General features: G+C 46.1%; 1 protein-coding gene across 1 annotated transcript; it reads right to left on the reverse strand.

Moving 5' to 3' along the window:
- Window positions 1–13,480: 13,480 nt before the first annotated feature.
- Window positions 13,481–100,891, reverse strand: LOC144828467 (lymphocyte antigen 6E-like). Its single transcript, XM_078686656.1, has 4 exons — window positions 100,781–100,891; window positions 76,852–76,968; window positions 59,325–59,536; window positions 13,481–13,604 (listed from the first exon to the last, which is right to left on the reverse strand). The coding sequence occupies exons 1-3, from the start codon at window positions 100,830–100,832 to the stop codon at window positions 59,340–59,342; spliced, it is 366 nt and encodes a 121-aa protein (XP_078542782.1). The 5' UTR covers window positions 100,833–100,891; the 3' UTR covers window positions 13,481–13,604; window positions 59,325–59,339.
- Between the last annotated feature and the right edge of the window lie 43,288 nt (window positions 100,892–144,179).

The raw sequence follows: 144,179 nt of genomic DNA on the forward strand, positions 1-144,179 counted from the left end.
CATGAATTTGAATCTGAAGGTGTCCGGTGCAGGCAAGCACTTAACGTTGGCTGCCACCGTGGTAGAGTGCCTGCAAGGACCTTTGACGTTGGCTGCCATCGCACTTTATTCCTAATGTATATGTAAAGCACGGTGGCAGCCGATGTTAAAATCAAAGGTACTTGCATGCACTTTCACGGACTAATTTGCTTTCACTGACTACTACGCAAAGGCAAATTAAATCGTGGTAAAGTCAGTGAAAGCGGATTAGTGCAAACAAGAATCTTATGGCCAGATGTATCAAAGGGTTTTACCCATTCTGTGTCTATGGGAAAATGTGTTCATACATATGGCCCTTAGACTTTAACATCGACTCCCACCGCAATATCGGCCCAGTGCCTGAAAGGACTTTTAATTTTAACGTTGCCTGCCACTGCGCTTTATTACTGAAGGCATATCTAAAGTAATGTGGCTGACAATGCTAAAATCAAAGGCCTTGCAAGCACTGAGTGCTTTTTAGCCGGCGACTGGGCTCATTCAGGGTCAGGGCAGCTTCACCCATTAGTTGAGACACCGGAGTGACCCGCATGAACACTAAAGGTGATGCCAACCCTGCTGCGCTTTCGGTCTTGGAAAAATGCTATTATTAGACAGCTCCTGGCTGATGTTCACTATGCAATGAACGCCTATGGCCCAATTGCTGCCATTTCATACGTTACTTTATCATATATGCACAGTGAATTCTCTTTTCTCCTCCCTCACTGATTGCTTAATTCCTTTGCTTTTTCGTGGTGACACTTTGCTAAATTCGCCCAGACTGACTCACCTGCCATTCGAGTTGGGGAAGTGCCGAACTACCGTCGGAGCTTAGCCTGGGGAGACCGTTCCGCTGGTGGCAACGCGGACGGTCTCACCTTCAACTCCCAGCATTCCCGGTGCTCTCTCGGCCCACAGCTGTCCCACATCATCTGTAAGCGCCAGGAGGCGCTTATAAGCACGCCGAGTCTCCCGCAGCGCGGGTTCCTTTGCTATTTCTTGGTGGCACTTTGCTAAAATCGCCCAAACTGACTCACTTGGCATTCGAGTTGGGAAGGTGCTGAAGTACTGTCGGAGTTTCGCCTGGAGAGACCGTTCCGCTGGTGGCAACGCGGGCCGTCTCACCTACAACTCCCTGCATTCCCGGCACTTTCTTGGCTCACAGCTGTCCCGCATCATCTGTAAGCACCAGGAGGCGCTTATAAGCACGCCGAGTCTCCCGCAGCGCGGGTTCCTTTGCTATTTCTTGGTGACACTTTGCTAAAATCGCCCAGACTGACTCACCTGGCATTCGAGTTGGAAAGGTGCCAAAGTACCGTCGGAGCTTCGCCTGGGGAGACCGTTCCGCTGGTGGTAACGCGGACGGTCTTGCCTACAACTCCCAGCATTCCCGGCGCTTTCTCGGCCCACAGCTGTCCCGCATCATCTGCGCTTATAAGCACGCCGAGTCTCCCGCAGCGCAGGATGCGCGCGGGCCAAGGGCAGGCCCGTCCACACCCGTCATAGCCTGACAGAGACTGGACTGGGCCAACTCTCTGTTATTTGGACATTGGTAGCCCTGTAGCTGCGTGGTAAGCTTCAACTATTAGTGTGGTTAGACTTCCTGTATTTGTGTTTTGTATATTCTTGCTTAATTTTCGTTCACAAAGGGGAGTATTATGGGTAAATGCAAGGGGCCTGCAGCTACTCTAGATGCTTTTATCATTAGGGCAGAACCTCTATTAAATCATGAGATTCAAATAGCCGAAAGGAGATTATCTCTTGAACCAATACACACACAAATGTGCTCACCCAGGCTTTCAGGTACCCCACATCTATCCCCACTGGTATCCATAGAAACACGTAAAGAGGATGGACTAGTAAATAATTGCTCTAATATGTCTGTTTCTACAGGGACAAATGACACAATCAACTTGACAGTGGGAACTAGATTAAGAAAGCAAAATCAGACACTGGGGAAAAAAGGAGATGACAAGTGTGTAAAAAAGAAGGCTCCAGCTCCAAGGAAATCTAGGGTCGGAGCTGTAGGGGGTTTGGTACAAGGAGAGAAAATAAAATCCAGCCTTGATTCATCAGGAGTACCTGTGAAAAATGCATGCACCCAGACAGAGCCAAATGATAATCGAAACTACCCTGTCCTAGCTAATTATTATGTGGATCTTGAGTCCATTATAAAGAGATCCCTCGATTCCGCCAAGGAAGTTATGTTATCTGATTTAGTGGGCCATATTAGTGCGGCTTTAAGACCCTTGGAAGAAAAGTTGGGCCTATTGCAAAATTCTATAGGACTACTGAGTAAAGGTAGTCATCCCCTTAGTGATTGTGCCCAGAGGAGATTGATGGGAAACATCATGGAGATCCGCTAAAACCAAGTGTACAAGGAGACAATAGGCCAATACCGCTTGAACCAGAGATAAGCATATGCCATGGCATGGCCAGGAATAGCTCCAGAATATATAATAAGCCCAAGGAAGACGATAGGGTGGCAACAACGGTGGCTGAGTTAGGAGCTAGTATAGAAACTCAATACAACGCAGGAGGTTCTTTACCTTGTGATCCAGCTTGTGATAGTCCAGGAACCTATACTGATAAACCAATAGTATATAGTCCCAAAGGCACAGATCTAATTCCCAACAATGACATCCTAAATTTACCACCCGCCTCATGCCCGTACGTGTTAGTTTTAGCAGGGGTACCGGCACTCAGGAGGGATCAGAATGAGAATTGGACGAACCAGAAAAACAAGGTGATAGATTGGCTAGTAAAATTCAGGCAATTCAACCCAATGAGAGCAGCTGATATCCTAATGGTACATAGGATAGCCTGGGTGGGAGAATCCAGGAAAAATATTAGGGGGATTGTGTGGTGGTACATTTTAGACGGCCACAGATGACCAGGGCCATTTTAGCCACAAAAGAGTTAACTGCCTTGCGGAACACTAGTATCTGTGTGTTACCGTTGGGTTACTTTTATAGACCGACGGAGAGAGGTAATACAAATGGCGTTAATCCAATGGTCCCACTGAACAATGGGTTCGAGGTTTTATCAACCCTCGAGGATCTGGATTGACATTTAAAGTTCTCACATTGTAGGTTGGAACCACCAACAGTGCCTCGGGAAGATGGTTGTCTGGATAGGGGTTCTGTCCTTGAGACCCTGATGGTGGAGGTCCAACATCCTCATCTCCCAAGGGACCCAATGGACAAAATAATTATCCCAGAGACAGTAGAAGGTCCTTGGGATCCGCAAGTGGGAGACATAGAGGTGCTCTCAACCAATATGATGGATATTAATGATGCACCTATAATATCTAGGTCTATTGGAGATGACTCAATCTGGTTTAGGGTCCCTAGCGCTATACCAATTTTGCGTGTTAAATCGTGAAATATCGCAGGTTTAAGGAGGAATATGGTTGCCCCATCCTGGAATGAATACATAGAGGCTAATGATGTGATATTTCTACAGGAGAGTTGGTTTCAAAACATGGAGGGGCAGATTTATGACGGCCTTGCGCCGCCGGTGCGTCACTTTATTTGACGCAATGGCGGCGCAAATAATGCGCCCTATTTACAACGTGACGCATCTAGGAGATGCGTCACGTTGTAAAGCCTTGCGCCATAAGGAGGCGTTCCTGCGCAGGGGGGGGCGTTCCTGCGCAGGAACGCCTCCTAAATGTGGCTGAGTGAAATCTATGAGATTTCACTCAGTCACTTTCAGGACAATGCTGCGTCAAAACCCTGCGCCTGCTTGAAGCAGGCGTAGGTCTTGATGCAGCATTGTGGAGATGGGGCACCCCCGAGCCTTGCTGGAGCTGCGTCGCGCTTGCGATGCAGCTCCAGCAATGCGCCACCTTTACGCCACAGATGCGTCACGCATCTGTGCCGTTTTTGCCCCATGGTGCGCCGCATTGTTAATGCGGCGCACCATGGGTGGCGGAGCAGCGGCGCAGGATGACTGGCGCATCCCTGGGGATGCGCCAGTCATCATAAATCTGCCCCTTAGTGTGGAAGCGAGTCCCTCAGTGAAAGGAAGGCCGTCGGGGGGATTGGTGATCTGGATTCGGGTTTCCTTGGAGATTAATATTGCTCCATTAAATGTACTGTCACAAGATATACTGGGCCTAAAATTAGTCGCAAAGGATGGTGGGGTCTTATTCTTATTTAATATCTATAATAGACCTGGCCCTGCACATCGTGAGTCGGCAGTAATAAGCCAGCTGGACCTCCTCTTTGATACATTAGGATACAGACCAAATATTATAGTTGGAGGAGACTTTAACTGTAATTTTGAACCTGTATCGGGATTTGGTAATCTGCTGGAGGCTGAAGACCTTGCGTATAATATCCCAGGGATAGAAAGTAACAAAGAGGTAAAATGTACGGCGACTCAACTATTAAGGCTTACAATGGCCCATAGCCTGAAATGGGCGCCTTCCCTCTGATAGACCAAATGTCTTTACATTTAGCAGAGGTAAATCGCGCAGCAATATAGATTACATTTTAGTGACACTGGGATTTTGGAGCCATCTAATCGACTTTGAAGTAGATGTAAGAACTGAGAGTGACCATCGACCCTTGAGTTTGATGGTATTATCGGGATTTTTCCTCCCATCCCAAACTGGTTCCAATGAGACTGATACCAAGGATGACGAAATTATATTAAGGAAAAATAATCCAGTCATAAAGTGGCCACATATTTTAGGGAACACCAAAGCAATGGCTAGTATTTATTCTATTTTTGCAGATACCATTGCACCTTTTACAGAACATCCCACAGGCCAAATTAAGATGACAGACCTGGTCAAGATAGAGCTAATCCAGGCCATGAGGAGGAAAATATAGACGGAATAAGGGCAAAAAGGCACAACTACAAACAGACCCTAGAAGATGCAACGAGTTCATGGGATCAGGCGATTTGGTCAGACCTAATCTGTGCGGCCAAAGCGAAGGACCAGGCTGATAGCTAAAGATAATCGGTAGGGAAGAACACAAAGAGACCTATTCCTCGATGAGAATACATGGTTGGAACACTTCTCTGGCCTTTACTCTGAATCTAATGGTAATGCCTTTGTGATAACAAATAATATGAAGAATACTGCAAAGGCAGCGAACCTGCACTTTACATTAAATGAAACTGTACTAATATTGGAGTCCGTTAAATCAGGTAAAGCACCAGGTCCAGACAAAATTCCAGGCGATCTTTTAAAGCATGATTTGAGTATTTGGGGACCCTATATTAACCATCTTAGCAACGCGATAGCTGATTTCGAACCTATACCAAACACGTGGAAGGGGGCGGAAATAGTCACAATTTTTAAAAAGGGAAATAGACATGAGCCGGCGAATTATCGCCCCATTAGTCTGATCGACATTCCACAGAAAATATTTGCCAGACATATATTATCTAGGTTAACTGCTTGGATCGAAGAGATTGACCAACTTTCAAAATATCAAGCTGGGTTCAGAAAGAAGACTAGTACTATTGATCAAGTCTTCAGATTTTTGTGTCTTGCTTGGAAATATATAACCTTAAGGAAAGGTAGTCTATACATTCCCTTCGTAGATTTGAAGGCGGCGTTCGATTTGGTAGCCAGGAGTCACCTTTGGGGCTGTTTAAAAGATCTAGGGGTGCCAATCGAACTGCTTGTCCAGATAATTAGGCTACATGAGGTAAACTATGCTAAAGTGAGATGGGGCCGAGGGGCGAGCTTACTAAGGAAATACCAGTGAGACGGGGAGTACGTCAAGGTTGTGTGTTGGTGCCCACCTTGTTTTCCTTGTATGTAAATGACATCCCCCCCCCCTTCCTGGAAGGTTGTAAATATGATTCCCCGAAGTTGGCGGGTGAAGTAATTCCTGCATTACTTTTTGCAGATGATACTATTTCATTCTCGCAAACTCCCAGCGGCCTTCAAAATCTCCTGAATTCCTTCCATTCAAACTGTACCAATAAGGGACTTGAAATAAATTCCAGCAAGACCAAATATATGTCCATCAACCCTCAAAAATCTTTTAAAAAAACATAGAGTTAAATGGCCATAGATTAGAATATGTACACAGTTTTAACTATTTAGGCCTTACATTAGGCACAAAACTGACTTGGAAGCCACAATTGGAAAAAAATAGAATTGTATTGCTCCAAAATTGTACTCCCATTTTGAAAAGGCACAGGGGGAGTACCTCGAAGGCTGTATCTCCTTCTATAGTGGTTTTTAAATTCAAGGCCCAGTCAGCCGCCTTGAATGGAGCAGAAATATGGGGTCCGTACTGTAAACTTAATTTTGAAATTGGAGAAAACAATTTCATTCGTAAATTATTGTCTCTACCCAATAGGACCCCGTTGATTCCGGTAATATTGGATTTGAATTGAAAACGTACTGATAATCTTGCTGTATTACGCCCCCTTTTATTTTGGGTAAGAATCTGGTCAACAGTGGAGCTTGTACATTATAAAAAAGGCTTGCAGGAGATAATGAGAATTGGCCTTTTAAAGCCCATTCCATCATTCCAACATGTGTCATCCTGGTTGAAAAAAATAGAAACACTACTGGGAGGAGCCTTCAGATCTGACTATGGCATGTAGTAAGGTTGTTAAGTTATCCTTTTGGTCATATATTAGCAGTAAATTACTACATGATTCCAGTCTAGGATCCCTAACTACATCGTTTCTCTTGTTTAAAGACATAGCCCAGTTTGAACCGTTTCTAGATGAGGTGCGCCCGCAAATTGCTAAATCTTTGTACCTGAAATTTAGATATGGGGTGTTACAAACAAATAATAACAAATCCAAATGGGGCAGTAATCGCGATGATAAAAGTTATGACAAGTGTACGTTTTGTAAAAATTTGGCTGAGGCGAAGGAAGATGATGCACATATATTTTTCTTTTGTCCTCTATATGACACTCCAAGAAAAAGATGGATTAAATCCCTCTGCAACACTTTGAACTTAAGGCATTGTAAAGAGGCAGAGCGCCTATTAAGGACAGACACCACACAATTGGTGTTTTTTTGTGTATCTAGATTCCTGTGTAATGTGATGGTCATTAGAGCCAAAATTGGTTTGAAACTGTAACATTGCTATATGTATCTTTAGTAAATAATTGACATATTCTGTATCTATTTTTTACTTTTGTAATGAGCCCAGTGATGAATTTTTCAACCTCTTAAAAAGGGTAGGTCCATCAAACACCATATATTTTGACAAATTGTAACTATGAGGAGTCCGATTGAAAGATTTTAGATGTGACTATTTTTATTGTGAAGGATTTTTATCATATTTATTGTATTTATACATTAATTGATTTTAATTGTACACCCAACCTATGTGACAAAAACAGCTATCGATTAAGGGTAGGATGGAAATGTTTATCTTTTTATTTACTTTTATGGACGAAAAGACCGAAATAAAGTTATAATTGAAATGAATTGAATTGATTGCTTAATTTGTTATACTCCTCTGTTGTTAATGTTTTGTTATTGCTTTGCAACTCTTGCTTATTCCACCAATCTGGCCATTCTTGTGCAGCGTATTTGCCCAATCTTGTACTGTATGACCACTTAGTTGTTGGCTGTATACAATAAAAATAAATTCACAAACAAAGATCTGCTCTGTGCAGCAGATAGACTAATGGGAAGACAACCCTCTAGGACAATAATCTTTGTCCTAAGAGGCCACACTCTAGTGTTTGTGAACTGTATTAAAAAATAATGACAGCCTATGAAAATAACAAAATCGATAAATAACTCAACCTGAAATAACCACCACCAAAAACACATTGGCATAACTGAAAAAAATAAAGACATAACTGAGAAAACAGCAACTGTGCCGGTTAAATGTAATAAAGACTTGCCTATACCTAAAAAATATATAAATATTTTTTTAACATATTTTTTCAAAGTATTTTAAACATCAAATGTGGATGCCTTAATGTTCATTTAAGTTCAACATCCAAATAAACTGGCTTGATGAACAAGATGTTTCGCCATGCAAGTGAAATATAGCAAAATACACAAGATTTCTCAATTTAGTCTGCTTTTGTTGCTGGTTGCAAACGCATAATAGGGCAATTTTCATATTATACATCATCATTATAGGGATACACACCAATCCAGTTCTTAGTTTATACATATTTGTGGGTACACTTGCCAGGTTGACATGGCAGTGGAAATTGCGTACAGACATTGCAGTGGCAGGTCTGAGAACCGTTTGTAAAGCTGCTTGTGTGTGTGGCACAATCAGTACGGCAGGCCCAATTGCAGCATTTAGTTTACCGGCCCTGGGCACACACAGTGCACTGTACCAGGGACTTAGGAGTAAATCAAATAAGCCAAACATGGAAACACCAATCCGTAAACACTATGGGGCAGATTTACAAGCCCCTTGCGCCTCATTTACGCCGCCAATGCGTCACTTTTGTGATGCAGCCGCGGCGCAAATCCTGCTCCATGGTGCGGGGGGTACTTACAACGTGACACATCTGGGAGATGCGTCACATTGTAATGCCCTGTGCCACATGTAGGCGTTCCTGTGCGGGGGGGGGGGGACGTTCCGGCGCAGGAACGCCTCCTAAAAGTGGCTGAGTAAAAATCTACAAGAATTCACTCAGTCACTTTTAGGGCCATGCTGCGTCAAAACCCTGCGCCTGCCTGAAGCAGGTGTAAGGATTGACGCAGCATTAACTAGATAGGGCCCTCAGAGCCTTGCTGGAGCTGCGTCGCGCTTGCAACGCAACTCCAGCAATGCGTCACTTTTACGGCACAGATGCGTCACGCATCTGTGCCGGTTTTGCACCATGGTGCGCCGCATTGTAAATGCGGCGCATCCATGATGGTGGAGCTGTGGCGCACAATAACTGGCGCATCCCTGTATAGTAGGAGCACTCACACTTTAGTACTGATCAGTAGTATTAAAGTGCATAGAAACACTAAACCAGCAAAAACAATATCCAGAGTACCATCAAAACCAGCAGGTCAGAAGCAAAAATATAGGGGAAACTAACCAAAAGATGCCTGGTATCACACAACAAAAAGGAAGGACGTGCAGTTCCTGTTTCATGGCACCTATGACATGTCTAGGTTGTCATATTTTAAGCAGATGTTGATATTGAAAGGGAAGAAAATAAGACCAACGGAGTGTGACTTCTTTTGGATGTTGGACTTGAGCTTGTGGGATTTGTGAAAAACTAGTGATGTGAAAGAAAAGGTGCATAAGGAGTTGTTGGAGTTGAAAAAAGGATCATGGAACAGTCAGCAGTTCAGAAGGTTAGAGAAAACTGGAGAGAACGACATTTGAATGTTATTGGGGCCTTCCCCAGCATTCTTCCGTCAAGTGCACAGCTTGAGGATGAAGGGTTAGAAGCAGACCCAGTGCTAGAAGACATAATAATGGGTTAGATGAGGAGCACCCCCATGGCTACCATTCCAAACATAGAACATACACAAGGAGATTTTTCTTCAGGTACTAAACCCACACCGCTAACTACAGAAGACGAGACTGAGAGCGGTGCCTTGGAACAGCGTGTTGTAAATGACAACATGCATTTGATGATGGGTCTTTGGACCATACACTGGGCTGTGAGATTCTGCGCACACTGATTCAGGACATTTGTACATATGCAAAACATGCAATAAACAATTTAGCAAATATAGAAGATACATATAACAAACACACAAAACAACTGGAGGACCGGAGGTGTAGCATGACACAGACCAGCTCCCGGCCCAACAACCCGCTGCACTCCCCTGCAACACAGAAAAGGATGTTTTTAAAAGGCGACAGCTCAAAGTGTACTGCACTACCAAATGACCCAGTAGAGGGAAAGTTACAAGTAAATGCACTTGCTGAAAAGTATTACAGACCACACCAGGATGCAGTGTTCTTTTTGGCGCGAGCTAGCTTAGTGGAAAAAGGTCCCCAGGCACGTTGCTCCGATGCGCAACATGCCGAGGCAGTGACCATGGACGGAATCCCAACACCCCCTCCCCTACCACAGACATACGAATGGGATATCTATGACAGGCACATTAAAATACAGCATAGACAGGCTTCACCAGTGGCAAGAACTTGTGAGCTCCCTGACGACTTGATGTAGCACAAACATTAGCATCTGCATTCCCAGTGGTTACAAAACCTGTACTGATTATGCCCCTACAAGAAGTACCCTGTTAGACCTGGCATCTTTTAGCATGTTTCCCCTGTCGTTTTGCTTTCTGACCTCCGGTTTTTGAAGGTATGCTGGACTTCGTTTTTGCTGGTTTGTTGTCTCTGTGTACTTTACCACTGCTGATCAGTGCTAAGGTGCAAGTGCTCAGTCTGTAAATTGTGTTATTTATTGTTTTTTTCATGATTGGCTTATTTGATTTATGAGTAAGTCTCTAGTATTGTGCACAGGTATGTCCAGGGCCTGTACATCAAATGCTACTAGTGGGCCTACAACACTGATTGTGCCACTGATTCAAGTTGCCTTTTCAAATGTGTCTTAGACCTGCCAACGCAGTGTCCATGCATACCGTTTTAAACTGCCATGTCGACCTGGCAAGTGCACCAACTTGCCAGGCCCAGAGCTTCCCTTTTACTCCATGTAAGGCACCCCTAAGGTAGGCCCAAGGTATCCCCATGAGCAATGTGCAGTCTATGTGAAAGGTAGGACATGTAATGGTGTGTTTTACATGTCCTGATAGTGAACTACTGATAATTTTGTTTTTTACTATTGAAAGGCCTATCTCTCCCATAGGTTATCATAGGAGCTGCATTGTAACATTTTACAAGTGTAACTTTTAATAGGGAAGAGGGAGATTTGGAGTTTGGGCTACCTGAGCTCAGAATTGTAAAACATCTTTTAGTAAAGGTGTTTTTTAAATTTTGTGTTTAAAAATCTCACTTTTAGAAATTGGGCATTTTCTTGCTTTACCATTCTGTATGCTTCTGCCTGCTTGTAGAATCAACCTCTGGTTTGGACTGACAGGGGCTATTTAGTGAATTCACTCTAGATAGTCGCACAAAGGGAGTTGTGGTGTGCCCGAGTGGTGGGAGTAGCTGTCACCTGCACCTGTATAGGGCTGTGTCTGCCTTTCCCTGGGCTGTGTCTGCCCCTTGTAGTGTGGCTGGACCAGGGAGGACAGAATTGGTTATAGTAAGCAAGAGAGACTTTCTTTGAAACATGCACATGTCAAAGGTTGAAAGTGGTATACACAGTGAGAATTAGTCCCCAGAACTTTAGACCTCTTTTGGACTAAGGAACCTGCCAAGAAGAAGAGCTGAAGAAGCTGTCAGGAGGGACTATCACTTTGCTGTGTGGCATGTCCTGGTGTTTGTTACATGTCCTTATAGTGAAATACTGTGTACTTTGTTTAACTGTTGAGAGGCTATCTCTCCCATTGGTTAACATGGGAGCTGCTTTGTAACACTTTTTAAAACGTAGCTGGCCAGGGGAAGCTGATAGAAAAGAGGAGTTTAGTATGCCTGAACACAGGATTTAAAAATATACATTTTAGTAAAGATGATTTTCATATTGTATGTTTGGAAATACCACTTTTAGAAAGTGCATATTTCCTTGTCTAACCATCCATGTGGCTCTGCCTGTTTGTGTATTAGCTGTCTGAGTTTTAGACTGACAGGCTTGGTTTGTGAATTCACACTAGACAGGGTTACAAAGGGGGCTGAGGTGTGTCCTCCCTTCTTTCCTGGGTGACTCATAGCCTGGCTGATGGGTCTGTCCTGCATCTAGAGTGGTGGGGGTAGTTGCCACATGCACCTGACTGGACTGTGTCTGCTGTCCACAATGCTGTCTCCACCTCCTGTAGTGAACAGGCCTGAGCAAGACAGAACTGGATTATGTGTGCCAGGAGAACTTTGGTTGTGCCAACACCACTGAACTTCAAAGGGAAATGTGGTTTAAATATTGGGGCTTAGACCCCAAAGCTGTAGAACTCATTTGGATATAGGAACCTGCCAAGAAGATGAGCTGGAGAAGCTATGAGGAGAGACTACCACTTTGCTGTGTGTTTTGCTGTGCTGGCCTAATGCTTCTGTCGTGGCAGTAAAAGGACTGAACTTTCAGCAATTTATTTCCAGAGTTTGTCCAAGGGCTTGATGTAGAGCTTTTCTCCCGTTGGAAGTCTCAGGAACATCAAAGACTTTAAGTACATCTGCCAACAGCACTGGAAACTATGTGTTTTGTGCTGCAACAGAAGAAAAACAACTATGATGTTGTGGTCAACGCCGTTGCCAACTCCGTGACCTGAAGCTACCACCCGGAGCATTTTCCCGCTTCACAATGCAACCCCAGCCTTTTCCCAATGTTAGTACAACATCAAGTTCTGTCAAACCGCAGAACTCTTATGCAGACAATGTACTGTTTGTGCACAATACAATAGAAGGAAGGGTACACCAACTGCACTTGGCCATTTTCCACTTTTACACAGACCTTTTACAGCTTGATTTCATCAACAAGCCCCCTGTTTACAAATAAAAGTATGTGTTGGTCATCATATGCATTTTTAGCATAAAGACTGAGGCATAGCCAGAAAAGAACTGTGATGCACTTAATGTTGTCAAATGCCTTTTGAAATAACTTATTTCACGCTTTAGGGTCCCGGTGCTCCAGAGTTCTGACAACGAACCAGTGTTCCTCTCCCGTGTGATTAGGGGGACATACAAAGGGCTAGGGCCACACAGAAACTGCATTGTGCATATCACCCACCAGCAGCAGTGGCAATTGAGAGAAGAAATGGCATTTTGAAAAACAAAATAGGGAAGATCTGTGCATCCACTGAACTATCCTGGATTGATGCACTGCAATTAGTGTTGTTGTCTATGAATACTCCGGACAGAGGCACATAATTGAGCCCACACAAGATCATGTTTGGCCATCTAATTATCTTTCCAGGCCACATGTCTATTGGTCCTCTGTCAGTGTCGGAATATTTGCTCTTGCAGTACTGTAAAAGACTAACAGAGAGATTGCTTTATCTTCATCGCCAGGTGCTGTAGACTCTCCCTGAAGCATACACACCACCAGCCCACAGGCTCTAGCTGTGAGACTGGGTCTAGGTCGAGCTTTGGTGGAGGTGGTCATACCAGGTTCTCCTGACAACTGCGATAGCCATGAAGTATGAGAGGGCTGACCTCCTGGACCCATGGCTCTCACACCAAGATAGCATCAGAACTATGGAAACAGCCCCAGGCCCGACCCTTCTGTCCCCGGTAGCAACGGCGGGACATCATTTCATAAAATATTATTACCTTACGTAATTGTAACTTCATTTTAATCATGTACACACACACACACTTATGGTTAAGTCATTTAAAACCATAAAAAATACTTTTACCTGCGAACTAAAGTGTCACAATGTAAAGGTTCTGAAATTCTATCCTCCAAGTACGGTTCTACAGTATAACATCCCACAATGTAAAAACTTAGATGTAATGGTAATATATCTATTGAGACAATAAAGTATTAGGCACTCAGGTCAGTGAATCTTTTATTTATTAATGCACAAATCACAGCTATACAATTTTAATTCAGGTGCTCTCCATTTTCAATACTACTTGTACTAATATGACCTTCTTGAAAAGTGTTCTCCGTCCACTGTAGAGAGAATAGAATAAGACAATTTAGATAGCAAAAATGTATTAATTTCTAATAAACACTTTAGTCTGCTGTTACATAAAGCTCTGTGTTCAAATTCTTAAATGCATCCACGTAAAGGAAAACAAAGTTTGCATGGTGGACCACACAACCCCCACTGAAAAGTTAACCAAACTCATTTCCTGCTTGCATGGATGAATGTGTATCAAGCAATGGAGTGATGCACACTATAAGTGGATTATAGAGAGTAGTGTAAAGAAAAGGCAGACTGGGGATGAGAGTGGATACATCAAGGGGTTTACTGTGTACAGGATATTTGTGAGGGTTGAGGCTTACACGGGAGGGTTGCAGATGGGACTTAAAGGAGTAGAACAGCATCCAGGTGTTACTCTTTGATGAGGTGTTTCTTGAAGATATAGTAATTCACCTTTTCTATAGAGAGCTGAAATCCTCTTACATGCCCTCCCTTCATTGCACAGCATCAGCACCAGAACTCGTCCCAAGGGGCCAGTAAATCATTCAGACATTTGCTCCAACATTATACCCACCTGCAATATTGGCCCAACATCCCTGAATAGGACTACAGACTAACTACTCACACCTTAAAACTGCCAGCCCATTCCCAGTATGTATGATAATCGGGCATCAGCATAACCAAGTTTGCAGTGAACAATGAAAAAAAAACCTGTTGTGAGCAAGACCAGTTGGATAGCACTCTTATTTCACTGTATTCTACCAGAATATCCTATATTTCATATAATGCGCAAAACTATTGTACCTAGAATATCAACTATAACAATATCACCAAGGTAAGTATATACAAGTGATAAATGGATCATGGATTGGTCAGTGACATCACTGATGACATCTCAAATGAAATCACTGATTATATCACTGGTGATGACATCATCCAGTTACTGTAAGTATTTTATAAGAGTTTATGATTGTTAAACAGATATCCTAAGGTACTACAAAAGTTAAAGTAGTATACTAGGTGTACTACTAATGAGTGTCTCTACTTCTAATATATATTATATGAGAGGCTGTGTGACTCTATGTATCCTTGTTCATATGGGTGTGTGAGTGGATGTATAGGTGTATAAGTGGGTGTGTGAGTAGCTGGGCTAGTGGGATGCTGTGTGAGTTACTGTACTGGTGAGTGAGTGGCTGTATGGGTGGGTAACTGGCAGTGTTAGTAGCTCTATGGGTGGGTAAGTGGGTTTGTAGTGACTGTATGGTGAGTGGGTGTCTCAATGAGTATACGAAAGAGTGACTTGGTGTTTAAGTGGTTGTATGGGTGAGTTAGTGGCTGTTTAAGTGGGTGTTTGGATAAGTGAGTTGGTGTGTGAGTAGCTGTATTAGAGAGTGAGTGTCTGTGTGAATGGCTGTATGGGTTAGTATGTGGATGTGTGAGTGCTTGTATGGATGTGTGAATGGGCATGTAAGTGGTTGTATGAGTGTGAGGGCTTGTATGGGTGAGTGAGTGGATGTGTTGAAAGGTTGATTGGGTGAGTGAGTGGGTGTATGAGTGACTTTGCGGGTAAATAAGTGGGTGTCTGAATAGCTGTATGGGTGTTTTGTTATATGACTGGCTGGATGGATGAGCGACTGGTTCTATGAGTGGCTGTGTTGTGTGGCGTTTCCCAAATCATGCCCTTATATGGACAATGATAGACAAATTCTTTACAGACTTAGAATATTTGATGTTTTCTCCAAACAATAACACTGACTTTTGAAATTGGCAAGCTGTGCTCTGTGAGACTCTGAATTAGACCTTCATTTTTTCGAAACAACGTTCTAACTTTGGAACTCTTTTTTTCTATGATCATACTTTTGTTTTTCCAAATTTATATTTTTTCATTTTTTTGGCACAAACTTATCTGCTTAAAGTAGAACTATTCATAGAGAACTAGAATTCTTTGAAAAACTTCCAAGAGAAAATATTTGGCCTTGTCCACATTCAACAAGTTTACTTATTCTGCCATGAAATGGTCTCGACCTTTTCTTCTGTATTTAAGAGCCATTTCATTGATGTATTTTCGTGAGTCATTCAGGATAGCATTTCAAATGTCAAACTATATGCCTTGAATGAAACATATGCTTAAATTGCGTACAGCACAAATATTCTTTTAATGTACAGCCAATGTATATTGGGTGGGTTTTCACACATCAAGTTTAGATATGTTTTAATGTATTTAGAACTTAGTAATGTTGTACATAATAAAGTGGAGTGGGTGTTGTGTGGCATTTTAGGCTCTGAGTGAATTTTCCCTAATCATGCCCTTATATAGGTACAATTCACATTGCCCTTATATAGGCATACAAATCAATTCCTTATTTAGACATAGCCCATGCAGACCAAATACCGCCCGTACCAAACGTCACGATGATTTCTTGGAAAATTGGCTTAAGCAGTTAGGGAACTTCCCCTTGCTCGAATATTGATTTGTCCAAGAACTCATATACTTTGCAAAGAACAACTATTCCCTTGGGGTTCTTTCCTGACGTTATTATGCTCGACTTTACGTCAAACTGTGGCATTCCTAAACACCTTCAAGGTATAAATTTACCTTCACTTGCTCTAGCAAGTGAAGATAAATTTGGTGGTGGGGAGCAGTTTGACTATCTAGTTGCCCGACGCAGCTCGCTAAAGCAAGTGCCGAAGGAAGCCGAACCTCCAGCTGACGCACTGATCAGGAAGCTGTCTCTTCTCCTGCCGAGAATCCAGCTCCAGTGTTTCCAAGCTCCCCTTGCGGGATGTTGGGAAATCAAGTCCCGAGACAGAGATGCCAGACCTCCTTCATTCTAACTAAGGTATGGAGCTGATTAGAACCTAGAGAAATCTTGGATAGATTCTTGGCAAAGAAAACTAAACCTATGCTACACCACACTTACTTCTTCCCGCGTACTAGACTTAGGTTAGGTACATTGGGGTAGGCATATTTTAGAAGCACCACTTGAGTAATTTTAGCCTATGTATTTATGTATGTATTCTTATATGGCTTAGAAACCATACAATGCTCTTACAGTAATATTTCATATTATTATTCTCGCTGTACGTGTTATACTTTGCAGTCTGCATAACGATTGTAGCAGATCACTTCTCTTGCATGAGAAAGAAGACTGCTCAATAAATCCTTTTTATTGAAAATGCCTGTCTCTCTATTTCTCTGCAACTCTGTAGAAACAAAGCATGCACGATTGACTGAGTGAAATACGTATCTATTGTTTCCACGACTCTAGAGATATATTTCTTATTCTTGGGAAACAAAGTTGTCATGTTTATGCGGTTGTCAGAAACTAATCCCTTCTTGTGAATTCCAGAAAGTTTCTAGTGCCCTCTGAGCTAGCTGGCACTCACTATTAAGTTTAATATATTCAATAGAGACCCAGTCAACCTCAGTCCTACGTCTAATCTATAGGATATATTATTCCAATGCACAGAGCCTATTGGGAATATAGGAACTACACTACAGCTGTATGGGTGAATACATGGTTGTGTGAGTGGCTGTACAAGTGAGTGAGTGAGTGGCCCTATGGAGGAGTGAGAGGGTGTGGGAGTACTGGTATAGGTCTGTGAATGGGTATGTGAGTGGTTGTGCCAGTGTGTGAATGGGTGTAAAAGAGGTTGCATGGGGGTGTGAATGGTTCTGTGGATGATGTCATCAGTGAAGTAATTTGTCATTGACCATGTCATGAATGATGTAATATGTAATATCATTAGCAGTGCATTGCTGGGGCATAAGTTATGGTTAACTCAGATAACTACAACAGCCAAATTTCACTGGTTTTGTATGAGTGAAATCTGAGCCTAACTATAAAGTCCCTGTAACATTTGTTCTTTTCAGTGAATTTCTATGTTTTTTTCAAATTCTATTTGATAACTATAACGACCCTGTAACCTTTGGCTTTTTTAAGTGGATTTTTATGTTTTTTTTTAACTAGTAGTCTAGTTTGCAGAGTGGTGGACAAAGGGGGCGGGTCTCCAACCAGCTCTCAGAAATCCTGCTGTGTCAGACTTACTAGAGGTAACAGGAGGGCTTCTGGGCCCCAAGAACCCTCAGGACTTACTGGAGGTAAAAGGAGTGCTTGTTGGCTCCCAAGGACCCTCAGCATCCAGCTGGACTTTTCCCCCAACCAGCAGTACACCAGGAGGTGCGTTTCCAGAGTGGTGGAGAAAGGAGTCATGGCCTACGGCAACTTGCCATTCTTTATTTTTATTTATTGGGAAGGGGGCTGTGAGGTCCCCATTCCCTGGGCCAATTTTGGCCCACACACCCCATTCCCTGTGGTCTGGCATTTCAAAAAATAAATATTTTTAAACTTAATTTGGGAGAGAGTGGCCCCCCTCCCTGGGCCAAATTTGTCCCGGGGACTGGCCTTAAGGAAAAAAAATCACTTTCAGGGCATGGGGCCAAGTGGCCTCCCTCTCTGGCCAATTTCAGCCATGGGGACCCCATCCCCTGGGGTCTGGTCTCACTAATGGGTGCCATGGTCCCACCCAAGGCACCCACTCTGTTGGGACCAACTCAAGGACCTCGCGGTCCGTGCCGGCTCCCCACCTCCTGAGGGAGCTGGCATTGCTTTGACAGTGATGAAGCTGCTAACATGCAGCTCCCCCTCTATCAAAGCAATTGCTCTTGCTTGCTGAAAGCGAGCACAGTTTGTTATGGCTTGGTGGGAGCAGTAAAGCTCCCGCCAAGCCATAGAAAAAAACACCTTTGTTCCGGGGGTGAGTATCCCCGGGTAATATCAGGAGCCAGCCCAGGGCGCTGGCGGTCCCCAAGGCCATATATGGCTCCAGGAGGGGGTCCGCGCTGCCTCCCTCCATTGGACTAGGCATCCCGGGAAGGTGGTGGTCCGTGGGGCTTCCCCAAGGGCCCCCACAATAAATTCATTATAGCCCCGTGGAGGGAGCGAACTCCAGGGTTGCAGGGACGCCATGCAGGTCCCCGCATTAACTTCACAAAGTGCCCTGAAGAGGTGGTGGTACCCAGGGCACGGAGGATTGCCAACCAGGCGACCCCTGCATTTTTATTAAAAATAAGGCCTGGGGGGCGTGGCCAAGATGGAGACCTAGGAGGATGCTGTTTCCAGAGGCTCCCTGCTCCGTGCTCCCCTCGCCGACCAAATCTCACCTGAAGCTCCCCCTCAGAGCCCGAGATTAGGTGTGAAATGAGCACACAATCGGAGCTTGATCCCTGGCTACTTTTGGTGCCAGGAAGAGGCAGCGGCGACAGTGAACAGCCCGTCCCTGGGCTCCGCGAAATGGCGTCCTGACTGGGAGGACACGGGAGCACTTCACGGCGAGGCCTGAGCAGACGCCCTAATGCTGGGAAGCTCGGTGTGCCAGCTGGAGGTGAGCCGTCGCTCAGGAGAGAAGCTGAGTCGCGACTGAGGCGGCTCCCTCACGAAGTAGCGACTGACTGATTGCGGCCCTCCATAAACAGCACGTAGGCGGAGGGCCGTGTCACGAAAATCAAGGCCGGGGCCTTGCGGCCTGCATAAAGAGCGCGGAGGGCAGGGCGCTGCCCCCCCCCCGCAGCCCCTCGTCAACACCTTGAGGCCGAGGGGAGAGGAGAGTCATCGGAGGCGTGTGTGAACTCCAGACTCCGGCTCACCGGGTGAGCTTGGGGCATAGGAGAGGAGCTGGTGCCCCCATGAAGGCAGGCCCCAAACACTTAAAATGGCGTAATCTGACTCTGGGCCGATAAGCCTCGGGCTGGTTTGCCGGGTGTACTTGCCCTATTGAGGGTGCCTGGTGTATAGAGACAGCGGAGGTGCACACCTGTGCCCCCCCGCTGCCTTTAGGCGGGAGGCGGGTTGCGACATACATGAAGGAGAGCAACGCAAGGCCGGGCCCGGAGACCTGCACTGTTTCCCCGGGACTGGCTGCGGAGCTGCCTTGCTTGAGGAGAGCGCGGGGTACTGCACCTGGGGAAAGCGAGGGCCCGAGCCTGGGGCACTGCGGGGCCGGGACAGTCCCTCTTGCACCGGCCCTACGACTAGGAGGACGAGTCGAGCTTAAGCGGGCCACATCCAGGTGAGAGGTGCCGCGGGGTGTCTGGCAGGAGGGGCCCCGGGTCACTGGTGCTTGCTCTAAAGCTCCCCAAATGCACAATTGGCAGGCCGACGGCCACAGACATTATCAGAATATCAGGAAGACAACGATCCCTTGCGGAGACCCAGGATTTGGTGGCGCGGTTTCGCGCCCTGACCTACATCATCAGGCGACCCCCCCAGAGACGCGAAGGCAGCTCCGCGAGGATCAGGTGTGGTGTCCTCCCCCCCTGCTGGTTGCGCCGTGCCTGAAGGTGGCAGGACAGCCTCTCAGTGCCCCACAGAACGAAGCGAACACAATTCCATAGGCTCCCGGCCTGGAATGGCCTGCACCAGGAAGAAAGGTGAGTGCACTTTAACGGTTATGCTCCTTAAGGGCCCACCACCCAGGCCACGATGAAACACCATGCGGACTCAGAAGATGGGGAAGTACCCATCACTAAATCATTTTTGGAGACCCTGTTCAACTCCTTGAGAGACGATTTCCATACCTTAAACCAGGAAGTTGTCGGAGAGGTTCGGGAGATACGCAAAGATGTGGATGGATTGGGGGAGAGGGTAGCATCAATTGAGGACTCACATCAAACCAAAGGTGAAGAAGTCGAAAAGTTGCAGCAAGAACTTCTCCGCCTTCGTGATCAAGAGGTGGACCTACAGGCACATGCTGAGGATCTCGGAAACAGATCTCGGCACAACAACATACGGGACCGGGGGGTCCCTTCCAAAGCAGAAGGGGCGAATATCACTGAATACCTGGAAGGCCTATTCCGCGAGATCATTCGGCCTATTCCGTGAGATCGTTCGAAGGTCGAACGGGAGCCGTTCGACCTTCGAAGTACGTATTGACTGAGCACATAGGGTGGGGCTGGCGAGACGTGCACCTGTGCCACCCCCTGACATCGTGGCCTTCTTACCTGACAGAGAGAATCCTGCGGGAAGCCCGTCGACTACACTGCAAAAGAGAAAGGCATTCAGGGTCGCCGCGACTTTTCTACGAGACAAGGGGATTCCGTACTCATGGGGACACTTCTTTCATCTGATCTTTAAATTGAGTGGAACCCTCCACCAGCTGCATTCTCTTAAAGATACCTGCGAATTGCTAGGCACTGAACGTGATGACAGTCCACCATCACCGGGACCATCCCAACAGCCCTCGCGGGGAGGGTGGCAGAGAGTGGGTCGGAGGAGACCACCCGAAGTGGACCTGAAACCCGACGGAGCCACCATGTCCAAAGAACGAGCCATGGCTATCCCAGAAGTTTCCAAGGACACATCATTGGCGGACTGAGTTGGCATTGAGAGGGGGACACATTCGCACTAAGCCAACGCTGACCGGGGGGAGGCGGGCGGGGGGCCGGAGGGGTTGCCTTGGTTGCTCGCTCTACAACGTTTCTTCACCACGGGCCCGTGATACGAGTTTCCTGGCTCTGGAATATGAGGTGCCATGGGAGATTGGGTGTTGGGGTTAGGCCGGGGGGTTGGAGGGGTGACATTCACCAGTTGGTTTGTTAGGGAGGGGGAGGCGGGGGATGGTTTGTTGGGAGAGGGTACAGGTATTGGGTGAATTGCAGGGAAGGAGGGGTGGGAGGGAACCAGTGTGCCGACAGGGGCTGAGGCCCACAGGTAGGGGGCAGCGCAAAAGGCCTATGGTAGAATGTGCAGTTATTACATCCTTGTGATGAGATGTCTGGGGCTACGTTGAAGGTTCTTACTATGGACGTGAAGGGGCTTAATAACCCTATTAAGTGTCGAGCGGTCCTATCATATTTAGAAAATTCAGGCGCCGCTATTTGTTTACTTCAAGAAACCCATTTACTCACCAAAGACTGGCATAGGATGAGGTCCCGTGCATTCCCTCAACAGTTCTTCTCCTCAACTTGTGACAAAAACGGGGGGGTCGCGATTCTAGTTGCCAAATACTTTCACTGTCAGATTGGAGACAAGGTTGGGGAGATCAAAGGCAGACTTCGCGCCTATAGTATCAAGGTGGGAGACCTGACAATGACAGTGGGATCCCTGTACGCCCTTAATACGAGTCAGGAGCCCTTTATCAAAAAAGCCTTGTCGGAGGCCCTATGCACCCCCGACTCTTTCCTACTCATGGGGGGGACCTCAACCTGGTGATGGATAAGGAGAGGGACAGATCGGGCCACTGATTTGGTAACAAAGGCACACTTTCTGTGGCAGGGAAAGACTGGTTGGCACAGAGAGGGCTGAGGGACCTGTGGCGTGTTAAGCACCCAGAGGCCTCGTACTACACCTTCTATTCTCATGTGCACCACACGTATGCCAGACTTGACCACTTCATTGGCTCCTCAGAGTTGGAGATTCAGGTAGTGGACGTGGACATCATCCCAGCTGCCATCTCAGATCACGATGCAGTGGAAATAGCGATTAGAATCCCGCGCATCAAGATACCAACCAGTCGGTGGCGGTTAAGGGAATCCCTCCTGCAATGCAAGGAGGTAGTCCGCCAACTCCGCAAGTGCATCACTGACTATATTGAGCTTAATTACCGTCCGGACATGCCTGTGGCAGCCGTGTGGGGGGCACTAAAGGCGGTGGGGAGAGGAGAACTAATAGCCATCTCGGCGGCGGAGGTCAAGGACCGCAAAACCAAACGGGAATCTAGCGGCCAAAGTGGTTGAATTGGAACGGGTGCACAGTCGCGCGGGAGCACCAAAAATTTTGAAACAGTTAAAAGTCGCCAGGGCTCAGCTGGCAAGTCTAGACACAGACAGGGCCGAATATGCCGCCCTTAGACTTCGGCACAAATACTATGTGGGTGGGAACAAAACGGGACGCCTCCTAGCAAGTGCACTTCGGGCCAAGGTCCAGCGCTCAAAAAGTTTGACCCTAAACAAAGAGGAAGGGGAGGAGATTCATGACGAGGCACAAATAGCGGAGGCATTCAGGGACTATTATGCATCTCTCTACAAGGCTGATCCCACACCTGTAGATAGCGCGGAGACTTATCTGTACGGCGCAGCCACCACCGCGCTTAACACAGCGAGTGCAGGGTCACTGGACGCACCTATCAGAATTGAGGAGGTTGTCAGTGCAATCTCTCGCCTCAAACCCCTGAAATCGCCAGGTCCTGACGGTTTCTCGTCCGGTTTTACAAGGTTTTCTGTCCAATAGTTTCTCCGATTCTTACCAAACTCTTTAATTCGTTCCAGGGCCCCGGCTCCATCCCACCTGACATGCTGGAGGTTGACATCATATTGCTGCCTAAGCCGGGCAAAGATACCACCCAGTGCTCCGCCTACCGGCAGATTTCCTTACTTAATCTCGACCTCAAACTTTTCATGGGGTGCTAGCCTCAAGGCTTGGACCATGCCTCCCGGGGATTATAGAACCGGACCGGTCGGGCTTTATCCCCGGTAGACAATGCAGCGACAACACCAAACGCATCCTCCACTTAATTGACAAAGCCCATTTCCAACATTCAGACTCTGCGCTCCTAGCCATTGACGCTGAGAAAGCGTTTGATCACGTGGACTGGGGCTTTCTCGAGAGGGTTTTGGTACACTTTGGTGTTGGGGAACGCTTTAGAGCGTGGGTTGCAAGCTGCTACTATCATCCACAGGCACGGATCTGTATCAATGGACTAGGCTCACATCCCTTCGAAATCCAACGTGGCACCAGGTAGGAGTGCCCACTCTCACCCCTCCTATTCGCCCTCTATATTGAGCCGCTAGCACAGAGGGTGCCAGATAACCCAAATATTTGCGGCATAACCTTCGCAGAGAGCCGCACTCAATTAGCCTATACGCCGACGATATTTTGACGGCGCTTGACAATCCTAGGCGATCAGTGACGGCCTTTCTAGAGGAGGTGGAGGCCTTTGGCATGGTGTCAAGCCTCAAGATGAAGAGAGTGAAATCGCTGATATTACCACTTGATAAAAATTCCCATGCACACCGCGAAGCAACCACATATGGAGGGGGACTACTAGTCCAAATGCATCTTCCTTATCTAGGTATCATCCTCATGCCGTCCACGGAACAAACGGTTGCCCTAAACTACGCTAAAGTAACATCGCAGGTGATCTTAGGCGGTGGCAGAAACAACCATTGTCCTTGCTTGGGAGAATCGCAGCTGTGAAAATGTCGGCACTGCCCAAGATACTATATATCTTTCAGACTAATCCAGTGTTACCTCCGCTGCATGAGGCGATACAGCACTTTATCTGGGCGGGAAAGAGACCGCGAATGCACAGACACCTAGCTTTTCGAGGGATGGCCGAGGGGGGCCTGGGGATTCCTAATTTGCAACAATACTTTCAGGCGGCACAACTGAGATATTTAGTGGAATGGTACAGGCCCGAGTCGGAGAAGAGATGGCTCTTCCAAGACAGGGCTATGGCCCAGACCTCATTATGGAAAATACCATTTCTTTGTCGCGTGCATAGATCGCGTTACCTCCAGAAATCACCCATTACATGTACAATACTGGGCGTGTGGGACTCGGTGGCTACCAAGTGGGAACTCACAACATTCCTGTCCCCGCTAACTCCCTTAATGTACAACCCAGACTTCCCTCCGGGAACCGATGCCCACGTGTTTCCACAATGGCGAGGTTCCAACAGCAGACCGGCGGGCATCTTTTTGACTTGGAGGGCTTTATACCACTCTACACACTGTCACAAATCTACGACGTCGTATCGCCACAGCTATTTAAATATTTCCAATTCTGGCATTGGCTAACACAGCCTGAGACTAGCCCCTTAGTTGGCAGGCGACTGACAGTATTTGAAAAATGGTTAGTTACAAAAGAGTCGGACAGTGGTTTAATCACGGATCTCTATAAGATGCTTTTTCCTTCCTCCGGGACACACCGATCGGCCAGTCAACGGCGCTGGAAGAGGAACTGGGGAGAACGCTCACGACCCGGGAGTGGCAGTCAATATACTACAGGGCCAACCACACAGCTAGGAACACGGCAGATAGGGAGGCAGCTGTGAAGCTCGCAACATACTGGTACTTGACCCCAGCTAGATAACACAGGGGCAACTCATCTCGAAGCTCGACCTGTTAGAGGGGGTGTGGTGAGATAGGTACCCTGACGCACCTTCTATGGGACTGTAACGAGGTCACGGCCTATTGGACGTCTGTTCTTAATGACATAGACACCTCCCTCGATACTGAAATCCCACGGTTTCCGCCCTACACCATTCTGGGACTCCCGAACATGCTCACTTTACCGCTGAAATCCATCAGGGGGCGACAAATGGGTCTAGCATTGCAGGTAGCCTCCCAACACATCCTGTCTCTTTGGGGGACCCACACACAGCCCACTCACACGGGTTGGTTGAACAAACTTTGGTATACACTGGGGATGGAGCGCATTCAAGCCACACTCACGCAGACCATGGCCACCTTCCACATGACCTGGCAACCTCTGTTAACACTCTTATCCTGGGAATTCAACTAAATAACATGCCCCAGATACCTCCGCCTACTACGCCTAACAGACGTAGACCATGCTGATGCAGAATCCAAGCCGGAGGCACTGTGAGCATTCTACACATGTGCCCTACTTAATTCACACATTTTGGTACACTGGTTGGGATGGGGGGGTTCTTGGGGGCAGGGGGGGGGTGTTGTTTGCTTTGTTGTTCTTTGCTTGGGTTTATGGGAGCCTCATGCCTAGTTTCACAAGTCACCCTGGCGACACTACCGAGGACAATTGTGGGGCCCGAAGGCTCATGTAGGTTTATGTTCCTCTTTATGTAATGTGGTTACTTCAGTCTGCCATTTGCATATTCTCGTGGACTCAATCCAGCAATGCAATGTATCTGTTTTTCTCTAAAACCAATAAAAATTAATTTAAACAACAAAAAATAAGGCCTGGTGAGATGGTGGTCTCTAGGGCATAATAAGCCCCAGGAAGGGGGGGGGGGGGGCGTCTCCTTTATCTATCCAATGCACCCAGGACCTGGCCCAACTGGGGATTAATTCGAAATAAAGCGTGGTAGACCACGCCTGGTTTTTTTTTTGGGGCAGGATTTGTGGCTGCAGCATGACACCTGCTGAAAATGTAAAAAAGAAAATGCTTTTTTGGCCCTGCGGGGTCACTGTGGCCAAGAGGCCTAGGGGGTCAGGGTGTTTCTACCATGCCACCATTTTATTTTCCTGTGACTTGGTCCAACTGAGTCACAAGATGGCTGCCAACACTGCCTCATTTGAAGTGTTGTCAGCCAATCAGATCTCAGCACGGGATCTCGGGAGAGGTTGAGCATCATTTGTGTCCCTAGTTATATATCTGGAAAACCATTAAATAACTCTGCAACCACTGAATTGATTTACACCAAAAAGGGTGCTTTCTGGACCGACAGCTACCTCTCTGGCAAATTTGGTGTAATTCCGTTCAGCATTTCGGATTGCAAGCTTGTCTAAAGATTCCTATAGAAATTACCATGGGGAAAAAATGTTTTGGAACCCACTTTTTTCTTGGCCCCTGCTGAATGGATCACCCTGAAATTTTTAAGACAGCAGCTGAAGTGAGTGGCAAACTAGCTTTGAAAATTTCGCGAGGATTCATCAAAGGACAGCAAAGTTATTGGCTAATGAAAAAGCGCTCTTCCTATGGAAACTAGGTCCCAACTATAGCTGTAGCTACCTACTGGCGACTGTGAGAAGTTGGCCTGGTATATGATGTCCACGAATGGTGCTCTGGGCTGGGGCTTCAAGCACCCCAATGCACAACTTCGAGATACCTCGGGAAGTGAGTGCAGCTTGCAAAATGCAGGATATCCAGGAGTTCCGGTCCCACGTCTCTCGTGTCCGCCACGTATCTCAGCTTAGCTGTGAGTGAAGGTCGGAAGTCAGAGATGTCTGGAAGTCCATGTCCTATGTCACGGATTCTTCGGGATCCAGCGGGAGCCTCGAAAATGCAAACCCACAAAGTTGCTGTTGGTGCCTGTTTGAACAGGGTGGTCACTCCTTGACCCCAGGGGAGATGTCTTCCGTCTTCCAGTCAATATGGAATGTCGAACGTCCAGGATATATGTCTCAGAGTTTCATCCAGGGTAATCAAAGTCCTAGGGACTGGGGTTCTATCTTTATAGGAAAGATAAGGGATGGACTAACTCTATGGCCTCTCCTATGGGTGGACCTTTGTCCAGTTTCGCGCCAGAGCTGGGGCTGAGTGCTCCAGCAACCGGTTTGAACTGGGCTATGCATGGAGTACGTTGTGTGCCCCAGGCAGTGTCTGAAAAGCATTCATTGAATGCAGCCCTCCCTGCCCCAAAACACTAAAGCCTGTCTGCACAGGAAACCTATTGTTCAAGCCTACCCTGCCGGAGTTTTGTCCAGCAGCAGGAGGGCAGACTCGTGTCTGTGCCAGCAGCATCCATTTTGTGATGCTGGGGCTCTGTTTAACTTTAACCGGGTTTAACAGTAACTACATGTCTTCTCCCTCTAGAAGGGTGGAATGCTACCCCGCCGCCAGGACTGGCAGGGGGGGGGGGGGGGGTAGTATTCCAAAGTGTTTGACACCTTACACAACATGTTTTGATAAAGCCAAACCAAAGTTAGCATTAAACGAGAGGATTATAATGCACTTAAGAGTATATGGTATGGCTATATCATAGAACAGCTATAAGGAGATGGTTCCAAAAGCTGCAGAGGGGCTCAGCTCATGCTAGGGCACCCTCCTACACAAAACCAAGCACTCTGCCTCCAGGATTGTCGAGGCCTGCCATAGGAGTGGCTAATAGGTTCATATGTGTCTATATGTATATATATAGATATAGGTATACTATATCTAAGTAAGGGGTGATTACACCACCGTACCCAGGTTGCAATTGCAGACCTGTGAAGTCAGTTTGGAGGGCCAGCCAGGGGTGGCATAATACATGCTGCAGCCCCTGGTAGGCCTTGGAGGCACCTATGCTCTGGGTACCTATAGTACACTATACATGTGCTCAGAAAGGTGACCCAATACCCAATCTGGTATGTACCTAAAGTACATGGTAACAATTTAGAGAGAGAACAGCTAGGCTGTGGTCCTCGTTAGCAGGGCCACAGTCAGACTAAAGTCGAAAAACCAGAGAATCACAGCAAAAAGTGGGGGTAACCTTAGGAAGCAGACCCTACTCTCCTGCAGCGACTACCAGTAGGATCCATTAAGTTATACTGATCGAGGATGCAAATGTTGAATATGTACATTTACCCTTTACTATTATGGTAATGATATGCAGTATTTTATCCATGTCTATACATTGACCACATGCACTTGCACTTTAAAAAGCGGTGAAAAAAATAGTAGAGCTGTCATGTGATCAAGGGTGAAAGCGCCCAAAACATGTAGTGGCAGAGCTGGCTAAATAAAGACAAAATTTCTGCGCAATACCTTGGTCCATCTTCGTCTTTTCTGAAAAGGATTGTGTGATCGAGCAAGAAATCATATATATATTCACTGAAAAAACCTTAGGCCTTATATAGTTAGGAATTAGCATTTAAAAAACCTTTAAAATTCACTCAAAAACTATAAGTTTTAGGGGTGTTATAGTTAGCTGGACATTTCACTCATACAAAACCATTGAAATTGCTCCTATATAGTTAGTTGTACTAACTATATTTCGCGCACCCGCAATCCACTGCTGATGATGTCACATATTACATCATTCATGACATGGTGTGACATCAATGATGACATCTAAAAAGAAATCACTGATGACATCACCCAGTGAATGTGGTTTGCTTCGTTATTTATAGCAATTTGCATTGAAGAATGAGTGGATATATAAAAATAAATATTTGGATGGAGGATTTAGTAGCAGTGTAATTGACTGTTTATTTGACCAATTTATAGTGTCTCACTAAATATAGTGGATAGTGACTAAACTGTTTGAATATCTGTATCACTTTGTCAGTTGTTGTGTAAACTGGTTCTCCAGTTGGTTACTAACTATGTGAAAGTCTATATTAGTTATTGATTAGTTAACTGAGTATTTGTATGGGAGAGTGAATGTGGGTGTGGTTCGGTGGGGGTGTGTGACTGCCCAAAGATGTGTGAATAGTTGATTCACTAGATATATGAAGTTAAAACTACATGTTCTAACAGTTGTTTGGGTGAGTGAATATCTTTATGGGTGTGGTGATGAGCAAATATATTTCTCAATGGTATATGTCCAACAAACTAGAAAAATAAAAGGCAGTGTATGTGTCAGTTGTTGTATATAAATAAGTATACATAAGACTCAATGATTGTGTGAGTGACTGTATGGATAACTTTATACTTGTAATAATGATTTTATAATTCACTAAGTATGACTTACTATCTAAATGAATAGATGAAGCTGTGTTTGTATAAGTGTGTAGCTAAGTAAATATGTAAGTATGACCCATTGTTTGCATAAGTGAGTAGGATGACTTCATATGTGAATAGGATGTGTGCTGGTGTGTAATGTCGATTTAGGTGTATAAGTATTTTTGAGAGTGTTCTATTGTTCATTGACAGCATGTATGAGTGAATCTACAGGTAAGTGATTAGATGTGTGTATACATCTATGAATCACTGAGTGGGTTTTTAGATACTTGTATTGCTGTAACAATGGATTCAAATATGATACTCTGTATTTTACAAAGAGTGATGAAAGATTTTACTAGTGTATGTGATTGTCACGTGGATGATGTCATCAGTGATGTCATTTGAGATGTCATCAGTGATGTCACTGACCATGTCATGAATGATGTAATATGTGACATCATCAGCAGTGGATTGCGGGTGCGCGAAATATAGTTAGTACAACTAACTATATAGGAGCAATTTCAATGGTTTTGTATGAGTGAAATGTCCAGCTAACTAGAACACCCCTAAAACTTATATTTTTTTGAGTGAATTTTAAAGGTTTTTTAAATGCTAATTCCTAACTATATAAGGCCTGAAACCTATGGTTTTTTCAGTGAATTTCAAAGGTTTTTTAAATGCTAATTCCTAACTATATAAGGCCTGAAACCTATGGTTTTTTCAGTGAATTTGCAAGGTTTTTCAAATGCTAATTCCTAACTATATAAGGCCTGAAACCTATGTTTTTTTCAGTGAATTTCAAAGGTTTTTTTAATGCTAATTCCTAACTATATAAGACCTGAAAGCCCACCAGGAATCTCCAGTATGCGCCAGGGGACTGCATTGCAGAGAGGTGTAATGAAGCCATGCCCCTTTTTACACCTCTCTGCAACCCAGCCCCCGAGCATGTTGGAAGAGGGGGAACTAATTCCCCTTCCATACTGGGGGCCCCTGGGGGCCAACTAGCCCACCTGGAACCTCCAGTATGCGCCAGGGGGCTGCATTGCAGAGGAGTAATGAGGCTATGCTCCTTGTTACACCTCTCTGCAACGCAGCCCCCTGGCGCGTTTGCAGAGGGGGAACTAATTCCCCTTGCATACTGGGGGTCCCTGGGGGCCAACTAGCCCACCAGGAGCCTCCAGTATGCGCCAGGGGGCTGCATTGCAGAGAGGTGTAATGAGGCCACACCCTTTTTTATACCTCTGCAACGCAGCCCCCGTGCATGTTTGAAGAGGGGGAACTAATTCCCCTTGCATACTGGGGGTCCCTGGGGGCCAACTAGCCTACCTGGAACCTCCAGTATGCGCCAGGGGGCTGCATTGCACAGAGGTGTAATGGGGCTATGCCTCTTTTTACACCTCTCTGCAACGCAGGCCACTGGGGCGTTTGCAGAGAGGGGACTAATTCGCCTTGCATACTGGGGGTCCCTGGGTCATATCTGCCCAAACGCCGATATTCCGAACGATTGAAAATGACTTTTCTTGAGAAACATTTGGATTTGGATTATCATGTCCTATACTTTGGAATTTTTGAAAGACTGACTTTGAGGATGCTATAAATTACTCAAGTCTGCCCGAATTGTGTGGGTAAAATTGATACCTAGTCACTTTGAATTAAGAAGGTACTTACGTCTCGTCTAACATTTGGAAGAAATATCTAGTTATATGACAACAGGATACCGACATAACTTGAAGGAAATAAGAACGCCCTGAAGAAGTTCTGTTGTACAGAACGAAACGCGTCGGCTGGCTGTGGTACATAAACTTAAGGGAAATAAAAGCATTTGAATATACACCAAGATTCAGCGCTCCAATAAGGACTCTAAGTGATATGATTTGATTGGACTTATTGTGCAAGTGGTGCTGTGCCAAACTTTGGAATATTCTCCACTACTCTCCACTACTTACTCTCTACTACTCCACTACTCTGTAATACTCACTCTCTACTAATCATTCTCTACTACTCTACTACTCTCTACTTCTCTCTCTACTACTCACTCCCTACTACTCACTATCTACTACTCTCTAGTCTCTACTACTCACTCTCTACTACTCTCTCTCTACTACTCACTCTCTACTACTCACTCTCTACTACTCACTCTACTACTCACTCTCTACTACTCTCTACTACTCACTCTACTACTCTCTACTACTCACTCTACTACTCACTCTACTACTCTCTACTATTCTCTCTCTCTGCTACTCACTCTCTACTACTCTCTACTATTCTCTCTCTCTGCTACTCACTCTCTACTACTCTCTACTACTCACTCTCTACTACTCTCTACTACTCACTCTTTACTACTCTCTACTACTCACTCTCTACTGCTCTCTAGTACTCACTCTACTACTTACTCTCTACTACTCTCTACTACTCACTCTCTACTACTCTCTACTACTCACTTTACTATTCACTCTACTACTCTCTACTACTCACTCTCTGCTACTCTCTCTACTGCTCTCTACTACTCTCTACTACTCACTCTCTACTCTCTATTACTCACTCTCTACTCTCTACTCTCTACCTCTCTCTACTTCTCTCTCTACTAGTCTCTACCTCTCTACCTCTACCTCTCTACCTCTACACCTCTACCTCTCTACACGCACACATATACACATATATATATATATGCATATATATGCATATGCATTTATATATATATGTATGTGTATATATATATATATATATACATACATATATAAACATATATAATCTGCATATCTATATAAATACAAATATAAATGCATGCATACATATACATATATGCATACATATGCATGTTATTTACATGAAAGTTTACAAAAACACTAATAAAAGCAAAGCTAAAAAGCCACCTCATTACAAACAGAATGGCTTTAACTTAAACGAGGTCGAGGTCTATTACATTTTCAATGCTTGTTTACTTTGGTTCCATCAAGAAGGCATTCAGATGTGTCATACATTTGCCATAAATTCTGAATGTTAGCACTCTAGTTGCTCATTAGATCACTGTAGTAAAGCTACTGCTCACCAGGGAAGTCTGCTGCTGGTATTCAAAGTGCATGTTTCAGTCTGCATGTCAGAATTTTTTTTAATGAAATAGAAGAGGATTTGAGAAGTCACTTAAAATGTGCCCTAATTTTTCTTTCTGCAGCACTAATCATACTTTCGATGGCAAAATATACCCCCTCGTTTTGTTCCTTTTTAAATTAAATGTTTTAAGAGTTACCACTTTATTCCAATCAAGATGGCTTCAGGTTTGCCATACCTTTGTAATAAGTAGGACTGTTAGCGCTCTAGTTGTTCTTTAGAACACTCTAGGAGGCTGCAGTAGAACACAAAGGAATCAACTGACAGTCTCTGTCCTTGTTGGATGTACATGTTTTACTGAGAATGTCAGACTTCATTCTCACATGACTGAGAAAGATAATGTGAATTTACAGAAAATATGCTTTCAGTTTATCTTATAGATCCCCTTCCAAACCACTGTGGGAAAAGCATGAGATAATAGTTTTCTTTCAAACATGATTGATATCCCAGCAGAAGGCTTTTTCACATGCTAAAATCACCTTAGAACACACCGCAAAAAATGAGTATGGTACCATCAACAAATGATTTATAATGTAACTAAAGTCCTAAAACCCTCTATTAACTACACTGCTTTTTAATGAGGTGCTATCATGTATATTGGTCCCAAGATGGCTGCCAACACTTCTTGGATGAAGTGCTGACAGCCAATCAGATCTCACGCGTACACCGTGATTTTTAAAAGAATTTTGGGGCCTAGGGGTCCTTGTGGGACCCCCGGAGCAGGCCTAGGGGGTCAGGGTGCTTCTACCCTGACCCCTTTTTGAGTTCTACACGTTTGTTTTTCTGCTTTCCTGTGCCTCAGTCTACCGAGGTACAAGATGGCTGCCAACAATTTCTGTTTTGGAGTGTTGACAGACATTGGCAGCCAATCAGAATGCAGCTTGTACTCAGGAAGGTACAGAGTACAGTAAGCTTATATAGATATGTATGTGTTTTTGAAGTTAATTTTCATAAAAACCACTGGAGCAATTTTCACCAAATATAGAAAAGGCACTTCTGCGTACCAGTCCCTACAATTTTGCAAAGTTTGGTGTAATTCCTTTCAGCGGTTCGGGCTGTAGCCGTGTCTGAACGTCCTATGGAAATTAACATGGGGAAAACACGTTTTGGGACCCCCCTTTTTTCTCGGCCCCCGCTTGACGAATCCCCCCAAAACGTCAGGGAAGGAGCAGAACTGAGCTGGCCAGAAGTTTGGAAAATTTCACGCAATTTCCTCAATCAACGCCAAAGTTATTTCCAATAGAATGTTGTGGATTTCCTATGGAAACTAGGTCCTAACTATATATACCTACTGGCTATCGCCAGTAGGAAATATATATATATATATATATATATATATATATATATATATATATATATATATATATATATATATATTCACTGAAAAAACCATAGGTTTCACACCAGTTATAGTTAGGAATTAGCATTTAAAAAACCTATTAAATTCACTGAAAAAACCATAGGTTTCACACCAGTTATAGTTAGCTGGAAATTTTACTGACATAAAACCATTGAAATTCCCACGTTATAGTTAGTTGGACTCACTATAACTTGCACGACTGCAATGCACTGCTGATGACGTCACATATTACAACACTCATGACATGGTCAGTGACATCACTCATGACATCACTGATGACACCATCCAGTGAATGTGTGTCTTTCTGAAAAATAAATATGTTTTATATATGTATATGTAAAGGTCGATGGAAGAATAAATGTTTAAATAAGTGTCTAAATGGATGTTTTTTTTTTTTAATTGATTGGTTAACTGGCTTATTAAGTGTATCTTAGTGAATACATATATTAGCGAGTAATGTTTAAATATTTAAATATATGTATCAGTGTTTCACTTTGTGTATAAGTGGCTGCATGGGTTGGTGAGTAGCTACATGTGTGTGTATATGGGTTATTAGATGGTTTTTTTTGTATCAGTATGAGTGTCTGTATGGTTTGGTGGGGGTATTACTTAGCACATAGATGCATCAATGACTGACTCACTGTTTGTGTGTGTTTTGAAGACAGCATATGTGCAGGACTGTATGGGTGGATAAGTGTATTTATGTGTGTGTTAGTGAGTGAATGACTGTCTCACTAGTGTCTTTATCAGTAACTACATATGTTTTAATCTAGTATATGTGAGTATTGATGTATATAAGTGAGTATATATGAGAGTGAGAGATTGTAAGAGTTCCTGTTTAAATAAGTATGTGTTTCTATAAGTGATTGTTTAAGAGAGTAAGTATGTGTAAGTTTCCCTAGAAGTAAGGTGGTAGTGTGGGTATGTGTATATAGATGGTGGAATTAATGAATTGGTTGTTGTAACTGGCATGGGTATCTCCATTTTTTTGAAAATTTTAGTTTCTATTTTTGAATATGTTTCAAGGGTTACATTACACTGAAAGGAGGCCTGTCACTCTGTCACAAGGATGGATTCATCAGTGATGTCATGAGTGATGTCACTGACCATGTCATGAGTGATGTAATATGTGACGTCATAAGCAGTGCATTGCAGTCGCGCAAGTTATAGTGAGTCCAACTAACTATAACGTGGGAATTTCAATGGTTTTATGTCAGTAAAATTTCCAGCTAACTATAACTGGTGTGAAACCTATGGTTTTTTCAGTGAATTTCAAAGGTTTTTTAATAGCAAATTTCTATAGCTATGAAATATAATATTTTTTATAATAAATCCTATATTGTATATTTATGTAATACTATTTTTTTATGTATATTCATGTTTTTTTTAATTTATTCATATTTTGCCTTGGGGCGCTCCCGGTGCGCGTACCGGTTAGCGCACCGGTAAGCGCAGTCTTCCGGTGCGCGTCCCGTTAGCGCCATTGCCGCGGACGAAAACATCATCGTGACGTATCGCGTAGCCGCGCGATGCGTCTTATGACGCACGGCGTAAGCGCACCCGGAAGCGCCCGAGCGCATACGATCGCGCTACGTAAGCGCCCCCCGGGCGCGTAGCGTAAGCGCGTCAGGTCATGTGACCTGAAAATAACACTTTTCATTGGTTCAGAACAGTTTTTTTTTCCAAATGATGAAAGCCCCCACCTTTTTTCCTCATTCTCACTTTGTACTTTGACTGAGGAAGACCTGTTTCAAGTAAGTGAGAAATGGCTACAGTAGCAGCAGCAGCAGGAGCATCTCAACCACCACCACCACCACCACCACCACAAGGACCACCACAACACCACAGTGGTGGTGAAGAAGAAGAGGAGGAGGAGGAGGAGGAGGAGAGGCAGTTCCTGCCTGAAGATAATCCCCCCTATAAACCGAAGGAGCACATTGTGTGGGAGTTTTTTAAAATCCCAAGGGGACTAAAGAAAGTCAATGCGCCAAAAGTGACATGTTTGATCTGTGGCACTGTACTTTCCAGGGGGAACCCTGCAAAAAAGTACTCATTTAGCAACAATACTATGATTCACCATATGCAACGCAGGCACCCCAACAACTATGCTGCGGCAGAGGTCAGAGAACTGACCAGAAACCCTCCCCAATATTCTCCCAGCACCTCCAAAAGCAAACAACCCACTCCATCGGGTCCAGAGACAAGGGAGATGGTCCCAAATATCCAACCCCAGTTTGGAGATTTTAAAATAGTTTGTATATTTTGCGGGACTACAATTAGCTATGGAGTGCAGAAAGAAACCTTCATTTTTTCCTGATTTTTTTTTCTTCAGTTGAGCCGTTTACAATTCCCTGTTTTTTGTTCGTCCCCATAAAAATTACAAAAAAAAATATAAAATTGTTCATAAAAGCCAAAAAAAGTAAAAAATGTTCAAATAAAAAAAATAATATATATAAAACAACAAAAAGAATAAAAAAACTGTTCTTTTTAGAACTACCTCCAATTTATAAAAAAATGCTACATTTTTAAAAAACTCTGTCATTCTTTTTTCTCCAGGGTACGCTCCCCGGTGCGTGTACCGGGCGCTCCCCCGTGAAAATCGGAAAGAAAATTATTATTTTTTTGCCATTTTATGGCCCCACATCAAACCTAAGGGGTCAAGGGGGTCTACCCTGCCCCCTTTTGGTAATTTCCCCCTTTGTTTTTGCCACCTCTTGTGTCTCGATCCTACCGAGACACAAGATGGCGGCCGCTCCGGACTGTTTGGAATGTTGACAGACACCCGAGAGCCAATCAGCTTTCTGCTCGCAAACTCGCGTAGCGCGCCCCGGTGCGCGTACCGGGGCGCGCTTATAGATATATATATATATTTTTGAACCTAAATTACTCCAAAACCACTGGAGCACATAACTTGAGACATAGCAAAGGCACATCGGGCTACCAGTCCCTACAATGTTGCCAAGTTTGGTGGAAATCCATTCAGCCGTTCGGGCTAAAAGTGAGCCCAACCGCCCTATGGAAATTCACATGGGGAAAACCCGTTTTGGGACCCCCCCTTTTATCTCGGCCCCCGCTTGACGAATCCCCCCCAAACTTTCAGGGAAGGAGCGGAGCGGAGCTGGCCATTTTCTCGGAGAAATTCAGCCAATTCCATCCATCAATGCCAAAGTTATTCCCAATAGAATGTTGCGGATTTCCTATGGAAACTAGGTCCTAACTATAACTACCTACACCACTACCTCCAATCCCACGAGATCGGCGAAGCAGGAGACGGACCACAATGGAGGGTTACAATTCTTTACTGCAGAGAAGGGTCAGATGATAAAACCAGCAATGACGCGTTTCGAGCCAAGCGGCCCTTGTTCACATGATATATATATATATATATATATATATATATATATATATATATATATATATATATATATCTCTCATCACACTGTAGTCGTTCTCAGCATACGTTATTTATTGCCATATTTGCATCTTCTGAAAGGCAAAAAGCGAGCATATCTACGCGTTTCGGTATCGCTGATACCTTGCTCACGATCAACATAACGCTCATTACCACAATGTTTAAAAGCATTTCAAAAAACACAATTACATCATTTCCTGTCATGTGGTTAGAACATTAAGGTGCATTATGGATGCTGTAGTTTTTGGTTATATATAAAAAACAAACTAATGCTTAAAGTCACCTAATAATGTGTCAAATAATACAGTGATTCCTAATAATCATACGGGAAGCAGTTCATTGATGTTCATAAAGTATAATGATGAGGAAAGGGTCCCATTTTGATTTCATAGTTCGTTATTTCAATAACCGGTCACCCCCTCCAGTGGGGCTTCGTATTCCCACCACTTATCGGTGTTCATCTTATCTCATTTCCCCCTCCAGTGGGGCTTCATTTTTTAAGTTGTGACTGTTTCTCAATATCTTCACTCCTTTTATGATCTTTCATGTTGCTTCATCTTTCTTAGTTATCTTTATTTGTGTTTTCGTTTTTGGTGACAATTTTTGTTTTGTTTGTGATTTATAAATGAATATATAACTCCTCTGACTGATTAATTCCATGGGGACTCAATGTTCGCAATTTCAAAATGTGGCGGGATTCCTTCTGACATAGAAGTTTCTCCCTGTCGCCGCTTCGTCCTTTTTTAGGCACTGTCTCAATCCCACAGAATTTTAGCAATTTCCAATCTCATCAGCCATGATGTTGTTCCATAGACTTGGCGATTGCGTTTGATCGGTCCTTATGTACTGTAGCTCTCACGTGCTCCATTATTCGTTTTTTCAGTTCACAAATAGTGCTACCTACATACAGTAGCGGGCACCGACATTCCAACACATATACAGTATATGATGTTTTGCAAGGTAGCACTATTTCTGAACTGAAAAAACGAATAATATAGCTCGTGAGAGCTACAGTACATAAAAACAGATCAAACGCAATCACCAAGCACATGGAACAACATCATGGCGGAGATTGGAAATTGCTAAAATTCTATTGGATTGAGACAGTGCCTAAAAAAGGACGAAGCGGCGACAGGGAGAAACTTCTATGTCAGAAGGAATCCCGCCACATTTTGAAATTGCGAACATTGAGTCCCCATGGAATTAATCAGTCAGAGGAGTTATATATTCATTTATAAATCACAAACAAAACAAAAATTGTCACCAAAAACGAAAACACAAATAAAGATAACTAAGAAAGATGAAGCGACATGAAAGAGGAGTGAAGATATTGAGAAACAGTTACAACTTAAAAAATGAAGCCCCACTGGAGGGGGAAATGAGAAAAGATGAACACCGAAAAGTGGTGGGAATACGAAGCCCCACTGGAGGGGGGGGGGCGGTTATTGAAATAACGAACTATGAAATCAAAATGGGACCTTTTCTCATCATTATACTTTATGATCATCAATGAACTGCTACCCGTATGATTATTAGGAATTATTAGGAATCACTTTATTATTTGACACATTATTAGGTGACTTTAACTCTTTCGACGCTACTGACGGAACGGTTCCGTCATGCACCTCGGGTGGGCTGTGCTCATGACGGAACGGTTCCGTCACGGCCCGCTCGCCGCGCCTGTGCGGCGCTGATTTCGTGCCTGCGCAGCGCGTTTCATTAAGCGGGCGGGGCCGTGACAGAACCGTTCCGTCACAAGCACAGCTCACCCGCGAGCAGTGACGGAACGGTTCTGTCACCCGCGCAGGTGAGCCGCGCGCCCCCCGCAACCGTTAGCGCTGCAGCGGAATAGCCGCCGCAGCGAAGGTGTTAAGCCTGTTTGTTTTTTATATATATATAACCAAAAACTACAGCATCCATAATGCACCTTAATGTTCTAACCACATGACAGGAAATGATGTAATTGTGTTTTTTTAAATGCTTTTAAACATCATGGTAATGAGCGTTATGTTGATCGTGAGCAAGGTATCAGCGATACCGAAACGCGTAGATCTGCTTGCTTTTTGCCTTTGAGAAGATGGAAATATGGCAATAAATAATGTATGCTGAGAACAACTAGTGCATCCCGTTTTTCCTCTACCTGGGGAAGTGTGATGAGATAATTAAGTGGCGTGGTTCTGCCGCAGGGAAACCGCACCCGACGTGGAGTGATATGTATATATATCACAGCTCCAATGTTTCCAATATTCCACCTTAGGGCAATTTTCGCACTCTTATGGACGGGTGCAGCAAGTATGGCAGTGGGTCCATACACAAAATCAACACTCCTGTTCCATAAAAGAAAACAAGCAGAGGAAGGCAGAACGCCGAAACGCGTCCTTGTTAATAAAGCATCTCTATAGGGGTTCCGTGAGTGTTTCTTCTATGGAGCAGGAGCGTTGTATATATATATATATTCACTGAAAAAACCATAGGTTATAGACCATATATAGTTAGGAATTAGCATTTAAAAAACCTTATTTTACTCACACAAAACCATTGAAATTCCATATATAGTTAGTTGCACTAACTATATATTGCGCACCCGCAATCCACTGCTGATGATGTCACATATTACATCATTCATGACATGGTCAGTGACATCACTGATGACAACATCCAGTGACTATGTTTCTGTAAAGTTAAAATATGTCTTACATATTGAAGAATGAGTGGATGTATAAGTGTCTGGACGAAGGATTTAGTAGGTGCATGACTGAATGTATGAGTGAGTGATTAAATGTGTCTCACTGAGTGCATGGGTTAGTGACTAAACTGTCTTAATTTGTGCATCATTATGTCTGTTGTTCTGTAAACTGCTGCATGTGTTGATCAGTAGCTATATGAGTAACTATATGGGTTATTGATTGATTGCCCAAGTATTTGCATGGGAGACTGAGTGTGTGTGTGGCTGGATGGGAGGTGTGTGACTCTGTACAGATCAATGTGTACTTGTATCAATGATTGTATAAGAGAGTAAGTATGTGTTAGTATATGGTTGAAAACGTAAGGTGCTCTATGTTTAACTGTATAGAGTAGAAAATGGAAGTGTGATTGATTCTTTACAGGACTGACTAGGTGTGTGAGTAACTCCATGGATGAGTGGCAGAGTGTGAGTGTCTGTATAGGTGTATGAGTGCATATGATTGTGTTGTAAACATGAGTGATTGTATGTATGAATGATTGTATGGGTGAATGAGTGAATGTGTGTGTAGACGTAGGAATCAGTGAGTACGTATGTAGTAACTAGTATTGGTGTGTCAATGGTTTCAAAAATTACACTCTGTTTTTAACACTGGGTGAAACAGAGGTTATATTAAAATGTGAGGAGATGCATTGTATTGTCACATGAATGATATCATCAGTGATGTGGTCATTGATGTCAAATGAGATGTCATCAGTGATGTCATTTGAGATGTCATCAGTGATGTCATCAGTGATGTCACTGACCATGTCATGAATGATGTAATATGTGACATCATCAGCAGTGGATTGCGGGTGCGCAATATATAGTTAGTGCAACTAACTATATATGGAATTTCAATGGTTTTGTGTGAGTAAAATAAGGTTTTTTAAATGCTAATTCCTAACTATATATGGTCTATAACCTATGGTTTTTTCAGTGAATTTTCAAGGTTTTGTAAATGCTAATTCCTAACTATATATGGTCTATAACCTATGGTTTTTTCAGTGAATTTCAATGGTTTTTTAATAGCAAATATCATAAGCTGTCGAATGTCAAGTACGTGGTAAGAATTTTTTTTTTCGTGTTTATGCACACTGATCTGCTTTGATTGCTGCCCCCCACCCCTCATTTCTATTAGGAGTACTCTCTCTTTGCAGATAGTGAAGGGTAGTTAACGCAGCCCTTTCCCCCTTTGTAATCCGTCGTGCCTGCTTCTCTCTCCATTTGATTGATTGTTCTCTTTGGTTCATTCTCTATTTACAAACAAGCACAGAGTCGCAATACTCTGTTTAGTCTTTGCAGATAGCGAAAAATCGTGTAAAAAAACAAAAGGAATCGAGCAAAATCAGTAGGCCACTAATGGGATCTCTTTTGACCTCGCTAAAATAGAAACATTAGGAACAACCTGTTGAAAATAGCAATGCGTATGTATATAAGCGGCGTTCATTTGTGTTCACAGTACCCCTTGTTGATTGTTTCAATCGAGCATTGAATTGTTCGAAGTTAATTCTCTTAACGATCTTCTCTACCTGCAAACGAGGAAGAATAGGAATATTCTATCTCCCTTTGCAGATAGTGAAGGGTAGGTAACGCAAGCCTTTAACACGTCGTACCTATTTCATTCCTCATTGATTGATTGATTGTCCGAACATTGACTGTTTGGGAATTAGTTCTTTTTGGAGGTATTCCCTGTTTGCAAATAAACGTAGGAAAATCTTTGCAAGTAGTGAAAGGGTACGTAATGCGGACCGTTCTCCCCCGTTGTAATCTGTCATGCCTATCTACTCCCCACTGATTGATGCACCTTTTTCACCCGGACCATTTACTAGAGATACGTCATCTGGCCCGACCAGAGAGCACCCCTAGTGAAAAGGACATATGCAATAATAACGAAGTGATCACTGTATCCTGTTAACAGAAACTTTACCATGAAACAACCTGGAAAGAAAAAAATAGGAAAACGAAAATCAGTAGGCCACTGATGAACATGAACTTTTATTAAACAACGAACAAAGAAACGATAACATAACGTAATGATAAAACCTATTAATGTCCTAGAAACAAGAAAACGTTAAAATATGCCAGTGGTGAGAGACCAGAAAAACAGTAAGAGAAACCAAATCACCCCTCGCTGTCCCACCGCCTGCCACGCCAAAAAAATCGATAGACTAGGGAAAATGCAAGTCAGTAGAACATCCACCCCCACTCTGGAAACTTCCAAGGTGGGGCAGGGTTCCGGCTACGCCCAGCCGGGAGCAGCCCATATAAGGCAGGTCCTGCTGCCACGCCTCGGCCAGGAGATCCTAACGTAGGGTGTAGCCGGAGGAGAGGCCGAGACCAGCGGGACCCGGCCAGGGGATTGCCTTTACAACGCTGAACAGTTGCAGGGGGGGGGAATGTCTCCTCGACCCTCCCCTCTCTCTCCCAGTCCGGCCGCGGTGGCCCTTGAGAGTTGCAGGTAGTCCCGCCACATGCTCTTCCGGTCCGAACACCAACGGTCGGGGGGCCGAGGCCGACGGGATCCGGCTGCAGCCGATAAACCAAGAAACCCGTTCATGGGGCCAGAGCCAGGGGCGTCCGGCCGACATCCACCGGAAGCCCGGCCCGAAGACGGACGGGACACTTCTTTCTTTTATAATGGCTGCGACAACACTGGAGGGGGATGTCTTGCACATGCCTCCGACCCCCCCCTCGTCCTCATCGCCTGGTCCGGCCATAACAAATCTCAAGCGAGACGCCGTGGGGTGCACTGGGAGGGAGAGACGGTGCGAACAGGCCTCTCCCGCCTCCCCAGGTGGAGGCTTCCCAGCTGCACCCTCAGCGCTCCAGGCGGTGGCATCCTAACAACTACAGTGCTGCACAGTTTCGGAACGACCTAGATAACGGTTCTTCCACTGTGGCCATGCTGCAACGTCTCGCCCGGCAGGGTGGAGCCCGTCCGCTCATGTGACCCCGCGATCGCCGGTAGCTGCCGAACTCTCAAAATGGCTGTCGACCTGGCAAGAGCGGGCCCAACATAAAGAAATGGCCCGGTCACTGGTTGACTCCACCACCGTAGTCCTCCACGACCTTGAAGATTCTAGAGGAGCCGCGGGAGTCTCCGACCCCCGATGGGGAATGACTGCCATGATCGCCCGTGGAGTGACGAAACTGTATCCGCGGGACGTCGGCGCTCCCATGCTGGCGCCAGCCTCACTTTGAATTACTACAATCCTGCAGACCTCACTTCCGGTGAAAGCACAGTGTGACCCGGTAGGAAAAATTATTGCACCCCCTCCCCTTTTTGACTGATAGTTCAAACCACCGATCCTTTCCTTTGCCCTTTTAACGGAACTTTGGACTGCCTCCCCCTCTTTTACATTTTCTAGAGAAAACAAAACATTAACCACTACATTAGCATAGCAGTTGACACCAGAACTGTTTTCAAATTGAAACCAACAACATCTTCAACAGAATCCTTTTTGTTTCTGCTGTGACCCTGCTACAGCACAGGCATTGTCCCCAGCAGTAATTCTGCAATGCCGGTAAGAATAGCTGTGGTGCCTACTGGACTCACTCACCCCCGCGGCGCCCCACGCCGTTTTTTGCTGGGCGGCAACTTACTAGACATCACTTTCGTGCCATCTAGATTTCAGCGCGTTCTGCTGCCTTGGAACTATTCGCACAACAGACCGCTACTGACAAGAATATTTCATTATTGGTGCTGTCAATTTCAATAAATCTATTGGATAATTAAAAAGAAATTGCCACGGTCTCTTCGTTGTTTAAATGTTTTTACTGTTTTTGTTTTGTTGTATATATTTATATGTTATTAAAGTTTTATATTCCTACTACTTTGTTGGAGTGCTATATATTTTTAATGTGACACATAATTGTAAAAACTTTGATGTACAAAGAGTCATTCCTGGAATCTTCCGCTTCAGGCTCGGTCCCCTCCCCAATCACAATACAGGATGGTTTTCAGATAGTAGGAACGCGTGTGCTGTGACGGATCACATCGGGTGTGGGCCTTGATCTACTATAACTCCTTTGAAGAGGGGTGATTCTTTACAGCTGGGGCCATAAACTACATCTGCAGGGCTAGCTGATAGCCTAGGACCGGCCTGGACATTCGGACACAGAGGAAGAGGAGTGTCAGAGGGTGCGGTAGTGAATAGGGCGAAAGGGAGGTGTCGGGCGGGCACAGAGTGTGATTCTCAGGGAAGATCAGCGCAGATGGGGGAAGGTTTATTGCCCATGCATAAGACAGAGAGCGGTGGTGACCAGTGCCTGGGGGAGATGCTTACGAGGGTGAGGAGCCATGCTACGAATCGACAGCGTGCAGAGAGTGGGTCTGGTCAAGACATCTAAAATGGCTGCCGTGCACGACAAAAGTGTGGCATTCGAACGTTAACAGACGTTGGGGCATATTACCAAAGTTAAGCGATATTTATCGCTAACGATGCTTACCAACCAATTTTTTACCACTAAGCATCGTCAGAAATTATCGAAGATAAACCTTACTATTATCAAGGTTTATCGCAAATGCGATAATAAACGGCCGCAATGCATGAATATCGCTAAAAACTCAGCGATATTCATGCATTACCGAGCTAATACTCTTAGCCATGTTATTCACCTCCCATTGGATAACATGGCTAAGAACTGCTCAGGGCAGGTGTTACTTTTTGGAGATATTCGCGCTTAGCGCGAATATCTCCAAAAGTTGGTAATAGGAGATAGATATCTTGCATGTTGTAATGCAAGTTATTGTGGTATATGGAACTCATACCATAATCTCTCAGGAAAGCAGAAACTGATCCTTTTGGGACCGCCTAAAAAGGCCTAGGGGGTGAGGAGTACTCTACTTTGCCCCCTTTTCACGTTCCGAACTATTTTATTTTACTCTCTTCTGTAATTACACAAAATAGCAGCGATAAGATGCATCGGAGACACACAGTGAGAGAAAGGAGGCCGGAGATGAAGAAGAGATGTCAAATACACATTGGAGATAATATAGTGGCAGAAGGGAAGTAAATATGAGTAAACTTACCATGTAACATAAAAATGTTGCACTCTATACTATAAGTCTCATTTTATACTACAATCACTTCGCTACAACCTCATAAATTAAAAATAAAAATAAATAATGTCTCAAACAATTTTTGATTTCTAAATATAAATTTATTCTTCAGAATTTTCTAAATTTGAAACAACTAGTAACATGTCCTCATCAGTAATTTCCTCTTCAATCATCTCATCTGGAATCTCCTCATTAAAAGTCTGCAATGATGATTCTTGTAACTCTATGGTCTCCAAACACTCGATAAATTCGCCATCAAGAGATTGATCAAAAAAATCATTCAAGTCATCTCCTCCTTCTGACAATATTTCATTATTGGTGCTGTCCATTTCAATCAATGTAGTGGAATCATTCAAGTCATCTCCTCGTGACAATATTTCATTATTGGTGCTCTCAATTTCAATCAATGTAGTGGAATCATTCAAGTCATCTCCTCCTTGTGACAATATTTCATTATTGGTGCTGTCCATTTCAATCAATCTAATGGAATCATACAAGCCATCTCCTCCTTGTGACAATATTTCATTATTGGTGCTCTCAATTTCAATCAATGTAGTGGAATCATTCAAGTCATCTCCTTGTGACAATATTTCATTCTTGGTGCTGTCCATTTCAATCAATCTAATGGAATCATACAAGTCATGTCCTCCTTGTGACAATATTTCATTATTGGTGCTCTCAATTTCAATCAATGTAGTGGACAATTCAAAAGAAATTGCCACGGTCTCTTCATTGTGAGCCATTTTATTTTGAAATTGCTTGCTGTAAATTGCAGAAAAAAATAATCACTTTCATTTATCGTTTTTAGTAATACATAATATAAAACTAACTTCATCAAGTATTTAGTATAACAGAAGGACTGCAAATAAATAACAGAAAACATTTTTCAAATTATCTTCAAGTGTACAACATAGTTCCCCTTACAAATTAACAACTCACCTTTTTAAAAGTAGCAGAAGTGTTAGTACTGTGTAAATCAAACACCAGAAATTCACCACCAAAAATTCCTCACAAATGTACCTCAGACAGTAGTATCACAAAATGGCTGTGGTTTCCTCTCATTTGACATATATACATAACCAATTAACTTTCATCACACACAAATACAAAACCAAAGTAACATTTTAATTGGTTCTAAATTTCAACACTTTCAAATGTGTTTTCCCCATGCAATTTTCCATAGGACATTTACATACGTCTACAGCCTGAATGGCTGAACGGAATTACACCAAACTTGGCAAAATGGTACATCAAACCTAAGAGGTCAGGAAGGATCTACTATGCCCCCTTATGGTCATTTCCCCCTTCGCTTTGGCCTCCTCTTGTCTCTCAATCCTACCGAGGGACAAGATGGCGGCCGCTACGGACTGTTTGGAATGTTGACAGACGCCGGAGAACCAATCAGCTTCGCAAAGCTCCGTAACGCGAAAAGTACGCGAAGCGGAGCGCTGTTACAGATATATATCTTTTTTTCAACGTTAATTTCTCAAAATCCACTGGAGCACATATATTGAGACCTAGCAAAGGCACATCGGGCTACCAGTCCCTAATATTTTGCCAAGTTTCGTGCAAATCCATTCAGCCGTTCGATTATTATTATTTTGTTTTTTTTTTGCCCCGCGGGGCCCTTTTAAAACCTCCACATCAAACCTAGGGGGTCAGCGAGGATCTACTATGCCCCCTTATAGTTATTTCCCCCTTTGTTTTGACCTCCTCTTGTCTCTCGATCCTACCGAGAGACAAGATGGCGGCCGCTACGGACTGTTTGGAATGTTGACAGACGCCGGAGAACCAATCAGCTTCGCTTCACAAAGCTCCGTTGCGCGAAAAGTCCGCGAACCAGAGCGCTAACCGGTCCGCTGTTACAGATATATATCTTTTTTTAAACGTTAATTTCTCAAAATCCACTGGAGCACATATATTGAGACCTACAAAAGGCACATCGGGCTACCAGTCCCTACAATTTTGCCAAGTTTCGTGCAAATCCATTCAGCCGTTCGGGCTAAAAGTGAGGCCAACCGCCCTATGGAAAACTCAATGTTAAAAACACGTTTTGGGACCCCCCTTTTTTCTCGGCCCCCACTGGACGAACCCCCCCCAAATTTTCAAGGGCTGCTCAGAAACAAAATGTGCCATTTTCCTGAAAATTTCAGCCGATTCCGTCCACAAACGCCAAAGTTATTAGACATAGAATTTTCAAAAAACCCATAGAGAAAAAATCCTAACTATATATACCTACTGGCGACCGCCAGTAGGTAATATATATATATTTCTCCACATCTCAAGTTTCCCATCTAGGAAAGCCACAGGCAAGTAGGTATTCATACGTATAATTTGCAAAAGTTGCAGCGCAGTAGATGGAAAAACCACCAAAGAGTTCAAATTGCCTGACGTGTTTCATGCGCTCTCGCATTTCACCAGAGGCTTCAGTTAAAAAACAGCGGATGTTTGCAAAAGGCATCACTTTTTAAAGTCTCACCACCTGCCCCAGTGGGCCTTGGCTCTCCCAGAGCCTGTTGGTCTTCGTATGCCTTAGTGTTGCTTCTGTAAGCAGCTAACATGCGGTGCATAATATCGAACATTAAAACCCAAGTGGGTCTGGAGGAATTCTTCTCATTACTGGGCTGCGAATTCATCTTTCACAAAAACGACCTCTTTGCCCTTCACGCTGCTTGCCGATTGACACCAGCTGGTCCACTTCTCTGTGCAGGGCTCCCCCACGACCTGGACAGGCCGTCTAACATCCACATCTCAAGTTTCCCATTTAGGAGAGCCACAGGCAGGTAGGTATTCATATGTTTAATTTGCAAAAGTTGCAGCGCAGTAGATGGAAAAACCACCAAACAGTTCAAATCGCCTGACGCTTAATGTTCTATATTGTGCACCCCATGTTAGAGGCTAACTTGTGTGGTATGCATCGCCGACGCATTTCTCTTCTCTCTAACTAACTGCTGCACCTTCATTAGCTTCACGCTGAGTTGCAAGTAGCGCTTGCCTGTGTTTACATGTTTTAATCTAAATTGTTTTTAATTTTTGTATTTCACCTACCTCCATTTGAATTGCACTTTCGCCGCCTGCCCTCGGTCCACCGCAGCTGTTTGTGCTGATTGTGTGGAAGGGGTCCGGCTGGTCAGAGGGAGTTCTCCCGATCCCCTCACTTTCTGTGGTCCACTTTTGGTCGTATCTTTGCTGGGTGACGTTCTAGTCTCCCGAGCCCCTCGTCTAGCCTGCCTTCATTAAGATCCAATGGTGCCGACGCACAGCGGGCGCGCCGGTGGTGCACCGAAGGCGCGCCAAAGGCAAGCCTGTCTGCACCCATCCATGCCTAGACGACGCCAGACATGCTGTTGGCGTTGGACGGTGCATGCTATATTATTCAAGGGAGGATTTATGGGCCATTAATAAAGCGGCTAAAACATGCGGCCAGACAGGAACTGATTCTCTGGAAGGGCCATTTTGCTGTATTCATTGTGGCTTCAATTCCTATACTAAATTGACTCCACCACTTTCTCTGCCCCTGCCTAGGCCTTTTATTGAAATTTTAAGTCTTAACTGTCACTCATTGGCTAAACATTATTTAGATGTACATGACTTAGTACAGGATGAAGCTTGTGATGTCTTTTTAATAACGGAAACCTGGCTCTCTGATGATATGGTCACGGAGACAGGCTTAGCGCTTTCTCCTGGCTATAGTATCCTGACCTTAAATAGGATATCAAGAGGCGGCGGTATCGTGGTTATTTTTAAGTCTCATTATGGCTATACATTTGTTAAAGATCCTGTGGTTGGTTGCGAATGCGCACGCTTCGCAATCTCCTTCAGCGCCAACCATACTATGTCAGCTGCTGGTCTACTGCCCTCCTGGACCTGCTAAGGAGTTTAACTCCTCACTCATTGAAGTCGCCAGTGTCCTGGCAATGAGAACAGCTAATTTTACTATTTTTGGTGAACTGAACCTACATTTGGACAGCCACACAGATACAGAAGTCAGTAGTTTTCTGGCAGACCTGGCAGCCTGTCAACTAACTCAATTAGTTGCAGGGCCACTTGCTTGACCCCGTCTTCTCCAACCTCCTCTCCCTTACTGTTAATACACCTAGCCCGGTATGCTGAACTGACCATTTTCTGATCTCTGTGTCTCTTCCAACCTCTAAACCCCTGCAGAGAGCCGCTCAGAATTCCTGCCGTAAGCGCCCTTGGCGAAAATTGAATCTTGAGCAATTTCACGCCTTGCTTTCCCTAGAAACTCCTAAACTGCCTAATGAGCCATATGTGGCATATAAAACACTCTGTGATTGGATTGTTCAAGTATTGGACTCTCTTATTCCGGCCACTTGGTCAAAAGGCCGCAACTCCAACCCCAATCCTTGGTTCTCTGATAGTCTGGCCACATTGCGTAAAGCCTGTAAAAATCTGAAGCGGTATTGGAGAAGGGATTACAATCTGGCGGCTAAGAGACGCTATCAGGCCACTATTAAGAGCTACCACCGGGTCATACAATCTGCGCGGGCTGCCTACTATGCTAATGAAATTAATTTCAGCAGCAACCCAGCCAAGTGTATTTTTAAAATACTCAATGATCTTAAACTAAGGAAAACCCCTGCGGCGTCCGTAACTACATCTATGCAGCACTGTGAGGAACTTGCTACTTTTTTTGTTACGAAAGTGGAAACTATATGCCAGGTGGATCATACCTCGCTCTCCACTGCTGTGGTCCCTAGGCTGTGGAACAGGCTATGGTGGTCCCCCTTCTTAAAAAACCTAAACTGGACCCAGCCAAATTGGCAAACTTCCGTCCGATGTCTCTCTTACCTTGGGTGGCTAAGATTACAGAGGCATATAATAATTCCACTCTAACGGCATTACTGGACAGTCACGGTATTCTGGACCTCACGCAGAACAGTTTCTGCCCAGGTCACAGCACTGAGACTGCTCTCCTTGCTGTGCCCGAACATCTGTGGACCGTTCGGGATGCGGGGAACACAGCTGCACTAATTCTGTTAGATCCTAGCACCGCATTCGATACGGTCTCCCACCAGATTTTGTTACACCGTCTGTAGGAAGCCGGCTCTAGAGTGGTTTAGATCTTTCCCCTCTGAGAGAACATTTCAGGTGACCACTCCACCTTTTCTCTCTCGTGTCCAGTCTATCGGACAGGTTGTGCCACAGGGCTCTGCTCTGAGTCCTGTACTGTTAAATCTGTATGTTCAACCTTTGGCTGTGGTGGCCAGGGTTTGGGGTCTCTCCATTGTCTCCTATGCCGATGACACGCAGTTGGTGGTGGTCCTCTCTGATGACACTATATGGGTTGTGCCCAAATTTAACAGCGGTTTGGCGGCAGTCGCGGAGTGGATGACCGCCAACTGCCTCCAGCTCAATGCCAACAAATCTGAGGTGTTGCTGGTGGGGAGAGACACTGAGTTCTGGAGTGAGCATTGGTGGCCAGATATTCTTGGGTGCCCACCCACCCCTAAGTTGGTGGTGAAAAATCTAGGGTTGTGGATGGACTCGACCCTCAGTTTTCAGGATCACACCACCAAAATGGCTGCACGTGTTTTGGCTTACTTCGTGAATTGAAACCCCTGATGGGGTATTTTGATTCGCCCACCCGACAAATGATTGTCCAAGCGGCTATCTTGTTAAGGCTGGACTACGCCAGTTCACTCTACTTGGGGGCTTAGAAGGCTGAGGTCACACGTCTGCAAAGAGTCCAAAATGCGGCAGCCAGAGCCCTGCTTGAGCTCCCTAGAAGCTGCCCGACAACCAGCGCCATTTAACAGTTACATTGGCTACCTATGGCCAAGCGTATCGAATTCAAGGCACTTTGCCTGGCCTGTAACATTCTGAAGATCTCCTCCCAGGGGATCTTGGCCAATCTGTTAGTGCCTTATACACCTCTGCGCCTTTTGCGCTCTGTGGGGCACTGCATGGTCACCGTCCCTCGGGTGAAACGTGTATGTGCCGGTGGACGGTCGTTTCGTAGCCTAGCGGCTAAACTTTGGAACTCCCTCCCTCCCAGATCTGGACAACTATCTGATGTTTTGGAAGGCTATCAAAACCTATCTCTTTTTCGCGGCTTAGGCCTTTGCCTCTATGTCTTGCTGTCAACAGCGCTGGGACGCCTCTTTGCTGAGGCAGCTGTTGCGCTATATAAGATGGGTTAACATAACATAACAGAGGTAACACTAAAGCACTAGGAAGACCAGCAGGCTCTGGGAGAGCCAACGTCCACTGGGGCAGGTGTTATGTTATGTTAATAGTATCTTGTATAGCGCACGTACACCGTAAGGTTTCATGGCGCTGAGTCAGGTGTGAGCAGGGACCGCTGCGGACTATACGTGGACCTGTGTGAACAACCACGTTTTTAGCAGTCTTCTAAAATCTAAGAGTTTGCTACAGGCCCGGATCTCCAAAGGGAAGGAGTTCCAAAGTCTGGGTGCCAATATTGCAAATCTGCGGCCTCCTTGGCGGTGAAGTTTAAAGGGGGGGTAATCAGAAGATGATGGTTGGCAGAGCGAAGACTGCGAGAGGGAACATATCTGGTCAAGAGGCAACTGGTAAATTTGGGGCTATTTATTTTATTTTATTTATTTGCATGTTTATACCGCGCTAGGAATCGACTCCCGTAGGAGTATCTCCGCGCCTCTGGCAACATCTGAGAGCAAAGAGGACCCAGTCATATATCCTTCCTTCCTAGATAGATAGACTAGTAGTGAAGAGAAAAGTTTTTAATTTTTTCCTAAAGGGAAGATGTTCACTGCATAGTCTGATTTCCATAGGGAGACCATTCCACAACTGCGGGCCGGCTACTGACCAGGCCCTTCCCCCTTGTCTTGTCTTTTTAAACCTAGGGACACATAACAATTCTTGATCTCCTGATCTAAGAGATCTGGAGGGAACATATAGATCACATTTTTTTGTCAAGTAATCGGGGTCTTTCCCTGTGAGGCACTTGTGGCTATGATCGTGAATAGATTTAAAAATGATGCAGGCCATTTTGAAAGTGATCCGTTGGGAGATAGGGAACCAGTGTCGGTTTTTCAGCAGAGGCCTGGCAGACTGCCAGCGCGATTGCCGATGAATCAGTCTGGCAGCCTGATTCTGAGCCAGTTGGATACGCTTTGTAAGGCAGAGAGGAAGGCCTAAGTAGATGGAATTAGCGTAGTCCAAGTGGGATAGTGCCATGGCAATTACTGCTTGAATCAGGGCAGAATGCATGAGCATCCGGCTGATCTTTCTCAGCTTGCGGAGTTGAAAAAAGCAGGAGGAGACAACCGCACCGATTTGAGCCTTTAGAGAAAGATCCTTGTCGATGATAACTCCTAAGCTTTTGGCAGAGGGAGAGGGCTTCGGTGCGGGTGCGAGTTTGGGGGGCCAATAGTGGGGGCCCCAGAGTGTCTGGCCCTTGCCAAAGAGAACTAACTCGGTTTTCCCGGGGTTGAGCTTTAAATGGATAGAGTCCATCCATTGGCGAATGTGGAGAAGAGTGCTGTGGAACTCGTGGATGGAATCAGGGGAGTTATCTATAGTAAAGATCAATTGTAAATCATCAGCGTAGTTAAACGTGGTGACTTTGAACTCCTTCAGGGATCGAATCAAAGGGGTGAGACTTTCAAAAGTGATACCTTTTGCAAACATGCGCTGTTTTTTAACTGAAGCCTCTGATGAAATGCGAGAGCGCAAGAAACGCATCAGGCGATTTGAACTGTGGTTTGTCCATCTACTGCCTGCAAATTAAACGTATGAATACCTACCTGCCTGTGGCTCTCCTAAATGAGAAACTTGAGATGTGGATGTTAGACGGCCCGTCCAGGTAGTGGGGGAGAGCCTGAGAGAAGTGGACAAGCTGGTGTCAATTGGCAAGCAGCGTGAAGGGCAAAGAGGTCGTTTTTGTGAAAGATTAATTTGCAGTCCGGTAATGAGAAGAATTCCTCCAGACCCACTTGGGTTTTAATGTTCGATATTGTGCACCGGATGTTAGCAGCTCACAGAAGCAACACTAAGGCACTATGAAGACCAGCAGGGTCTGGGAGAGCCAATGCCCACTGGGGCAGGTGGTGAGACTTTAAAAAGTGATGCCTTTTGCAAACATGCACAGATTTTGAACGGAAGCCTCTGATGAAATGCGAGAGTGCATGAAACGATTTGAACTGTTTGGTGAATTTTCCATCTACTGCACTGCAACTTTTGCAAATCAAATGTTTGAATACCTAAATGCCTGGGGCTCTCCTAAATGAGAAACTTGGGATGTCAATATATCTATATATATATATATATATATATATATATATATATATATATATATATATATATATATATATATATATATACACACACACACACACAGACACATGTATCTATCTATCTCTATCTGATATCTATATCTAAATATACACATATATATATATATATATACATACATATATATATATATATATATATATATATATATATATATATATATATATATATATATATTTTCACTGAAATCTAAAGCTTACAGTGATGTTGTAGTTGGGCACATATTTCACTCATACAAATCCAGTGAAATTCAGCAGTTCTAGTTAGCTGACCTAAGCATAACTTACGCCCCCTAATACACTGCTTATGACCTTACATATTCCATCACTCATGACATGGTCAGTGACATCACTGATGACATCTCAAATGACATCAATGATAACATAATCCACAGATCCACTCACACATTCACACCCCTAAACAACCTCTCACACAACCATTCACACTCACACACACCCACTCACATACCCATTCACAGACCCATACAAGTACTCACACAAACCTTTACTCATCCATAACCACACACACCCACTCACACAGCTACTCACACATCTACTCACTCACCTATACAACTACGCATAAAACCAGTCACTTACCCATACAGCCACTCACACAGCCACACACTCACCCATACAGATACTCACACATCCACTTGTTCACCTATACAGCCACTCACACTCCCACTCACTTACCCATGCAGCTTCTTAAAACAGCAATTCACTCACCCATACAAGCACTCACACACTTACTCAATACCCAACAACCATTTCCCAACCCATTCACACATCCATACAAGCACTCACACATCCGCTCAGTCACCCATGCATCCATTCACACAGACACTTACTTTATAATACAGCCACTTATGCAACAGCTCCCTTGAGCAAACACCCACTCAAACAGCTACTCACTCACCCATACAGCTACTTAAACACCCATTCCCACACCCATACAGCCACTCACAAAGTCACTCACCCATAAAGTCACTGACACACCCACTCACTCACCAATAGTCACTCATACAGCCACTGACTCACCCACCCTTCTACTCACGCACCTACTTATATACCCATATGCCCACTCACACACCCACTCTCACACACATACACACAGTAATACAGCCACTCACATAATATATTTCAGAAATAGTATTACTCATTAGTAGTACAGAAAGTAGACTATTTTAGCTTTTGTAGAACATTGGTATATATTGTTAGCACTCACTCATAAGCTTTTAAAAAACACTCACACTCACTGGATGATGTCATGAGTGATGTAATATGTGAGGTCATAAGCTGTGCATTATGGGGTAACTTATAGTGAGCTCAGCTAACTATAACTGCTAAATTTCACTGGTTTTGTACGAGTGAAATGTGAGCCTAACCATAACTTCCGTGCAACCTTTGTTTTTTTCAGTGAATTTCGAAGTTTTTTTTAATGTTGTTTCCTAATTATAATGTTCCTGTAATCCAAATTTTTTTTTGTTATTTCCTAACTGTATCCACTAACCTTTGACAGTGAGTGTGAGTGAGCGCATGAGTGTCTCAGCAGGTCTGAGTGGGTGCAAAGTGTCAGAGTGGGTCTGTCAGTGGGTGTGTGAGTGTCTGAGTAGGTCTGTCAGTGGGTGTGTTAGTCTGTGAATGGGTACATGCATGTCTGGTTGGTCTGTGAGTAAGTGCATGAGTCTCTGAGTGTGTCTGTGAGTGCATGAGTATTTGAGTGGGTCTGTGAATGAGTGCGTGAGTCTCTGAGTGGGTCTGTGAGTGGGTGTGTGAGTCTCTTAGATGATCAGTGAGTGAGTGAGTGAATAATTGGGTCTGTGAGTGGGTGTGTGAGTGTCTGAATGGGTCTGTGAGTGGGTGCATGAGTCTGAAGGGGTCTGTGAGTGAGATTACAAGTTTTTGAGTGGGTCTGTAAGTGGGGCATGAGTGTGAGTGGGTCTGTGAGTGGGTGCATAAGCCTGAGTAGGTCTGTGAGTGGGTGCATGGGTCTGTGAGTAGGTTTGTGAGTGTCTAAATGGGTCTGTGAGTTGATGCGTAAGTCTGAGTGCATTTTTGAGGGGGTATATGAGTGTCTTATTGGGTCTTTGAGTGGGTATGTGAGTGGGTATGTAAGTATCTGAGTGCTTTCTGTTTCTGAACCAAAAGCTACCTTTCTGCCAAATTCAGTGTAATTCCAACCAGCGGTTTGAGCTGTGGTCCCGTTCAAAGAACACTTTTTTTGCCCCTCCACCTTTTCCTCACCCCCGCTCGACAAAACTTTCCATGCACAGCAAGATTCAATGGGGCACTTTTTTGTTTTACATTTCATGAAGATTCGTTAACTGGTGCCAAAGATATAGGCAAGTCAAAAAACGCTTTTCCTATGGAAACATGGTCCTAACTATAACTACCTGGTGCCAAACTTATCGCCCCAAAACAGTCCTTCAACCCCAAGGAAAAGCGAGTGTGGATCACAGTTCCGTGCAATAATATTTTTATTCAATTAATGAACTCCATCTGCCATGACACGTTTCGACCGCTACCAGTTTTGATCACATGACCAATATTTATATATATATCCACACACAGTCCTGAAGTTCGGGGCTTGTACTCACGCTTGCGGCGGTCCTGGATGGACTCCGGTGCTCCATAATATTCCAAAACCTAATTTCATTTTCACAGAAAATACCAGGACAACACTATGGGGTTGATTCCGATTCAGGAAAAACCGCTCCGAATAGCCGTTTGGAGCTTTCTTCCCGTACGAATCGTACCCTGCAACGTCCCCCGTACGTACGACGAAGTACGATTCTTACCAGGAGCCGTACTCCGTACAAGACACCGTACGACTCTAATCTCCGTACGATTCTCCCTCGGAACCCGCTGTACACGACATCTGTACGGTTTGCGGCTGGTTTTTACGACCCAGCAAGCACGATACGTGTCGGGTACGCACCGTACGACCCTTTTTCTACGGGAGCTGAAAACAGCCGTAAAAGCAGAGTTTGCGCCGAAACAGGTACGGAACAGCCCCCCAGGGTACGGTGCGTACCCCCCATGATTGCAGGAGTACGCACCGTACCCCTACGATCATGGGGTGTACAAGCCATACCCCCATTGTACAATCGGTGTACGAGCCGTACCCCATGTACGATCGGTGTACGAGCGTACCCCCATTGTACGATCGGTGTACGAGCCGTACCCCATGTACGATGGGGATACGGCTCGTACACCGATCGTACAATGGGGGTACGGCTCGTACACCGATCGTACATGGCGTACGGCTCGTACACCGATCGTACATGGGGTGCGGCTCATACACCGATCGTACATGGGGTACGGCTCATACACCGATCGTACAATGGGGGTACGGCTCGTACACCGATCGTACAATGGGGGTACAGCTCCTACACCCCATGATCGCAGGGGTACGGTGCGTACCCCTGCGATCCTGGGGTGTAGGACCGTACAGTGTGTATGTGTTTGTGTGCTTTTCCGTACGACTCGCCCTTACCTGACGTGGACCGTACGAATCGCGTCCTCATACCCCGGTCTGGATCTTACTCGTCGGGTCGTACGGCATGTGTACGTGTCGTACGGTATGTGTACGAGTCGTACGGTTCACGGTTTCAGCCTTGCAATACGTACAGATCGCGACAATTGGGACGGGTTCACGGAATACGGATCGTACTTCGCGACTCGGACGGATGGGTACGATTCGTACGGAGAGGGCTCCTGATACAAATCGTACGGACGTTTTTTTCCCCGAATCGGAATCGACCCCTATATAGGGAGCACCATAAACAGAGCGAAAAAGAGGGTGCTGGAGGATCAACAAGCTATAAGGTGAAATGACAAACACTACCCTATGGCACGTCACTTCAAGGAATTACATGGACAGAATGAGAAACTACTGACCTTTGTGGTTCTAGATGCAGTCAAATCGTATGAAAGGGGAGGTGATAGAGAACGCCAATTGAAAATCCTTGAGTCTTAATATGTAATTGATTTTGAAACTCTGACGCCCATAGGTCTGAATTCCAGTGATGATTTGGCTATACATTTAGGGTAGAAAGAACTTATCTTAAATAGTGGTAACATATGTAAATTGTACACATAAGGTGAAAAATTACAGTTAAGTCAATAGTTACTACCGTCTGTGGAATGATAGGGGAATTCTGTATAAGTTTTCTCCAGTTTTTAAATTGAATGAAATCTGTCAAATAATTTTTACCTTTTTGTATAAATCCTTTTTTAAATTTAAATTTGCAATTTGCAATGTGGCTTTTTTAGAAAATTCATATATACAGTTTCATGTACATTTTTCTTTCTTTTTGTCTTTGTTTGTTCTGTGTGTGTACATAGGTAGAAAGCACAATTGAGGTATAAGGAATAGTGAGCTGAATATCGCAACTATAGAAGTGAGATCGCGAGCTCAGCCAAGCCAAGAAAAGTTTCATCAGGATATTATTAGGCGAGTAAAGTATGCACACGTGGAGGCAAGGCTTTTTGTATGCGCAGCATGTATAGGACATCGACTGTTAATGAATTGTAATATATATATGGAAAATAAACACCAATAGCTGTACCCTTTCTGAATGCGTGCGGTGCTTACCAAGGTAAAAACTTTGACAAATATTGAACCGACTCGGCGGCGGGGGTTGCCGAGCTTTGCACGCCACCTGACAACGGGAGCCGGATCCCAGCAACAAACCCTCGTTTTGTTTCCTTTATATATATATATATATATATATATATATAGATGCATTTTTCATAAATGATGTTGTTTTTAGAACACAATGCCCACTGGGGCTGGAGTGTTTTGTCAATATGTCAAGATGCTGATTTAAGAGGTAGGCAAAAAATATGGGCTAACATTGGCTGGAATAAATTGAAATATTAGACGAACAAAGTACGCAAGCATGGTGGTGATTCCACATTATGAACATCATGTACAGGATGTTGACTGTCAATGAATTAGGAGATATATGTATAAATGCATTTTCCACAAATGATGTTGATTTTTAGACCATAATGCACACTCGGGCTAGATTGTTTTGTTAAATAGGTCAAGACGTTGATTTAAGAGTTGGGCGAGAAATATGGGCTAATATTGGCTTAATTGAAGATAGAATTTATTGCTGATTACTGTTCGTCATTCCCGCTTTGTAGCCAAAATACTGAAATGATGATTCATCTTAACTTAATTAACAACAAGCAATAACATTTATTGTATGTTCAGTAAGCACAAGATCGATATCATACGAGTAAGACATTTCAAAATGGCACAAATTGAAGCTGTTTGCCTTTACCTTTTATGCCATGTTGGTCCTTTCTCACTGTTAACTGCTGCATGTTTATATAACCGGACGCATTGTCACTCAAGCCATACTGTGATAAAGCCGAAAGGCGTTGGTAGGGGCATTTGTTTGCGAATAAATCAATCAAGCATCCCAGTGAGTCCTGGTATTTTCTGTAGGAAGGAAATCTGGTTTTGCCAAATATTAAAATCATTGGTCTGCAAACCCCGTGAGTGCGACAACATTTCTTCAGTCCTTGGAGAGTTTGGGAACATATATATATATATATATATATATATATATATTGGCTCAAACCACTCTGTAATGAGATGGGTATCCGCCAGCACTCTGTGGCTCTACGTATTCTACTGACTAATACTGCCCCCCCTATTGTTTGTGCTGTGTCTAAATTTTTAAAATGGGCCTGGTTGATACGTCTTAAAAGACGGTCTTTATCGATGTAATGCTCTTTTTTAAATAACTTATTTATTCTGTTTTTACCATTGATGTTATCATGTACAGTCTATGAGTTTCTGATATGTTGTTTTATATATTTCTGTGTAATGCTTTTATGATATATGCATATCGAAATAAAGCTATCAATCAATCAATCATATATATATATATTAATATTCCAGCTGACTATTTTTACCAGAATATCAGGTATCACAATATCACTAAAATAAGTATACACAGGTGATAACTGAATCATGGATTTACATTCTTAACTTCGCTTTTATACTTATATATCCTTTGATGCTAAACATAGCATCCTCTAAAATACTGTAATCAGAACGTAAGTATATAATGGTTAAGTAGAAATCCACTATATTTTACTTCACATATATGCACCTTGACAATATACACATAACTGGGAAATATTGTAGACAAGAATATTGTGAAAATAAGTATACATAAGTGTAAATTTACTATATATATATATATATATATATATATATATATATACACACACACACACACACACACACACACACACACACGTGTGTATAAATGTAGTCCAGCTGAATATTGTAACCAGAATATCCACTGACACAATGTTGTGACAGCAAGAATATCCTGGCAAATATAGATGTACTATTCTTAAATCCCCACATGTATATTGCCTCTATTCCGACATAGAAGCAGAGCTCACCTTTCTTTCCTTGGCCTACAGCTTGTCTCTCAATAGAAGACCAAGGAAGCCCAGACAGGCGGACAGGAGCAGGTAGCTCATCTTCATGCTGGTCGCTCCGCTGATGTTGCACAAGCTGTCTTTGCAGCAGGTGGTGGTATAACCGACCCCAAGAACACTAACATCACTTGCAGTACAGGATGAGCTACAGCTCTTGGTAATTGAGATCGCCACTGCAAGCAAAGAAAAACAGGATGTTCAGGAGCAGTAGCTGTAAACGATGAGTTCTGTGGCATCATAGTTACCTTCCATCATTACACCTAAAGCACACCTAGGAGAGCCATTCTTGTTTATCACTAAGTCAGATTTGTAATGCCTCATGTAAAATGCACATCCGCATTTGAAACATCTGACAAGCAAGCTGCCAAGTCTGTACTCCAAGTTTGAGGGAGTTCTGGTGCAACAAAGCAATGCTTGTAACGAGGAACAACACTTCTCCCTGGTCAATGTAATACAAGACGATAGGGGACTGTTATATTCTGTGCCGTTCTCTTTAATTACTTTTGTATTCAATTCTGGTCTCATGCCAGGTTTGATAGGTTAGTAGACATAGTTGTTTGGGAGTGTAAGGTGTGCGCCAATAGTGAAATAATGTAAAAATTGGCTCCTGCACCGTTAAATCCGGGTGATTGGCCGGAGTTTCCGTGGCAGAAGGTTGGGTTTGATGTTTCAGGACCTTTCAATTCTTAACCTCAAGATTGTAGGGTTGCCATGGTTTTGGTTGACTATCACTCTAAATGGCCTGAAGTAAGGTTTTTGACTTGTTAGAAATAGGGTCTCTACTTGGTAGAGGTATGCACTCTGTTCAAGTAAGGACCACCAATCTAGTTAGGGTAAGTCAGATAAACACCCTAAATTAACCCTTGCTCACCCTCTGGAAGCTTGGAACAGAGCAGTCAGACGTAAGTTAGGAGGCAATGTGAAAGTATTTGTAAAACACTTAAATTACAGTAACACAGTAAATACACCACAACAAGATTCCACACTAGTTTAGAAAAAGAAAGAATATTCCTCTAATTAAAACAAGACCAAAATGAGAAAAAATCAATCAATAGAAGTCGAGCTATCCATTTTTAAAGATTAAATGTGAAACCAGTGCTTGCAAGTCACTAGTGGTCAAAAGGTTACTTGAATTTGCGAGGGACAGGTGCAAATCTAATGTTCAGGCTGACCGCAATCGACAGCTGGCCAGCTAAAGGACACATACAGGTCCCGCTAACAAAGTACCTTGGATCGACAAAAGTGTAGACGTCAAAGACTTGAGGCAAGAAGTCACTGCGTCCTCGTTGATCCCTGGATGGAAGTGAGCGTCTGCGCCAATCCGTGCCATTGATGAAAGCTTCGGTGTCAAACTGCTTTTCGATGCAGGCATTGTGTTGATGTCGAGCTGCACATTCCGTCAGGGCAATTTTATTGATCGGTTCCTGCGTCGGAGTCAAAGGGCAATGCATCGGTTCCGATTGGCTCAAAGTCGCTGCTGGTCGATGGGGAAAAGACTACAAGAACCCACTTCTGAGGCCATGGGCTGGAGTTGGCACCTCTGGCAAGGATAGGGCTCACAGATGGCAAAATCCAGCAGCACCAGCAGAGTTGCAAGAAGCCTTTTGTGTCCCTGAGACTTCTAAAAACAGGAGGCAAGCCAATAAGCCCTTGGAGAACCTTGGGTTCAAGAATGTAGAGGACAGGTCCAGTCCTTCTCACTCCCAAGCAATAAGCAGCAGGCGAACACAGTAGTGTAAGTTGCAAAGTGTCATATCCTCCTGTAGCACAGCAATCGGCAGGCAACAGGCCAATACATCAGAGCAAGTAGTAAAGTGTCAGCTCCTCCTGCAGCACAACAGATCTTTGGTGCCCTGGTCCTGGAATGTGGGAGAAGCTTCTGGTAAGGTGCTTTGAAGTTCTAGGGTTTCCTGCTTCCCGCAGCCCTGGTTCCATGTTGGCTACACTAACAAAACAGGGTCATTAGGCCCATTGTGAGGAGACTTGGCACAGTCTATTCAGGTGTAGGCGTCAACTCCTCCCACCCATCTTATCTCAGGAAGGCCCAGCAGGTGGTGATGGCCCAGCAGGATGCAAAACGGCACACCTCATCTCCCTTTGTGTGACACTGTCTAGAGTGGGGGTCATCAAACTGGTGGGCGGGCCCCCTTAGTGGGCTTCTAGTGATCGGTAGGGAACTTCTGGTTCTAGCCAAAAGAAGTATTATGCTAATAACAATGCTTTGTTTTAAGTGGAAAAAATGAGCAGCAGGAATCTGTTCTGTAATGGGCCATCACTAACAGCTTTTGTTATTTATATCCTGGCTGGGGTAAGGTGTCAAAAGGGAACAGACTCCAAATATTCTTCTAAACCCCCACCCACATTTTTAATAATTACACTGTGGATACTTTTACACATTAGTAAGGCCTGCCTGACTAGAATAGTATGTTTGGCAATCATGTATTCAACTGCATTTTTAAAACGGTAACAGAACTTACCTGCAATGCTTAAATAAGTCTAGACATATTTAAACATTGCAAATTTAATATAATAATTGTGAAAAATTCAGCGGGTGGGTTTGATGATTTTTTTCACGGGGTGCGGCATTAAAATGTTTGAATACCACTGGTCTTGAGGGAATGCACAAGGCCTACCTATCACTCAACCCAGATGTGTATTGGAGGCAGGAAGAGGCACAAAGGGCTTAAGAGCAGAGAAATGTCAACTTTCTAAAAGTTGCATTTCTAAAGTTATAATCATAAATCCAACTTTACCAATAATGAGGATTTATTATGTCAAGTCCATATGCACCAAACACTACTATTCAATAACCAATCCGGAATTATACTTAATAGATGTATTAAGTAACCCCCAATGTTCACCTATGAGTGGGGCAGGCCTCACATTACTAAAATTGAATTTGGAGTTTTTCACTACTTTGACATGTAAAACTAAAAATGACATGTCCTGCCGCCGACTTACACAGCACCCTGCCCTATGGGCTACATAGGGCCTACCTTAGAGGTGGCTTATATGTAATAAAAGGGAAGTTTAAGGCTTGGCATGAGGTTTTAAATGCCAATGGCAGGACTGAGACATGTTTAAAGGCTTACCTAAGTGGGCGGCACAATCAGTGCTGCAGGCCACCTAGTAGCATCTAATTTACAGGCCCTGGGCAAAAATAGCCCACTTTACTAGGGGTTTACAAGTAAACTAAATATGTCAACTGTGGATACACCAAAATTACCATGTTTTAGGGTGAGAGGACATGAACTTTAGCACTGATTAGCAGTGATTAAGTGCCCAGAGTCCTAAAACCAACAAAAACGAATTCAGCAAAATGTGGAGGAGGAAGGCAAAATGTTTGGGGGTGACTGCAGAAAGGGCAATTTCCAACATGCTTCATGTCACCATTGCTATGGTGATTTAATTTTTCAAAGAGCTGTTTGCTAGAGATGGGTATCCTGAGGTTCTTATCACGGATAATGGAGTACAGTTGAAGTCTATTGAAATGGAGAGTTTTCTCAGCTACCGTAATATTTGTCATGTCACCAGTGTTTTGCACGAGCCTCAATGTAATGGTCAAGTGGAAAGATTTAACCACGCATTGAAAGAAAATATCTTGTGGGCCCGAGGTTTTGGAGCAGAGTAGAAAAACAAACTACCGGAGAAATTATAGTTGTATCATATTACTCTGCATATCACCACAGACATTAGTCCATTTAGACTGCTTAAAGGAAGTGATCCTGTTTCAAAATTATGCCCATGATGGTTTAAAAGGAGGCAAGGGGGAAAGAATGAGGAAGAGGAGAGGAGGAGAGGTGAAGAAGATGAAACAAGAGTGGAAGAGAAACAGTAGAGGGCTAACGGGGCTTATGATGGGGGGAAGGTCAAAGAGCCTGAATTTGAAGTAGGTGATTTGGTCAGAATTTGCAGACCTGCAGACCTGGGGCTTTGGCCAAGAATTATTCCAGGTTTGGTAGAGCTGTACCGGTGGTCAAGGTTAACAATAACTGTTGTCACTCAAGATGGCAACGTATGGAATGGCAGTAAAGTGGCAAAATTTGAATGTTGTAATAGGGCAGACATGGAGCTTGTTACAGGTGGGTTTCCTGGAAACTTGTTGATAATGCATAATGCTCTTTCATATTTTGTTCATTTTTAATCTTTTTCTTTTCCTTTTGTGTTTTTGACTGTTTTTTTCCCCTTCCATTTCTTTGGTTGTACATTATCCTTTGTCTGTAAAGAAGGTAGGTGTGTTAAATTCTGTGTAGTTATCTCCAATTGCTTTGTTTGTATTCAATTCTGGTCTCACGCCAGGTTTGTGTTGATCTAAGTTCTGTTTTAGAAATGTAAGATCTGAGGAGTACTGTGCTGTTCTCCATTAAACATACACTTTTTTTTACAATTTGGACTCATCTTCTAAATTCAACATGCCCCCCCCCCAACCCTCTCGCTAAATGAACGTAGGGCCCCTTGAGATGTAAGCTTCTCATAGTAATACATAAGTATAAGGTCCACTGGGGACCGTAGGGTGCCCCAAACCCCCAATGCAGCAGTGGCTGCATTGGGTTAGGAGACAGCTTTGCCTTGAACCGCAGGGGCAAGACTTTGTCCTCACAAATGCATGTATTTGCACAATGAAGTTGAATTTAGATGCACAAAAGCCTTTGTGAATTAGACTATGCCGCTAGTATTGATTTAAGCACGTTTGAAGTCACAGTGTTGCTAGATTGGTCACACCTTTGCCTTAGTAAACATTTGTGATACATATCTGAAAACATTGCTTGTATTTCTTCAACATAAAAGGATAAAGCCCTGTTTCTGAGCTGGTCAGAGTTTTCTAACACTTTGCAAACCCCTGTTCGAGCCGAGGTCAAAATTCAGCGTTGGATGTTTATGGTAACCTGTAATTACTGGATGCATTAAATACCTCACCTTTCATTACATTTCAGCTGGTCAAACCTACACCTGCCAGAATTTAACATGGGATTACAATGCAATGTTTACTGTGACATGCAGGTTGTGTTGCAATAAGCACCAAAATCTGCATATTACCCCCCTAAAACACAATATGTTCCCCCCCTCAGGGAGTCCGATATTATTGAGTGTGATAAATAAGACTCACTCCTCCAACCAACTCAGGATCAGGATCAGGAACAGCATTTGAAACATCTCAAATGTACAGTGTACACATGTCTCTGTTCCCAGGTTTGCGTCTGCCGCTGAGCACTCTTCAATAAACTGCTTTGTTGCACTCTATTAAGATTAGGATTCAAAGCTTACCATGCGTTCTATCATTTTAGCTGGTTGTTGATTTTTTTTCGAATTAAATTTGTTTAATTTTTTAGTAGAATCAATTACAAGCAAATTGTCTTGTAAAATCAATACATAGCATTGCAACCTGTTGATGTTCACAACCCACCCATCCCAGAACATCCATAGCATTAACCAAATTATTAAATAACTAACCTACAGGGTAGAGTAATGAAAGCCAAATGTGTTATATGACTACATGCCCAAGTGTGCAGTACGTGCTTAGAGTCTTGATGTGCTCATGGGCACAGTGCAAAGAGTCTCTGAGGGCAATTAAGATCTGTGTCATCAATCTCCTGATAGTCAATCATTGCTTTACAGGTCTTTATGGACAGACGCTTGGCTGGTGCATACATTGAGATGGTGATCTACAACAACTTTACTCAGCAAAGTGTCCATCGATGGAACATTGCCTTTATTTCTACATACTGCTACGACACACTCATGGGAGGGATTCAGACACCTCCCACTAAGATTTCTTATCCGGATCCTCTTTTCCACCATTAGCATCAGGGGATCCATGGCTAGATGTGCACTGCCAGATGTAGAACAGCACATCCGAATCACCTCACACTTCAAGCGATGCCTGGAGCTTAGCGATAAATTCATGCAAGATCTCGTGGAATTATACTACTAGGAGGCATATCTCCATTACATACTGAAATGGTCCAACATGGAAACACAAAGTCATTGGTGCTTCCTGGATATAGGCTTGATGTATTGGACAGTGAGGGTAGGGGAATTTTGCTTTTCTTTTTCTTGTATGTGCAAGATGAGGTTGATAATTCTGGTGACTGGCTGGACATTGCTCAGGATGCAGCTTCGGCAGGTAATGGAGCAGACGTGGAGAGCAAGGTCTAGTGGTAGGAATGTCAACTTGATCCAGCTCGAAGAGCAGTGACTTGGGTTGATATTGTCAGATGGAAGAGATACGTGTATTAGGAATGCTCCAAAAGCATTGGATGTAGGAGTGAAGAAAAGGTATGGCTGGATGGAGTCTAGCATAAATAGGAATATGTCTGAGGAACAGAGTGATGGAGGGGAAGGAGTAAAGTTTGATGTACGGTAAAGGTATTTGAGAAAGTTATGGCTTGAGTACTTCGCTGCTCCTGATAGCTATCTTGAATGATGGCTGACGTGTTTGGGAGAAGAAATAAGTGGAGGTGGGGGTTAACGATTAGGAAAGTGCTTTGAGATGTGTTGATATAGACAGAGTACAAGACAGAAGAGGGTGTTTATTGAGAGGGAAGAGGTGATGGATTTAGATAGGAGTTGAGCATTAGTGTACCATGAGAAACTGGGAGTTATATCATGAGGTTTATTACGTTATGTTATATGCACATGCTCCAATTATCAGATGCCACTACTTGCTGGGGGGAGGGTTACAGCATTGAGAACTGGGGTTCAATATACGTTGTAGATAACCAAGACTAACTTACATCTTAAAGCTCTCCTTAATGGTACAGTTATAAGCACGTCCCTCAAACAATACTAAATCTAAATTTTACAAAACTGTATGGGGAAATTATTTTAGAGCTTATATTGTGCCAGACCCCCACCCTGCCACCTGCTCGTACTCCTGTACATCTTGAGGTGGTCTCTGTACCCTTGTAGTCTGATATTTCCGGAGGGGCATTTTTAATAACTTGTAAACCTTGCCACCCTGGAATGTAAGGCACACTGAAAAGTTATTTCAAAGCCAACCGAATCAAACAAAAATGACCTACAAAAACAGCACACAACTTTTCCTGCTTAGGAAATATAGCCATGGTCAAGATTAGGATTCTACCCCGAATCCTTTACCGAGTCCAAACAATACCCATGTAGATTGTGCATAAGTATATAACCCAACTACAGCACATATGCAGCACCTTTATCAAGGAAGGTAAGAAGAAGAGAATTCTGTAAAAGTGTCTAGTGCTACACGAGCCACAATAGGCCTGGGCATGTCAAAATTGGAATTATACTACTAGGAGGCATATCTCCATTACATACTGAAATTGTCCATTGTGGAAACACAGTCATTGGTGCTTCCTGGACCATACTTTAGCAGGGCAACCCCTTTGAAAAATCCCCTGGCTGCCTTCCTGGGAGATACTCCCCAATATGTCCAGGTCTGTAATACGTTGGCCACCCTCAAAGACTGGAATTGAGTGGGTCTGTCTAGTTTCCCTCTCCTTATATGCTTATCTTGGGAAACCCTAAATTTGGGCCAGGATTAAAGAAGCAAGGTATTCCAGAAATGGTGGAAGGATTTATGTAACAAAGAGGACAATTTGTTTTTGTACCTGTTATTTTTGTTGTTGTGTTCTGACTATTTGCAGAGTGCACATCTCACCCTGCAGTGTAGTCAAGTGCAAGATGAGAAGGGGACTGAGCTCGCAGTCATAAGTCTAGGTAAAGAGCCATGTCTTCAGTTTCTTGCAGAATTCAAGAACTGAGAAAGGAGCCCTGATGTGCAGAGGGGTCTCTTAAACAAAATAGAAATGAAGCCTGGGGCACAAATCTGGAAAGCACCTCTTACTCAGTTCCAGAAACTCCTAAGGCCCGTGAGGTCCATTCCATTTTCAGAATTTACATCCTGCTGCTATGCAACGCTATTCAGAGCAAGAAACGCCACCAGCTTGAGTGGAGTGTGAAGTCTCACAATGACACACAATTGAGCTTCACACATACGAGGGCATGTGAGGGGCAGGCAGATGGCAACTAAAACTCGACCTCAGTGGCATTGGATACTTACATGTCTGCTGCACATGACAGATGCACCAGGGCCAGAGTCTTTCTAGAGGAAATATGAGCAAGAGGCAATAATAACTCATGCTCTGTGGGTCCAGGAGTAGCCTTTTCCAGAGGGAGAGAAGAGTAGATGAAGCGGTACAAAGTTATTGGCATAACTTGCAAAATTTGCTGTAGCACGATTATGCAAAATTATGGCAAAATTATGTGGAATTAGTTGAGGCGTGTAATCCAGGAAAATGCAACGCAGTAAAAGGAACCCAAGGAAGCATTTTTAGCTAAGAAAATAGGATTAATGCAAAAGTCCATGAGAAGAACAGCCATTCACACTCTGTTGCTGTGCTTTTATAGAAGGCATTTTGCCCCAAATCACTCTAAATTACGCAAATAGGTCTTATTGCGTAATTGTTGTTAATTGTGTGTCACAAGAGTAACGCAAAATTACCAAAATTACTCTGGCATATTTAACCTTTCGCCTTGGCCTAGTAAAGATATGCTGTATGTGTGTTTTCTACAGTATGCAGGACCGGGCAGGCCTTTTCTTCCACAGGGTATTTCCTCTGTGGATGCCAGTTTTTAGGGCAGCGGCTTCTCATGCTGCCTCTGTCGCTTTCCACATCACCCAAGGTTAATTTCCTCAGGCACAGGAAGGATTCAAGACAGAGAGTTGAGGGAGCAGAAAGGTAGAGAGAAAGCGATTAGAGAAACAAGAAAGAAGGAGAGAGAGAATGAATGGAAAGAGAGATTGTGCGAAAAGACGATGGAAGCCGGGCTGGTTTGAGCATTTTTACCGAGGCTGCTTTGGTTCCCCTGTTCATCCCGGAAGGTATGTACTGCTGCATGAATTTGAGCTTGCTGCAGCCAATGTTTGCTTTATTATTTGGGAATTCAGCACTGAAAACTGGCCCGACAGACCATTAAACAGGCCTACAAGCAGCCAATAAACCGTCCAACACATTTACCTGCAAACCAGTCCCTCCAGCACTGCCTGATTGCCCTACAGACAGGGTTAGTAGAATATTGTGATTCCGCAATGATTTCTGCATAATAATGGTCCTGCTACATTTGCCACAAAATCCATGATCCGCCGCATAATTTGCAGATTTTTAGCAACAAAATGCAAATTTTGCAATGTTTGTAGCTCGAACGGATCAAAAGTTACCAAAATATGGTGACTCTGGTTTTTGCGCACCAGAAGGTTTTTTGCAAAGGTTGACTGGTCATCTTTCAGTTGGTAATTGCTGTGTTTGGGTGTTAAATTGGAACTAATTAAGCTGAACTCTTTTCTCATACACGGTTACCAGGTGTAAAAATGTCAAAATAATGAGGTAAAACTGACAAAATATGCCGCATTATTCTGGATAATTTTCCTTTTTTTTATGTATACTTTAGTCAACCCTGCTGCACAATTTGGTTCTCCTCTGCCGTAGAATTCAAGTGGCCCTGTCCAAAGGGCAGTCCAACTCTGCCCAGGTCCCCCGCTCTCTCTAGTGATTACCAACGGCGTAGCTAGAGCTTGTGGCGCCCGGGGCTATCCCTCGGATTGCCGCCCCTGGAGTCGAGGGGGGGGCTGGGGAAAAAGGACGGCGAGCACATGAAAGAGGTCCGAGAGACACGTAGTATTGCCGCTAATAGTTACCTCGATCATGCAAGTTACATGCACATACCTGACGCAGTCCAAGGCTACACAGTTGAATACACCGGTGACTGGCAGTACAAGAGTGAACACACAGACAATTGCTTTCTTCCAGACTTGAGGTTCCACATCCCTCTTCAAAGATTGATTGCACACCTGCAGTGTAGGAAGAGTTAGATCATCGACCAGCTCTGTCCATATCCTCGAAGGTTAGGGGATCCAAGGGAGATCCCAAGGTAGTGGACCAGGTGATATCTAAGAAGGTCTCTGAGATAGCATCACAGGTTAAGCCTGCCATCATGGTTGTCAGCAGAGTCCTTTAGGGTCATAGGTTCACTTAGTACCGATAGTTCGGTAAAGCTCTGGTCACCAGTAGCTTTGAACAGTGTCTCAGATCAGGGGATGCTGTCTTAACAGATGTAATTATGTGCTCCAAAATCTTGCTGATATTTGTATCAAAGAAATCAGCCAGATCATCACAGAGTTCCTAGGAAGATGTAACGTCTTGCTTTGAGCAATCCAAGTCTGTTAGTCCCCGAAGAATCTCAAAAACCTTTTTTGCCTCATTGTTGGCTCCAAGAATAGTATTAGCATAAAATGGCTTTACCGACCTCTCTTTTATAATCACCTACCACACTCTTAAGACACTTTTTATCTGCATCGGAATAACCCCTAGGCCATTTGCTAATATGCATCAGCCTAACACTTCCATTCATTTACAACTCCGTGTCTTGTGGGGTGATTGGCTCAGCCTGCTGGTGGAGGCCTGAACATTTAATCTTTCCAGTGTTGGGTGTTACAGGAGAAAGTATGGGCCCCCTGAGGCTGGCTTCTGCCTTCTGCCTATTTGTTTATTAACTGGGGTGCAAGTTCCTGGCATTGCCCAGGTGCACGTAGTGTGTCCATCAGTGCTTTATTAAAGGGCAAGAAAGGCTCTTGGAAGGTCTGCCACTGAAATCAAGGGAGTGAGCTTGGGATCCATGCCATGGAAAGAAAGGAACTAATGTCAGTGCATGGAGGTGGCAGCTATGTAGGGTCCCGGCATCACATTCAGGATGGGACACAATGGATACAGAGCCGCACAATGGAACCAATCAATGTGCAAGGGAATAGCTGAGAAAAAATCTCTGGATCCAGTCTGGTGCTGGGGAGTAGTCGCAGGGTGAAGAATCTGCAGTTAGAACCATGAATATGGTGAAGCTCAAAGATGAAAGAGATTCAGGTTTTCACTAGTGCCTGACAACACATTATCACCATCACCAATGCTTTCAAGATGACAGGGCCTTGTGAAGCTTATCATAACAAAAACTCTGAAGAACATTTCACTCAACGGGAGACACTGGAGGACTGCTTAAAAATGAGTTGGAGAAAGGCTAGACTACCAAACACTCATGGGCTAACAAAGATCTACAAGGAAATCCTTAAACTCTCAAGATAACTTTAGACTCTCCATTTATAAACCAAATTGGATAAGGGTAAATATCACATGGATTAGGAAAATATATTCTATGCTTCAATGACAGTCACTTCTCATTTCCCACGAACAACCGCTCAGGCTATTTCCATAAAAAAAGTCAATTTGAAACATCAACCACTGAAACTGAGCACTTTTTCATCCCACCCTTTCCTTTTCCGCTGCCAATATCTTTTACAGACCCCAAATGATACTTGTTGTATCACATATCTGAATGCAATGACAGAAACAGCAACATACAAGTCAGTTAATACACTATGATAAACACAGCTTTTAAGTGTAAGTGTTTTAAAACCACGCCCTTAATTAAATCGGCCACACCCCTTTGAGAGACAACCCCCCCGTTTTTTCATCCCACTTTTAAAGCCCTGTTGCTGCCACTCACTAAATATGCCCTCTGAAAGCTCTCTTACCTCACTCGTGACTCGCTCCAGGGTCTCTATACCAGGCAGCCAGAGGTGGTTGATTCCCAGAGAGCAGCACAGCGCCGACTGCCCCCAGGCCAAAATGAGCGCGAGAGCGCGTAGCACGTGACACTCACTGCTACGTCGTTCTCATCGGGACGCGAGGGCAGGGCTGGCCAAAATAATAAATTATTTAATGTCGCCCCCCAGGGCCGTCATTGGTAGCGCTCGCGCGCTACAAGATTGATTGACGGCCCTGGAGGCTGGGACGGGCAGCAAATTCAAACTCGGGACCGGGACGTCGTGGCCGCAATTTTTGAAGCACTGTGGCTGCCAATGCTGAGATAAATGAAACGTAAAATACTCGCTTTCTGTATAGAATGTATAGAGAATACAAAAAATAATGTGAAAACAGAATGATGATTTAGTGTACTTTTTGGGCGTAAAGTCGTCCCTCATGTATTCTAAAGAAATCACTTCCTGAGAAGACAACCAAACATCAAAGCTTGAGACAAGAGAGTGATACTCTTCTGGGCGGAGTCAAAGACCGAAGTATGTACATTTTAAAGAATCGGCACAGTATGTATTGCAGGCAAATGCGCTGTTAAGCGAGAACTAAAAGTGGAAGGCACACAATTAATGATACGAGAAAAGCAAAAAAATACAGCACAGAAAACAAAACAGATATTTGACATTTTATATCATAAAATGATTATTATTTAGGTATGGGATAGTTTACATAAATATTTTAAACAATGTTATTCCTAAAGCATTTGCCTATTCGTTTTCCAGTTCTTCCCAGTTCCACCATTATACTTGGGTTAAGTAAAACAATTGGAACTGATTTGTAGCATGTTAAAAGTCAAATAACGACATCATCACTTTATTCGTTTTGGGAACTTATGCATCCGCAGTTAATCACCCTGACACATCCTGTAGGACATTTTTTGGCTGGACTGCCTTATATAATTTACAGAGATCCTCTGTTCTTTCATCGTGTCGTGTGACTTCTAATTATGTGTAGAAGAAACAGAAGGTTAAAGTGCAGTGAACAGGATTTTTAACTACCCACACAAAAAGAGAAATTGGAGTAGACAAGAAGAAAATAAATTAGCACGCATGCTTTCTACATGTGTGACTGCCGCAGTTATAACAGCAGCAGGTCAGGTCAGTAGAGCGCACAGCGCGCACTTTCAAACAGGGCCGTGCGCGGCCTTTATAATTTATTTGGGGACACAGTGTCCCCAAATTAATTATAAAGGCAGCAACAGGCCACCAGTGCCGCCCGGCCGCCACTACAAATTGTGCCGCCTGGGGCGGACCGCACCCCCGCACCCCCCTAGCTACGCCGGTGGTGATTACCCTGCAGTTACTACATAACGACTCTGTTGAAAAACGACCCTCTCTGCTGAGTCACTCCCAAAGGTTTTGCCTTCCTCCTCCTACTTTTTACTGAATTAATTTTTGTTGGCCTTAAGACCCTGTGCACTTTACCACTGCTAAACAGTGCTATAGTGCCGGTGCTCTCCGCTTTCAAATTGGTATAATTGGTTTACACCTGTTTGGCATATTTATTTTACTTTTAAGTACCTTGTAGAGTGGGATACCATATACCTAGGGCTTGTAGATTTATCATTAACCCTGGGCGGGCGGCTACGCTCCGTGCACGGAGTGTGCGTAGTGCCGGCTTCTACGCATTTTGCGTAGCAGGCGTAGAATCCGGCACTACGCACGCGCCGCAGACGGAGCGTAGCTGGCCACCACCCGCCTCCCTCCCGCCCTCCCTAAAATTAAAACGCACTTACCTTGCCCGCCGCTGCCCGCCGCGTCCCCGGGGCTCGCTATCTTCATGGCTGCCGTCTTGTGTATCTAATGCGCATGCGCGAGCGGCCGCGCATGCGCATTAGTACACAAGACGGCAGTCATGAAGATAGCGAGCCCCGGGGACGCGGCGGGCAGCGGCGGGCAAGGTAAGTGCGTTTTAATTCTTTTCCACTTTTAATTTAAAGTATTTAGGGAGGGCGGGAGGGAGGCTTGCGGTGCGTAGTGGGGCTACGCGGAGTGCGGAGGTGGGCGTAGTTTCTCGCCCACTTCACGTAGCTCCGCGAAGCCCCACTACGCCCACTACGCCCAGGGTTATTTATCATTACAATTTTGAAAATGGCACTGCTAGAAAGCTGGCATTTTCCTGATCTTAGCCCCGTGTGCCTACAGCCTGTCTCTGATACACTTAAGGGGAGAGTGACAGCTGGTCTTTGTGTATCCCCCCTAGACAGCCACACACAATGGGAGCTTAGTTGTGACTTGATAGTCCATCCTAGGATGATGTGAGGGAGGAGCTGGGCTCAGCCTTACTCTTACAGTTGTCCCCACGCAAAGGACTGCATACCCTCCTTTAGGGAGTCTGGGGTCAGGGCAGGAAGGGAGGACCTCTGTGCACTTCAAAGACCATTCTTTGAAGTCTCCCCCACAGCAAAGGCACGGCTATGTATAAAAACCTCAGTACACTTCTGGACCTGTGGATACTCTGCCAAGAAGAAGAACTGCTGTGCTGCTGAAGGACTGCCACTCTGCTGGACTGCTGCTCTGGAAGAACTGCTTTCTTGCTGTGCTGACCTTCTGCCTCCTGCCCTTCTAGTCTAGGTGAGAAGGACTGGACCTGCATCACTAGAATCCCAGATCCCAGAGTGACTCCAAGGGCTAGTTGGCTAGACTTCTGAGCTGAAGTCTCTGGGACATAGCAGACTTCTAACTATCCTGCTTCTGCACCTTGACTCTGCCATCTGTGAGTCTACCCTGCCAAGTGCTGGCACCCCAGGCCTGGACCCTTGAAAGTGGGCCTACGGTGCTTGCTCAACTGAACCAACGCATCTTCGCTGCTGAGGAGACAGAACTGGCATATTGCAGTCATTGCAAGATCTGCACCAGTGCATCTACCCTGTTGCTTGGACCAGAACTGGTGCATCGCTGCCTTTACATGGCTTGGAGATTCCGCTCCATCTTCAGAACCACTGCTGCGTGACGCTCTCCAAGTCGAGTCCTTGCATCTCCGTCGACGACAGCACCGATGTTGAGCTTAACCTACATATCGCAGCAACCCACTCATCGGAGTAGACGCATCGCTGCTTTTGTGTGACAAAGTCCAGTGCATTGCTGCCGAAGCGTGGATCAACATCGGCGCTTTGCCCTTGCACTTTACAGCCACAACGTCGACAGGATCTACGACGTCAGTGCAACCTGCACCAAAGTACTTTCGCTCAGCTGGCGCAAACTGGTCCCTGTGGCCGGCCCGCACTTCATCTTGGTCAGTCTGAACTTTTGACTTTTTACAAGACCATTGCCACCAGATGACCCTTGTTGGAGTTCAGTGCCTTTTGGCACTATTTGCACTTAAAACTTCTAAAATCAGTATCTCTGGTTCTACTTATTGGATTTTTGTCATTTTGTTCTCGCTTTATTTATTATTTCTCAACCGGGAGCCCTGTTCTTAGCTTTTATTGACCTTATGTCTGCATTTGATCAGGTGAGCAGGAAGAAACTGTGGGACTTATTGACCTCTTTGGACATCAAATCCACCATTGTATCTCTTAGTAATGAATCTTTATGCCCATACCACAGCGGCAGTAAGATTCTCTCGAGTAGGGGGGGTCGTACTGAACATTCTAACTGCTCCAGGGGGGTTCGCCAAGGCTGCATTTTAGCCCCTCGAAGCAGCCCTCTTTCAAATACAGTCTGATTGCCCCAAAGTCTGCAGGAAACTTTTGCCAGTGTTATTATATGCAGACGACGCTGTACTAATGGCATGCACAGCTCTGGGCTTGCGATTTTTAATTGATAGGTTTGTTGATTTTATGGACAGACTGGACCTGTTAGTCAACTTTACAAAGTTGTATGTTTTGGAAGTTGGCCCTCGGGCTCTCTGGTCTAAAACTTTTAAAGCGGGATCCCAGACTCTTGCAAAGTTCTGAGCCTTCCCCTGTCTGGGAATTCTATTTGACAAAAAACAAAATTGGAAAACATTGATGGAGGGAAAGTTGAGGGACCTGAATAAATATACAGGGCAATTGGCAGCTATTCTCCTAGACTGGGTTCTTGGATGCCAGATGTGATGTTAAAATTGTATCAGTCTATATGCACCTCAAAGGCTTTATATGGTAGTGAAGTATGGGGGTATACTTCAGCACATACTCTACAGGTGTCCCAAAACAAGTTCTTGTGACAAATATCGAAGGTCTCTCAAAGCACGCCTTCCTGTTCTGTACATGAAGAGCTAGATGTCAACTTTTTAGATAACTACGTGGCAGTAAGGCCTTTATTGTGTTGGGTAAAGATATGGTCGAGAGAGGATAAGGATCTAAAACACCTGATCATATCAGACTGCTTGTCTCTTGAGCATGCTTTTAAAATCCCATGGTTATGGTAGCTGACTAGGTGGCAGTAAGGCCTTTATTGTGTTGGGTAAAGATATGGTGGCGAGAGCTCTTGAAACCAACAGTGCTGGTGCACGCTTTGTTAAAGTCAGTGCACGGAAGGGAAAACTCTCTCTCTACTCTTACAAGTGCAACCAACAGGTTTTGAATCACTCGTTTTAGGTTCAACCTTCTCCACCATCTTTTGGCATCCCCGTCAGGATTTGCTGACCTAAATGTGCGAGGACCATGTGGCTGTGACTCTAGGTGTCCACAGGACATGTTACATTTTGTCCTTTTGTGTAAATATTTTAGCCTCCCAAGATGGCAGTTTCTTCGCCCCCTTCTAAAGTCTTTTAATTTTAGGCAAGCCAGAGTAGCACTTATGTTTTTACAGTTGTTGCCTAATGAACTCACACTTGGTGCAATGACAAATTTCTTGCAGGCTGCCTGTAGATCAAGACTATCTAGACCCGACTGACTGTCGAATGGCTTTTTGTGTCTGCGCTATCTTTTTTTACTTCCTTTTATTCACTTGAGACCATGAGCTGTGTTTTATCTTAATTTTTAACTGGATGTGTAATGATGATTTTCTATTGTTTGATTTGTATCTTTTATGGTTGCAATTGTTCACGAATAAAGATTATTTATTATTATTAAATAAAGCTGTCTTTCTAAACTGGTGTGAGATCTTTTGGAGTGATGCTTTCTCTGTTTTTGGGGCGGCGCGCCTGGTAGAGATGGTGGGAACCAAGACGCAGGATTTGGATTTCTAAGGGTAGTTGATACTATGAGAGGGGATAAGACAGGGATAGCGTCGGACTGGGGCAAAAAATAGGCCTGGGCTTCAAAATAAAAGCAGCCCCCGTTAGCAAACCAGATAATGAAAAACAAAGGCCCACGTGTGGAAATCAGGACAATTTTGAACTTTTAATGACACTTTGTACTGTTATTCTGCGAGGTGGAGTATCATACTGCATGCATTTCTTTTTCTTGTGGGCACCGTTTGTGGCAGTATCGGTGTAATCAACAGTAAAAACTGGACCAACTTGCCATAAAACCGGCCCATAAATAGCTACAAAACCCGATCCACGCACTAATTTGTCAGACCAGACCCTTGAGAACTGGCTGAATCCCACCCCCTGGTACGGGTTGGAATGGGGGAAGGAAAGCCGATATGCCGGCTTGAAGTTGTTCCTTTTTCCTTTTAAAATGCAATAAAGACACATTGAACGTTAACATTTAGGCAGTAGAAAGTTACAGGGCAGTGACAGGGCATAAAACATTAACATTTACACGCGTTGTAATCGCATCTTTCTACTTTGACCAAACGTTGTGATCCTGGGCACCACGTTTCAGGAGCATCAATCCCAATGTCTTTCCAAAAAGGGGCGCTTGGAAACTGGATAGGCGCTGCTACGTAAACGATTAAAATGGCACCCGCAGAGTGCAGGACCTGGCGGCGGTGCACCTGACATGCAGCGATTCACGCGGGAGCCCGGATAATAACATCTCAGTAGGAACCGATACTTACCCAAATACTTAATAACAGCTGTTTGACAGGAGGTGTCGGTGGAGGTGCAGTTGCTTACGGTCTGACAGTCGCTGTTCTTACTCGCGCCTGTGCATGTGTAGCACTGCAAGGAATGCACTGGAAAGAATAAAAAAAAAAATCATGAAAACAGACACGAAACTTTACTTTTCACACACATGCAACCCAGAACTTTGCCAAAATAATAATTTGATAGCTCCCTTCACAGACTTTTAGGTCTCGCGTGCGTTGCAGGGCAGAGCCCTGCTACGCCTCCACAAGAGTTTTTGTTGAAGATGATTTTCAGAAGAGGGCTTCAAGCCCCACCCCTCATACCCATTGGCCAACGTCACCGTTTATGTTAAACGGTGGCCTGTCATTGGAAATTATGGGGCATATTTATGAGTTCTAGCGCATCTCTGCAAATCAGCAGGGATGCGCCAGAACAAATGCGTCACGCAAAACTACCCTTGCATCACGGCGGATGCGCTGTATTTACAATGTGGTGCTCCATTGCGGAAGGGTAGGCAGATGCGTGACGCATCTCGTGACGTAAGGGCGGCGCATCGCTGGAGTCGCGTCGCGCTACTGCAGCAATGCTCGGGTGTGCCCTATACTTAACGTGCTGCGTCAGTCCTTATGCCTTCTTCAAGCAGGCGTAAGGAATTGACATAGCAGCGTCGCACAAGTGCCTGTGGGAAATCTTGTAGATTTCACGCAGGCACTTTTGCCAGGCGCACCTGCCCCGGAACGCCCACCCTGCGCCGGAACGCCCACATGTGGCGCAGGGCTTTACAATGTGACGCATCTGCCTAGATGGGTCACGTTGTAAATGGGTCGCAGGGATGCGCCACGTTTACGCCGCTGTTGGGTGACGCAACGGCGGCGTAAACGTGGCGCAAGTGCCTTGTAAATCTGCCTCTAGGTGTTTGGGTTTCCTCCCTTTGGCTTTCTGTGCCGGCCCACCCGGACTGGATTGCCTGCTTTGCTTCTGTCGCAAAGCACTTTCTTATCTTTATGGGGCCATGTGTTTCTAACACATGGCCCCATAAAGACAAGAGATTGGCTGCAGCGCGGTCCTCCTTTCACTTTCGAGACTGCACTTGCTAGTTCGAGCATTGGAGACCTCCTGTTTACTTTAGTACTTTTATTTCTGTGTGATTGAAAACAGGCCTGTAAATCTTGTCATGGCGCTGTTTTCATGTTTCACCATGGACCGGTGCGACAACACAGCTGGCATCTGCATCGAGAGGAAGCTGCTTTAAGCAATATGGTCACTTAAAGCCAGATTTGCATCACCTGGGCTCAAGCTATTCATGGGAACCTTTTGTCACAGTGCTTAAGTGCAAACATTCACGCAAAAAAATAAATTCTTCCTTCATCAATTTGTATCCCTTTTAATCAGGAAATATGTTGTTTAGGGTTCTGTGATTTAGCAGCAGACAAATCATTATTGATTTGCAAGTGCACAGCGGAGTGAATGAATCCTAGTCTAAAAATAGATCCGCTTGTGAAAACGTGAAAGAAGTGAATTCAGTGCACCGTTAATATCAATACTAAACGCTTGCTCTGGCATGTGGGAAACAACATTCATGATGCTTTTTTTACACTTCAGAATCACTTGAAGGAGCATTCGAAAAATGGGAGCAATTTATACTCTAGAAGCCCATGGCAAAGGGGTTGACTTTAACTATCCGTTTACTGCTTCAATGGCAAATCCGTCTTTCATCACGTTGGGCTTCTCTGTCGGGACTTCGTAAAGGGGTCGGGTGTTATGTTTGTTTGTTATTTATTCGCATGAGGCTGCCTTTTGGTGCACAGCGGTAACGCAGCTCTACTAGTGGGCACTGGAGCAGGCACACACCAGAGGGCAACTCTGACAGACGCCTTGCCAACGTGCCTCCCAAACAGGCACTACTAACAGATTCCCTCTGCGTCCTCCGAAGTTCCACGGTAGGTAACTTTTACTAAGTTAGTTAATGGGACTGTTTCTTACATTAAAGCGCCAAACGCAGACCTGGTATGGACTTCTTAGCGCTACACAGACACAAACAAGATGCTCACAGGTTAACACAGGCAGAAATGTCGCAGAGGCCAGCCACCAACGGGGGCATCAGAGGCCGGCGCCATAACAGACGCCGAGCCCCCCACCCCCCTCCGGCCAGAGCAGTTCGGGGAGCGCGAAAGCGGGGAAGAACCCCAACCAGGGGCGGCTCTAGGCTCATGGTGGCCCTGGGCAGGGAGCATAGGGGGCCCCGGAAGAGGCGGTCGGGGCGGGGCGGAGCGCGGAGGCCAGTAAAGAGGGGGGGTCAGGGTGTTTGGAAGTAGAACAGAGCTGAGGCCGCCAAATCCCTGCCAGGGGCCGCCACGCAAATATGTATCCATCCTCAGAGGATTATTATATTAAGGATATATATTGGCGTGGTGGCCCCTGGGGTTTGGTGGCCCTGTGCAGATGCACAGCTTGCACATGCCTAAGGCCGCCCCTGCCCCAACGCCCACACCCCCCCCGCCCGGCAGACACGGCGGCGCCACCGCCCCCCTCTCCCCCGGCCAATGGGCCCCCAGCAACGTTCAAACGGCCCAATGGGGGGGGGGTATGGCGCGAACGGCGGCCACCGGCGCGGGGGGGGGGATAAAAGACCGCTCCCCCAGGAAGATTCCTATCGTAGGAGTGGGGGGAGAAGCACGACAGAAGAATCGTTGACCCACCCACCCACACCTAGCAAGCAGCCATGGCGCAGGGCTGCTGGAAGGGCAGGAGGCGAGAAACAACGGGGACAATGGTTGGCACAGAAGCACACAGGAGGGCGGTGTGCTGAGACAGGTCCACTTGCCTTAGGATGCCTCATGGCTGGGCGAGGGGACCGAAGGACAACAGGTAGAACCGTTCACCTTACGATGCCTCACGGCTGGGTGAGTCGGCCTACCAGAGGGGTGTAAACGGAGACGGCGCTCGCAGCCCAGCCCCCCCGCCAGTTGGCAGGGCACAACAGGAGTCCAACAAGGTAGCGAGTTGGGCCTAACTCCGGGACAATGGCTACACCGCCCCCGCCGTCAGGAGGATAACAAAGCAGACTCAACCGAAACAACTGCCAAGAATAGAGTGTACAAGTATGTCATGCCACACTGCCATTTACAGCTGAATAAAAGGTGGTACTGAGTATCCAGAAAACAATTTGTACCCCTAATAAAAACTGCGGCCAACAAATGACCACCACAAGAAGAGTGTATGTTGGCTTATTTTGGCAAACCGAAGGGGGGGGTAGTGTGCAGAGGGAGCACACAGGGGAGAGAGTGGGGCTGGCGCGGGAGTTATGAGAAAACGTTACTCACTGCGGTAAAGAAAGAACTTCTGGTGGGTTAAAGGTGCATCATTGTATTAAGGCACCGACAAGCTATGCAGCACAACAACACCTCTCGAAGGAGGTTTAAAAGGGCTAAATGAAGATCAGGGCCGATTACAGCATGTGTGCAATAATATTAACTCCTTAAGTAGCGCACAGCACAAACTGAAGTGCCATTTAATAATAGGTGGCATCATTACTCATACTCATTTAATCTCAGATTGAAGGATGACATGCTGAGTCGACCCCTAAAACTGCATGCAGCACCCAGACCTGCTTTAGGACATCAGTCACGTGGTATCGTCCTGTCAGACACTATAGTTGACTGTTATGAACAATGGCGCTCTAACAAGCTATTCCAGTAAAAGGCACTATAGGAAGCTGTCCCCTGCAGTGGCGCTTCACACGAGGATCTGTTCAGTAAAGTCAGGGCTCGAGTCGGGGTACCACGCGGGTGGACGGCGTCCCCCCACTTATTTAACCGGGAGCTTGATAACTGGAGCAAATGTTGCCACACATTCACTCTTTGGCCTCTCTGGGGCGAGATCGGAGCTCATTCAGAACGCTGCTCACGCGCTGGCTTCTCTGATGCAATCGCATCTAAGGGGTGAGCGAGGGGAGGCAATGAGTCTAATGGTGCAAGACACCTTTCGTGACGTCACTTCCTGTCATGACGTTAGCGTCCCCCCACTTCTTATTTTTAGGACTTGTGCCCTGAGTAAAGTACACCTTTGAAAAATGTTCTACAGGACTGGCCATGTGAAGGGAACTTTGCAGAGGCTCCGTGGCCTATACTCCGTTCTCTTATTAAATGATCCTTTCTTGAACGTTCCCCATATTATTATTTTTGGGGATGAGGTGGACTGGGTGGGATTACAATGAGTGCATTGGCCTTAGAGAGACATGTAAGTATGTTTGCAATATGAACTGAAGGCAATGCTTACACATGCAGATAAGATGGGAAACACAGACTCATGGCAGCTTGAAGGGAAGTGGGGAAAGATACAGTCTAAGATGGCAGGAATATTTGGAAGGAGGGTGCTTTGAATTCCCTCAAATAAGGAGCAAGCATGACATGCGAAAAGAGGAAAATTAGCAGATTCCTTAGCCAGAAAGCAAAGATCCAGGCAGTCCTTGCGATGGTAATATCCCACATCAATTACGCCAATTCTCTATAAGCCATTATCTGACCCAGGGTGGTGTGGAGTGCAAAAAAACGATGGATTTGGGCCCAGATCTTTTGACTGGGGGAGTGTGTGACATTGATCCACATTCAGTCCATCACTTGTTGTTTTTTGCAATTCTCTATACCTTGGCATCCCGTCCTACCTCATCAACCGCCTCCAAATGATTCAAAATAATGGCGGCCAGGCTGGTCTTCCAAGGAAATAGGCACGAACATACCACCCCATTGCTGAAGAAGCTTCACTGGCTCCCTATAACCCAGAGATGCGCCTTCAAAGTGGGATGTATCATTTTCAAATCCTTGAACAATAAAAATCCAAAATTTATCAATAAATTGATAAACAGATACACTCCTGCCCGCAACTTGCGATCTGCCCATCTGCACCTTTTGGTCGTACCTCCCTTCAGGCTAAAACGTGCTGGAGGGTCAAGATTCGCCATCCTAGGCCCCAAAATGTGGAACACCCTACCTCTTGAAACTAGAGCATGCACAGATCTCATGCGGTTCCGCAAACTACTAAAAACCTGGCTATTCAAGCAGGCATACTGTTAACTTCTCACTCTACTCAAGCTGGTTCACCTCCATCTCAGCCTAACAACCGTAGAACAGCGCCAAGAAACCAACCTGGTGTACGGCGCTTAACAAATAATGTTTAACATAACATAACATAACATAGCATAACTCAAGCATCTCTGCCCGTATACAGAAAGTCTGTAGCCATGACCTGTCCTATAGTTGTTTGCATGGTCTGGTGCTACATCAGAATGACCATACACAAGAACCAGACTAGTCGGCAGCTTTACGGTGCACAATCTTCAATACGTGGGTAGAAAAGAGGATATAAGTGCCCAGCCTCGCTGGAGGTATTCTTAAGGCGTGAGAACAGAGGAGAACAGCTGTTACCTGTACATGCAGCTAAATGACCGATTTATTTATTTATTCACATAGTGCCAACCAACTTCACCACACTGGGGTTCAGAGCGCTGTATCTAAGGAGTGTGCGAAAAGACCAGGGTTCTGTTCTGTTATTCCCATGTCCTTTTGTGCTCTTTTACTGCTCACCTCTGCATTGCTTCTCCTTGAAGGCTGGCCACTACATTTCTCATCCTTGTGTGAAGGAAGGGGGCTTAATGTTACTCCCATGTCCCCATTCCTGGGTGCTCTCATGTCATGGCCCCTTCTGCTAGCAGCCCGGCAAGCACCTCTTTAGGCGTGTGACTGCCTCCTCCATCCCCCTTACCACTGCTCAGGCCAGGAAACAACCTGAGATTTGACAAATCAGTCTATTAAATAAAATATAATTCATAATATAATTTATACCCTGTTGATCTATTCAATGCATCCGTGGCAATGTTTGCCTGATGCATCGTGCTAGTAAACTGTGTTGTAAAGCGGAGTACAGATGTTCTGGTTCGGCTTCTGGCTGGGAGGCGGAGGGAGAAGGAATCAGGCCCACACTTTTCAGTACTGGTTAAAAAGGTTCACCCCAGCTTTACACACAGTTTGCATACATTTGCATTCGTTATTCAATCATATTTATCAGTTAATCTTTGAGAGATGTTATTCTGTCAATTTGACCATTTTCGACCTGTTGTGCACACATCCTTGTTGTTCTGCTTCCCTCATTGGACCACATATGCCAGCTGAGGTATCTGCAGCCTGAGTAATCGTTCGGTAAAATGTACCGTATTGTTTTCAAAAGAAAATTATGTTTGTTTTTCCAAAGTTGGATTACTGCATTGTAAATAGATTAGTCGAAGTAAAGAACACATTCATGTATGCTCGGTATTTGTTAAAAACACATTTTTCACTATTGGTAAATGCATGATGGGACACTGTAGCATCCCTGTTCCAACCTGTCCTTTGCAATTGCTCGAATTCCTCTAATAAATACAGATTTGCACAGCATCACCTATGCACCATCTCAGTATCACTCAGCACCACCTCAGCACCCGTGCTGCACCACCTCAGCACCAGCACAGATCAGCACAGCACCACCTCAGCATCAGCACAGCACCACTTTAGCATCAGCACACCACCTTAGCATCAACACAACACTACCTCATCATTCCACCACCACCAGTGAAGCACCAACTCAGCATTAGAGCAGAACCACCTCATCATGACTCAGCACCACAGCACCACTCATCATCACCTCAGCATTATCACAGAACCACCTCATCAGTGCACCACCAACTCAGCATTAGCACAGCACCACCTCAGCACCAGCGCATCACTACCTTAACATCAACACCGAACCATCTCTGCATCAACACAGCACTATCTCAGGACCAATGTACCCCCACCAGTTCAGCCCCACCTCAGCCACTGTGCAGCATCACCTCAGCACCAGTGTAGCCGCACCTCAGCCGCAGCTCAGCACCATCACAGCATCACTCAGCATCATCTCAGCATCAACACAGCACTACCTCCTCACCAGTGCAGCTCCAACTCAGAATCAGCACAGCACCATCTCTGTATTAAGACAGGGACACCTGAACACCACCACAGCACCACCTCAGTATCCGCACAGCACCCCCTCCACATTAGCACAGCAATATCTCCACATCAGTGCATAACCACCTCAGCAAAAAATAGCACTCAGCACCACCTGAGTACCACCTCAGCATCAGCACAGCACCATCTCAGCATTAGCGCAGCACTATCTGCTCATCAGTGGACACCCAACTCAGCATCAGCACGGCATCACCTCAGCACCCGCTCAACATCAGCAAAGCACAATCTCAGCATGAGCACAGCACAATCTCTGCATCAGTGCACCACCAACAGCACAGCCTCACCTCAGCAGAACTCAGCATCCATGCAGCACCAGTGCAGCACCACCACCTCAGCATTAATCAACACCCCCTTAGCATCACTCTGCACCACCTCAGTAACAGCCCAGCACCACCTCCTCATCAGTACACGACCAACTCAGCATTAGTGCAGCACCACCTCAGTACCAGCACTGCACCACCTCTGCATTAGAACAGCACCATCTCCGCATCAGTGCACCACCATCTCAGTACAGCACCAAAATATGCATCACTAAGCACCACCTGAGCACCAGCTCAGCGCCACCTGAGCAAAAGTGCAGCACCGCTACCTCAGCATGACTCAGGCACACCTCAGCATGACTCTGCACTACCTCAGCATCAGCACAGCACCACCTCCTTATCAGTGGACCACCAGCTCAATATCAGTCCAGCACCACCCCAGCTGCAGCGCAGCACCATCTCTGCATTAGCACAGCACCATCTTTGCATCAGTACACCACTACCTTGGTACCTCTACCTCAGCACCAGTGCAGCCACACCTCAGTAGCAACTCAGCATCAAAATGCAGCACCACTTCACAATCAACGCAGCACACCTCAGCATCAGTGCAGCATCACCTCAGCAGAGCACCAACTCAGCATCACTCAGCACCATCTGAGCACCAGCAAAGATCCACCTGAGGACCAGTGCAGCACCACCACCTTAGCATGACTCAGCATCACAGCATCACTAAGAACCACCTCCGCACCACCTCAGCATCCTCACAGCACCACCTCCTCATCAGTTCACCACCAACTCAGCATCAGTACAGCAGTACTTCAGCACCAGTGCAGCACCACATAAACATCAGCACAGCACCATCTCAGCATAGGCACAGCACCATATCTGCATCAGTGCACCACCACCAGTGCAGCCCCACCACAGCATCAGCGCAGCATCACCTCAACACAGCACCAACTCAGCATCACTCAGCATCACCGGAGCACCTAGCCAGCACCATCACCTCAGAATTACTCAGCATCACTCAGCAACACTTCAGCATCACATAGCACCACCTCAGCATCACTCAGCACCACCGTAGTAACACTCAGATGACCTCTACACCAGCACGCCACTACCTCACCATTACTCAGCACCACCTGAGTATCATTCAGCACGACTTGAGCATCACTTGTGCACCAGCCCACCTGCACCTCAGCACCACTTCAGCATTACTTAGCACAACCCCAGTCTGCCTTCAGAATCTGGCATCTGTTGATTCTGCCCTAGTGTCCATGTGTGTTGTAATTTAGGTACAATTCCTCCACCTCCACTCTCCCGTTGTTTATGTCCTCCTAAATAACAAAAAAACGATACAACTCCACTACATAACATTTCACAGCACAACATATAAGTCCACATAATCGCACACACTCCATTATACACAGTCCCTCTTCACAAAATTCCACTAAACTCAAATACACATAATGAACTAGCCATATAATGCAACTACACACCATAATACATAATTCCACTACACAAACCCACTCCACACCATACAGTTTCACATCACAAAATACCACAACTAACAATTCCAACCCAAACCACATATTTCCACTACACACCAAATACATCCACTCCAATCCATAAGACATAGGTAAGAGACATTTACAATGCCAATAGCTATAACTCTTTCCCTTTTTTTAAACACCTAAACACAGAGACCTGGAGCTTAGCTCCTACCTATATGTTCTTTTTCCACACAGTTCCATGACACACAATTCAACTCCACACATTTCCAATCCACACCACATAATTCCACATCATCCTGCAAAATTCAACAGCCAACACATAATTAAACTGCACTACATACCACTCCACAACACAAAATACCATTCCACATAATTCCACTCCATAACACAGTCCCACTCCACATAATTCCACTACACTGAATACCAAGTAATTGCTAACCATATCTTTCCATAGCACACCATGCTACATAAACCCACTACACAAATCAACTCCACACCACGCAATTCCACCCCACATGATTACACAACTAATTATTCCAATCCAACCCACATAAATCCGCTAAACATCTCATACTCACACTCCATAAACATAGATAAAAGACATTGTCATTTACAAGGTCAATAGCTCTAACTCAAACAAATGCGAGACTGATTGCATTTCCAATGCTTGTTACAATATAGCAGGGCGTCCAAGGGTGGTTCAAGAGGTTCAGATGCCCGCCCAATTTTCAGGCTATAAACACTGAAAAAATTACATATCCAGGGGTCAATTTGAAAACCTGGCATGGACTATTAGGAGTGGTTGGACACTCGTTGCTTATAACATATCTCGTGGCGTATGACGCAGGAGGCTTACAGGCGTTGAGGTTTGAGTGATTCCGTGCACACTGTAGTGTGTCTGCAGGCAGTGCCTGAGTTTTAAATGGGCAGGTACTCAGTACCTGACCACCTTTAATTTTTAAAAGAGACAGTACCGGCACTTCTCAGCACTGCAACAGTGCATTTAATAGGAGTGAACTTGCACTTCTCAGTAGCACACAGGTACTCTGGGAAGAGGAGTACATGCACTTCTATAGTTCCATTTCAGCGACTGGTCAGTGCAACCTATTAGAGTCGTAATCCATTGATTCAGAGAGGGGCATAACTTCTAAGTGGACCCATTTGTTTGATTTGTATTATATATACAAAAACCAGCATGCTTTTAGGCAGGATGTATGACATTAAAACGCATGCTTTTACCACGCATGCCTTTACAACGCAGTTTTTACAACGCATGCCTTTACAACGCATAGTGCTTAGGGGTGCTGGATAGTGAATAGTTTAATTTACTATTCCAACTCCAGTCCCCGTGGATAGTAGGGAAGGTGTTGGATAGTAAATTAAATCTATTCCCTATCCTAGAGCGCCCCCCAGCGCAATGCGTTGTAATGGTTTGCGTTGTAAAAGTTGCGTCGTAAAGGCACTGCGTGGTAAAAGTTGCGTTGTAAAGGATGTTTCCCTTTTAGGCAACAACCAGCCTCTTAAGGCGACCACGAGAGGGCGAACATCCTTAAAGGAGCGAGCATGGCTAGTGCATTGTTCAGCCGGTGTGATGCTGTGGCTTCCTCCCTTGAAAAAGGTTGATGTTCGACCGAAATGCATCGGGAACACTACGGAATTTGCCAGCGCTGCAACACGCAATAAAGTGCCTCTAATCTTGCTGAAATGTGTGTGGCTCATTTCCCTTTCCACTCGAGAGGCTGTGTACAATGTTGAGAGGCTTGGTCCTTCCTGCCTTGAGCTACGCACCACCTAACAAGAGCTCCGTGGCTGCCCGATTTTGGACTACTCCTGGGTTTCTGCGCAAGCTTACAGGGCAGCAGGCAGCCGGCAAGGACTGGCCTTTGGCAGGTCTCCTACAACCTAATAATGGTATATGTGGAGATTTCAGCAATACTCGAAAGCAGCACTAAAAATTGTCATCACTCACCAAAGGGAAACATTCAGATGGCTACTAATGCACTACGAAAACCAGCATGCTTTTAGGCAACAACCAGCCTCTTAAGGCGACCACGAGAGGGCGAACATCCTTAAAGGAGCGAGCATGGCTAGTGCATTGTTCAGCCGGTGTGATGCTGTGGCTTCCTCCCTTGAAAAAGGTCGATGTTCGACCGAAATGCATCCGGAACACTACGGAATTTGCCAGCGCTGCAACACACAATAAAGTGCCTCTAATCTTGCTGAAATGGGTGCGGCTCATTTCCCTTTCCACTCGAGAGGCTGTGTACAATGTTGAGAGGCTTGGTCCTGCCTCGAGCTACGCACCACCTAACAAGAGCTCCGTGCCTGCCCGATTTTGGACTACTGCTGGGTTTCTGCGCAAGCTTACAGGGCAGCAGGCAGCCACAAAGGACTGGACTTTGGCAGGTCTCCTACAACCTAAAAATGGTATATGTGGGGATTTCAGCAATACTAGAAAGCAGCACTAAAAATTGTCATCACTCACCAAAGGGAAACATTCAAATGGCTACTAATGCACTACGAAAATCAGCATGCTTTTAGGCAACAACCAACCTCCTAAGGCGACCACGAGAGGGCAAACATCCTTAAAGGAGCGAGCATGGCTAGTGCATTGTTCAGCCGGTGTGATGCTGTGGCTTCCTCCCTTGAAAAAGGTCGATGTTCGACCGAAATGCATCCGGAACACTACGGAATTTGCCAGCGCTGCAACATGCAATAAAGTGCCTCTAATCTTGCTGAAATGTGTGCGGCTCATTTCCCTTTCCACTCGAGAGGCTGTGTACAATATATAAATATATATATATATATATATATATATATATATATATATATATATATATATATATATATATATATATATATATATATATATTCACTGAAAAACCATAGGTTATAGACCATATATAGTTAGGAATTAGCATTTACAAAACCTTGAAAATTCACTGAAAAAACCATAGGTTATAGACCATATATAGTTAGGAATTAGCATTTAGAAAACCTTATTTTACTCACACAAAACCATTGAAATTCCATATATAGTTAGTTGCACTAACTATATATCGCGCACCTGCAATCCACTGCTGATGATGTCACATATTACATCATTCATGACATGGTCAGTGACATCACTGATGACATCACTGATGACATCTCAAATGACATCACTGATGACATCACTGATGACATCTCAAATGACATCACTGATGACATCATGACACACCAATACCAGTTACTACATACGCACTCACTGATTCCTACGTCTACACACACATTCACTCATTCACCCATACAATAACTCATACATACAGTCACTTATTATTACAACACTATCATATGCACTCATACACCTATGCAGACAGTCACACACTGCCACTCATCCATGGAGTTACTCACACACCAAGTCAGTCCTGTAAAGAATCAATCACACTTCCATTTCTTCATCTATACAGTTAAACACAGAACACCATACTTCAGTGACATCACTGATGACATCACTAATGACATCTGAAATGACATCACTGATGACATCTCAAATGACATCACTGATGACATCATGACACACCAATACCAGTTACTACATACGCACTCACTGATTCGTACGTCTACACACACATTCACTCATTCACCCATACAATTACTCATACATACAGTCAGTTATTATTAGAACACTATCATATGCACTCATACACCTAGTCAGTCCTGTGAAGAATCAATCACACTTCGATTTCCTCATCTATAGTTAAACACAGAACACCATACTTTTCACACATATACTAACACATACTTACTCTCTTATACAATCACTGATACAAGTACACATTGATATGCACAGAGTCACACACCTCCCAGCCAGCCACACACACACTCAGTCTTCCATACATCCAGTCATTCTTCAATATGTAAAACGTATTTAAACTTTACAAAAACACACAGACACTAGATGATGTCATCAGTGATGTCATTTGAGATGTCATCAGTGATGTCATCAGTGATGTCACTGACCATGTCATGAATGATGTAATATGTGACATCATCAGCAGTGGATTGCGGGTGCGCGATATATAGTTAGTGCAACTAACTATATATGGAATTTCAATGGTTTTGTGTGAGTAAAATAAGGTTTTCTAAATGCTAATTCCTAACTATATATGGTCTATAACCTATGGTTTTTTCAGTGAAGTTTCAAGGTTTTGTAAATGCTAATTCCTAACTATATATGGTCTATAACCTATGGTTTTTTCAGTGAATTTCATTGGTTTTTTAACAGCTAATATCTGTAGCTGTAAAATGTATTCTTCTTTAAATCCAAAAATATATTTTATATGTTTATGAATAATTTTTTTTTAAAATATTTTTTTTTCTTCGTTCCCGCTTCGCGAATCGGGAAGCTTCCCGTTAGCTGACCTTGATGCCGCGAAATAGACCGCGAGCCGGTAAACGTTTCTTTACCGCAAGTGCCGCATTAGAAAACAACATCGTGACGCCTCCCGTCCGCATGACGTTTCACGTTGTCGCGTGATACGTCATATGACGTGCTACGTTAGCGAACTGGTACGCGAAGCGAGTCGCAAAGCGCAGGTTTCTGGAAGCAAACCGGGAGGCCCTGCAAAGCGCTTAACGTAAACACAGCAAGTCATGTGACTTGGTAATAACACTTTTCATTGGTTCATTTCACTTTTGGTTTCCTAATGAAGTAAGACTAGGTCATATAATCTAAAATGAACACTTTTGATTGGTTGAGAACTCTTGTTTTTCCCAAATGATGAAAATCCCTCCTTCTTTCCTCACTCTGACTTTCATCATTGTGAGAGAAAGACCCTTTGTGATCACTGAGCAATGGCTTCTTTAGTAGCTTCAGCTGGTGCTTCCCCACCACCTCCACCACATCCAAGGAAGAGTGGACCACCTGCTCAAGTTATAATTCAACAAGAAGAGGAAGAAGAGGAACAGGACGACGAGCACGAAGAGAGGCAGTTTTTGCCTGAGCAGCCCAGGACGTCTCACCGGAAAGAAAACTTCATTTGGCAATTTTTTAAAATTCCCAAAGGTCAGAAAAAAGTAAATGCAAGATACGTAACTTGCCTTATATGTCAAGATAGACTGTCCAGAGGAACCGAGAAAAAATACAGTTTCGGAAACTACACAATGCATCGCCATATGACTAGGTGGCATCCTAACAACTACAGTGCTGCACAGTTTCGGAACGACCTAGATAATCTCCCTATTATGGCCAGAAGATCTGTTGTACCGGAAGTAACGGGACCAGAGGGCAGGGAGATGGTGCCAAATATACAAATGAAATTTGGTGAAGTAAAACACATCTGCGTATTTTGCGATGGATTCATTTCCTACGGAGAAAGAAGCATCACTCTGATCAACAGAGCTATTGACTATCATATGCAAGTTTGTACGAAACGCCCAAAATAATAAATACTTCTTTTTTTGTTTTGTTGCTCCTGTTGAGCCCTTTACAATGAATCGTTTTCATTGCCCCCTCCAAGAAAAACCCAAAAAAATATAAAACTGTTCAGAAAAATTCAAAAAAAGTAAAAAAATGTTCCGAAAAATAATAAAAAAAATATAAAACAACAAAAACAATAAAAAAAAGTTCTTTTCAGAACTACCTCCCCGTTATTAAAAAATTGGTACAATATTTGGAACTGTGCCAACCTCTATTTCTCTTAGTTCGCTTCCCAGTTCGCTCGCCGGTACGCGAACCGGAAGCGAACCAAAAACAGTAAGTATAAGGGAAGGAAACAGACACTTATGTTAAAAGAAAGACAGCTATAGGGGAGTAAACTAGAGATACTATTACCCGTAATCCACTGCTGATGATGTCACATATTACATCATTCATGACATGCTCAGTGACATCATCAGCAGAGGATTGCGGGTTTTTTGGCAACGTGCCTTATCCACGGTTTAATAACGCTGCCTTTTGCTTTATATAAGTTTTCAAATTGTATGAAATATATACCAATAGGTCGTTATGAACCTTTAGGTAGTGCTTTTCTTCATGAGGTCTGGTCGCTTCCATACACATACAGATGTTTCAAAGATGATCAAGAAGTTTATCTGAATGGAGAGGAATGCACTGAGACGCCAGATCATTCACTAATGTGTAGGCACATACAGTTACACGGTTCATGCAACAAACACCGACCAAATATGGCTTGCGTGTTGCAAGGCACGCCAGTTCCTGCTATCATCCCCACGTTCAAGTTGTTGGAAAATGGTAGTTATTTGATGCTCAATAATGAAGATTGTTCTGAGTTAATTAAAAGTATTCCTTTTATCGTAACAGTAAGTGAACGGGTTATTTGCTGCAGAAATGTTCTATTTTCTCCCACACATGAACATAGGGAGTTTTCAATCTGGCCACAAATACCAACCTTGGGAGAGATTTCAACGGCATGGCAAGAATAAGAGCTCTTTTGTCTCAGAGAGAGGTGGCCTTGAGTTCGGCCCGTGAAACTTTCGTGCTTCACATAGCGAACACCCGTACAGAGGTGCAGACCCTTTTCAATTCAGATTTGCCTTTCAATTTCAGCAAGATGGTTCGGACTATCTTTAACGCATCCTCCACAAAGACCCTGGCGCACTTTTTTAAAGTTGTTACCAGTGGTCTCGTGACTTCATTTGAGAAAATCTTTGGAGTCATCCCTGCTTTCTTTCATTCTATTTTCTCCACTCTGCTTCGTGGATTGGCATTTTTACTTGCATTACCAGCGGACGCTCTTGTGCTTTTTTACATTTTTAGATATGGATGTCCCTCCTATGCAACCACCCACCCTGCAGCTGCTGACACTGTTCCGCAATCGCATGCTAGAATATTATGGCACAATGCCGTTGGCGATATTAAGCACGGCATATGGATTATCTTTTCGATTCTCCTACTTCACCTGTGTCCAGCCTGTATTTCACTGCCTGACCTGTGATTTCGATTGGGCCATTGATTTGTGTCTCTGCGGACCGGTTTCTCCTGACGTCGACTTTAATCAGCTGATGACTCCTATCATTACTCACAAGTTGGTTTGTCCTGGCGAAAGGATTATGGCTGTGGCATTGATGCATGGACTAATTGGTCCCTGGAATTTATTGGCGGCAGCACAGTCTTTCTTGGAACAGAGCTTTCTTGAAAACCCACCGAGCTGTCCTCTGATGGTGATAGAGGATCCGGTGCTGGGAGAGCACGTATGTTCTTTTCCGCTTTTAAATTGGATGGCTGAACTGTTTTCGGATGAAGACGGTGACTTCCTATTGGAGGCTGTTGCAGCTTATTTTGCATACACAGTTATGTCATAGACCTTTTTCATGTTTGATATGCTGAGTACTAGCATTTCATTGACAATTCATTGACTTATTTGTCAAGTTTTTATTATTTACCTTGCCTATTGGCTTAAGACTCGATAAAGTACTTGGCTGTTTTATTTTTCTTTAGCATTAAATTTTCCTAGTTTTTAATGCTTTACCTTGCGGACCGTCCACATATAAACTTGCAATCTGCTCTCATGAGATGGCACTTCTATTATCTTATTCAGTTCGTTTCCGGATCATGGGGAGGTGTCATCTAGGTCCTGGATATCTTTACACCGTGTTAAATTAGCATGGGCTCATTACCGGTTTAAACGCCATTTTTCCTTTTTTGCAACTTCTGCACACGACACTTAGTTGTTGCTTTAGCTTTCCACCTAGTAGTTCATCGTGGTTTACATGAGAATAATATGTTATTGCTCTACTATCTGCTTTGCTTGTTAAACTATATCTGTACAGCGAGTGCTAAAGTTTCAAGAACAACACGATACAGAATTGTTATGAGGTCTGATCTCCACGACTTCATACTCATAACATAAGTGCAACTTCTGCCAATTCTGGGCATGAGGCGGGTTTTATATTGCTTTGCCGAACACACATACACAACAGTTGATGCGGTTCACATGAAGAGAGAGCTGGTGTATGCTGATGTGATTCCTTCAAATCTAAGACACTAAAGTATGGGCACGCCCTAAACCAACACAAAGAGACCTTCTTAGCAAATAATATAATATGTGTATTAGGGGGGGTGAGATATAAGCAGCCGCGGGCCGTGGAGGGAGTTACGGTGAGGCAGGGAGGCGGGGAGGGGGAGAAGCAGGGTGGAGCCCTCTCTACCCTGCCCCTCCCCCTCCCCGCCTCCCTGCCCCACCGTAACTCCCTCCACGGCCCGCGGCTGCTTATAAGTGTTGCTAACTCTTATTCATTTACAGCATGTTAACATACTGTCACCATTCGCTTTTTATGTACTAGTAACTATGCTGGTAATTTTGCTACTGATAATATGTGTACTTGTATTCTCCACCCTGCTTCTCCCCCTCCCCGCCTCCCTGCCTCACCGTAACTCCCTCCACGGCCCGCGGCTGCTTATAAGTGTTGCTAACTCTTATTCATTTACAGCATGTTAACATACTGTCACCATTCGCTTTTTATGTACTAGTAACGATGCTGGTAATTTTGCTACTGATAATATGTGTACTTGTATTATCTAAGATACTACGCCTGAGAAGACGGCATTAGTAAATAAACATTTCAAATACACATGTGTTCTTCTTAACTCCATGTTCTGGTTTCTAAGAAATATATAACGACCGACTGTTCATGAGTTCCACGTATCCTGAGGTACTATAAGTTCATATTCTGGATTGTCTAAACATTGAGAGTTTGTTATATCCAATGTGACACTGTACCTAGCTTGCTAAGGAGTTTTTGATTACTAACGTGAGTTTTGGGACACCCTAATTCGCCGAGGTTCCAATCCTCTGTCCACAGTTCTGTGTGAGAACAGAAACCCTGCGACAGGGGCACCCCCGACCCTTGCTGGAGCTTCATCACACTTGCGATACAACTCCAGCAATGCGCCACCTTTACGGCACAGATACATCACGCATCTGTGCTGTTTTTGCCCCATGATGCGCCGCATTGTAAATGCAGCACACCATAGGTGACGGAACAGCGGCACAGAATGACTAACACATCCCTGGTGATGCGCCAGTCATCATAAATGTATCCCTATGCTTCTTATCTTGTTAGAGATGAACCGCCATATGTATCATCAAAGTTTTTTGCATTTCCTAAATAGCGAACTTTAAGGAATAAATAGCGATTCTTTACCATTCCTAGTTTGCGATTAGCTATTTGCTAATTACAAATTACCCATTCATTTCCTTCATTTCCATAGGGCGGTTGGACTCACTTTTAGCTCGAACGGCTGAATGGATTTCCACGAAACTTGGCAAAATTGTAGGGACTGGTAGCCCGATGTGCCTTTGCTATGTCTCAAGATATATGCTCCAGTGGTTTTTACGAAAATTAACTTTGAAAAATATATATTGGGCTACATTGGCCTATATATATGTTGGAGCCCAAATGTAGCCCAATGTAGCCCAATGAAGCCCAATGTAGCCCAATGTAGCCCAAAGATGGCCGCCAGACACACAAAAAAACAAATGTAGCCCAAATATCAGCCAGATGTAGCCCAACTATAGCCCAGTGACAGAATGACCAATCAGCTTCGCAAACCTCCGTTACGCGAAGCGGAGCGCTGTTACAGATATATATCTTTTTTTGAACGTTAATTTCTCAAAATCCACTGGAGCACATATATTGAGACCTAGCAAAGGCACATCGGGCTACCAGTCCCTAATATTTTGCCAAGTTTCGTGCAAATCCATTCAGCCGTTCGATTATTATTATTATATTTTTTTTTTGCCCCGCGGGGCCCTTTTAAAACCTCCACATCAAACCTAGGGGGTCAGCGAGGATCTACTATGCCCCCTTATAGTTATTTCCCCCTTTGTTTTGACCTCCTCTTGTCTCTCGATCCTACCGAGAGACAAGATGGCGGCCGCTACGGACTTTTTGGAATGTTGACAGACGCCGGAGAACCAATCAGCTTCGCTTCACAAAGCTCCGTTGCGCGAAAAGTACGCGTCCTGGGACGCTGCCAGGTCCGCTGTTACAGATATATATCTTTTTTTAAACGTTAATTTCTCAAAATCCACTGGAGCACATATATTGAGACCTACAAAAGGCACATTGGGCTACCAGTCCCTACAATTTTGCCAAGTTTCGTGCAAATCCATTCAGCCGTTCGGGCTAAAAGTGAGGCCAACCGCCCTATGGAAAACTCAATGTTAAAAACACGTTTTGGGACCCCCCTTTTTTCTCGGCCCCCCCTTGACGAACCCCCCCCAAATTTTCAAGGGCTGCTCAGAAACAAAATGTGCCATTTTCCTGAAAATTTCAGCCAATTCCGTCCACAAACGCAAAAGTTATTAGACATAGAATTTTCAAAAATCCCATAGAGAAAAAATCCTAACTATATATACCTACTGGCGACCGCCAGTAGGTAATATATATATATATATATATATATATATATATATATATATATATATATATATTCTTTACCATACCAAACTTTCCCATTCAAAGAAGGCGCTGACTCCGTGAATCTCAGTTCAAAACGTTTATTCCATGTTCAGTTGTATATATATACACAAAGAACTCCTTCCAAACAGAGAAAGGCGGAGGCCAGAGGGGGTTAGCAGGAAAACACTTTATTTCACGGATGCATCAGTTGAGTGGCGGCAAATGCATTTCGGCAGTCTCTAGCCTTCTTCAGCGCCCTACACTCCCGATAGTCCAGCAATGAACCCTGTAGCTCTGCTCCACCTGAAGTAATGGTGACGACACATAGCTCCTCCCCTAGCAGTCAGCTCACCTGTTTGAGATCGTGGCAAATGTTCGAACTTCAACTCCCAACATGCATCATGATTATGCATGTGGGTCGGTGGTGTGGGGGGTGGAAATCTTGGGCTCCGGTGACAGTATGCAGGCTGGGGGTGGCATGACTCGATCCCACACATCCAAGAGCAAAAGCGCCTCCTCCAGTCCCCTCGGGCCGCTACAGCCTTGAGGATCGAAAAGACAGTATGTGCAGGGACAGCCATGCAGCACATAACATCCTAGAGGTAACATACCCCACTCCGCACTAGTCATGCAATCTTCAGGGCGGACTCCGGAGCTCTCGATCCCTCGAGCCAAGAAAACACTGTACAACAGTGCGGTGCCAGAATAGTCCTGGGTCACTTGAAGTAGCGGGGCCATAATAATAATAATAATCCACATTTGTATAGCGCACAATCACCCGTTAGGGTCTCTAGGCGCTGGGGGCCGTCGGGAAGATTAAGCAAGCTATTACCCAGAGTCGCATGGTGCTGGGCTAACCTGCCATCCGAATCCCGATTCTGGCAAGGCGCGAAATATATGTAAAGAACTCCTTCCAAACAGAGAAAGGCGGAGGCCAGAGGGGGTTAGCAGGAAAACACTTTATTTCACGGATGCATCAGTTGAGTGGCGGCGAATGCATTTCGGCAGTCTCTAGCCTTCTTCAGCGCCCTACACTCCCGATAGTCCAGCAATGAACCCTGTAGATCTGCTCCACCTGAAGTAATGGTGACGACACATAGCTCCTTCCCTAGCAGTCAGCTCACCTGTTGGAGATCGTAGCAAATGTTCGAACTTCAACTCTCAACATGCATCATGATTATGCATGTGGGTCGGTGGTGTGGGGGGTGGAAATCTTGGGCTCCGGTGTCAGTATGCAGGCTGGTGGTGGCATGACTTGATCCCACACATCCAAGTGCATATATGTATGGATATATATATATATATTTTTTATAGCAAAGCGGGTATTGGCTCAAAAATGCGAGCAAGCATAGTGTTTGTGTCTACAAAGCTAGTAGTAGCTGAAGCTGGCTCACATGAAATTGGACAATTTAACAGCTATGGTGGGGTGGGGGGAGTTGGTAAACGAGGGGCCAGCCTGGTCCCAAGCTTATCTGGATCCACACAAAGCCATTGGTATGAAATTAGTGGGTACCCTGACCTGGGCCCCAAGATACCCTTATCTGTCTCAGCCTCAGAGGCCAGGATTCCCAGGTACATGTGTAGCTAGTAAGGCTAGTACTAGTCTTTTTATAGAATTCTGCCACCTGTAGTCTTACTTAACTTAGGGTGACCAGATCTTGAGAACCAAAAACAGGGACATTTTGGAAAAAATAGAAGACTACAATTTTCCATCAACAGCATGGTGCAGAATGACAGCTCTCACCAACATAGGATCACAGAGTAGGCATTACCAAAATTAACAAAATGTAAGTTCTACAACCAAGATCATACCTATTAATTACATTGCTTACTTATAACGGGTGCTAACTAGCACAGTTTTAGAACACCCACAAAGTGTCTCTGACTCTCTCACTGTTTTCAGTCAACCCCCTCTAAAAACCGGGACATGAGCCACAATTACCGAAATCTGCAGGGACAGCCGGTGACTGTCCGGGCAAATCCGGGACGTCTGGTCACCCTAACAACCCCCCAAAAAAACAGCGGCAATACGCCGAGACCTGGAGATCTCGGCAGCTGCGCAGTCCTGGCTCGTGCCTGAGTGAAGGGATCTTGAAACAGAGTTTTTCTCTACTTGTCATCCACGGCTTGGGCAATAAAGCCGCTCTCATCAGTTCAGTACCCCTCGCCCCACCCCCCTCTCCGTTTAGATGCTAGCATGCCCCCCTCCGTGTAACAACATCACTGGAGAGCGCCCCCTTGTGAAGATGAGTGTGGAGGCCCGGGCTGCTCGCGCCATTGGGAGCCATTGGGAGTCCGGCCATGAGGTGATTCAGCGGGGAGGCCTGCACCCTCTTGTACACGGGTTCATAGACTATAATGTGGCTCTGCCGCCCATCATACAATGCCCATGTGAGTTTTATTTCCCTGGGTTCGCTCATGACAATGTCTGGAATGTCGCTAAGTTTATGTTTAGATTTAGAAACCTGCACTTTTAATAAACGTCACTCAATGTGGTGATGGAACCTAAGGCACTAAACTGGAGCAACCATGCACATGGTGCAATGTTCCTTCCACTCGCCGGGCCTTTAAACATATCACAGCCCTCCTCCCGCCATACTCCCCTGCCACCACTCTCCCTTCTCCACCTTCTCACCCCTCTTCTCAGTAAACCTCAATACACTACACCTACCCTCTCCAGCTCTTCTCTCACCCTATCCTGCACTTTTCTCGTCCCTCCTTTCACTGTCCCTCCCTCAGCACTCTTCTCACCATTCGTCCCCATCCGTCCATTCACTATCCCTACATCTGCCCTCTTGTCACCCTACGCCCCATCCCTCCTTTCACTATCCCTCTCTCAGCCCTCTTCTCCTCATACGCCTCATCCCTCCATTCACTGTCCCTCCCTCAATCCTCTTCTCCTCATACGCCTCATCCCTCCATTCACTGTCCCTCCCTCAATCCTCTTCTCCTCATACGCCTCATCCCTCCATTCACTATCCCTCCCCTCATTATACCTCCCCCAGCCGTCCATTTACTGTACCTCCCCAGCCCTCCTCTTACTATGCCTCCCTCAGCCCCGCACATTATACCTCTCCCACACCCCTCTCATAACACCTCCCCAGCCCTCCTCTCAGTATACCTCCCTCAGCTCTCCTATAATTATACTTCCCTCATCCCTCCTCTCAGTACACCTCCCTCCTCCCAATACACCTACCTCATCCCTCCTAGCGCCAAACCTCCCCAACCCTCCTCTCACTATGCCTTCCCCCGCCCTCCTCTCACTATACTTCCACTAGCTCTCCTCTCCCTATACCTCCCTTAGCCCCCTTCTCACTATACCTCCCTCAGCCCTCTTCTCACCAAATGTCCCCCAGCCCTCCTTTCAGTGTTTTTCCCTCAGCCCTCCTCAATGTACCTTTCTCAGCACTCCTCAGCATACCTCCTCAGCCCTCCTCTCACTGCACCCCTAAACCAAGCTTTGGTTCTTTCATCTCCTCTCTCGCAATACCTCCACACTCTACCCCTCCACTCACCATACCTCAGTACCATACAACTAATCACTCCTCTCTTCTCTCACCAAATCTTCCTTGGCCTTCCTCTCACCATCGCCCTCAGGCCCCAATACGTCTCTCACCTGCCTTCCATAAACATTCCCTACTACGTTACCCCTCACCCCTTTTTAGATTCCTGTAATCACATAATATTGCTATATTTGACTATTAAACCGGCAGTCACGTTGCAGTTACCTTGCGGTTAAAAGAGACTTGCCTTGAATGGTGCAGCAGGTGCAGTGGCACCGGAGCCAAAAGCTCTGGAGACCCCACTAAACCCAGAAATTTTTGCTAAAATGAAAACTAAACAGGCAGTCACAAGTGCAGTTACCTTGCAGACAACAGGGTCATGATTTCAATGGTGCAGCAGGTGCATCGACACCAAGACCAAAAGCTCTAGTCACCCAACTAAACACCTACACTTGCTATATTTTACTACTACATAGGCAGTCACAGGTGCAGCTACCTTGCAGTTAAAGGGGTCTTGATTTAAATGGTGCAGTAGGCGAAGTGGCACTAGAGCCAAAAGTTGTCTTACCTACTCTAAACACCTAATACAGGCAGTCACAAATGTAGTTATCCAGCAGGCTCTAGGGTCATGGTTTGAATGGTGCAGCGGGTGCAGTGGCACCGGGCCCAAAACTTGTCAGAACTCCTCTAAACACAAAATACTGCGATTACATCAATTAACTCTATTATTTCCCACTGTCATTTTTCAAAATGTTGCTATTACTTACCCGCACTATGCCACTAGTAACAGCACATTATATTGCCTTTTTGTAAAAAAACAGGTCATAACGCTTTAACAGACTTTCTGTAACTTATATTGTACAACTACTCAGCAAGCTACAACTTACCACAAAAAAGAGCCTCTTAATCACATAGGCGAAACCTAATGAATTTACCAATGCTTGTTCACATATGTATCCTGCCTCCATATCCCACCGCCCCTCTCTTACCCTTGTCTTCCTACCCCGTCTCCCACCATGATTCACTTACCCCTTCTCTCACATCTCCTAACGCATCTCCTACCACATCTCATCTCCAACCACACCATTAACCCCTCTTCTCATATACACCCCACACCACACCTCTCACCCTTCCAGTCACATACACCCCATACCACCATCTCATACCAGACCTCTCACCCCTTCTCACACACACCTCATACCTATCCCCGCGCAGAGGGCTGCAGCCAGAAGGGAGACGAGAAGCACCTTCATGCTGAGCGGATCCTGGGAGCTGATGTGCTGCCTGCCCGGCCCTGGGCCTTATATACCCTCGCAGGGATTGCTTTTGGATACAGTGAACGTCACTTGCTACGTAGAAAACAGCATTGCACCGAGAAGATTTTGCTCCAGGCACAATAGCTGACAATGACCCCACCTTACAGGGCAGGTTCCTAGTCTGCTAAAAATGCATTCCTTGCGTTCCTCTCTTGTTCACACCACGAACAGCAACAACTCCTACAACTGCAATGCAAGCAGCTTTTACACATAGAGACCAGGCCCCTGATATGCAGCTGCGTGTCTCCTACACAAAAAGAACGGGCATATATAGAGCAAAGTTTCATTACACGCAGGTAACAGGCACAGCATACCCAGCTGCAGGGCAGACTTCCATTACACACAAGTAACAGGCACAGCATATGCACCTGCAGGGCATACTTCCATTACACACAGGCAACAGGCGCAGCATAGGCAGCTGCAGGGCAGACTTCCATTACACGCTGGTAACGGGCACAGCATAGGCAGCTGCAGGGCAGACTTCCATTACACACAGGCAACAGGCGCAGCATAGGCAGCTGCAGGGCAGACTTCCATTACACGCTGGTAACGGGCACAGCATAGGCAGCTGCAGGGCAGACTTCCATTACACACAGGCAACAGGCGCAGCATAGGCAGCTGCAGGGCAGACTTCCATTACACGCTGGTAACGGGCACAGCATAGGCAGCTGCAGGGCAGACTTCCATTACACACAGGCAACAGGCACAGCATAGGCAGCTGCAGTGCAGACTTCCATTACACGCAGGTAACAGGCGCAGCAGAGGCAGCTGCATGGCATACTTCCATTACACACAAGTAACAGGCACAGCATATGCAGCTGCAGGGCATACTTCCATTACACACAGGTTACAGGCACAGCATAGGAAGATGAAGGGCAGACTTCCATTACTCACAGGTAACAGGCACAGCATAGGCAGCTGCAGGGCAGACTTTGATTACACACAGGTAACGGGCACAGCATAGGCAGCTGGCGTGCAGGCTTCCCTTACACACAGGTAACAGGCACAGCATAGGAATATGCAGAGCAGGCCTCCATTACATGCAGTAACAGGCACAGGATAGTCAGCTGCTGGGCAGACTTCCATTACACGCAGGTAACAGGCACAGCATAAGCAGCTGCTGAGCAGACTTTGATTACACCTGGTAACAGGCACAGCATAGGCAGCTGCTGGGCAGACTTCCATTACACGCAGGTAACAGGTGCACCATAGGCAGCTGGCATGCAGGATTCCATTACACACAGGTAACAGGCACAGCATAGGAATATGCAGAGCAGGCCTCCATTACATGCAGTAACAGGCACAGGATAGTCAGCTGCTGGGCAGACTTCCATTACACGCAGGTAACAGGCACAGCATAAGCAGCTGCTGAGCAGACTTTGATTACACCTGGTAACAGGCACAGCATAGGCAGCTGCTGGGCAGACTTCCATTACACGCAGGTAACAGGTGCAGCATAGGCAGCTGGCATGCAGGATTCCATTACACACAGGTAACAGGCACAGCATAGACAGCTGCAGGGCAGACTTCCATTACGCACATAACAGGCACAGCATAGGAACATGCAGTGAAAGCTACTCTTACACCCTGTGGACGGGTATAACAAAGTCTGCTGTAGCACCAGTACCCCTAACCCACAGAGAAGAGGAACAAATCCGACAGCTGCAGTGCACGTTTCCCTTCACACAGAGAACAGCAACAACTCAGACACCGGCAATGCATGACCAATTTACACACAGAGTACAGAGTCTGCACAGGCAGCAGCAGGGCAAGCATCTCTGACACAAAGCCCATACGACATAAGTAGGTTCGCTTCCACACAGACATATCCTGCAACGGTTAGCTGGGCTGCAAGCGTCTCAATGGCAGCCGGGTCTGGTGGCTCAGTGGACTAAAGCAGCCACTGCAGGGGCCTGTGTTTGACCTCATCGGTCACAGGTTCAAATCCAGGCAGGTCCACTCAGCCTTTCATCCATCTGAGGTCGATAAAAGGAGTACCATTGAGTTGGGTAACAATAAACATCTGTCATTCAGCGCCAGGACACCTTCGGGTAATCGTGCGCTTTACAAATACACGTGTTATGTTATTCGCCCGCCACTCATTTGCACCTGAAAACCAAGATGCATATAACTGTACCTCAAGAATAGCTGTCAACTGGCCCTATGCCTTCAGAGTGACATTGAGCCTTTCATCACTACCTTGAGGATATTGTGACTTGTATTGGGAGTAGCTTGGATTTTTGCTTCCACCGCGCCTTCTGAGGATGGGTTTAATGCTTCACTTCAGTTCTTTTCTCACAACGTCGCAACTATTAAGTTTAAATGTGTTTATTGAGTTTTCCACAAACAACATAGAGGCAGATTTAAAAACACAAGATAAAGCGAGATACATTCTACAGCATGGATCGTAATTGGGTCTGACTTGGCGACATTGTAAGACGAGATAATAGAAGTAAATGCACGGCCAAAAGTGGAGAGTGGTGCTCTTAACTCTGCCCCTGTTGGAAACCAAAACCACAAACTACCTTCCTCCCCGTCTGGTAGCCGTGGCCCCACCCTGATCAAGTCCCCTGTCTGCATCCATAACTGCGCCAGCTAAACGGTTGGTGCAACAGGAGAGTCCTTCCATAGGTCTGATAGATGTAGCATTTGAAGGTACTTGGGCTGGGTAATCTCGTTGAATTCTGACGATAGTAGGGTGAAGAATGGGCCCCAAATCTTCGGTAAGGAGGCGGTGGAACTGTTTAGAGTAGATGAGATGCGCTCCACCCCCAGAATGTACCAAAGCCTATGGAGCCAGCCAGTATGTGTAGGAGTAGTGGGGGATCCCCAATGAGACAGGATATTTTGCAGCGCTGCCCCATGTGCCAAACCCATTTGGCATCCCTTCATGCTCTTAAGTGGGTAGGTAATTGGGTTAGCAAGGCCTAACACCACGTATACTGGAAGGCGCGGTATCTGTGTGTCGAATAGCTCATCTCTTTGGTCTAAGATCTTGGGCCAATAGTTAGACAGCACAGGGCAGTCCCATAAGATATGTAACAGTGTACCCTCATTATCACAGCCATGCCAACAAGTGGGGCTATGGTGTGGGTTAGCTCTATTCAATCATACGGGTGTGAGGTACCAATATGTGGCTATTTTCATAGCGGTTTCTATACTGGCTACATTCCGGCATGCTGTGTGTTTTGCCCTATAATAAATCCCTTCCCAGTCTTTCTGTGTGAGATCCCCCCTAGATCTTTCCCCCACCTCCTTTGACTCTGTGTAGCTTGCAACGGAGGTTAGGCATAACCATATCGTATATTTCAGAAATTAACCTCTTATCATTAAGTTTAGTAATCAGCTATTTCTCGTACTTAGTCAGGCGGCGGCCCCCCGTTCCTTCATACCCGGTTGAAGAACCCAATGCCTGAGTTGCCAATACCTCAATCGCTCAGACGCGGGAATCCCGTAGTCCAGTTTCATTTGGGCAAATGAGATTACCCCAGAGAGAGCAAATAGGTGCCCCACCAATCGGCAGGGTGAGTCCCGTCACTCTTGGTAGGATTTGTCTGATACGCCAAGTGTGAACTCGCTTTTACCGAACAGTGGGGTCAATGGAGATGGATACGTTGTAAATTTCTGCGTTATGGCAACCTCATCCCAGACCGACATCACCGACCTTGTAATTGGGGATCTCAGCGAACCAAGGGGGCAGTGGGACTTTCTCAGAAAGGGTACTTTCCATAGAGGAATTCCCGCTAGGGCTCGATCCTGGAACAGCCATCGTTTTTCAGATTCTGGCCCCGCCCATTTCACCAAGTAGCGCAGTTCATCTGCCTTGTAGTAACTGAGGAGGTCTGGTATACCCATCCCCCCTGCTCGGGTCGACCGTATCCCAGAGCTTCGCCCATCCGCGGGGCGTCTCAGCCAAGATAAAGTGGTTAATGTCCCGCTGCATGGAGGTGATCGCCTCAGGAGGGGGCACCGCCGGAAGGGTTTGGAAGAGATAGAGTGTTTTAGGGAGGAGAAACATTTTGACTGCTGTTATTCTTCCAAGCAGTGAGTTGTGGTGCTTGCTACAGGCTCCTAAGTCTGCTTTCACTCGTCGTACAATCTTGGCATAATTCAACTGGGCGGTCCAGCGCACCTTTGCTGTCAAGTCTAGTCCCAAATATGGAATGGAGTCCACTATGTGGATACCAGATAACCATTCCTCCCTCGGACTGATCGCGCAGGCCGCTGGATTAAGGTGTAGAATGAGTGATTTGCCCACATTAACCCGAAAGCCGGACACTCTACAGAACGCTTTCAATTCCTCCAAGAAGGCTGGGAGGGAGTCCCTCGGCTCGGCCAATGCTGCGATCACGTCGTCAGCATAGATGCTGATCGGATGCGTTTCCCCCCCGAATGGGATCCCATGTATGTGGGGATTATCTCAAACCATCTGCGCTAGGGGTTCGATGTATAGGGCAAACAGCAAGGGTAAGAGCGGGCATCCCTGACGAGTTCCCCGCTGTATGGTGAAGGGGTGTGATGAGATGCTGTTCACCCTGATTGATGAAGTAGGTTGGTTATAGCAGTAGCCCACCCAATCCCAAAATTTCTCCCCTTATCCAAACTTAGCCATCGTGTGATCAAAAATGCGCCAGTTCACTCGAACAAAAGCTTTTTCAGCATCTACCTTCAGCAGGAGGGCATCCATTTGTGTTTGATGGGCCTTGTCAATGGGATGGAGGATTCTCTTGGTGTTGTCCCCACTTTGGCATGTTTGAATGAACCCTGCCTGGTCTGGCTCGATCAAATTCAACATGTAGGGACATAACCTCGTGGCGATTATGCCCGTGAAGAGTTTAAAATAAACGTTAAGTAGAGAAATGGGGTGATATGAGCTACATTGCTGCCTGTCTTTGGCCGGCTTGGGCAGGACCACTATCGCCGCCTCCAAAATCGTCCCTGGGTGTGAATGTGCCCCCCGAAGGATTTGAACAGCCTTGTCACAATTGGGGCTAAGATGTGACAGAATGTTTTATAAAATAGGGCAGGGAACCCATTAGGGCCCAGGGATTTGAGCACCTTAACCCCTTGCGTGCTTATGACGACCCCCTGCCATTATGCGTCACGGTGGGCGGGTGCGGAGGACGGCCAGGGGCCATCCGAACTCCGCACACTCAATAAAAGTCCCGCACAGGGCGAAAATTTGCCGCACACGCAAGGGGTTAAGGTGCGAGATCTCCGAAACGACTTCCTCTACGCGGATGGGAGCGTTCGACGCCGCCGCCTGGTCTGTAGTTAGTGGGAACATATTGAGCGATTGGAGGTATTCAGAGATGTCCTGGTGGGACGAGTCGTCCGCTGAATATAATTTTCCATAAAACTCCCGGAAAGCATGCGCTATCCCTTGATCCCCAGTTATCTCCTCCTGTTCGCCCTCTCGTAGTGAGGTGACTTGAGTCCATTGCCTTTGGACCCTAAGCCTATTAGCAAGAAGGCGAACCACGTAGTAAGAGTGCTTCAGTCGTACTGCAGCGTATTCTACCCTGTCTAAATTTAACCCCGCCAGCTGTGCCCTAGAAGCCTTTAACTGCTCCCAAACCCTTGGTGCCCCAGTCCGGCTACGTGACCCTCTCTAGTTCCTGAGCTTAAGCAGAAAGGGATGCCCATAGTTCCCTGCGCTCCTTATTGGCGGCTGCCGCTATAGCAATGAGCTCCCCCCTTACCACTGTTTTCATGGCTTCCCGCAGGGTCGTGATGGCTATGTCTGGGGTGTCGTTGATAGCGAGGTAGTCCTGAATGCAGTTAGTGCGCTGTTGCTTCACAGTCTACCGGTGTAGCAAGTTTTCTTTAAGCCTCCAACACCCAGACTGGTAGGGACACTGTGGCAACAGAATATTCGCAATCAGCTCGTCATGATCGGAAAGGGCAGCCGGTTCGATGCTCACTGTAGTGACTGCCTTGTTAACCTCTCCTGTACCTAAGAGCTAATCTATTCGCGCATAGGATCTATGTGCATGGGAAAAGAAGATGTATTGTGTAGAAGTTGGATGGGCCGCCCTCCAGATGTCCACCAGTCCCACCTCCTGTAGCCATTGCTTCCCTTCCCCTGAGATTTCACCCCTGTGGTATTCGGCATTTTGCGACCTATCATTACTCGAGTCCATCTCCATGATCAAGTCCCCCCCCTAGTAATGTCATTGGGATCTGAGGAGCCAATGAGTCCGCTACAGCTGCCTTGATGAAGCACTCTTGTCCTGCGTTAGGGGCATATACAGAGCCTATCACCATTTTCTGGGAACCAAATTGTATAGTGTAGGTCAGGAGTCTCCCTTTCATCTCAGCTACTTTCTCTTTCACCACCCCTCTACAACGGTTGGAGATTAGTATAGCCACCCCTGCTTTCTTTTCTCCCTTAGTGGAGAAATATTGCTGTGGGAACGCTCTCGAGCGCATGCGGTGGTAATCCCTGGCGAGGAGATGTGTCTCCTTTAGAATACATATATCTGCCCCAGCATTTTCCAGATAGGAGAGTATTGTGCATCTTTTAACAGGGTTGTTAAGCCCTTCAACGTTGAGGGTGAGTATTTTCACCTCCTTAGCGACCATGACTGGGGGCAACAACATGAGCTGGCTCGATGTTCAGGGTAGGCACCCGTCTCCCATAGGGCATCCCACACCCTTTGTCAAGTGGCATGGCGATTGCCCATGGATATGTACAGGATACATTGCGTGTCATGCCCCGTGGGCTCCCTGTAAGAGAGACATTACATCTACCAGACTCCCTCCCCCCTTGCTGAAACCCAACAAACAAAGCCCAACAAACAAGCATGAAACACTGTCCCCAATACCCCAGGCACCCACCCCAAAACTGTCCAAATCGCTAACACCCTCAGTATCATGTGCCCCCCCTGTTTCTGTGGTATCCCAGATCCCTCCCTCTCCCTCCCTAACCCCAACTGAGAACCCCCTGGGTCCTACCATTGTCTATTGCCTGCCATCCAGAGACACAGGCATGTGGGAAGTAGAAGGATAGGGAGTAGTTGTGTTCCAAGTGTCCCGAGCTCCCCGCTCCTGGTAGTCTCACCCCGGTCAGCCCAATTGCAATGCTAACCATTGCCCCTGGTAAAGTCACAAGTCATCCGGTGGGGCTATGTCCTTGAGGACTGTATCCAGGGCCGCCTGTCTCTCTTGCGCTCTAGTGGTAGGGTCCGGTCCTGGTCCGAGGGTAGGCGATTGTCTCCGTCCCACTCTCTGCCACTTTTCCCCCGATGACCTCCGTGTGCGGCCGGTCACCTCCTCCGGGCACTGGTGCTCCAAACAGAGGATCTTACAAGCTTCTTCGAGGGTTCGGAGTTGGTATAATTGGCCATTCCATTTGAAAATCAGGCGTAAAGGATGGCCCAAAGAGTAAGCCCCCCCCTTGATGGTGGGCCCAATAAACCTCAAAGCCACTCTCGAGTGGTGTCACTTCATCGCTTGTTGCTCCCGCCTGCACCCAGCTCCTCCACCGGTCGTTTGCTTGTGCTCACGCGCCTCCGCCAGGTGATATGACCTGCCAAGTATTAGCCTCCCTCGCACACCGTGCAGCGGTTCTGCTCCCCTTCTCCTCACTTCGCCACTCGTCGCTTCCGGTGCAGCTCACCCAGCTCTGTAGGCCACCAAGCTCGGGCCCCCCCGGTTCTCAGATCACTGCGATGCAGTAGGCCGTCACTCTAGGCCCGGCGTACTCTGGCGGTAAGCGACCTCAGTAGCGGGCCTGGCCGGGGACAACGGGCGCCGCCCTCTATGCATGTCTGGTAGGCTCCGCCGGACCGCCGCCAGGCGGTGACCCTGGTCGGATCCTGGGCCGCACTGCGCTCCGGCCTGCTTCCTGCTGTTCCACTGCGGGGCTCCCAGCTACACACAGCCTTGTCAGCTCCCGGTGCCACCAGCCGGGGCCCGAGCCCCCCGCCTGGCCACCACGTCTGCACTGGGCTCTCACCCTCACCTGGCAGCCGCCATCAGTATATGCCGCTGTCAGGGCCTCCTTACTGCTTCCCTAGAGGAGACATTAGATGCCGTCCAGGGTAGGCGCCATTTTCTCGCACCGCTGCTCAGGCCCGTCGGACCATCCAAAAGCGCCGATTGGGTCTCCAGCCATGCGTTGCGCGCCTCCGGTGCTGCCCCCTCACTGCTGCATACTTTTCCACCAACAGTAGTGGCTCTTTCGATGTTTGATGCTTAATTATGACCGGGCGAGGGGAGCTGGGTTCCGCCGAGAAGTGCGACTCAACAGTCTGCCATCTTGGCCATGCCCCAGGCTATGCAACTATTTTTGACTCCTTTCCACTGCATTCTTGAGACTCTCCATGTCTCAACACCTGGTTCGAACCCTCAGGGGATTGTGTTAGATTGCTTCACTTCAAACCTATTGAATCTGAGGAGTTGTCTCCTCTTATTGCATCAGTTAAGTATGGCTGTCCACCAGACCCATTCTGGAGAGAGGGGCAGAAGTTATACAGCCTGTGCTTGGTGAGCTACTTAACTGCTCCCTGGTGTCAGGTCAGGTCCCTGTAAAAATGGAATGCCCAGTAAGATAGCATGCAATGGGGGTCCCTTTGCTTAAAAAACCTTTGTTATATCCCAATAAGCCCGAAAACTATCGGCCCATCTCGCTTGTTACCATTTTCTTGCAAGGTTGCAGAAAAATATGTTAATCAGCAGCTCTCCACTCTTATCAAGGCTAATAATCTACTCCACAGGATGCAGTCAGGCTTCCGCCCTTCCTATAGTATGGCATCTGCCTTCTTAGTTGCATTAGAATCCATTTGACAAATCTTGGACGGGGATGACATTTCTGCACTGTTAGTGCTAGAACTTGGGGGCCGATTAGGATGGCGGACGGACCTGCGTCCGTCCGCCACCCCTGAGGTGGAGGGACCGACCGCAGGGACAGTGGCGGTCCCTCAGTTGAAATTAGGATGTGACCGCCACCCTGGCGGTCACATCCCGTATATTTTACATAGCGGCGGGTGCTGCTTTAAGCAGCACCCGCCGCAATGTAAAATATGCATGTTTACCTTTGGCATGCACAACTTTGCAGGCACCGCGTGGTGCCTGCCACCTTGTGCATGCCAAAGCAGGGGGGTACCATAGGTACCCCCCATGTGCACCACCACCCCCCAACAACCTGGGGGCTCGCAACGGGTCCCCAAAACCAGAAGACCACATGCTTTTCCACGGCGGAAAAGCCGCCGTGGAAAAGCATGTTTCCGCCTGCATCGTGATATGTCTGGCGGTGTCTTGCAGACACCGCCACCATATCTGCGTACAACCACCGCAGATCAGCGGCGGACGGACTTGCCGTCCGCCGCTGATCCCACCGCCATCGTTATGTGGCGGGTGGTGTTTTCACAAACCAAGGCGGTGAATCCGCATCCCCCAGGCCGGCGGTGGCTTCCGCCAGCCCGGAGGATGCGGATTCACCGCCATCCTAATCAGCCCCTTAGTACGGCTTTCAACATCGTACTTCACAATCTCTTGATCCAGCGTTTGTGGAGTTGCAGTGTCGCTTATAAATCCCTGCAATGGGTTGCATCCTTTCTACAGAATCGCACCTTTCTTGTGTTTCAGAAACCTTTGGTATCGCAGATCTTCTCACTGCAGCAAGGAGTGCCTCATGGCTTATCTTTGAGTCCAACCCCCTAGCAGTGGTCTTCAAGTGGCAAGGTTTTACATCATTATGTACGCAGATGATACCCAGCTCATCAACACACTGTCACAAAACTGTCAACATGGCTATTGTGTTGACATCTTGCCTTCCGGAGGTTACTCAGTGGATGCATCTCAACTGTCTTAAGTTGAATGCAGGGAAAATGGAAGTTCTTATCCTGAGAAAACAACCGTCCATCTGGACCACGGCATGGTGGCCAAACTCTCTTGGCTCCTTACCCACGCCCAAGCCTAGGGTTAAAAACCCAGGCATTTGGTTTGATGAGAAGCTCAATTTCAATGGCCAAATCACAGCTCTGGAAGGGCAATGTTTTGGGGTCTTAAAGACCCTTGAAAAAAATCCAGTTTCCTGCCAGAGTCTGCTGAAAAAATGGTAGTCTAGGCTCTGGTTATCTCTGTATTAGGGGTGTCTACAACTAAGCAAAAAGACTACAGGGTATGCAGAATGCAGTGGCCTGTCTAGTGTTAGATCTTCCCAGGGGGACTTTTTTGGGGGCTGCACTGGATGCCCTGAAACAAAGAGCTTCTTTTAAAAACCTGTGCATTTGCTACAGGGCTTTTGCAAATAAGGGTCCTCGCTATCTGCACTGTTTCATCAAACTTAATATCCCTGCCAGGAATCTCAGATCTCCCAGGGCCCTGCTGGCCAGCATCCCAACAGTCAATAGAGTGCCTATTGGAGGTGCCTCATTAGGTTACCTAGCGCCAGAACTGTGGAACTCCTTGCCCCTCCAGCTTCGGCAGGCCCCATCAGAATCTCCCTTTCCCCAAAAAATTAAAACCTGGCTATTCAATCAATCAATCAATCATGCCATTTGTATAGCGCACTACTCACCCGGGAGGGTCTCAAGGCGCTTGGGGGGAGGGGTATGCTACTGCTCGAACAGCCAGGTCTTGAGTTGTTTCCTGAAGGCGAGATGGTCCTGGGTCAGCCGAAGGTGGATGGGGAGGGAGTTCCAAGTCTTGGCAGCCAGGTAAGAGAAGGATCTTCCTCCGGCGGTGGCTCTTCGGATGCGTGGTACGGCTGCGAGGGCGAGGCTGGTGGACCAAAGCTGGTGGGTGGGCGTGTAGAAGGTCAGGCGGTCGTTGAGGTACTTGGGGCCCAGGTCGTGGAGAGACTTGTGTGCGTGGGTGAGGAGCCGGAACGTGATCCTCTTGTCGACGGGGAGCCAGTGCAGGTTCCTCAGGTGGCTGGAGATGTGGCTGCGTCGGGGGACATCCAGGATGAGTCGGGCGGAGGCGTTCTGGATGCGCTGGAGTCTTTTCTGTAGCTTGGCTGTGGTTCCGGCGTAGAGGGCGTTTCCGTAGTCCAGTCGGCTGGTGACGAGTGCCTGGGTGACAGTCTTCCTGGTCTCGGTCGGGATCCAGCGGAAGATCTTGCGAAGCATACGCAGGGTGTTGAAGCACGATGAGGAGACGGCGTTGACTTGTCTGGTCATCGAGAGGGAGGGGTCCAGGATGAAGCCCAGGTTGCGTGCGTGGTCGGTTGGCTTGGGTGCGGTGCCCAGGGCTGGGGGCCACCAGGAGTCGTCCCAGGCGGAGGGCGAAGATCCCAGGATGAGGACTTCCGTCTTGTCCGAGTTCAGTTTCAGGCGGCTGTCCTTCATCCACTCGGCGACGTCTTTCATCCCTTCGTGTAGGCAGGTTCTGGCGGTGTCGGGATCTCTGGTGAGGGAGAGGATCAACTGGGTGTCGTCGGCGTAAGAGATGATGTTGAGGTTGTGCTGGCGTGCGATGGCTGCGAGAGGTTTCATGTAGATGTTGAAGAGGGTGGGGCTGAGTGAAGATCCTTGCGGGACGCCGCAGATGACTTCGGTGGCCTCGGAGCGAAACGGGGGGAGGCGGACTCTTTGTGTTCTTCCGGCGAGGAACGAGATGTTCCACTCCAGTGCCTTCTCTTGGATACCGATGTTGCTGAGGCGCTGGACTAGGGTGCGGTGGCAGACCACGTCAAACGCAGCGGAGGGGTCCAGGAGGATGAGGGCCACTGTTTCCCCCTTGTCGAGCAGGGTCCGGATGTCGTCGGTGGCTGCGATGAGGGCGGTCTCGGTGCTGTGGTTGGCTCTGAAGCCGGACTGCGAGGGGTCGAGGGATCCGTTCGTCTCGAGGAAGGCGGTCAGCTGTCTGTTGACGATCTTCTCGATGACTTTAGCAGGAAAAGGGAGGAGTGAGATGGGGCGGAAGTTTTTGAGATCGGTGGGGTCCGCTGTAGGTTTCTTCCGGAGGGCGCTGATCTCGGCGTGCTTCCAGCTCTCCGGGAAGGTGGCGGTGTTGAAGGAGGCGTTGATGATGTTCCGGATTTGGGGTGCGATGGTGGAGTCGGCCTTGTTGAAGACGTGGTGTGGGCAGGGGTCGGTCGGTGATCCGGAGTGGATGGTGTTCATCGTGCGGGCTGTGTCTTCGGTGATCACCGTGGTCCAGGTGCGAAGGGTGGCGGTGGGGGGCATTGGTTTGACGGTTGGGTGCGTGGGTGGGGCGCCGAAGCTGTTGTGGATGTTGGCGATCTTGCGGTGGAAGAACCAGGCGAGGGAGTCGCAGAGGTCTTGTGACGGAGTGATGTCGTTGGTGCCGGTGCTGGGGTTGGAGAACTCCTTGACGATAGTGAAGAGCTCTTTGCTGTCGTGGGCGTTGTTGTCCAGTCGTTCCTTCAGGGATTTCTTCTTGGTGGTGCGGATGAGATGGTGGTGCTTGCGGGTAGCGTGTTTGAGGGCGGTCATGTTGTCGGTGGTCCAGTCGAGGAGCCAGGCTTTCTCGAGGGTGCGGCAGGTCTTCTTGGAGTCCTTGAGGTCATCGGTGAACCAGGATGCCTTCTTGCTTCTGGGTCTGCTGGGAGGGTTCTTTAGTGGCGCGAGGTCGTCGGCGCAGGTGGTCAGCCACTGTGTGAAGTTGCGGGCTGCTTCGTTGGGGTCCGTTGTGTTGGCGGGTGGGCTCTGGCTGAGGGAGGTGGTGAGCTGGTCTGCGGTGATCTTGCTCCAATTCCTGTGAGGTACCTGTTGCGGGTGGTGGTGAGTCGTGGATCTTTTGAAGTTGAAGTGGACGCAGCTGTGGTCAGTCCAGTGGAGTCCGGTGGCGTGGCTGAAGGTGATGTACTTGCTGGAAGAGAAGACGGGATCAAGCGTGTGGCCGGCGTAGTGGGTGGGGGTGTTTAGGGCTATTTAGCTTGGTCTTAGTTTACAATACACTGGAAGTATTCTGGAGCTTCGGGAGTTGGACTTCAGCACCAGGACACTTACTTTGAAGTAGCCACGTGCTTTATAAGTGTCAGTATTAAAAGTATTAATATGTACATACTTTGAATGTGAAAAGACAATTTACAAGCTTCAGCATCATAAATCCTGTTGGCTGAAAGTATGAAACTGGCCTAAAGTCACACTTATGCCATTTGGCCAAAAGAGAGAGCATTTGATTGTATTACCCACGCCCAGGAGGTTTTACATACCATAGTACCGGGCGCATGTAACTTGATGTTTGTGACTGTACCTTATCAAATAATATAGATACACTTCCCACGTTCACACTCTTCCCCTGCCGTTTAAATGTAGGGAGTTCCCCTCATTCTTACCAAAGCCTAAAGTAAGATCAGATTTCGATTTTTCCACACTGAGGGCCTGATTAATATCTTGGTGGTAAGGATACTCTGTCGCAATCCTACCAAGACTGTGGTACGCCTTCCCGACCTAAATTTTGGAGAACTCTTGGTTTAATCAGGACAGATACCACTCCATCTCTGCCGTAAATAACCCCCCTCCCCCAACGGAGTAAGGGGCGTCAGAGATTGACTTCTAATTCCACCTACCTAATCTAGAGGCACGGAATTAAAGATCACTTTTCACGGCCCGCCACCACCATGCAAACCTTAGCAGTAAGGAGCTGTGAAAACTTCAAAATGCTCCCATCGGAGAACCCTCCAATGGTGAGAGGAGCATTGTCTTTTTTTATTTTCAAAAAGGAAATACCACTTCAGGATTTTCTTTTTGGAAATAAAAAAACAAGCATTTACAATGCAATGGTCTCGGCATTATTAAAGGTAGAGCTATTGGCATTGCTCATGAATTATTATTTTTTTTTTTTTAAATCATAAATAAATGGCATTGTCATTTACATTGCCAATACCTTAATCGTTAAATAAATGGCATTGTCATTTACAATGCCAATAGCTTAATCGCTCGCAAATGCAGGACCTATTGCATTTACACCCACACAGAGCCACAAACACAAAGCGACCCACACACACATACTGAGCCACCCACACAGAGCCACCCACACAGAGTCATTCACATAGAGCCCCCTACACAGAGCCACCCTCACACAGGCAGAGCCACCCACACATTGAGCCACCTACAAAAAAAGCTATCCACACAGAGCCACACACACAGAGCCACAGAGACACACACACACACAGCCCCCCACATACAGAGCCCCCCCACACACACAGAGCCCCCCCACACACAGAGCCCACCACACACACAGAACCCACCCCACACACACAGAGCCACCCATACACACAGAGCCCCCCCCACACACACAGAGCCCCCCCCACACACACACAGCCCCCAGCAGCTCGCCTTCCCCCCCCCCATACGGGGGGGGCTGCAGGGGCCAGTGCTACACCACTGCTCTCCAACATATGCATGCCCAGGGCTAAAAACTTTAAAATAAATATCTCAGAATGGAAGACTACATATCTCCTTTCAGAGAACGCATGGCCTGTTTTAACTCAAACGTACAATTCAATTAAACTGGTTATGGATTAACAGTGTGAACCTTTATATATACATACGTATTTTAATCTTGTTTATATATTGACTTGGTTTTAACTATTGATAAAATATGTATTTAATTCATGCAATACAGAAGAGAGGTACTTCAAATAAATAACAATGTTGCAAAACATGAATTTCAGGATATTTATGCATGAGGTAAATCAGAATTAAGTGTACAGAAAAAGAAACGTGGATGTTTCAGCAGTAGGACTGTTATACCTTTTGCTGGAAGAAGACCACATTAAGAGAGCTTTGCATTTGTATCATCATTGGGATATCTGTGTACAGTGCAAAACTAAATAGAAGAACTTTGTAAACATCATAATGGATTCATTTTGCAATGTGGGTAGCTGTTTATACAGTTCATTGGCAGATTCTAAAGTAAAGTGTTGCATTTAGATAATGTACTGCTTTAAAGCATGCTATAAAATCCCACTCTCCTCGAAATGCACAAAAGATACTGATGTATTCATTAGAATATTAAGTGGGATTGCCGTCCTTAATTACAAATGTAGGACATAAACACAGAAAATTCTCTCTTCAGGCAGAGGACAGTGGAAGTGGTGACAGAGTTGGCGTGATTGTGTCCACCTTTGGGTGAGGGGGAGAGAGAGACACCCACCTTTGGGTGAAGGGGAGAGACGAACACCAGGCTTTGAGCAAGGGGTGGATGGAGATACCCACCTTTAGGCGATGGGTGGAGAGGGACACCCACCTTTGGGCGAGGGGGAGAGAGGGACACCCACTTTTGGGCGAGGGAATTCTTGATCTGGGGAGGGGCGGGGGGGGGCGGTTAGAAAGTGAGAGACAAGTTTCGGGCACTATTAACCCGCATTAATGCCCCCGAGCTGTCTGTGGCATTGACCTTCCTCCTAATACGGCCACGGAGACCTTTAGTTTAGCAGTGCCTCCGGTACGGGGTCTGTCTGCGACATATGAGGTGCCAACCTGGCAGAGAGAACATTCCAAGAAGGACCCCCGAAACTCGGAGAAAGAAATGGACACGTACCTCTATCCACGGAAGGGGGCTCTTGGAATTAAAGGGGGTGTCTTGGACAGAGGGTGGTGATGGTGGCAGCCTCAGCCTCGCGTGGGAGGCCCGAGAGAGGTGAGAGCCTGCCTCACCCCTCCCCCCCACACACACACGTACTGCTGCACCCTCACGCACACACTGGGGCTGAGTCACGAGCCCGGTGCGCGGCTTTGTTCTACTTCTGAACAGAGTAAATTCATGGTTTGAATCCACGAATATGAATCCACTCCTGCATTGGTTTACACACATGCACGATTCCACCAGTAATGTGTAATGATATGTGGTAAATAAGCATGGGCGGATCTAGCGGATCTCGCGTACGTGAATTTGCGTTTTTACGGATTCGCAATCCGCGAGAATACGCGAACTCTCGCGGATTTGCGGATTTTCCAGTTTTTTGTGTTGGCGAGCGTTCGCGCGGATTTTGGGACAATTTCGCAATTGCGAACTTACTTTTCGGCTCGCAACGGCCGCGACTATGTTGTTTCTACGTCTGGTTTATCATCACAGGTTCACAGCACCCTCTGTTTCACCACTGCCACCCTCTGGGACACCCATGCCACCCTCTGGTACATCCTCACTGCCACCCATTAGGTTTGTTTATCACTGTAGTTTATGGGGGTTGAAAAAAGCAAGCACACCTCCCCTACTTCAACTGCCATGAATTAATTTGGGGTTGATTAATGTGTCAGTTATTTTGAAAGTTCCAGTCTGGCTGGCACCTGCTTCCTTCCTTATCTGTAATTTGCTTTCTGTTGCAGTGCAATGTTTTTTTTCACAGGACCTTTATGGTCTACTTGTAGCTATTCTATGAGCCTGCTGTTTGGGTCATAGTGAGAGAGCACAAGTCTGAAAAAAATGTATAAGTGCACCATATTTACAAGTACGTAGTTAGTTTAAACATGTGCTGAACACGAGTGTTTTATATTTAGAAGTGAAATACACAGAGTGTCTTATATTCAGTAGTGAAGTGTATAGAATGTTTAAGTAGAGTGACAATAATCGTAATAGTGTGAGATTAATGTAGAAGTGTTGGAATGAATATGAAAACCTCATGTTCTCATGTTAAAGGAAACATGTTAGAGTTGAACAAAACTCTGAAAACCAGTATATTGTGTAGGCCTTAGGGCAATTCACAGCAAATCTAAACGTGCTGCTAAAATAATGTGAGATGGGGTTAACATGGTTCTTCCAAAAATGTATTATCGAATTAAGTTTGAAATATATGCTTTATAGATGTGTTGTTTTAGAAACGTATGTTAGTTAAGAATGCTGTTTAAATCAAGTTAAATGTTTTAGAGTGCAGGGACCCGCTTCGTGTAAATCAAGTAGGCCTGAACTGATAATGTCATCTCCTTTTGATGTGCCATGTGCTCGTTAGAAGAGAAGTCGAGAGGTGTCTAGCACAGAGCTTCGAGTGTGCTTTACGACCTATAGATATGGTGGAGTCTGGAATTTGAGGCCCACTGCAGGACGGACTGTATGCAGGTGCGAGGGTCCTAATCAGCTAGAATGAAAGGGGCTTTGTTCAGTGGCGCTTGGCGCAGGCCTGTAGGAGTTTCCAGGAATTTCAGGGGGTATCGGCGCACTGGAGAAGAAGCCTGGGAACCAAGGTCAACTTTAACGAGGGTCTTGAAGAGTACCATCATGGAGTTTACCGCGCAAAGATGTACCACGTGAGGGGCGTCCCAAGGGGCGTTTCTATTGGAAATGTGATTTGGTATTAGGGAAAGCGACCCGGGAGGTGGGTAGAGCAGATGATTTTGGGAGCCTAAGGAAGCGGATGGGTAGGCAGATAGGCTGATCAGGAGAGACCGATTATCAGAGAAGAGACAAAGAGAAGTGCGTGATCTTCTTAGGAAGTCACCACGGCTGACACCTAGAGGGGTAAAGATCTTGTTAAGTAGGGATGTCATTTAGTATAGTGTAGGGACAGACTAACCTGAATTTTCTTTTCTGTAATGACTTTGAGGTTGCAACTTGTATCCATTTTGGCAACGCTCATGTTATTTGAATTTGTACTCATTATTCTGTTTTTCAGACTCAGACTATTCAAAAAGTTCATGTTCATAGTGATACCAATTTATCTTCTGAATCTCATTTTGAGAAGTTTGTATCTTCAGTTATCTTTGACTTTATATTAAATCTTTGAAACTTAATCCTGGTCAGTGGTCATTTAGAGTGGTGTAAGTTCTTAATTGATTGACCTATTGTTAGATTACCTTTTACTCAATGACAGGTACCAACGATCCAGTCGACTTGGTTTGGGATCTGGTAAGGTAACTAGTAACCAGTAATCCCGCGTTAGCAGTTGGTAGCAGAGTGAGGATGGTTATCTTCTTGAGGAAGGTAATCTAGAGAGGTTAGTTTACCCCAAGGCCCCTAGACGTCGAGAAACGAGCAGCGGAAGAATCGTGTGCCGAAAGGTGCAGACGGTGCGAGAAAAGCAGCAGTATCGGAGGAGAGTGAGTATAAAAAGGGTCATGCGTGAACAGATTGCGGTGTTTTGTGTTGTATTTGTATTGTAATGTCTTGCGGAGTTGAATGCCTGTAGTGTGAATGAGAGAAGGTTGTGAGCGCGCGCAACCTGGTAAACTGGTTACCTGGTAAACGGGTGAACTGGTGAAATCTTAAGTTCAGGCCAGAGCTTAAGTGGTTTTGGGTGTATCGAAGATCCAGGGTAGTTGTCAACCATAGTACGGAGGTCACGAGGTACCATTGACCGCCGTGGATCCAAGATAGGGGGAGTGTAAGAGTGAGTGTATGAGTAACGGACGCTGGTCGAAAGTTACTGCGTGTGAGTAACCTATCGGAGAAGGCGATTGTCTGGAAGTAAACGGAAAGACATTTCGCCAAGTTAAGGTGACAACTACAGAAAGACTGTGGGCGTACAGTCAAGAAAGGTGATCGCTTGGACGGAAGTAATCATTTTTTCAGAGTATGAATGGGACGCGTGCATGACCGAGGAGACGAGCTGAGAAAGGAGGGGAACTGCTGCGAAGGGGGACGGGTGACGTCGGCTAGAGCCGCGCTGTGATTGAGCGGTTGGTGTGACGTTAGCTAGAGCCGCGCTCTGGTTGGGCGGCTAGAGTGACGTCGGAGGAAAGTCGCGTACGGATAGGCCAGTTAGTGAGAACGGGGCTGAGATTGGTGGAATATCATCAGGAAGTAAACGAACACGGAGAAAGAGCGAAATCATGAAGTGTTTTAAGTGTTTAAAAGGGATTTTTAAACGAAAACGAAGTGAACATTATTATGGGGAAGAGGCTCCGCCGGAGGGTACACCAGCTCATTATATGGCAACGAATGTGGGGTTGCATACCATATTATGGATTGGGGCTTGGAATAAGCTTACGGAAGGGAATGAGGAAATGCAGTTCCCTGAAGTACGGGACGTTTAAGTTAGAGGTGTTACATCGGCTAAAAGCAACCATGTCCTCATTGAAACCCTCGCCCAGACCAACACAGTTTGAGGCCCTTAATGCATGGATTAGGGCTGCACACGACAGAAATTTGAAGAGGCGTCAACAAAGACTGACGCGATCGGTAAGAGCAGTGCGAGATTCTAAATGGGATGAGGAAGCAAAGCAGTGGAGGGTACAGGCTATTGAGGTGGAAAAAATGTATCCGATGAGGGAGGTGGCAGGAGGAGGAAACCTCATGGAGGAAGACGAGGAAAGCGAGTCGGAAGACAATCTGATAAACAGATTGTTAATGGATAGACCACCTCCGATAGTGGGGGTGATAGAAGATAGGGGGCTCGCAAGGGAAGATGGGAACGCCATAGAGGGGTATACACCACTCCCTATATCGGAATGGACACCTACCAAAGGTGGGGAGACACCTCAACCTAGCACAGTACAGAGTGTAGTGGGAAGGTTTGTGGTGCAGAAAACGCCAGCCACCGAAAGGGTTGAGTCCTTTGGATTGCCAGACGCTCTTCAAGTGCCTGTTACCATAGGACCTATAGTATCGATCTATAACCCAGAGAGAGATAGAGAGGAAGAACAGAGGCAATTGGATAGAGAAAGGATCGAGATGGAAAGGAGGAATAACGTGACAAATGCATGGAAGCAATTGCCAGGTTCGGTAACGTGGAACACCCCATTAGATACATCTGTAGGTCCCAACACAGGACAGGGAGGGCAGAGAGGACCGATGGACCTACGGGGACCGCGGCCAAAGTCCTATACAGAATTAAGAGCTGATTTGAGGGAATGGGATGGGTCCGCAGTAACCCCGAGTAACAGGTCAAGGACAGAACCAGAATGGGAAAGCAGAGGTAACGGGACTGTATCTCATTGTGGGGCCAGCGAAAGCAGTCAGGGGCGGGAAGGCCAAAGTCAAGAGAATAGAGGAGTTACACGTCCTACGGATGAGAGGGAGCAGCAGGAACAAAATAGTAGGAGTGTAGAGTGTGAAGAGATGTCCCGTCTCTGGGAGAAAGGAGGAGACCAAATGGTACAGGCTTTTCAGAATAGGTTTAGGTGCCTTCATCATGTACTCGGAGAAGACGTTCAACATTGGAGAAAGGAGAACAGTGATAGGTCCCGCCACGCCTCGAATAATCAGGAATCACAGGGAAGTAGTGAAGAAAGAGGGAGTAATGGAATATCTTACCATGCATCCCGTGAAACTAGCCAGGATGGGGAGAGAGGGGCTATGAGGCGTGAAGGAGTGTTTCACCACCCACCTCGAGAAGATGGAAAGGCATGGGACCTAGAGAGATGGGAACAGGGGAGGACTCCCTATAACTCACCAGTACCTAAACGTAGATCTCGGAGCTGGGATGGGAGAGATGCGGATGGAGGAGCTAAATTTAGTGTGTTGAAAACTGAAATTAAGGCAAAGAGACTCGATGTTACTAGTTTAAAATCAGATGTTGATGAGATAATAGATGGAACATTGCCTTTGGAAAGGATAGAATTGTATGAAAAGGATGAGTTATTGTTCATGGCAAAGGATATTACTAGGAAAGCTAGAGCGTTTCATGAGAAACTGACTGATTTGGCAGACAGGTATGCCGTGGATTTATCTAGGACAAGGGCGTTGCAGAGTAACCACAGATTACAGTACGCAGACCAGGACCTAGATGAGAAGAGAACTACTGGATTAAAAACACACATAAGAGAGCTGGTATCAGGGATAAGAGTGTGGAGAGAATTGGACAAATGGGAAGAAAGGTGGTCGAAAAAGGGCACAGTTAGACGAAGTGCAAATGTGATGACCCCCGAGGGAAGGGTAATGCATATGGAGGCATTCCCTTTGCGAGAAATATCAAACGGAAATTATGTACATGTGCCCTGGAGTAGAGGAGATTTAGCTGCATTTACCAACTCATTTCCGAAGTTAAGGGACAATCCAGTTGAGTGGTATAAGCAGGTAGAAAGGTTTGTCAAGATCTCGAAAGTATTGTGGATCGATTTGAACACGTTGTTTGACATCGTGGTCCCATCTGATTTGTGGACCCCGTGCAAGACTAGTGTTGAATGGCCAAATACTGAACCAGTGAGGGATGCTCGGACTAATGGACCGTCCGAGATTGTCATGAGAAAGTATGAAAGGGTAATAGCATGGCTGAAAGATAAGGTACCACCGCAGGATATAGATTGGGTGAAAATAGACCGAACGAGGCAGGAACCCAAGGAGACAGTTCACGAGTTTTATGAAAGATTATTGAAAACATTCAAGCAATACAGTGGACTAGATGTAATGGATCCCAAAGATATAGGGCAGTTTGTGTCAAAGTTTGTCTTGGGGTTGAGACCTGATATTTGTTTGATGATACAGCAACATTTAATCTGTTGGCAGAACAAACCACTAGATGAGATTTTACGTTATGCAAGATACTGTAGTGACGAGATAGATTCTAAAGCCAAGAATCTAAAGGAGAAATTGATGGTGGTGCAAATGCAGTCCGCTGGGAAGGGTGGCCAGCAGAAGCAGGGGATGGGACGAAAACCAAACGGTCAGAACAAAGATAATGAAGAAGGGCAGAGACCTAGGATAGACTTTGCCACTTTAAAGAAAACAACAAAGTGCCATCAGTGTCACCAGGTGGGGCATTGGCGACGCGAGTGTCCCTTTAACCCTGAAAATGGAGAGCTAGAAGTAGAAGAGCAGGTTCAAGAAGTCCCAACTCCAAAGGTGACAGTTCCAGGAAGCAAGGTGGCCAAAGGGGGGACTTCGGCTCCACGGGCCCAGTTCCCACAGCCACCGAAGGTAGCGACAGGGGGAAAGGTCTTTAAACAAATGCCTCTATTCATCGAGGAAGAAAAGTGTTATTACATTGATCCATTGACAGGACAACGTGTGAGTAGTGAAGAGGACTGTACCCTCGGGGCAGTCCTAGAGGTGGATCAAAGAGGGCCATTTGTTGAGGCAGAAGTGGCAGGGTGTCCCACAACGTTCTTGGTGGATACTGGGGCTACCCGATCAACTCTGAGATCGGCGGTGGTTCCAGACTTGCCGATGTCGGGGGAAACAATTCAGGTGGTAGGAGTCGCAAATAAAAGGCTGACTAGTCCATTGACGGAACCAGTGTCTGTGAAGATAGGAAACCATATGAACGAACATCAGTTTGTGGTTTGTGACTCGAGTCCGGTATGTCTGTTAGGAAGGGATTTGTTGTGCAAATTGAACTGCACCATATACTGCACCCCGCAAGGAGTGGAGGTACAGACTACCGACGATGATGCTACCTTTAAGGTGGCCAATTCAAAATCCTGTGTAGAACTATATCCTACTCTGACAGTAGAAGATCTGCCCCAAGACTTACGAGATGCAGTGGCGTCAGAGGTATGGGATTTCACAGGAGAAGAAATAGGATTGATTAAAGGGGTAGAACCGGTAAAAATACTAGTAAAACCAAATGCCGAGTTTCCAAGAACGCCTCAATACAAATTGTCACAGGAAACGATTGCAGGGATAAAACCTGTGATCGAGTCAATGATACAACAGGGAATACTGAAAGAAATTGTGGGTAGTCCTTGTAACTCCCCGATTATGGGTTTGCAGAAACCTAGCGGGAAATTCAGGATAGTGCAGGATTTACGAAAAATTAACAACATAGTCGTTTCATGTTGTCCCGTGGTACCGAATCCTTCAGTGATACTGTTTCAAATACCATGTCAAGCAGAATGGTTCACAGTGATAGATCTTTGCCAGGCTTTCTTTTCCATCCCATTGGATGAAGAGAGCAGATATCTTTTTGCTTTTAAAATGGAAGATCGCGTTTTAACATGGTGTCGAATCCCACAAGGATTCACAGACAGTCCATCCATCTTCAACCAGTTGTTGAAGAAGAATCTCGAAAATCTAGTACTGCCGCAGAATTCGGTTCTGGTCCAGTACATAGATGACCTACTTGTGGCGTCAGAGACAGAGGAAGCCTGTAAAGTAGACTCAATTGCCTTACTGAACCATTTAGCCGAAAATGGACATAAGGTATCTCCGAGCAAGTTGCAGTATTGTCTGACAGAAGTACAGTATTTGGGACACCGGTTAGAGAAAGGAAAACGTAAGGTGTCACCAGAGAGGATTGAGGCGATAATGAAGATGAATGCGCCTACAACACAGAGGGAAGTTAGAATGTTCCTAGGAATGGTGGGTTACTGCCGACAGTGGATAGTTAACTTTTCACTGAAAGCAAAGCCCTTACAGAAACTGACGCACAAGGAGGTGAGTGATCCGGTACCATGGGACGAAGAATGCTTGGTGGCGTTCTTGCAGCTGAGAGACGATTTGTGTCGTGCTCCGGCTCTGGGAATGCCTGATTACGAGAAATCATTCTCACTCTATTGTTGTGAGAGAGAGGGATGTGCTTTGTCAGTCTTGGCACAGACCCACGGAAATGCCCGTAGACCAGTTGTATATTTTTCGGCTACATTAGATCCAGTAGCCGCAGCGTTGCCCGGATGTCTCAAATCCGTTGCTGCAACGGGTGTCAGCATTGAAAGGAGCGAGAGTATTGTGATGGGACATCCAGTGGTGGTGTATGTACCACATTCAGTTGAATTGCTAATGACCAGGACGAAGACGCAGCATCTGACCAATAGTAGGCTCACGCGCTACGAGCAAGTTATTCTTGCTGCGGAGAACGTGACCCTCAGGAGATGCTCTGTCTTGAATCCTGCTACTTTAATGCCATTACCTACTGTAATAGAAGGCGAAGGATGTGAAGACCACGATTGCCTTGATGTGACTGAACTATGCACGAAACCCAGACCAGATATTGTGGATGAGCCGTTGTCTGACCCCGATGAAATTTATTTTGTTGATGGCTCATGTTTAAGAGACGATACTGGTCGGTTGAGAGCAGCTTATGCTGTTTGTACCATTACTGGAGTTGTGGAAGCCGCTTGCCTGGAAGGAGTACATTCCGCACAGGTAGCAGAAATTATTGCCCTAACTCGTGCCTGCATAGCAGGAAACGGAAAGAGAGTCACCATATACACTGACAGCCAATATGGTTTCGGTGTGGTTCATGATTTCGGGCAGTTGTGGTCTCAGAGAGGTTACATGACCTCCTCTGGTTCGCCCATTCGAAATGGAGAATTTGTGCGACTGTTGTTAGAAGCATTACAAGGTCCAGTTGACATCGCAATAGTAAAGTGTGTAGCACATATTAAGAATACAGATTTTGTGTCACAAGGCAACAGATACGCTGATGAAGTCGCACGTTATTGTGCAGAACAAAATTATTCCTTCTCAAAAGTGGAAATAGATGGTGCTGAAGAAAAGACTGAATTAAGTATGATGTTAGAAACTGTAGACACTTGGGAGGATTTAAGAATGATGCAGGAGAACGCACCTGAAACAGAGAAAAAGGCATGGGAAATAGCAGGTTGCGTGCGAAGTGAAATGGATTTTTGGGTTTCAGCAGATGGGAGGGCTGTGTTACCTGAAGAATTAGCAAATCCCATGGCGAGAGAAATACATGGTCCAGTACATCTAGGAAGGGATGCTATGATGAGAGTGTTTAGGCAAACTTGGTATTGCCCTAAATTTAGAATAGCAGCAGAATCAGTATGTAAGCGATGTGTTACCTGCCAACAACTGAACGTAGGCAAGCGAACACCAGTCACCCTGAGTCACATTGGTAGGTCGGGGGGGCCTTTCAATAGAATGCAACTAGATTTCATCGAAATGCCAAGAGTTAATCGCCTTCGGTATGTGTTGGTGATTGCATGCGTATTTTCCAGATGGGTTGAAGCGTACCCTACACGTAGGTGCGATACACTCACAGTGGCAAAATTGTTGCTCAGGGAGTTGATACCGCGCTTCGGGGTGCCTGCCTCTCTGGAATCGGACAGAGGAAAACATTTTAACAGCGAAATAGTGAAGATGTTGTGCTCTACACTGAATATCGATCAAAAACTGCATTGTAGTTATCGACCAGAAGCTTCAGGAATTGTGGAACAAGTGAACGGCACTCTGAAGAATAGATTGGCTAAAGTAGTGGCATCCACATCTTTGAGTTGGCCAGATGCTCTTCCTTTAGTGCTTATGAGCATGCGCAGCACCCCTGACAGGAGGACAGGTCTCTCTCCACACGAGATTCTGATGGGGAGGGCCATGAGACTTCCCACAGTTCCAACTGCTGCCCTATTGAATATTACAGATGATCTGATCTTGGATTATTGTAAAGGATTGTCTGACGCCATCCATTCTGTGTCCCTTCAGGTGCATGCGGCTGAAGTTCCAGCATCGAGGAACCTGTGTCATGACCTGAACCCAGGGGACTGGGTGTTGGTCAAAAAGCACGTCCGGAAGAACTGCCTAGATGTTCGCTGGCGTGGGCCCTTTCAGGTAATCCTGATCACGAACACCGCGGTGAAGTGCGGGGGGCTGCCAAATTGGATCCATGCATCCCATACTCGAAGAGTTCCAGCACCTCTAGAAGAAACAGCTCCTATCCCAGACGAAAGCCCGGAAGTGGAAGAAGAGTCGCAAGAAGGGATTGAAGCAGCTGAGGGGGTGTCGGAAGAAGTTGGGAACGCATCGGATTCAGAAGAAGAGCGAAGGCAGGACGGCAGTGAGACTGAAGACGCAACTGAAGGAGAGAGCAGCAGTGAATACGAAACAGACACAGATCAGTACCAGAGTGATCAAGAACCGAGTGTGAGGACTAGATATAGGAGAACAAGGTGTGAGGCTGCCACTTGGCCGGGAAGAGACAGGAGGCTAAGTTTGAGGTCGGCCCAGGAAGAAACACTTGTTCCTATATCCGAAGAATCGGATCAGGAAGAAGATACCCAGGAGGGAACAGAGGAGGGCCCTAGAAGATCAAGGAGGGTGCGAGTGCCTAGTAGAAGATACTCTACTCCTGATTGGACCTACCTCGTTGCAGATGTCGGTGGGGCACAGAACCGGGAGGGTCAGGGAAGTGAACCTGATCAGAACTGACCCAATCATCACTGTACAAATACTGTTCCTGCTACCGGGGGCGGAGACTGAAAGGTTGCTGACACTCAACATCGTCTATCCTCCTCTCCTAAGCGGAATAAGAAAATTGATTTTAGAAACAGTTGAATTTCCAGTTTGCTGTTCACGATATCCAGTGTTGGAGGGAACTCTCCTTCGGTTAGAAATGCTTGAGCGAGTAGTGGAAGTTCTTGGAATGCTCATTGTTTTGGACTAACACTTTGTTGCAAAAAGACTTTTTGAAAGGACTTTGAAAATTACTGCAAGATAACCTAGCGCCGAGTGGAAGAAGAAAAATGGTAGGGGTTTCCTTTTAGCGGATGGAGAAGGGCTAGGGTTGTCTGTTTCTACCGGACTTTAAATTGTTTTGCGGAGTAAATTGTCGGCTTCCAAGTGTTACAAAGAGAGACATTATGTAAAAGAAAGACTTTGTTCAGAGAGAAGAAGAAGCGAATGCTGGAAGAACGTCAAGAGCTACACTGTTTGAGAACATGGAGGCTGGCAACCCGAACCGCAGGGCAAAATGTATAGTTGGCACAATGTTGGGAGTGGTGATTTCCCTGATAGTTTTAGTGGTTACTGTCTCATACATAGTGGGACACGAGAGAGATGCAACAGCAGTCAAGGAGGTCAAGGGAGTGTCAACACCGAGAACCACTATTGTTAATGATAAGGGAAACATCAATGATAAAGACAAAGCGTTGTTAGATGCAGAAATAAAAAGGTTACACACAGATGAGTCACAGGGAAATTTCAGGTCAAATGCTTATGCTAAATTGCTTTATGAGTACATTGATGTCATGGAGGCGAAGAATTGCTACGTTTGTATGCAATTACCAGCTTCGGTAGAGGAGGGTATCAGATACCATCATCTTCCATTGACATATGGAATCACATGCAGTTTGTTGTTGAGCATATTTTATGGACGAGAAGGATTTGAGTATTATTTCTCGAATTTCGACTCGACATTGCCAGAGGTCCCAAATTACAAGCATTTGAACAAGTGGGACTATTACAAGAGCGAAGACAGATTACACAAATGGTTTATTCCATGGAAAACGTTAGATACTTCACATGCTCGAAGAAATAATCTGACTTGTCAAGTGTCAGAAATTGAGAAAAAGTTTATAGGGCAGGTAGATAATAGGTACAGGAGGCAGAAGATTCTAAAGGCCTCAGGACAATGGGAAACAGATTGGACCAAGGAGGAAAGGATACATCAAAGAAAGGGTAGCTTTGGTCCAATTGCTTTAGACAAGGAGAAATGGGGGAAACTGTGCATTCACAGGAGTTACTCCTATTATGAGAATCTGTATGTAGGTCAAGTCAGTTGTGAACATGCTTTTCAATTGGAGTATTACTCTAAGGATTTCCTGAAAGAGATGCAGGCAATTCCAAATGTATATTTTGTATGTGGAAGAAATGCCTATGTAAAGCTACCAGATAATTGGTACGGATCATGCTATCTGGCTATTGTCTTCCCTAAAATATATCATGTTGAGAATTTAGAAACGACGAAGAAAGAAATACCAACTAGAGGGAAGAGAGGGCTGGGTGCAGCAGAAGTAATTGGGGATGTATTCGGTGCTGCATTCCCTATCCTAGGAGTGATATTGAATGACATTAAGATTAGGAGGTTAGCTACAGTCGTAGATAGGCTATCTGCCAGTACTGCTAGATCATTGATGCTGGTGGAAGGTGAGATGCAATCGATTAGGGCAATGGTTCTTCAGAACCGACTTGCTTTAGACGTTCTGTTAGCTAAAGAGGGAGGAGTCTGTAAGGCTTTGAAGGTCCAGGAATGTTGCACTTACATTCCAGACAATTCAAAACCTCTAGAGAAGTATATACGAAACATCACTGCCATACACTACGAAATTGAGGATCTGACAAAGATAAACGTGTGGGAAAAAGTAGGTCATGGAATGGGTAAAGTTGGAGGTTGGTTTGCCAACTTAGGAAAGGGTATCGTTTGGTACATACTGAAACCCATCATCATAATTGTGATTTGTGTAATCACTTTGTGGGGATTGGTGCGTTTGTATCAGTGGTATAGAGCAAATAGGTTGCAGAGATCTATGAGGAAACAAGAGGAAAAGTTGACAGCGATGCAGGACACTCAATACAGAAGTCTGAAAGCATTGGAGACAATGAAAAGAGGTGGCACTGCCACGACTTCACTTTGAAGGGTTCTACATTTTGTGATGGTGTCTTGATGGTGATGACCCCTGAAGGTCATCAAAGGGGGGATTGAGAGAGCACAAGTCTGAAAAAAATGTATAAGTGCACCATATTTACAAGTACGTAGTTAGTTTAAACATGTGCTGAACACGAGTGTTTTATATTTAGAAGTGAAATACACAGAGTGTCTTATATTCAGTAGTGAAGTGTATAGAATGTTTAAGTAGAGTGACAATAATCGTAATAGTGTGAGATTAATGTAGAAGTGTTGGAATGAATATGAAAACCTCATGTTCTCATGTTAAAGGAAACATGTTAGAGTTGAACAAAACTCTGAAAACCAGTATATTGTGTAGGCCTTAGGGCAATTCACAGCAAATCTAAACGTGCTGCTAAAATAATGTGAGATGGGGTTAACATGGTTCTTCCAAAAATGTATTATCGAATTAAGTTTGAAATATATGCTTTATAGATGTGTTGTTTTAGAAACGTATGTTAGTTAAGAATGCTGTTTAAATCAAGTTAAATGTTTTAGAGTGCAGGGACCCGCTTCGTGTAAATCAAGTAGGCCTGAACTGATAATGTCATCTCCTTTTGATGTGCCATGTGCTCGTTAGAAGAGAAGTCGAGAGGTGTCTAGCACAGAGCTTCGAGTGTGCTTTACGACCTATAGATATGGTGGAGTCTGGAATTTGAGGCCCACTGCAGGACGGACTGTATGCAGGTGCGAGGGTCCTAATCAGCTAGAATGAAAGGGGCTTTGTTCAGTGGCGCTTGGCGCAGGCCTGTAGGAGTTTCCAGGAATTTCAGGGGGTATCGGCGCACTGGAGAAGAAGCCTGGGAACCAAGGTCAACTTTAACGAGGGTCTTGAAGAGTACCATCATGAAGTTTACCGCGCAAAGATGTACCACGTGAGGGGCGTCCCAAGGGGCGTTTCTATTGGAAATGTGATTTGGTATTAGGGAAAGCGACCCGGGAGGAGGGTAGAGCAGATGATTTTGGGAGCCTAAGGAAGCGGATGGGTAGGCAGATAGGCTGATCAGGAGAGACCGATTATCAGAGAAGAGACAAAGAGAAGTGCGTGATCTTCTTAGGAAGTCACCACGGCTGACACCTAGAGGGGTAAAGATCTTGTTAAGTAGGGATGTCACTTAGTATAGTGTAGGGACAGACTAACCTGAATTTTCTTTTCTGTAATGACTTTGAGGTTGCAACTTGTATCCATTTTGGCAACGCTCATGTTATTTGAATTTGTACTCATTATTCTGTTTTTCAGACTCAGACTATTCAAAAAGTTCATGTTCATAGTGATACCAATTTATCTTCTGAATCTCATTTTGAGAAGTTTGTATCTTCAGTTATCTTTGACTTTATATTAAATCTTTGAAACTTAATCCTGGTCAGTGGTCATTTAGAGTGGTGTAAGTTCTTAATTGATTGACCTATTGTTAGATTACCTTTTACTCAATGACAGGTACCAACGATCCAGTCGACTTGGTTTGGGATCTGGTAAGGTAACTAGTAACCAGTAATCCCGCGTTAGCAGTAGCAGGGTCATAGAATAGTTGCAAACTCTGGAGGGGCCCCTCAGGAAGCACTAGAGTGAATGTTACTAATGTTAAGTTTGAACTTTTGCACCTGCTCATTGCTTTCAGTTTAGCAAAAATCGTTTTTTCTGCAATTTCGCGCGTTTTTTGGGGCGCGAATCCGTGCGAGATCGATTTCGGAAGCCGCGAATGCTTGCGAATACACTAAGTTTTTCTTTGCGACGTGTATGTTCGCGTGATTTTGTGCGTGTTCGCGAGGCGCTTGTAGCTATACGTTTGCCAAGTTACCCTAGCGGTCGTACACGGGCGCGGCCATCTTGTTTGCGTGACGTAATTCCGTTTCCGGCCGCTATGTGTAATCTCGCAAACTGTGCTGCTCGCTAGTACAATTTCGCGCGCGCGCGCTCGCGAGGAAAATCTCGCGCGAACTTACCCACGCGGTCGTGAACGGGCGCGGCCATCTTGTTTCTCATTCATTGCTATGGTTCTGGGCATGCTTTCTGTGTCCTCTCTGAATCTCTACCATCCCTTGCTTGTTTGAAGTTTATTTGATCTATTTTACTTATTAATCTATCCCTCTATTTTTCTAGCTCTATATTTTTGTGTTTTCTGCTGCTTTTAGTTACTTTTAAACTACTTTTTTAAACTCTTTTCTTTTCTTCTTCACTATTCTATTTCTTCTTTATCATTTAACTTTATTTCTGCCCAGACCATGGTAAAGGGAGCCGGGAAGCACCCTGAGAAGGGGAAGGGTCCCGCACCCCGTGCCCGGCTCCCGTGCGGGCGTTTGAGGGGGGAGCAAGTAGTGCCACGGGAGATCTTTAGCGCGGAGGAGGTGGCCGAACTCATCTTCCACGTCCAGCGCCGCCTCCCCAAGACGATCCTGGGAGGCGGCAAGATCGCAACCGGCTATGGCATCCGGGAGCGCCGGAAGCGGTGGGAGAAGGTGTGCCGGGCCATGTTTAAGCTCTCTGGGGTCCGGCGCACATATAACCAGGCCACCCACCGCTGGACAGATGTCATGGACCGGGAACGGGACTTGCTGGACGCGCTCGGCGTAGAGGTCCCCGGGCTTGGTGAGTAGTAGTAGCTATTCATCACTACTCTGTTTTATCCGGCTCTGTCATTTGCAAATCTTTGTTCTTTACCAAGAGCAATAATGCTGCCGATTACATTGTAGGTAAATTATATTTCAAAATCATCTATGCATTTCAGGTGCACTGCTCTCCTTCTCAGTAGCCTTGCTTGCTACTATGCTTATTTGTTTTGTATTTTGTGTTCATTTCATTGGCCTGAGAAATTATGTATGAGTGTAGTGTAAAGATAAGAACTGCGTAATGCTAGACACTAAGGGTCATATTTTCAATTACCGGCGCATCCCTGCAAAGTAGCAGGGGTGCGGCAGTAATTGTGTGCCATGCCACCACCACCCATTGGCCCAAAATGTCACAGAAGCCTTACGCATCTGTGCCGTAAAGGCGGTGCATTGCTGGAGTTGCGTGCCAACGATGGCGCAGCTCCAGCAATGCTCTGGGGTACCCTATCTCCCCAATGCTGCATCAAGCCGTACGTCGGCTTCAAGCGCGCAGGGTTTGAGTCATGCATCATTGTCCTAAAAGTGACTGATTGACATCTTGTAGATTTCCCTCAGCCACTTTTAGGATTCGTTCCTGCGCAGGTACGCCCTCCCTTGCGCCTGAACGCCCCCTGATGGCGCAGGGCTTTACAACGTGATGCATATATACGCCGCACCAACACCATGGCGAGTCTTTTGTTCTGCCGCTGCGTCACAAAAGTCATGCAACAATGGAGGAAAATGAGCCGCAAGGGACTTCTAAATCATCCCCAACAGACTGAAGTCCAGTCCTTCCTTTAGACACATGGCTATAAGAAGAAATAGTGGCGGTGGTCGGTGGATTGATAGTTTGAGTATTCACTGATCTGCAAGCAGGATGGACTTTGTCTGTCACTTCGCGTGCTGCGGACTGCTGCCTGCCAGGCCTAGGCAAACCTCTTTAGTAGTCTGTTTATTGAGTTACATAGGAACTTTCTAAGTCAACGGTCCGCAAATCAGGCAATACGAATAACGTAGTATACCACATGAGATAGATCCCGTGGAATAGTTGTCTATCTATTTGCTATTTCTCCAAAATATTTTGTTATTGTTCTTTTGAAATGTTTGATTTGGTTGACAAATCTCATCCATGTTTTCTGGTCTTTCTTTCTTTCATGTTGTACATCAGCTCCCCCCAAGGGCAAGAGGACACAGGAGGAGGGTGCTGTTCAGGAGGATGCAGGCCAGGATCGGGCAGGCGAGGGCTCCTTTGCTGGCCCCAGTAAGTTTAAATTTTAATAAAGAGTACCTATTTTTTCCTAGCGTTCCTCATTCGATTTTTTCTAAATCGTCTTTGATCTTCTTGTAGACTGGATATAAATTCTTATCCTGCATCGAATATGACTCCATGTGGTATTACTAGATTATTCTTATTAGTCTGTCTGTGTAGCTAACTAAGATTGGACATTTGGCAATTCCATTGTACTCCCATTCTATTCAGCAATAGCTCTATGCACTGTCTCCTTACTGACTAGATAGTGTGGCAGAGTCATTTAGCTCCCGAAGTCACCGATGATTGATCCCCAATGATCTTTAGATTATCCTACGCAGGACAAGAGTACGGAGTCACAGTCAAGAAGTGTCAGAGGCACTCATGCTTGCAAAAATTCCAAAACCTTTAGCTCATCCACTCTAGTCTGGAGGACCAAAAACCACAGAGTCTATTTAAGTTTAATAGCTTTATTAAAGGTAAACACATTTATTAAAATCAACTTTGTCATAAAACTATTTAACTGAAAAAGGAAAAGTGCTTAGTGCTGACGATTAATTGGACACATTTCTTGTGGTCGAGCCGAGCTCTCACCTGGTTTGAACTTGATCCTGGACTCGTGTTCTTAGAAGTCAAGCTTCTGTCTGTTAGGAGAAAAAGTGGTGCGTGTTAAAAATAAAAAGCAAGCATTCATCAGTTGTGCATAAAAGTGCAGCAAGACAACAGCCTTCCCTGGAAAAAGGGACATTTTTACTTTAGAGTAGACAGTCACAAATTATTACATTGTATTCTGTTTTTTTAACATTTCTTTATTACTCCTAGACCAAATATTATATAGTAGTGAGTAGTGTATTCTAACATTCTTAAATGTACTTTGTAGGTGGAACATCTGGTGGCGGGGCCAGCGCGGAGGTGGCGGTGTTGGGCGAGGACTCGGAGGACTCTGGGGAGGAAGCGGTGCAAGAGCCGGCGGACGGTCCTGTGGGGGTTCCCACGGTGGTGGCGGGAACAGGTAAGCTATATATTCCTTACTTATTGAGATTGAAGACTGCATAGTGTGCTTTCTGCACAGGTGTATTACAAATCAACCAGGTAGTAGCCTCCTCGAAATGTACTCCGACTTAGCTGTGACGTTTTTGGTGAGAAGAATCCCAATTAGATCTTAGATGAACGTGATGGATGGGATGAACGAAAAGAGAAAGAAGGGTGTAAGTAAGTGGGACGCGAAATTTTATGATGGCTGGCAAAGAAGAACGATATGTGTTTGCTTGGCCCCCGAGGTGGCTGGGAAGGAAAGAATATGGTATGGTGCATGGCTGGGTCAATGATGAAGCAAGGATGGGTGGAAGGACAGCAGCCTGGGTGGGTGAAACAGAAACTGTATGTGTGCGTATACTTTGAATGAATGGATGCCTGGAGCATGGTATTCTCTGACTCTTAGATAGCACATGTGTATCTAGAGAGAGTAGATGGTCGCTGGATGAACTAAGTGTTACCTTGAAGAGCATGTACCACCGCACCCGCACGTCCGTTCCAGTGTAGGGAAGGCAAGGAAAAGAAATTGTAAATGTGTCCAATACTACCATGAATAGTAGCAGTACTTTGTATTGCAACTGCAAGCACAGCATATATCCAGTTATTACGGTGGACACTCCGTACCTCTCTTAATAACTTTAGTTTAGTTGTAGTACGTCATTCATGTGTGGGTGTATCACTGTTCACTCAATATTAAGCAAAGCACCTAAAGTCATCCCATATGTCATCAAATACGTCCCATGTGAAGTGATAGATAATCAAATTATTTAGCTTCTTCATTTTCCTTTTCTAGTACTCATTTGCACTGTAGGGTGAAAGGTAAATTAATTAAGCAGTAGCCCTTGTAACAGAGTATTCTCAGTGCCACCCGTAATAGAAAAGTAATAGCTTCACCACCTGCATGTACTGGACCGGTACAGTAACGCCAGTGTGTCTCACTCATCATGGTGTGCAACTGTTTTTCTCGGGTGCAAGTTCACTGTGCTGCCATTCTGCCGGCTTGCATAAGATAACGTACCAATTTTCCTAAACAAGAGAGAAGAAGAAGAATAAGACTGGGGTACTGTCATAGTCGACTGTAATGGAAGTCCATAGTGGTCGTAGAATTTGTTCATTAAACTACCACTAATGTTAGAGCAAGGATGCAGAAGTGGGAGGTTACATAGATACTGTCCTCAATAGTTATGTACTGTGCTTTCAATTTGCTACTTGTACTGTGACCCAACTTTCGGCTCATTCACTTTGTGTTATTAATGCTAAGGAGCATTGGTTACAGACTATGTCTTTCTTTCTTCATATAGTTGCTCCTTCCAAATCAACATCACGGAGGGAGCAGGCTCGAATGGCCCGGCAACGGAGGCTGGATGCCACTGTCGCCGAATATCGGCGGCTGGTGGCCCTGGAGGAGGAGGAGGACACGCAGTCGACCGGTGCAACCACCACAACATCCTCGACTGGGACAGCTGCATCCTCCTCCGTGACCCCACGGGCCGCCAGCATGCGCAGTGCTCCAGCGGTACGGAGCCGGGCTAAGAAAGCCAACCGCCACCGCCAAGCAGCAGAAAGACCAGCTGCCCCCCACAGGAGCTGCAAGGCACGCCAGCGCCGCCTAGGAGTCCGAATGTCCTACCTGGAGCAGGAGGTCCTTACGTACAAGAACTTGGTGGAGGGCCTCCGCTTCGACCTTGCCACCCTCCGCAAGGAGTATGATGCCCTGGCCGCAAAATTCACCAGTACCCTCCAGTAGTGGAGTGTCCCTTGCCCTTTTTTTAGAGACTTTTGGGGGGTGGGATTTGGGAGTTGGGTTCTTTTTGGGACTTTTCAAAGACAATCGTTGGGGTTAGGGAGGGTCTTGAGGGAGATTATTTTGTTAGGGCTACATAAATATACTTTTTTGAACTTTATCTGACCATATCTGTTTTTTACTGCTTTTCAGTCTGGTGGGTGGGGGACGGGGGTGTAACAGTAAGTTTGTTTTCCTGAACAGTCGTAGGACTTTAGTAGTACTACCGTCAATCTCTCGTCTAGTCCTAATACTCCATTATACTACCTCCCACCAAACGCTTATCTTACCTGTAATTTGTGTTAGAAATTAGGGCTAGGCCCAGGGCTGGCTCCACGTGAAATGGGGATTAACGTTGGCAATCCTGGGCGGGTGAAATTTCCTCATTGCGGTGGTACTAGTGGTGTGACACAGTGGCAGTTGCATGCCTATGGAAAAAAAGAAAACGTTTCCTGGTTTGTCCTTACTGTAGCATTACAACAGTTACGGTACGATCGAGAATATAGCAGGTGACAGTACACTAGAACAGTGCCATAATGTAGCCTAACAAATGGTAAAGTATTTGCTTGCAAGTATAACTAGTACTTGCGTTGAATTTATTTGACATTGGCTCCTACTACTAGAAGAAATAGTACTGAAGCTGAGTAAGTCTAGAAATATCCTCGTATTCCTTCGCCAGCCTGTTGCTATGACCTTATCCTCCCCAGCAAGTGTGTGGAATTATTGATGTCATTTTAGTCAGACATCAAGCAAAACAACACAGCCCGGGGGAAGAGGGTTAGGGTTTGGAAAATGGATGGGAATGGGGGTTTCTTTTTGGGTAGGTTTTGTGGAGAGAAGAAAAAAAATGCACAGCCTGGACAAACAATAATTGAAGATAAATAAATCTTTTGGTACAAACTAAAGCTAAGCACATGCAGTCACACTCATAGAAGAAAACAATGGATACTGTATCTGTATTCTGTATGTTGTTGGAGTTGTCCTGTTGAATTTGGTAGGTAAGTTGCATGCAGCAAACAATTCCTCTTATTAGCGGCACTCCTCCATTCCAGCTGACGCTTCGTCCATCAATGTTGGTGACCACTGACAGAAGACACCCTGCCACTGCCTGCCTGGCGGATGTTGACTGAAACCCGGCCTGTAATTATTGAACGGAAAACAGGAAGTGCTATTACAATACCACTGATAAATAAATAAAAGGTATGTACGCTGTGTGGTGCAAAAAGTCACACTTTGATTTCCCTAATAGACAGTACAATATTTTTGAAATTGCGTGCTCTGTCTGAGTCACCTTTTTAAGGATAAATAAGTATGGCCAAAATATTATAGCGGATCTTTCCCCTCAAGGTAGGTGTACTGTAAACTGTGTTTTAGAACACAATTTGACCTTCCCAGCAATGCTCCCACCAAGACCCTTACTAAAGCCAGTCGCAAAAATGTAGAAGACCCCCAATCAGATCTCCAAAAACGATGCCTAGCAGAAAAATGGTGACAAAACGTACTTTGAAAGTAACAGTAGGCCCAAATACACCCTTACCGACCGTGGATTGTATTCAAACCACTTGCAAGCAAGCAAAAGTATCCATAGCCAGCATCGCTCCAACAGTGCTCTGAAACCCCAGAACTGCGTTGCAATAGAACACCCCGAAACACATGCAATCCTGCTGCTAGGGCTAACCCTAACGAACCCTAACCTACAAAAAGTGCCAAAAGGTGTTTCCTTTCCTTATGGATTTTGTCCAAAACACTTCTATCCGTTATTAGACCTTCCCAGGAATGCCCCAGCCAAGACCCGCCAACCCACCCGCAAAAAAGCACGCGACAACACCCCCAAACAGCGAAAAAGATAAATCTCATACTTACTATATCTCTCGGCCTTCGGTCCAAACGCGCTGTGCAGCTAGGTGATCATCATAACTCCTGTTTTCCACCACGGATTTCCTGAAAAGCAAATGCAATCAAGATTAGACTGTCGCAGCAGTGCTTCGACAGAGACCACGGCCGCAACCCACCCACGAACAGCAGGAAGCCCCCCAAAACGCTACATTGAGCAAGATGTCAGAAGAAATAGCAAGAAAAACGCTTTTCCTTAAGGATTTTGTCCAAAACACTTCTATCCGGTATTAGACCTTCCCAGGAATGCCCCAGCCAAGACCCGCCAACCCACCTGCAAAAAAGCACGCGACAACCCCCCCAAACATCAAAAAAGCTAAATCTCATACTTACAATATCTCTCGGCCTTCCGTCCAAACGCGCTGTGCAGCTAGGTCACCAATCATCATAACTCCTGTTTCCCACCACGGATTTCCTGAAAAGCAAATGCAATCAAGATGAGACTGTCGCAGCAGTGCTCCCAGACCCCAAAACTCACCCACAAACACCCGGAACCCCGCCAAAGAGCACCTCAAAGGCAAGCAAGTCAGCAAAAACGGCAAGAAATTTCCACCTCATATTTGGTCCAAAACACTTTTATCCATTATTAGAGCTTGACAGCAATGGGCCCAAAGCCGTCAACTCACCCGCAAAGAAGTAGAACACCCCCACAAGTGCTGAGTCTTTCTTCATTGGGCGTAATCCAGCACTCTGCTTTGAGGGAAATCGCAGTGTGGAGGAGGAGGATAGAGGAGCATGTTCTTCTGAACTTGTGAACCTGAGGAATGTAGACTGCGGCACCTTCAAATCAATAAGCAAACAAGTGAAGACAGTTCTGCTGATGGGCTTGTTTTTGTGGTTAGGTGATTAAAGTTTGAATTAAATTAACTGTGCAAAACAAAGAAAGACAGACACACAGGAATAAAAGTGAATAAGGACGAAAAAGAAAGTTATTGATTCATTGTCTCATTTTTAGGGCTCGGTGTCAGGAAATAAGAATAAGAGTTCGTCATCATACTCTGCGAATTCAGGCAGGATGAGGTCAGCGTCACCGAACAGAGAACAAATTCCCTCATCTACGTTGCTGTCCTCCTCGTCTTCATGCGGCGTGCTTTCTCGTACTTTGTAATCTGGTGGTATGAGGTGCTGATTCATCTTGATCATTGTTAGCCTCTCCACATTTTTGGGCGAGAGGCGGCTCCGTTTGGGAGTTACAATGCCACCAGCAGCACTGAAAACACGTTCAGAAGACACACTTGCGAGTGGGCAAGACAAGTAGTTTATAGCCAGGTTGGAGAGCTGTGGCCACAATTGTTTTTTGCCATGCCAATACTGCAATGGCTCATCATTAAGAAAGACCTCTGTTGAGTCATTCAGATAGTCCTGCACCATCGACTCAAGGTCATCAGCGGTTCCTCCACTTTGCTTACTTTTTGCTGTGCCTGTGACTTTTTTTCGAGAACCATACCCAAGCAAACTTAGCCAATCCTCTACAGCAGCCAATGTTACTGTTGTGTGTGGTGCAGATGATCCAGTTGCCGGTGTCGTTAACGGCTGAGAGGTCACTTGTGCCCCAGCCACAGGTGCAGAAGTGGATTCTTGTGACTGGGGATGGCCTGCTGATGCTGATGCTGATGTACTGCCTTCTCCTTCAATAACCTGCCGTTCTTTTTCAAACCTCTTGGCTGACCAGGCTAGCCAATGTTTGTACTTTTGAACATCTTCATCAGTAAAAGGAAAGAATGCTTCGCCTGCCAGCGCCTTTTTGTAGCGTGGATCCAGAATAGTAGCACAAATGTAATGCTGTTCTGACTTGATCTTTTGAAGACGTTCATCACCACGTAGGCGCTCTAATAATTTCTCAGACAAAATAAAAGGGTCTTTTTTTTTTACATCTTTTTCAAACTCAGAAGACACCGCCATCAGTTGGTGCTCCAGCATGCACAACAATGGGATAGCTTTTCCCAAATTACAATCCTCCTGGCTGACTGCACGCGTGAAGAACTCAAAAGGACGAAGCATGTCTGTCAATCAATCAATCAATCAATCAGGTCATTTGTATAGCGCACTACTCACCCGTAGGGTCTCAAGGCGCTGGGAGGGGGGGGGTGCCGCTACTGCTCGAACAGCCAGGTCTTGAGCTTCTTCCTGAAGGAGAGGTGGTCTTGGGTCAGGCGCAGATTGGTCGGAAGTGAGTTCCAGGTCTTGGCGGCCAGGTGGGAGAAGGATCTTCCTCCTGTTGTCGCTCTTCGGATGCGGGGGACGGTGGCGAGGGCGTGGTTGGTTGATCTGAGGAGGCGCTTGGGAGTGTAGAAGTTGATCCGGTTGTTGAGGTAGCTCGGGCCTTGGTCGTGTAGGGCTTTGTGCGCGTGGGTGAGGAGCCGGAAGGTGATTCTTTTGTTGACCGGGAGCCAGTGCAGATCTCTCAGGTGTCCGGAGATGTGGCTGCGTCGGGGGATGTCGAGGATGAGTCTCGCCGAGGCGTTCTGGATCCGCTGGAGTCTCTTCTGGAGTTTGGCAGTGGTTCCGGCGTAGAGGGCGTTGCCGTAGTCCAGTCGGCTGGTGACGAGGGCTTGGGTGACCGTCTTCCTCGTCTCGGTGGGGATCCACCGGAAGATCTTACGTAGCATGCGCAGAATGTTGAAGCATGACGAGGAGACGGCGTTGACTTGTCTGGTCATGGAGAGGGAGGAGTCCAGGATGAAGCCCAGGTTGCGTGCGTGGTCCGTCGGTTTGGGTGCGGTGCCCAGGGCGGGGGGCCACCAGGAGTCGTCCCAGGCGGAGGGCGTGGAGCCCAGGATGAGGACCTCCGTCTTGTCTGAGTTCAGTTTCAGGCGGCTGGTCGTCATCCATTCGGCTACGTCTCTCATCCCTTCGTGCAGGTTGGCTCTGGCGGTGGCGGGGTCGTTGGTCAGGGAGAGGATCAGCTGGGTGTCGTCGGCGTAGGAGATGATGTTCAGGTTGTGTTGGCGTGCGATGGCCGCGAGGGGGCTCATGTATACGTTGAAGAGGGTTGGGCTCAGCGAGGATCCTTGGGGTACGCCGCAGATGACTTTGGTGGCCTCTGACTTGTACGGTGGTAGGCGGACTCTTTGTGTTCTTCCGTCGAGGAAGGAGGTGATCCATTCCAGCGCCTTCTCCTGGATTCCGATGTTGCTGAGGCGCTGTACTAGGGTGCGGTGGCAGACAGTGTCGAAAGCCGCGGAGAGGTCCAGGAGGATGAGGGCCGCTGTTTCTCCGTTGTCCATCAGAGTTCGAAGGTCGTCGGTGGCGGCGATGAGGGCGGTCTCGGTGCTGTGGTTCGCTCGGAAGCCGGACTGTGAGGGGTCGAGGGATCCATTCGTCTCGAGGAAGGCGGCCAGCTGTTTGTTGACGGTCTTCTCGATGACTTTGGCCGGGAACGGGAGGAGCGAGATGGGACGGTAGTTCTTGAGGTCGGTGGGGTCTGCTGTGGGTTTCTTGAGGAGAGCGCTGAGTTCGGCGTGCTTCCAGCTCTCAGGGAAGGTGGCGGAGTCGAAGGAGGTGTTGATGATGTCCCGGAGTTGGGGTGCGATGATGGAGTCGGCCTTGTTGAAGACGTGGTGAGGGCAGGGGTCAGTCGGAGATCCGGAGTGGATGGAGTTCATGGTGCGGATGGTGTCTTCGGTGCTGATCGGGGTCCAGGTGCGGAGGGTGGTGGATGGTGGCGTCGTTGCGGTTGTGGCTTGCGTTGGTTGGTTGTTGAAGCTGTTGTGTATGTCCGCGATCTTGTTGTGGAAGTAGGACGCGAGGGAGTTGCAGAGGTCTTGCGACGGGGTGATGTCGTTGTTTCCGGCGTTGGGGTTGGAGAGCTCTTTCACGATGTTGAAGAGTTCCTTGCAGTTGTGTGCGTTGTTGTCCAGCCGGTCCTTGTATGCATTTTTCTTGGTGGCGCGGATCAGTTGGTGGTGTTTCCGGGTGGCGAGCTTGAGGGTGGTCATGTTGTCCGTCGTTGGTTCCCTTCTCCAGGCTTTCTCGAGGGCTCGACAGTTCTTCTTGGAGCACTTGAGTTCGTCGGTGAACCATGGTGTTTTTCTGCTGCAGGATCTGCTGGGCGGGGTCCTCAGAGGGGCGAGTTCGTCCGCGCAGTTGCTGATCCACTTCGTGAGGTTGTCGGCGGCCTGGCTGGGGTTCGCTGAGTTGGCGGGAGGGTGCTGGCTCAGGGAGGCGGTGAGCTGGTCGGCTGTGATCTTGTTCCAGCTTCTTCGAGCAACCTGTTGCTGGAGGTGGTGGATCGTCGTTCTTCTGAAGGTGAAGTGGATGCAGCTGTGGTCCGTCCAGTGGAGTCCTGTTGCGTGGCTGAAGGTGACGTCTTTGCTGGATGAGAAGACGGCGTCGAGTGTGTGTCCGGCGAGGTGGGTGGGGGTGGTCACTAGCTGCTTGAGTCCGAGGTTGTCGAGGTTGTCGAGCAGGGTGATGGTGTTGCGGTCGTTGTTGTTCTCCAGGTGGAAGTTGAGGTCCCCCAGGAGGATGTAGTCGGCGGAGGGGAGAGCGTGCGGGCTGACGAAGTCGGCGATGTCCTCGCTGAATCGTGTGCGCGGTCCCGGGGGTCGGTAGATCAGGGTGCCTCTGAGGGTGGTCTTCGGGTTGGTGTGTATCTGGAAGTGCAGGTGTTCAGCGGTGGTGAGTGGAGAAGCGTGGCTCAGTGGTTAGAGGCGGCAGACCTGGAAGCTGAGATCGGCTGTGGACCAGGGTTCAATTCCCCGCCTCGGCGGGTCTCGGGCTCAAAATTCCACAGACTCAACAATTCTCGCTCCGGTGCCTACTCGACTCACGGGGTCACACTCTGCAACTCTGGGCAATAGCTTGCTTAATCTCCACTACGGCCCCTCGCGGCGGGATGCCTGGCTTTCATCTTGTGGATACCCTGCCGGGGTATCTCACAGGGGAATACCAGGATGGGTTCCCTAAGCAAGCGCCTTGATACCTTCGGGTGATACGTGCGCTATATAAGTCGCAATACATACGTGAGGGTGTCGTCGGTGTTGGTCGTGATGCGGATGGTGTCTCTGTGGATGATGGCGATGCCTCCTCCGGTCTGGTTGTCGCGGTCCCTCCGGGTGATCTTGTAGCCCTCTGGGATGGCGATGGCGATGTCTGGGGCTGAGGAGGCGTTCATCCAGGTCTCGGTGATGAAGGCAACGTCGGGGGCGGTGGTGTCGAGCAGGTCCCAGAGTTCTACGGCGTGTCTGTGGACGGAGCGGGCGTTGAGCAGGATGCACTTGAGGTGGGTGCTGCTGGAGGTCGGCTTGGCGGGTGCAGGGAAGGTCCGGATGCAGGTGAACTTGCAGGCGAGGCAGCTGAAGGGTCCGTGGGTGTGCTTCGGGGCGGCTCGGTGACATCCTGGGATGTGGCCGGTGTTGAGTGCGATGAGGTCGGCGGCGCTGTAGGTTCGTCGGGTCGGCTTCCGTCGGTGGGGGCCAGGGGTCCTGGCGCTGGTCGCGGTCCGGTCGCGGACGGGCGCAGACGGGCTTACCTTTGGCGCGCCTTCGGCGCACAATCGGCGCGCCCGCTGCGCGTCAACGCTGCGCGTTCGCACGGTCGCCATTTAAGGCGAAGTGCGCGGGTGGGCGGAGCAGCTGGGAGGCGGGAGCGGGGAGGGAAACAGAAGAGAAAAGGGGCGGGGCTGAAGGCGGTGGCGGGAAGCGGGAGCGGGGGGCGGCGAGGTGGGCAACACGACGAGAGACGGCAGGAACAGGAAAACAAGCACAGATTCTGGACAAAAACGGGGAAAAAAATACAGTTACACGCGATCAGGGCACAGGGAGATTTAAGAAACAAGCACAAATTCTAGACAAAAACGGGGAAAAATACAGTTACACGCGATCAGGGCACAGGAAGAAATAGTAAATAAACAGGCACAAATTCTAGACAAAAACGGGGAAAAATACAGTTACACGCGATCAGGGCACAGGAAAAAATAGTAAATAAACAAGCACAAATTCTAGACAAAACGCGGGGGAAACCAAGGAGAGCTCTCAGGGCGGCTGCGAGGCCGGCGCTGAGGCCGAGGCAGGCACTGGGGGCACACGCAGCAGCTGGTGGCCGTGCGGCGCGGGGGTGTCCCACAAGTGGGTCACACTTACCTGCGTCGCACGGTCGCCATTTAAGGCCAAGTGCGCGGGTGGGCGGAGCAGCTGGGAGGCGGGAGCGGGGAGGGAAACAGAAGAGAAAAGGGGCGGGGCTGAAGGCGGTGGCGGGAAGCGGGAGCGGGGGGCGGCGAGGTGGGCAACACGACGAGAGACGGCAGGAACAGGAAAACAAGCACAGATTCTGGACAAAAACGGGGAAAAAAATACAGTTACACGCGATCAGGGCACAGGGAGATTTAAGAAACAAGCACAAATTCTAGACAAAAACGGGGAAAAATACAGTTACACGCGATCAGGGCACAGGAAGAAATAGTAAATAAACAGGCACAAATTCTAGACAAAAACGGGGAAAAATACAGTTACACGCGATCAGGGCACAGGAAAAAATAGTAAATAAACAAGCACAAATTCTAGACAAAACGCGGGGGAAACCAAGGAGAGCTCTCAGGGCGGCTGCGAGGCCGGCGCTGAGGCCGAGGCAGGCACTGGGGGCACACGCAGCAGCTGGTGGCCGTGCGGC

This window comes from Lissotriton helveticus, chromosome 4_1, assembly GCF_964261635.1.
Source record: "Lissotriton helveticus chromosome 4_1, aLisHel1.1, whole genome shotgun sequence".
Taxonomy (NCBI): Eukaryota; Metazoa; Chordata; class Amphibia; order Caudata; family Salamandridae; genus Lissotriton; species Lissotriton helveticus.

Coding starts and splice junctions, on each gene's coding strand:
- LOC144828467 (XM_078686656.1), bottom strand. CDS start 100,832: ATGAAGGTGCTTCTCGTCTCCCTTCTGGCTGCAGCCCTCTGCGCGGGG. Junction 76,969..100,780: donor AGCCCTCTGCGCGGGGATAG/GTATGAGGTGTG, acceptor TATTCTTTCCAG/TGCATTCCTTGCAGTGCTAC. Junction 59,537..76,851: donor AGCTGTTATTAAGTATTTGG/GTAAGTATCGGT, acceptor CTTTGCTTGCAG/TGGCGATCTCAATTACCAAG.